Genomic DNA, 144,179 nt, shown 5'->3' on the forward strand with positions numbered 1-144,179 from the left:
ATAAATAAACTGAAAAAAATAATGATCATCACACTAGATGCAGAAAAGGCATTTGACAAAATCCAACACCCCTTCATAATAAAGGGCTTGGAGCGATCAGGAACACGGGGAACATACCTAAACATAATAAAGGCAATTTACAGCAAGCCAACAGCCAACATCAAATTAAATGGGGGAGAAACTCAAAGTGATTCCACTAAAATCAGGAACAAGATAAGGCTATCCACTCTCCCCACACTTATTTAATATAGTACTTGAAGTTCTAGCTAGAACAATAAAACAACAAAAGGAGATCAAGGGAATACAAATTGGAAAGGAAGAAATCAAACTTTCATTATTTGCAGATGTTATGGTAGTATACATAAGTGACCTCCAAAATTCTACCAGGGAACTCCTACAGCTGATAAACTCCTTCAGTATTTGGGTAACTCTAACTAAGTAAGTGAAAGACTGATATGATAAGAACTTTAAATCTGTGAAGGAAGAAATTGAAGAAGATATCAGAATGTGGAAAGATCTCCCATGCTCATGGATAGGTAGAATCAACATAGTAAAAATGGCAATCTTACCAAAAGCAACATACAGACAGATTCAATGTAATACCCATCAAAATCCCAACACAATTCTTCACAGACTTGGAGAGGAAAAAAATACTTAACTTTATATAGAAAAAACAAAAAAACCTAGGATAGGTAAAATAATCCTGTATAATAAAGCAACCTCTGGAGGCCTCATTATCCCTGAACTCAAGCTCTACTATAGAGCTATAGTAATAAAAATAGCTTGGTACTGGCATAAAAACTGACATGTGGACCAATGGAATCGAATTGAAGACCCTGTCATTAACCTGCACACCTATGAACATATAATTTTTGACAAAGAAGCCAAAAATGTACAATGGAAAAAAGAAAGCATCTTCAACAAATGGTGCTGGCATAATTGGATGTCAACATGCAGAAGATTGCAGATAGATCCATATCTCTTGCCATGCACAAAACTGAAGTCCAAGTGGATCAAAGACCTCAACATAAATCCAGTTACACTGAACTTGATAGAAGAGACAGTAGGAAGTACTTTGGAATGGATTGGCACAAGAGACCACTTCCTAAATATAACACCAGTAGCACAGACACAGAGAGCAACAATTAATAAATGGGACCTCCTGAAACTGAGAAGCTTTTGTAGAGCAAAGGACAAGGTCAATAAGACCAAACAACAGCCTACAGAATGGGAAAAGATCTTCACCAACCCCACATATGGCAGAGGGCTTATATCCAAAATATATAAAGAACTCAAAAAGCTGGACATCAAAATACTGAACAATCCAATTAAATGGGCTACAGAGCTTAATAGAGAATTCTCAATAGAAGAATCACAAATGGTTGAAAGAAATTTAAGGAACTGCTCAACATCCTTAGTCATCAGGAAAATGGAAATCAAAACAATTCTGAGATACCATCTTACACCTGTCAGAATGGCTAAGATAAAAACAACAACAACAAAAAAAACCTAAAAAAGCACTGAAGACAGCTTATGTTGGAGAGGATATGGTGAAAGGGAAACACTCATCCACTGCTGGTGGGAATGCAAGCTTGTACAGCCACTCTGGAAATCAGTATGGCAGTTTTTCAGAAAACTGGGAATATGTCTTCCTCAAGACCCAGTTATACCATTCTTGGTCATATTCCCAAGGAATGCTCAATCTTACCACAAGGACACATGCTCAACTATGTTCATAGCAGCATTATTCATAATAGCAAGAACCTGGAAACAACCTAGATGCCCCTCAACTGAAGAATGGATAAAGAAAATATGGCACATGTACACAATGGAGTACTACTCAGCAGTAAAAAAAAAATGATATTATGAAATTTGCAGGCAAATGGATAGATCTAGAAAATATCATCTTGAGTAAGGTAACCCAGACTCAGAAGGACAAACATAGTATGTACTCACTCATAAGTGGATACTAAATGTGAGGGAAGGGATGTCCAGGCTGCAACCCACAACTCCAGAGAGGCTAGCTAACAGGGAAAGACCCTAGGATGGACACATGGATGATCCTGTGAAGTAGAAGTAGATGAGAGCTACATGAGTGGAATGGGTGGCAGGGGCAGGGGATGGCAGTGGGTGAGGAGTGGGGGATGAGAACATAGGGAAATGGGAGGGTCAAACTAGAACAGGGACAGCATGGGAGGGCAGGGAGGAAGATACCATGATAGATGAGGACATTATGGGCATAGGAAGAAGCAAGGTACTGGGGAGGTTCTCAGGAATCCACAAGGTTGACCCCACCTTGATCTGCTGGCAGTGGTCCAGAGGGTGCCAGGACCGGTCTACTTTGGTGACCAGGCTAGCAAATAACCTTGTTGTTGTTGTGGAGCCTTTGTCCAGTGACAGTTGGAGGCAGATACAGCCAGGCACCAGACTGAGCTTCAGGAATCCAATTGATGAGAGAGAGGAGAGATGTTGCAGGCGAGGAACGTCAAGATCTTGATGGGAGGACATGCAGAGATGACAGGCCATACTAGTGGAAGCCCATGAACTGTGGACTGGTGGCTATGGAGTCCCCATGGGACTGGACTAGGCCCTCTGGATATGGAAGGCAGTTGTTGGGCTCGAACCATTTGGGTGCACCCAGGCAGGGGGATCGAGACCTGTTGTCTATGGGCAGGCTTCTGGAATCTGGTGCCTGTGGTGTGACACCTTGCACAGTCTTGGTGCAGTGGGAAGGGGCTTGGACTTGCCTAGGCTCAGTGTGCTGGGCTCCGCTGATTCCCCATGGGAAGCCTCAATTTGGGGGATGTGGGGATGCGGGGTGGCTTGGGAAAGAGGACTGGGGAGTTGGAGGAAGGAGGACGGGGGTCTGTCGATAGCATTGGAGTGAGCAGAGAACACATCACTAATACTTATTCTCCACATTGTGACAAGTTAGTTGTGAGTTCCTTCATTGACCATATCCACTACACAAAGAATTTCTCTGATAAGGTCTGATTGATTTATTATTTATGGTAATACAGAAATTAATTTAGAAATAAGTTTAATGCTATGTCCATTTAGCAAGTATGAATGAACACCTGGTTCTCGTGAGCTCCCCGACCATGGGTTCTTGACCATATATGCCCTATAAAGTGTATATTTTCTCTTGTGAAACAGGCCTTAAATTCAATCAGGAAACAGTTGACTTCACCTTTAACATTGTGTCACTATTGCAACCATGGTCCTATCTTGCCACACTGGTCTTTATTATAGTTCAGAGGTTTCACAGTTGGGTAAGACTGTTGATAACTTTCCCCCAGCAGCTAGAGTACTACCTATCAGAGATATGAGTGCTAGTCATCAGGGAAAAAGCTTTCTAATAAGTACTGAGTTGATTTCTCTGTGTTATGACCAATGTGTTATGACTTAACCAATTGTGTCTTGGTATCAAGTTATGAGAGGTAACTAAAACCAATAGCAGTAGCTTATATTGTTTTGGAGTTCTCTAGGACAAGCCTGATGAGCAACTTATGGGGAAATATTCCACACCTGGAATTGGGCTTTTTATTTGGTGGTCTATGGCCCACTGAATGAGCATAAATCCCGTAGTAAAATAACTACAATTAAATTATCTTATAAGAATATATATGTATATGTATGTGTTCATCTTATACAACACTAGGATTCAATATGACTTTTCCCTCATACAATGTCAGAATGCAAATTAGCAGAGGCCCTATTGAAATCAATGTGGCAGTTACTTAGAACACCTGAGATATACCTATTTCATTTCAGGGTACACACTCAATGGACTCTATTTTCTACTATCGAGACACACGCTCATTCATGTTCATAGCTGCTCTATTTATAAACATTAGGTCATGTAAATTGTATTAGGACTAATTAGGACTAATTGTCCATAAGTTAATGTCCATTAATGCCTAGTGAAAATTCAGTATTTATACAAAATGGGATTTTATCTAGCTGTAAAGAGAAATGAAACTTGCAGATAAATGGGAGAAGAATGGAGAAGGAGGGCAGAAGAGGGTGCTGAGGAGGGAAACTAACACTATCATATTTATTATGATGTAATCTTCAATTTGACTCATGTTTTCACAAATGACAAGACTCTTATATGCACAAGTACCATTCTATCATATTTTCAATTTTGATTTATCATTTGGTATACACTGAAACGATTTCTGTTTCTGGAAATAAACTCACTAACTTTGTTCAGTTTATGAAATAAAAATATATTAGTGGGAAAATAACTGTTGACTAGTCAATTTCCCAAGTCTTAGATGAACTAGAAGCTCCTGATATTAAAAATGTACTAAAATAATAATTAACATCTGTATATTAGTAAGCCTTATTTGTGGAGAAACACCAGCATCTTGATTTATAACTTTAGCTTACAGCAATACATAACATATTTATAATAGGAAAAAACATATGTTTTGGAATTAGGGAAACATAAAAAGCTTCAACACCCACTTTTTATTATGAATTTAGAGAAATTAATTGCTATTATATTATGTTAAACTCTAGTCCTCAATTTTTCATGTAAATTTTCAGTATAATAGAATTTTCCAAAAAAATATATTGCCAGAGGACATTTAAAGACTGTGTTCAGAATGTTTGTGAAGTGCTTAGCATAGTGCCTTCTGGCACCAAAGTAAAATTAATTAAATGTTGCTGAGGACTTGATTCATGAGACTATCTGAGACTAACTCTAACAAAGATTACTAATAAAGATCTTGTGATTACTTCAGTGTACATTTCAATAAAAATATTGACATACTGCATGTCCTTGAATTTTCTGGAACTCAAAAGTGTAGCTAAAAGGATAAGTGATTTTAAGCTTATGATCATTCTCTCAAGGGTGCTTGTTAAATTTTCTTGAACATTATCATGAAATTTTTGAATGTTTCAATTTATTTTTGAATGATATAGTAGAATTTCATTCTAATTTGATATTTCATATTCAACCTTAATAAATGCAAATAACTTTATTAAGGTAACTTTAATCATACACTTTAATTTGTATGGTCAAAATTTAAAAAGATGCATTCATTTAATATCTTTGACACAAGCGATAATGTCTGAAAAGCTGATAAATCTCTGTGTAAACTAGCTTCTCATATTAATTTTGGAAACATTGTATACATATTTTAATGCTCTGATTTTTAAAAATGTGTGTGTATGTGTTTATGCATGTAAGTAAATGTCCCATGTGTGCTGTGGAAGACAGAGTTCAACATTAAGTGTCTTTCCTCTAAAGCCATCTACCTTGGGTGTTTTTAAGATGCTATTAATAATTGTGTGTGTATAATATGCCTGTATGAGTACAGGTGCATGACTGCCATGACTTAGGTACAGATGTTAAAAGACCGCTTTGGAATTCAGTCCTCTCCTATCATGAGTTCTGGGGATAAAACTCAGATCATCAGGCTCATGAAGAAAGTACTTTTACCAACTCTACTTTAAAATTATCTATCTATCTATCTATCTATCTATCTATCTATCTATCCATCTATTTTTGAGACATAGTCTTTCATTAGGAAATGAGGCTTGTCTATTTATTGTGAGACTTGAAGTAAACTCAAGGGATCAACCCATTTCCACTTCCTCAGCCCTGGGAATACATTTGTGTACTCCAACTCCTGCATTCTTATTAAGGCTCAACACAGGTTCTTATGTTTAAGACAACCAATATGAAGTTAGTTTATAAATAAATTTAAAATTATAAAGCACCTTTAAAATACATCAGGTACAATCAGCAATATAATACCCTTTGTCCTATAAATTAAATGCTTTGGTTTCTTTAGTGCAGTCCCACATTATTCCAGTGTAATAACTTTTAAGATGTGGAGCACAAGACACCTCTGATTATTAACATAGACTGAATATACTTATCTATTTAAAATTAATAACAACTTAAATCACAGATGAACTCTCTACATTATTGTTTTCTCCAACACAATTTATTACCAATACAAATGTTTCTATTTTGTACATGTGTATCAATTTAGATGTCTTGAAGTTTATTGTTATTTTTAATTCTTTTACTTAAAATTTTATAATAAGGTTAAGATTGATTTAATTACCATTAATTCAATTTGTTTAAGCATGTACTTTACCAGTAAGATTTGTATTATCATGTGCTTTTGTGCTGTTGTTTGAAGTTTATTCAGCTGGACTCCAAGGTCAAAAAGGCTATTGGCTAGGCTCCCTGGTAGAGTGGGGCTGTTATTTAGACTTTTGGTTAGCTTTCTCTGTTGGCTAGGCTCCCTGCTTGGGCGTGGCCTCTTGCACAGAGTTCGGCATCCTTAGTGGATGCTAACTTGCTTCCTCAGTCAGACAGTACAAATTAGAGGAACTCCATGTTTGCCTGAAGTTATTGGTGGCAATTCTGGCGACTAGTGCATGTGGGTCCAGAGTCACCATGTAGTTCTGTGTACTAATCAGTGTGATGCCCCCTCTTATGTTCCTTGCCTTCCCCAGTAGTAAGCTCTACCAATAAATAGCATGTCCTGTTTCCAAAGTGGAACATAATGAAAGTGAGCCCAGAACCTCTTTTTTCCCTCCTTTTTAAAATTATTATATTTGTGTTTTAATTTTACGCATCAGCCGTGGGTTCCCCTGTCCTCCCCCCTCCAGCCCCTGCCCTCACCTTCACCCCAGTATCTCCCCTCCATTCCAGGTCCAAGACTCCCCTGGGGATTCAATTCAACCTGATGGATTCAGTACAGGCAGGTCCAGTCCCCTCCTTCCAGGCTGAGCAAAGTGTCCCTGTGTAAGCCCAAGGTTCCAAACAGCCAGGTTTGCACTAAAGACAGGTCTGGGTCCGACTGCCTAGATGCCTCCCAAACAGTTCAAGCTATTCAATTGTCTCACTTATCCAGAGGGCCTGATCCAGTTGGGGGCTCCATAGCTTTTGGTTCATAATTCATGTGTTTCCATTAGTTTGGTTATTTGTCTCTGTGCTTTTCCAATCTTGGTCTCAACAATTCACACTCTTACAGTCCCTCCTCTTTTTCGACAATTGGACTTCTGGAGCTCTACCTGGGGCCTGGCTGAGGATCTTTGCATCCACTTCTATCAGTTATTGGATGAGAGTTCCAGCACGACTGTTAGGGTGTTTGGCCATCTGATCACTAGACTAGGTCAGATCAGGCTTTCTCTCAACCATTGGCAGTAGTCTACAGTGGATGTATCATTGTGGATTTCTGGGGACCTCTCTAGCACGTTGCTTCTTTCTGTTCTAAATATAACACCAGTAGCACAGACACTGGGAGAAACAATCAGTCAATGGGACCTGTTGAAACTAAGAAGCTTTTGTAGAGCAAAGGACACTGTCAACAAGACAAAGCGACAGCCTACAGAATGGGAAAAGGTCTTCACCAACCCTACATCTGACAGAGGGCTGATATCCAGAATATATAAGCAACTCAAGAAATTAGACATCAAAATGCCCAACAGTCCAATTAAGAAATGGGCTATAGAACTAAACTGAGAATTCTAAACAGAGGAAGCTCAAATGGCTGAAAGACGTTTAAGGAATTGCTCAACATCCTTAATTATCTGGGAAATGCTCTGAGATACTACCTTATACCAGTCAGAATGGCTAAGGTCAAAAACACAGAAGACAGCTTATGCTGGAGAGGATGTGGAGCAAGGGGAACTCTCCTCCACTGCTGGTGGGAATGAAAGCTTGTACAGCCACTTTGGAAATCCATATGGCACTTCCTTAGGACATTAGGAATCCATCTCCCTCAAGACCCAGCTGTAGCACTCTTGGGCATATACTCAAGGAATGCTCAACCATACCACAAGGGCATTTGCTCAGCTTTGTTCATATCAGCATTGTTTGTAATAGCCAGAACCTGGAAACAACCTAGATGCCCTTCAACTGAAGAATGGATAAAGAAAATATGATACATATACACAATGGAGTTCTACTCAGCAGAGAAAAACAATAACATCATGAGGTTTGCAGGCAAATGGATGGATCTAGAAAAAAAAATCATCCTGAGTGAGGTAACCCAGACTCAGAAAGACAAACATGGTATGTACTCACTCATAGTAGGATACTAGATGTAAAACAAAGACGACTAGACTGCTACACAACTCCAGGGAGGCTACCTAGAAAACGGGACCCTAGGAAAGACACAGGGATAGCCCAATGACAGAGAAATGAATGAGATCTACGTGAACAATCTGGTTGACAGTGGGAGTAATGAAGGGCAAGATTTGAGGGAAAGAGAGCTTAGGGGAGCAGGTGATCCCAGCTGGATCGAGAACAGAAAGGGAGAACAAGGAATAACAGACCATGATAGATGAAAACCACATAAGAATAGAACCTCTTGTTCCAATATGGAACATAATAAATACTGGGTGTCTTGTTCAATGCCTTGAATTTTTGTCATTGAACACTCACTGTTGTCTGTGTTTTTTGCTCAAAGAGCAACTACTTTCAATGCGATCTTTTCCTACATGGTGCTTTACTGACCCATGTTAGAGCGAGTAGAAACAAGTGCCATTTCTACTCTTAGCATTCATCATTCCTTTGAGGTTCTGTGTCCTCATTCTGTGTTCTGAATGCAAATACAGACATTCTGCTTTATAAATAGTCAAATTTGTGTTTAATTCAGGGGACCACAACTGTGGGCCCCCTATTCCAGTCTTAGTGTATTTTCTCTGAACACAATTTGTTTGTTTGTTTGTTTGTTTGTTTGTTTTCCAGAACTGAGGACCAAAACAAGGCCTTGGGCTTGCTAGGCAAGAGCTCTACCAATGAGCTAAATCCCCAACCCTTGTTTCGTTTTTTAAAATTTATTTATTTATTATGTACTTAGTGTTCTGCCTGCATATATGCCTGCATGACAGAAGAGGGCACCAAATCCCATTGCAGATGGTTTGAGCCACCATGTGGTTGCTGGGAATTGAACTCAGGATCTCTGGAAGAGTAGCCAGTGCTCTTAACATCTGAGCTGCCTCTCCAGCCCCATAATTTGATTCTGAATCTTTACATATGCAACAATTACTGTTTCCTGCATCTATCCTTCATGTGTTAATATTAAGATGAATCACCCATTTAATTTACTTGTACAAAACTCCATACATCTGCTCCATATTATTTTATTTTCTTAATACAATTCTCCAAAGAAACGTTATTACTTATTTCAGTATTTATTCAAAATAATTTTATTTTTTTGTCCCCATAGTTCCATTGAGTTTCCTAAGTCATTTTGTGATTATGACATCTGATTTGAGAATGGAAATCATGTAATTCTGTTGGGATATGTGGAATGTCTGTGGAACTCCCTAAGAGAATATTAAATAGAAATGTTTTGAATCATGTAGATTTCAGAAAATATTCATGAACATAATTATCTCTTAATAATAAGGTTGAGTATTAAAAATAGAATTTCTATAGAGTTCTATTATTAGCTGGAATGATGATTGCATTATTGAAGCAATTCTAATGAGGTGACCTAGAATGATTCAAAGGCCAAACTTTGCATCATTATTAGGTTATCTCACAACCATAAAGTACAACTGAAATCTTACAAAATTTCTTTTTTAGCATATATTAATTTTAACAAATGAAATAATGGGTTTCAGTTATGACATTTTCATAAAAATATGCCATACACTATGAAAACATACGTTTTTCTAAGTCTACTTTACTTCATGTAAAATTGTCATCTCTGTTTTCATCCATTTGCTTGTAAATGATGTAATTTCACTGTTCTAAAGAATATGGTATCTATAAGCAATGAAGTTTTATTCATCCATATATTGTGCTGTTATTCTAATGATAATTATTTAGTGAGATACAGTGTTTGTGTACAGATATAACATGGCATAAGAACACGCCATTTGATCAAAATTAGTACAAAGATTAATCAAGTCTATTTTCAGTAGTTACTGTGTGTATATCAGCATTTATTTTCTGTTGAGAATGTAAAAGGCATATAGATAAGTAACTTCTGAACTAAGGGAAATGATGAGAATGATGTATTTAGACAGGAAAATAGCAAGCAAAGAGATCATGACTGAGCTAAATTGTTCCTTTGAGTCATTGATTATTTTACATTTTATCTGAATTACATCTTTGAAAATATCATAAAAAATCTCTGGACGTTCTAATGAGAATGAAAGCAATATTTTTACAGGATCCAAGGACCTACTGAAACCCATTGATGCATCTTACAAGGATAAAGATATCCTGATTTCAGAAGAAAGGAGAAATCAGTGAATATGGATCAGTAGATGTGAGTCCTGTAGAAAAATTTGAGTTGCGCAGAGTGGAAGTGGTGATTTTGATTTTTTAAATCGGAGAAAAGAGTGTATGTAAGCACAGATCAAAGTTGATAATGAATAGTGTTCACTAATATGGCTAGAATTGAGACTCTCAAACAGAAATTTGTGAGCATTATAAGGGAATAAATATAACACATTTTAGGATCCCTAATACACCAAGAAGTGAGAGGACGAAAATAATCTTGAAAGCTATCCACGTTTTGCTTGCTCACATATCACATACTTTGCTCATCAATTTTACTAGTATTCTTTCCTCTGACTGATATGTAACACTTTAAAAGTTTAGCTATTGCTATAAACCTGCAGGACTAACGAACAACAATCTCACCCCAATGTTGTTTCCAATTTCTTTTATGAAACATGCTTCTTGTTCCACATTTTCACTTGAGACTAGCCTTTTAAGAGGAGAAACTGAAACATTACACTCCATAACATACCATACTGCCATATATAAACAATAATAGAGCCAGCTTTCACAGGAATGGCTTTTTCTGAAGCATAGCAAATTGCTCATAGCTTTTACTCATGTCAGAATTTATCTCTTAATTTACTGTTTTGAGTTTATACTCAGTAGTCACATTTGAGTGTGGGTGCAAATGGACTATTTGCTGTTTGGGAAATGACAACTATACACATGCCAAGTCACCATAATACTTGTAAGTAAGTTATAAAATAACATCCATTACATTGCATCAAGTAATTATGGAATAGGAGAGTGGTAATTTCTGTTTATAATGGAGGGGAGAGGTAAGGGAAAACATACAGACTTCGTCTTTAAAAAGCCTTAAGATAGCATAAAAAACCATGTTGCAGGACTTCTTTCTCTACTATAGACATTATAATTTCATCTGGCTACTGGATTCCAACAGTTTATCATACAGACATCCCCAAGACCCAAATATTTCTTAATCAAACACTCTCTTCTGGTCATAAATCATGGCTGGTGAAACAATTTAAGGTAGGACAGGATTATGCAAATTTGGGTAGATATTCTTTATATCTTGTATACATTAAAATGTCTGTTGATATTACACTGGAAATGGACCACACATGTTTCTTTCTTTTGTATTCATAACCCTCCTCATTTCACACAGGCCTAGGTCATCTCTGACTACAGTTGTTATAATGTCTTTTATTCTGCCATCTTTAACATTTAAAAGTTTTCTCATCATTCAATCCTCCAGTTCAAACTAATTTGTTTATTGATTTTCTATTCTTAATTTGGTAAGGTATTACAAAAATTTGTACATGTTGTAGTTTGCCTTTCATTCTACTTGGCAGATACATTTGTTTGACTTATGCTAAAGGTACAGATATTGAAATCAACTCAATTTCACTTATTACATATGAAAGTTTAGAAACATATGGGGTAGTAATTTATACATGTTTCTTGTTTCCCATTTGCATCAATAAAATTTTAATAGAATTTTGGGCCAGTGATATGGCCAAATGGGTGGTCAGCGGCTTCCCTGAGTTCTAGCTGCATGACCCAGAGTGAAAGAAATCAACTCTTCAAAATTTCCTCTGACCTCCACATGCATGGTATGATAGTTTAGCTCATATCCATATGTACACATGAGCAGCTGGGCACATATGAATGCACACATACACACACACACCCACCCACACACACACACACACACACACACACAAACCTCAACCAAATAATTTCAGTTTTTTAAAAAAAATTATGTATATTCGTGTGTCTGTGCATGTGAGTGTAGCTACTCATAGTAGTTAGAAGAGATGTCATATTCCTTGGAGCTGGAGTTATAGGATATTATGAACCTCCTTTCCTGAGTTCTAGGAACCAATCTCTGGTCCTCTATAGGAACCATACATACTCTTAACTTCTGAGCCATCTCTTCACCCCTATAAGACAATTTTTAAAGAATGTTTAAAATGTATTTAGATAAGAGTTGTCATACTAACAAGTGGAGAATCTATGACAAAGCAATGGTAAATTATTGCAGGTTTTGAAGGAATACAATGGAGTGTTTTAACCTGTTTCTTAGGAAGATGGATATGATCATAGTAGACATGCTATAAAGTAGTAAATATTAAAACACTAGGTAAATTGGAAAGCCCTTATCCAGGAATACAGTATAGTGTTTTCATTTCAGAATGAAATAATCTAGAAGTGACTTCCATGAAAAAAATGCATACCACCTTCTACATGCACTTCAACTTAATGCTAAAATATAAAATATATGTGATCTAGGAAGACAACTCGGGCTATAAAGTGTTTTCCATACAAACATGAGGATCTGAGTTCAATCCTAAATACCTACATGAAAAAATAAGGGGCCAGAACTAGTGTGCTCCTAAAACCAGTCCCAGAGCTGTGGAGGCAGAAAGGAAGAAGACTTGGCTCTTGATGGCCTGTCAATCTGGCTATTTCAGTGAGCCCCATGTTCAGTGAGGGACAATGTCAAAAATATACAGTGGAGAAAAATGTTAAATAACACCCAAAATTGACCTCTGGTCTACTCACCCACTGTCAAACAGGCTTACACACTCCAGAAACACATGTAATACATGAAGAAGCACACACACACACACACACACACACACACACACACGCGCGCGCGCGCGCGCGCAACCCCCCCCCCCCAACTATTTGAAAGCATTTTGAAGATGTTTACTCTTTGATGATAAACTGCAACTTCTGCCAATAATTAGTACTGAAATGACAAAAATCACAGTATTGATACCTATATAAATTATATAACTAATTTCTCATAAAATTTTAATTTAAAAAGTTGTCTACCATCTAATAAAACCATTGGATAGAATTGATTTCTAATAGACTCAGGTTGCATAAGCAAAAAATACCTCCTATGCTTTAGAAATTATAGAAGGCTAGTATTGAAACTTTTAAGAGTATCTTTAGTCAGTAAAATAGATTAAATATACAAACCAAGACATCATACATGATTTACACATTCAACAAATATATTCATAATTAGTCCTTTCCAAAGTCAGAACTGAAGATGAAATAAAATCTGAAATTCTTTGAAAGTTTTGATAATTAGATTTCTTATGTACATGTGTTTAGGTAAATATACATTTACCATAATTTTTACTGTTAATGGTAGTATATATAAATTCACAATTAAAATAGATATTATAATTAGGAATTTGTAGCTGACTTCCTGTTGCACCTAATTAGATGACTATTGCTTTATATTATCTATGTACTGAACAATCCTATTTGTTACTTTACTTTCCTGTTATTTGCAGGCATTTATACTGATGCTATAACTTCACACTTCCAGTTTTGTGATAGTAACACAAACACAATAAATTTGAATGATTTGCAGTAATTACACACTAACAAGTAATCGTGAACTCATAATTAATAATGATGAGGCAAGTTTCCTACATAACTCTGTGACTCCTTGTTCATAACATTTTCTTTAACTGATCAACCTATAAGATTCTTTTAAAACATGTTTATGCATATATGTCTATGTGTGGTATGCTCATGGTGCCTGCACAAGTGAAAATGCATTAGATCGTCCTGGAGTTGTATTTACAGAAATTTGTGAGATGTTGGATGTGGTTGCTGGAAACTGAACTTGGGTTCTCTGCAAGAGAAATCTTCACTCTTAAATGTTGAGCATCTCTCTAGCCCTCATGTAAAAAGTTCTTAAAGCATATTTCTTCTTATGGACATCTCATATTTTATCATTAATGTATTTTGATGATCTTAACAGTAAATTCAAAACCACCAATATTATAAGTCATGCTTGAATAAACTCTAACACATTTTTCTACTGCCAGACATATTATAAATTCTTTGTTCAGAAGCCAAATTTCAGAGCACTGTGCATTGGGGGTCATTTCAAACAATAAACTATTAATCAAAATTACAAAGTGGAATAAATTTGGCACTAAATAGCCTGTAAAAATCACTTGTTTATGATATGAAATACAAAACTACAAAGCAGAACAGATAAACTGACTTTATGCAAAAATATGTATATATATACTTATATAAATGATATAAAATATTTTTTTCACTCTACTCAGAAGGGCTAGCAATGAATATGTGATGGTATGCTATACTGCTAGGTGGTGATGTTCAGTGGTAGGTATATTTAATGTGTTTTTATGTTATAATTTCTTTTTACTGCTAATGGGTTTATTGGAACCCAACCTCATTGTAATCAAGGAACATAAATACTTGGAGTGTTTAAACAATTAATTAGCTAATTATCTCCAAACAACCTATTATGTACCATTATATCAGCAATTCCAAGATTTAGAGAATTGTTATATCCTATATTTAATTCTTTGATACACTCCAGCTTCTCCTAAGAAATATTCCATAATATATGATTCATTTTAAGGTGAAAGGAAATGCAAATTCACTTTAGTTTGGGAACTTCAATATATTCTCTAATAAAAAACAAGAACATAGGTTTGCTTTAAATTAAATTGCATGTTTTCAGTAGGTAAGGTATGGTGTATTGGCACAGACTCAAACTGTACCTTCACAAATGACAAGTAATCATTAATAGTTTGTAAAAATACAGTATTTAATAGAATATATATTCCCAGTGTTTTATTTGCTTTCATATAAAAATACAAACTGAATTATACCATTTATTTCTACAAAAGAGAGTTTTATACTTTTTCATTTATAAAAAGTTGCTCTCTGTGAGTTTGAGGCCAGCCTGGTCTCCAAAGTGAGTTCCAGGAACACAGCTACACAGAGAAACCCTGTCTTGAAAAACCAAAAAAAAAAAAAAAGTTGCTCCTGTAATTTCTCATATTTCAATGATAATTCATCACGACTTGCACTTTCTCAAAAGTAAATACTTGCACATATGAAGTAAGCACATTTTATTTTTATGATGTAAAGAAGTCTTAAAATGATAGTGATTGTATCTTTATGTGGTCTGTAGAGAAATAGAACTGACATAATGGATATATACAGGATTTATTAGATTGGATTAAAGCTTATGTTTCAACTATTCCTACTCCTACCTAATGCCCTTATTCCTCTCTCCTCAAGAGTCCCTGGGTAGAAATAAGTGAGAGCTGGTCTTCCACAACATAGAACCACTGTGATATCTGTCTATAAGATAAATTTACATTAATTAATTGTCTGTAACGTGCAAATCAGCAATTGTTCTCCTTTCTAAAACTTTGTGCTTTCAATAACACAATAGAAGTAGTATCAAGATTAAGAGAATCATAATATGATAGAAATAGAGTTATTTTTGATAGGGCCTTTTTGTAATAGGCATGATTTATTTGAGATTTCAAAAAATTGTTTCATATATAAGAAGCTTATTATTTCTGATGGTAGGTAATATATCACTATACAAATATAACATAGACTCTATTCATTTCTTGAAATATAGTTGGATAATTTACATATTTGGGCTATCATGATAATAAATCTCATGAATATTATGTATGTTTCTGCATGAAAATAAATTTAAATTATTTGGAGAAGACATTACTCAAGAATACATATTTGATTGTATGACAGTCATATACTTAATTTTATAAGAAAAACAATCAAACTCTTTTTTTGTTTTGTTTTTTATTTTTTTCCTTTTTTATTTATTATATTTGTGTTTTAATTTTACATATCAGCCATGGGTTCCCCTGTCCTTCCCCTCCTGCCCACAGCCCCACCTTCCCCCCATCCCCTCCCCTCCATTCCCATTTTGTCCAGGGCCAAGACTCCCCTGGGGATTCAATCCAACCTGGTGGATTCAGTACAGGCAGGTCCAGTCCCCTCCTTCCAGGCTGAGCAAAGTGTCCCTGTGTAAGCCCAAGGTTCCAAACAGCCAGCTCATGCACTAAGGACAGGTCCAGATCCCACTGCCTGGGTGCCTCTCAAACAGTTCAAGCTATTCAATTGTCTCACTTATCCAGAGGGCCTGATATAGTTGGGGGCTCCACAGCTTTTGGTTCATAATTCATGTGTTTCCATTAGTTTGGCTGTTTGTCCCTGTGCTTTTCCAATCTTGGTCTCAACAATTCACACTCTTACAGTCCCTCCTCTTTCTCGACAATTGGACTTCTGAAGCTCTACCTGGAGCCTGGCTGAGGATCTTTGCATCCACTTCCATCAGTTATTGGATGAGAGTTCCAGCACTACTATTAGGGTATTTGGCCATCTGATCACCAGACTAGGTCAGATCAGGCTTTCTCTCGACCATTGGCAGTAGTCTACAGTGGATTTATCATTGTGGATTTCTGGGGACCTCTCTAGCACTTTGCTTCTTCCTATTCTCATGTGATCTTCATTTATCATGGTCTGTTATTCCTTGTTCTCCCTTTCTGTTCTTGATCCAGCTGGGATCTCCTGCTCCCCTAAGCTCTCTTTCCCTCGAACCTTGCCCTTCATTACTTCCACTGTTGTCCAGTTTGTTCATGTAGATCTCATCCATGTCTCTGTCATTGGGTGATCCCTGTGTCTTTCCTAGGGTCCTGTTTTCTAGGTAGCCTCCCTGGAGTTGTGTAGCAGTCTAGAACAAGACAAAGTGATAGCCTACAGAATGGGAAAAGGTCTTCACCAACCCCACATCTGACAGAGGGCTGATATCGAGAATATATAAACAACTCAAGAAATTAGACATCAAAATGCCCAAAACTCCAATTAAGAAATGGGCTGTAGAACTAAACAGAGAATTCTAAACAGAGGAAGCTCAAATGGCTGAAAGACATTTAAGGAATTTCTCAACATCCCTAATTATCTGGGAAATGCTATGAGATACCACCTTACACCAGTCAGAATGGCTAAGGTCAAAACACAAAAGACAGCTTATGCTGGAGAGGATGTGGAGCAAGGGAAGCTCTCCTCATTGCTGGTGGGAATGAAAGCTTGTACAGCCACTTTGGAAATCCATATGGCACTTCCTTAGAACACTGGGAATGCATGTCCCCCAAGAGTCAGCTGTAGCACTCTTGGGCATATACCCAAGGAATGTTCAATCATACCACAAGGGAATTTGCTCAGCTTTGTTCATATCAGTATTGTTTGTAATAGCCAGAACCTGGACACAACCTAGATGCCCTTCAACTGAAGAATGGATAAAGAAAATATGGTACATATACACAATGGAGTTCTACTCAGCAGAGAAAATCAATAACATCATAAGGTCTGCAGGCAAATGGATGGATCTAGAAAACGTCAACCTGAGTGAGGTAACCCAGACTCAGAAAGACAAACATGGTATGTACTCACTCATAGCAGGATACTAAATGTAAAACAATCAATCTCTTACATTGCCACTTTGCAACATACAAGTGATTGACATTCTAGACATTCTTACCAATACTTGATATTGAAACAATTTCATTTTGCCATTTTGCTAGAATGTTATTGTCTTAGTTCATTTTCTGTTCCTAAAACAAAATACATCACAGTGGATAATTTAAGAAGAAGGAGGTTTATTTTGGTATACTCTTCTAAAGGCAAGGACATGAAAGTACATGATATTACCCCATATTTAGCAGTATGGAAAAATGGAGGAATACTGAATAGCTCCTCATACATCCTCAAATGGCACCTTACATACATTTTGTTTCTATGTCAGCTTGGATCTTTTGTCAATTTTTAAGCTGAATGATGTCTTTTCATTTCATTGAGTTCCTTATGTATTCTAAATCCTAGTCCTTTATTAGCTGTGTGGCTTGCAAACATTTTTATTTTTATTTTATATCTGTGGGTGTTTTGCATACATGTATATCTGTGCAGTGCCCTCAGAGGCCAGAAGATACCACCAGATCCCCTGGTATTAGAGTTACAGACAGCTGTGAGCTGCCATGTGGGTTCTGGAAACCAAACCCAAGTCCTCTGTAAGAACAGCCAGTGCTCTTAAACTCTGAAAAACTTCTCCACCCAACTCCCTAGCTTATTGTTATTTTTTTCCATTGGACTGATTTTGTAACTTTGTCAAAATTCAGTTGGAGCTGGAGGGTACAAAACAATCTTCTCTAAAAGCTGTAATGGATGATTATTTGAGTTCACAAGTTTGAGATTTGCCAATACAAATAGTGAGACCCCATTTCAAAATATTTCTCAGTTGTTCATCAATGTTTAAGTCAGTTTTTAAGTTCTCTTATTTTCAACATCAACTGATGCCAATCTCAATTAACATCACAAAGTCCTGGTTACTGTTAGGATATACAGACAGTCTCATCGTTAAATGTCAGGTACTGTATTTTCTCCTACTTTACTCTTACTTTTCTTCTTTGCCCTTTTATTTTTTAAAGTTTAAATTTTATTTGAGTTATCAAAAGCTATACAATGGTTTTGTTTTTTCTGTTGCTTTTTAAATTATTTTTTATTTTTAAAATTTTCTATATTTTTGAGAGTTTTATACTTGTATACAGTGAAACACAGTCATATATAGCCTGTATTTATCCCCCTCAAGTGCTCCCATTTATCCCCAATGTAGGAATCTCCAAACTTCATGTCTTTTTCTATTTGTCTCTCCAAACTTCCTATCTTAAAGCAATAGCCATAAAATCCAGTTAATGTCTCCCACATGTGTTTGGGTATTGAGTCACCCACTGGAATTTGTGAATCCTATCATCAGTTGTCACATCCTTACAAAAGAATATGTCTCCTTTATCCATAAACTTTCAACTACCAATAGCTCCTAAGTTCAGGATGGGGCCTGGAGATCATTAACACCATCTAGGACAGAATTCTTACTCTTCTGCAGGTCCCACTGGCTGTCATGAGTTCATGTGTCTGTCGGATACACCATGCCTGAAAGACAGTGTTTCCCAGCATTCATTCCCATCCTTCAGCTCTTTCATTCTTTTAACCTTCACTTTTATGATCTGCCCTGAGCCTTGGTGTGCTGAGGTTAATATTAATGTCCTATTTATGACCATGAACCCATTCTCTTATTTTTAGCACTTTTACAGTTATACACTCTCTCTGCCGACTGTTGTGCACTGAAAAAAGGAAGCTTTTCCAGCTAAGACTGAGATCAGCCTAGGTCTATAGGTTTAAGGATAAATATTTTGTGGCAATTTGACAATACAACCATTAAGTAAAATAACAATAGCAAGTACCTTAGGGTTTATGACCACCCTAAACATGGGCTTTTATCCAGGATTGCAGTACTAGGTCTGAAATCCTGTATTGTGAAACAGGCCTCCAATCAGAGAGTAGCTAGATACTCAATAACAGTTTTGCTACTATTCCATCAGTGTGCATGCTTTGCCTGGCAGGTCATTATTGCATCATGCTTAGTTCAGTGCTGGGTAAGACCATTGATGATATTTCTCCCCCAGCAGCTTATATAATAATTTCTGGTACCATGGCAGCTAGTCAGTAGGGAAGAAGTTTCCCTGTTGATATGGGATTTATTTCCCCATGTCCTGCAACCAAAATATGTGGTATCTTAGGCAAGAGGGTCTTACCATAAAGTTCTGGGAGATAACCAAGGGCATTTACATTAGCCCACCCTGTTTTGGAGAGCTTTGGTGCCTCCCTCATCAGTAATTCATAGGGAACAACCTGATGATTTGCACTGAGATTTCCCTTTAATAACTACTGCATTTGAGGATGTTATTGAACCCAAATGTAAGGTAATTCTCTTCCAGTTCTGTTTATATTAAAGTAGTATTTTAAAATTAGCACACTGACTTAAGACTTCCATAAAGCTTTTTCATATATCCTTAAGTTTGGCTTATGGGCCTTCTATCTCTTCCTTTCTCCCATCCCCCTATACCATTCTCACTCAAACTTTTAATCTCCCAATATTCCTTACTATGTTCCATTTTTCCTGTATTATATATTTTTATTTTTAATATTGTGTTTGCCTTTGGCTTATACCTTTTCTCATAAATATAGTTCTCTCTTGGGCTGAGGATTTCTTAGCGGTAAGAACTTGTGGCTTGGCTTGTTCTATTCCTGTGATCTCTCAGTCTTCACCCAATATTTGGTTCTGTTTTTTTTTAATTAATAAGACCATTTAGCAATTTGTCTAATACCTTCTCTACCAATAAACACTGGCAGACAATTCTTTCCACAATATTCTTTTTGGCTATCCTACAACTTGTTCCAAATGCACCCACCCAAATGTGTGTCCTTTATTTTTTTTAAACATCAAGACCAGTTTATCATGTCTACATGTTCTTGAATGTGTGGCCTTCTACTGGAAAATGGTTATCCTACTAGAGGCCTTAGTCTTAAAGAAAACTGATTATTCCTCTCCGAGCAGCTGTCAATTGCCTATATAGTTCCTTATCTAGCCATTGGACTTTATGCCCACCTCTTCTCTCTCCATGCTGGGATCTGTTCTGACTTGAGATTTTTCAGGTATTATGTATGCTATCACAAACTGCTATGAGTTTGTATGTACAACTTCTCTTCTGTACCCTGAAAACATTATTTCCTTATATTTATCAAATGTTTCTCACTGTTTATATAAATCTTTATGCTTCATCTCTGATGATTCATGAACCTGGAAAGGGAGGAATGCTATATAGATTTCACATGTACTCTGTACTTTCTGCATTGACAAATTATATGTCACTGTTTTAATCTCCATGCTCTGCAAGCAGAAGCTTATCTGTTGAGGGAGAGGAGATGTACTAATCTGAGTGTAGTGATTAAATTATTAAGAGTTTGCTTGATACTGTGGCCATTTAGCAGTTCAATAGATACAATACCAGGTGTGTTTCTCATGTTGTGGAATTGAGCTTAAATCCAATCAGAAAGTGGTTGGTTACTTCTGTGATGTTTGTTCCACTATTGCACCAGTAAACGGGTCTTTTCAAACATGTTTCTATTGTAGTATGTAGGGCTTAAAGCTGGATAAAACTGTTTACTTTTGTCTGCTGGTAGCCAGCATAGTTCTTTCCTGTACCATGAGAACCAATCTGTAAGAATGAAGTATTTGTACCAACCAATCTCTCCCTGTTCTGAACTAAGATATGTAGTTTCTTACACCAAGAGGATAAATGTGATACTTGTCAATTAGATTACATCTATAATCAACTAGAACCCAAATATTTGGAAACATCTGTGAAGGATTTTCTTGATTGGATCATTTGAGGTGAGAAGACCTGACCTAAATCTCAGCTACAGTTTCTGGTAGCAGTCTATATAAAAGGACATGGAAGAAGACAGATTTTTACTTTTTGCTTGCTTTCTCTCACTCTCATTGCCAAGTTCATCTCTCCTGGTGCTCACATGGCTTCATTACATTAGAACCTACGTCTTCAGGATTCCAACATAGACTGAAGACCAGTTGTGACATCCAACTTCATGGGCTGATTTATTGACCTTTCTATCAGAAGGCAGTCATTATTGAATTGGCTAGACCATAGCATGTAAAACCACTCTACTAAATCCCATATTTATATATTAACTGATTCCAGGCATTGGGCTTTCCATTTACTGGCATGAGGTGTTTAATTATGTATTTTCTCCATGTTGTATTGTAACTCCATTCATACTCTTTCCTATTTGTGTGTGTTTATATATTTTAGGAAGATTCTACAGGAATAGGTTTCCCTATGTCTTTTTCCAAATGTATTCAACATTATTCATCCCTTCCAGTATTACTTCTAATATGCTGTCCTCTCTTCTCCAACACATTTAACAGATACTGCTCTATTATTTCCTTTTTTAAACTGTAGGTACTGTTTTATTTGAACTATACATATATATATATATATAATGATAGAATATATGTATAATTTATATACATATATGTATACAAATCTTAAAGGTCTTATTAATAAAAAACCCCTTGATATCAGGTATTGAGGTGAATGATGATAGATCAGAGAAACAGAACAAGCCACATCAACCTCACCTTGCCAATGCCTCAACTGATCTTATTTCCTTAGACTGAAAACCTCTGAGTCCCCATCCAAATGGATCTCAGCTGAACTGCTGCTAAAAGCTAAAAGCTTAAAAAGCCTCTAGTTCCTGGTCCTCATTCCTTATATACATTTCTGTTTCCTGCCATCAATTTCTGGGATTAAAGGCATGTGTCTTTCCCAAGCATGACATGAGATCTCAAGTGCTGAGATCAAAGGTGTGTTCCACCATGCCTGACTATATCCAGTATGGCCTTGAACTCACAGAGATCCAGATGGATTTCTGCCTCACAATGCTAGGATTAAAGGCATGTTCTACCACTGCCTAACCTTGATGTTTAACATAGTGACTGTTCTGTTCTCTGACTCACAGATAAGTTTATTGGGGTGCACAATATATCAACCACATTTCCTTTTTTTTTGTTTAAAATAAAAATTATAACTAGTGTAAGAAAAATTATATACAATATATACAGTCAAGATTTACATTAACAAAGTCTAGTACATTAACATTTTATAAATTCAAACAGAAAATTCCTTATTTTGGTGAGTTCAACACAAAATCTGTATACAATATAAAAAATTCAATCCAATGTAAAATATTTAAAACAAGTAGCTTCTTTTTAAAAGTAGATTCAATAATCTACCTTTTATCTTATTATTTCTATATCTTCCCTCTTCCTTTTCAGAGTAGATTCAATTATCTACCCCTTTATCCTATTATTTCTTTTTTTTCAGAGTAGATTAAATTATCTACCTCTCATCTATATCCTCTGTTTTTTTAAACAGGAACCCTGACTCTAATCTCCTTTGTTTACCTTTTCTCTGACTATTAATAATTAACAACTTGTAACCAACCATCATAAACAATGACAATATCTGTAACTCATTAAACAACCAAAAAACACTGAAAGCCCAAAAACCACCCACCCCACCTCTTGGGAATGTGGGCATCATGTACTTAAAATTACATCCTGCAGGTCTACACATGCACTCACAAGGGATAAATGCTAAATTGTTAGCTCTCTGAACGTGTTTTATTTACCTTTCACCAAAAGAGCTGCAATTTCATTTAAATATAACACTATTAACCTCAAATATAATAGTTCCAGTTCATCAGCCCATTTGTGGTGGTTTGAATGTAATTGACACCCATAGACTCATAAGGAGTGGCACTATTAGGAGGTGTAGCCTTCCTGTAGTAGGTGTCACATTGTTAGAGGAAGTATGTCTCCGTTCACTTCCTATTGCCTGTGGATTAAGATGTAGTACTCTCAGCTACCTCTCCAGTACAATGTCTGCCTATACCTTGCCTTGATTCCTGCCATGGCAATAATGGGCTAAACCTCTGAAACTGTAAGCCAGCCCCAATTAAACATTTTCCTTCATAATAGTTGCCATGAGTCATGGTGTCTCTTCACAGCAATAGAAACCCAATCTCAGACACCATCCTATTACATATTATTTTATTTAGGACAGTTGGTAAGGAAGCTGTGAACACTATACTTCAATTATTTCCTTTAAGTAACTCTAATTATTTCATTGTATGTTATTAATTATTTCTGAAATATTGAAATAGGCAATTGTCTTAAAAATCTAGGAAGTTCTTTTAAATGTAATTTTATTCAGAATATCTCAAACATACACTATGAGTCTTCTATGGAGCTCTTCATTTCTGCATACTAAATGAGCAAGAATCATATTTGAATGAAATAAAATTGTAAATTTAGCTCTTGGGTTATTATTAACAGCTATATAAATACATTCACTCAGCCTTGATGTTAATTGTGATTTCCAATTACCTGGAATGCGTATAGTAAGAACTGATAGTTGTGTGCATTTTCATGTATGTTCACAATTCCTATTTACAAGACTACTGAAAATGCTGGTTATATAATGCTCATGTGAATGTCTTTCAATTTGATAGGTAATTAGTATAAAGAATGACTCATGAAATATGACTGCCTGTTATTTTTTACATGAAACAATGTGCTATATAAGCAAATACTAAATAGAATTTTTGTGACCATGAGCTCAGTGTTCTCTTCTAAACAACATTATACTTCTAAACAATGTTGGAATTATAGTATATGAATTATATAATATAAATAAGTCAACCTTTAGCTTTGTTCTACTGTGCCTTATTTGTGTGGTTTGAGTAACTTAGCATGAATCTACTTTTTCCTATATTTTATTTTCACTTAATCATTATGTTGAACATCACAAATTTTCATTGAATGGCAAAAATCATAAAGTTGGGTGGGTGTAACATGAGTTGGGTGGGTGGATAAGGATATGGGTAAGAATTGGGAAGAGTTGATAGAGGGGAAAAACGTAAACAAAATACATTGTGTGGAAAAAAGATTAAATTTAAGAAAAGTATTTCCTAACCTCTGACTCTCAGTAACACTTTTGTATCTCTCTTCTCCATTTTGACAGCCATCTCTGTATAATTTAGTACATAAATTTATTTACTTTAATTGGCAAATAATTCTATACATAGTCATCATATTGTGAGTAGAACAATGGAATTCACTTCTCACATCTGACTGAAACTTCGTACTCCTTGACTAGTTTTTCCACTTTCTCAGTTGAACCCCTTTCCCATCACTGATAATCATCTTTTTATTTTGTAATTGTGTGAGTTCAATTCCTTTTTGGTTCGGTATATAGATTAGCTAGTACTGTGTTTCTCCGTCCCTTGCTTTTTCCCCTAAACATAATGTTTTCTAGATTCAATCATCTTGTCAGAAGTGACATAATTTGTGATTTCAAAGTTCAAAGAGATTTGTGTAGTTACGTGAGAATTTTAATTTGTCCACCTACAGATGAACACCTAAGTTATTTACATATTTCATGACTGCGAATAATGTTTCAAAGAACATGGTAGTATTGATGTCTGTTCAGTGTACAGATTTTAATTCTTTTGTGTATATTCCCAATCATAAGAGTGTTGATTTATATGACAGATTTACTTTTAATTTTTCAGAAGCTTTTATACTGTTGTCTACAATGACTGTACTGATTCATCATCCTATGAAATGTACAAAATTTCCTTTACTTGAACATTCTCTAGACACTTGTTTTATTTATTTAATATTTTTTAAGTTAAAATATAACCATATCATTTTTCCCCTTTTCGTTTTTTGTGTGTGTGTGTGTGGGGTGAGGGGGGGAGCTGAGGATTAAACCCAGGGCCTTAGCGCTTGCTAGGCAAGCATTCTACCACTGAGCTAAATCCCCAACCCCCCTTCATCCTTTAATACATCCTCTCTCTCTCCAGTCTCTCACATGCCCCCGTCTCTCTCTCAAATTGATAACCTTTTTTCTTTGATTATTTCCACTTCGTAATGAATAACTAGTTAGACAGTTTGTCCCTGGATGAGGCTAATTCTCCCACTCTCAGCAGTTATTAGTTGTCTGTAATTCTTTGTCTATGGGGTGGGACTCCATTTGTATCAGTCTGTCTAATGATATTGATTAGGCAGCCATTTCTAACACACACAGTCTCATAGCTAACTTTGTGGTCGTCTAGCACTTAAAATCTTCATGTCTCCTTCTCTGTAATGTTTCCTGAACCTTAGGTGCAGGATCTTTTTAACAGTAGCCAACAGATACAAATGGATATATTATTGTACATTGTATTGTAGCAGGAATCTTAACAGGTCTTATTAATAAAATCAAACCTGAGGCCAGTTATTGGGGTGAATGCTGGAAGATCAGAGAAGCAGAACAAGCCACAGCTTCCTCACCTCAGCAGTTTCTCAGCTGATCATGTTTCCTCTGACTGAACGCTTCTGAGTCCTTATCCAGAATGAATCTCAGCTGAACTGTGCTGCTCCGAAGCCTAAAAGCTTAACCAGCCAAATGCTTCTAGTTTCTGGTCTTCATGCCTTATATACCTTTCTACTTTCTATCATCATTCCCTGGGATTAAAGGCTCACTTTCTGGGATTAAAGGCATGTGTCACTATGCCTGGCTGTTTCCAATGTGGCCTTGAATTTAGAGATCCAGAGGGATTTCTGCCTTTGGAATACTAGGATTAAAGGCGTGTGCTACCACTACCTAATCTCTATGTTTAATATTATTGCTGTTCTGTCTCTGACCCCAGATAAATTTATTAGCATGCATAATGTATGGGGAACACAATACCACTACAGTATATTTAATATAAATTTCTTATTTTTGAAGATGTTGAAAGTTTTCACATACATCTGCTGGCAACTTTTTGTTCAAAATTCCCAAATCTTACATTGGCAAAAAAAAACAAAAAGCAAAAAAAGAATCTCAGATCTTTATTTCAAAACTTGATCAATATTGAACTAGAGGTAGAAATATTCAAAGTACAGTTGAAGTTATTCATGCCAATATTTCCTAAGATACTAAAATATTGATTTCAAATTGAATCAATCAATAAAGAGTAGCTACACTTTCATTCTACATAAGAATCTTTTACTATTTTTGTAGGTTTTTTTTTTCATCAATTTCTGATATGGAGGGTAAAAGAATGTTTTCACCTTCTTGAATAAATTTTGAATAAATCTCTTAATAAGCAGCAAATTACACTGGTAAATAGATAACTCTGATAAGCCAAACTGGTAGATTTATAAAATTGAGAGAGTAGGTTTAGTACAGCCTGTACTTTTTTACCTTCTTAAATTTATACTTACTTAAAATAACTATGAATTTATATGTGTGTACAATTATTAATATTAATCATGTCCCTGCTAGGTTTTGTGTGCTTATCAGTGTATTTTTGTTGTGGTGGAAAATGAATATTATTTTGTAAAGAATTTTCTATTTTAACTTTTTAAATGTTTATCTATAAGAGATAATTTGTTTCATTCTATGTCAATGTATATATAGCTTTCTGCATTTTTGACAAATACATGTATACAATCTACATTGCAAGATATGTATTTATAAAATATTATTCCGAATCTGTACCCAAAAACTTGGGATTGGATTTTTCTGTTACACTGAAACTTCTAAATTCACTTCCAAGTTCTGTCTGGCTTTTCCTATTTTCCAGAAGTGTTAGAAAATAAATTTAACCACATTCCTGCTGTGAGATGTTCTGTATGTCAAATGTGTTGCTCTGATTGGTTAAAATAAATAAAGTACTGATTGGCCAGTAGCCAGGCAGGAAGGATAAGGTAGGCAGGACAAGGAAGAGGAGAAGGCTGGGAAGTGGAAGGCTGGGGGAGAGACACTGCCAGCCGCTGCCATGAGAAACAACATATAAAGACACCGGTAAGCCACAAGCCATATGGCAAAATATAGACTAACAGAAATGGGTTAATTTAAGATAGAAGTAGATAACAAAAAGCCTGCCATGGCCATACAGTTTGTAAACAATATAAGTCTCTGTGTGCTTTCTTGGTTGGGTCTGAGTGACTGTGGGACTGGCAGGCAAGAGACATTTGTCCTGACTGTGGGCCAGGCAGAAAACACTAACTACAAATTAAATTTAACCACACTCCTTAAAAAATTTAGACATTGACTTACATAAAAGTTTAGAAATATTAATCCAAATTAATGTATACAATAATCTGGTATCACATTTCCTGGTTTTCAAGAGTGTGTCCCTCTAGTTCAAAGACATCTTGGTCTTTAGAAAAATAAATTATGCAAAGGCAAAAAAGAAATTAAATGTAACTATACTCCTTTAAAAATTTAGACATTAAGTTATAGGAAACTTAGACATATTAGTCCAAATTACTGTTATACAATTCAAACTCAATATTTTTCCTGCTTTGAAAGCAAGGTACTCAAAAGTGGAAAATAGTTTCAGAAGAAAGGGATTCCCTTGAAAATATTGTAAAACACACACATGGGTACCACCACACACACTTAGAGGTATTTTATTTTAAAGTCTACTTTTTAATATGTTCATGTAAAATAAGGAAATAGACTGCAAATTAAAAGGAAGACAGTCTACTTTTATTATTTATGGTTATATAAAATATATATTTAGTTTTTAAAATTAAATGACAGCAGTAACCAATTTTGCATTATTATATATTCTTTCTTCTGTAGAATATTGCTAATGCTTCTATAATATGTTCCTCCATTCTACATGATGTTATATTGGAATTGAAAATATGAATTTTTATTTAAAGAATCAAATCTATAGCACCTTTGGCAACTTGCTTCTAGGTAAGAATAATCTTATGCTTAATTTCATCATAGTGGTAAGAGCACTTGAAAGAGGGGAGAAAAATCACATGACACAGGAAGTCAGAGAATGGTTAGAGAATCAATCTTGACATTTTGTGTTTTTCTATTGCATAAACTGTTGGATCCTATGACAACTATTTTAATTCTTTCTAATTATAGGTTCTTGAATCACTTTACTCCCATAGTTCCCATTCCTTCAGATTTCTACCATTGCCCCCATGGCTACATAGTAAACAAGCTTCCAGCACATGAACTCTAATGGCAGAACCTATCTTCAAACCTCAGCATCGTTTGAGCCAAATGGAGTACTTATTCCTGTCACACATCATGTATGTATGCATCTATTAAAACTCTTCAATCATTCTATCTGATATACACAATTCACTTTTTCATTGTACAACAATGTATTTTATGTATAGTGAGTCTAAAACATATACCACAAGTCCTAGACATTTACTTAGAATCTTATGAGACAGGATTCCAGATATAGTTTTCTGCACACATTGGCCATATAAAAAGTACTATTTGAGGTTTTATTTGGTTATTGAGAGTTTCTGTAATGAGTGCTCTGCACAAACTCTTGATGACATACAACTACAGATGTTAACACAAGGGGAGCGGCTGGGTGGTGGTGGCGTATGCCTTTAATCCCAGCACTCAGGAGGCAGAGCCAGGCAGATTTCTTCTGTGAGTTCGAGGCCAGCCTGGACTACCAAGTGAGTTCCAGGAAAGGCACAAAGCTACACAGAGAAACCCTGTCTCAAAATAAACAAACAAACAAACAAACAAAAGAATCTATGGGGAAATAGTTTAAAATTTTGGAGATGAGAATAAATTGCTCATAACTCATAAAATGAGCTCTATATCTGATCAATACGTATTTAGTGACTTTTGAGTATCAGACAAACCAGAATTAGCAAGAGTTCTCTGGAGAATATAGCTAATAGAGTACATGGTGGGAAAGAAGAGGCTGGAGTTTCCAGATCTGCAACAAGGAAGCTGGAGAAGCATGTGATCTGATGCTGTAGTTCAGGTTTGAATGATTTCAGGCATGAGTCCCAGGAAAAGGCAACATTCCTTTAAATCTGGACAAAGGTTCATGCATTCAACTGGTTAAATATGTCACACTGAATTATGCGAATCTCTTTTACTCACTCTGTTAATGTAAATATTAAACTTACACTGACATCCTCACAGCAACAGCCAAATGAATGTCTAATCAAATATCTGGGCATTTTATAGCCCAGTCAATTTGCTGTAAAATAAGTCATGCTTACTAAAGCAAGATTGAAAAGGGAAAGTTGCAATTAGATTTACACACAACTGGAGATAAACCCCAAACTTAGAAGAGTTAATTTCCTTCTCCAATTTCTTCTTAAAGCCATTTTGCACTGGTTTTGGTAGATGTTTATAAATCATTTCAACTTGTCCATATTATAGTGACGTTACTAGGCTCACACAACTTATTAACTACAAAATTGAAACTCAAAATCTTAAAAATTCAATATTAATTCTAAGGATGTGCTAAAATAAGTTCCCTTTTATTAATGTGAGTGTAAACCACGAGATCTGGGTATACTTCAAAATCAATTGCACCATAATGTTAGTGTTATGCTATTGATATATGCTTGTTTGAATTAGAAATATTTGCCTTGGCATAAAATAGTCATTCTGAATCAGATGTCAAAGTATTTTGGATACTACTAAAGAGTGTGGTGATTTTGAGTGAATTTAAAACATGCCCTGCTGCATCCTTTTATAAAGACTTCTGAACAAAGAAAATAAGCCTTATCACTGCCTGTGAAAGTACAGGGCATGATAAAGAGGTGTTTATATAGGCAAGAGGCCAGAACGATGTGTTCATTTTCAAGCTATGGACAACAATAGAAAACATTTCTTTCAAGCTAACTCAGAAAAACACTGTTTCTCCATATGTTAGCTTAAGTTAGTTACTATTCCTACAGCCTTTAGTGGTGTGTGTGTGTGTGTGTGTGTGTGTGTGTGTGTGTGTGTGTGTGTGTGTGTAGGGGTGTGGGGGTGTAGTCATGGCTAATCAAGATGATTTTACAATTTTCATAGCTTCTATTTTCAAGTAGAATGTTTATCCAGAGGCATTCACAATTTTAGAAAAGCTTTGCATATAATAACTGCAGATCTGCATAAGGGGACTGAGGATACGATGCTTTTCCTTAATGAGCTATATTCAAATTTTACATAAGAAGAATCCAAAATAGATCATAATGAATTCACTATGACAAACTCTCCTGGGACAAATTGGCACAGTTTTGGAAGTGGGCTACTGAGGACTGAGTATGACAGTAGGCGAGAGCAGGAGGGATGTAGAAGTGACTTTAAACAGGTTGCTTTTACTCACATGCCTGGGTTTATGGAGCAGCTATACACTTTGGCATCAAAGAAGCTGGGTTAGATATTTACGAGTTCAGGCGTGAGGGCTGTGAGTTTGCAAATCTAGCAGCTGGAGTGTGTTTGTGGTAGCTGCTTTCCTGTGCTAAGCTGATTTACTTGTTTAAGGTCTGACCTCATCATCCTGTCAGTATGGGTTCCCACCTACACTGTTAGCGGCAGCTTTCTGCTTCAGCTAGGCTGGAAGTATTCACAGTGTATCACAGGCAGAGGGGGAGGGGAGAGAAAGCAAGAAAGACTGCTCTCTCTCTCAGCACTTGTGCTTTTGTTAGTTCTACACAAGAGGCAGAGAAACAAGAGATAACAAAGGCTCCATTTCCTTTCTGTTAGAGAAGGCTTTTGTCTTTCCTCCGGCAACAATGTCAGTGTCCGGCAAGAAAGAGTTTGATGTGAAACAGATCCTGAGGCTTCGCTGGAGATGGTTTAGTCATCCTTCTCAAGGATCGCCTAATACTGGAAACTGCCTTCAGCAGGAAGGATATGAGCATAGAGGGACCCCGGTTCAGGGCAGGTTGAAGAACCACTCACGGGACAGAAACGGACTGAAGAAAGGCAATAGTCCTGTCCACCACAATATACTGACGCCGGTGCCAGGACCAGCCCCTACCCATCAAAGAGTCCTCCAGAATTGGCACCAACAAAACGTGATAGTACATCTTCAAGCAAATGAAGATACTCCTAAAGCGGTTCCAGAGGAGAATTTACTCAGAGAAGCTTGTGAGAAGCGCTCACGAGATTTGGAGATGATGGGTGATGACAATATAGAAGATTCTAGAGCACGGTAGGAGTTTTTTGGTTATGTAAGTGAAAGCTTTAGCCTAGATTAACTTATTCTACAAGACTCTCATTTCGTGCTAAATGGAAGTGTTACAGTATCTGTGAGTTTGTGAGCAGCCAATCAGGGTCTTCAAGAAACCCCCGCCTCTAGTCTATGAAAGGACACTGTAATCACGAATTTGTTTTGATAATTAGTGGAAAGTTATTTTTCTTATGGTAGGTTTACTTCTTTTACATTCTCAATTCATTCAGAATTCTCTTTCGGTTTTAAGAGACATTTCTTTAAATGACTAACTTCTGTAGATATCTTAAGCAGCTTAGATGTTCCAACAGTGAGGATTGTTTAGACAAGTGCATTAAATCAGAACTCTTGCTGATTTTGTGAACAGAGCTAACTTTGACAAAAATAAATCCAAGCTTGAACTGCTGAGCATATCGTTTACGGATTAGGACATAGTGATAGTTTTAAAATTGTGTTTCTCTTTAAATAAGAATATGTAAAATTTTTTAGCATTTGAGAGCCAGTCATTTCAAGTGGCATTACTTTCACAGCCAGTTTGTAAACATAGAAATGTTCATTAGGCAAGTAATAAAAAGCTGCTCACATTTGCAGGATTTTAAAATAGTAAATGCCAAGTTGTTCAAGACATTAAAATGAGCTAAGGAAATGAAATGTGTATTTTGGAGTAGAATTCTTATGACATGTGATTTTTATCCTAACTTGCTTTCATCAGTAAGGTTTGAATGCAAGAAATGTTTATTCTATCCTCTAGTATAAGTAAACCTAGTGCATTGCCCATTTCTTTTTTTTTTTTGTATTGACATTGCCAGTTTTGTATTGTTAATTTGGTTAAGTCATAATTGAGTTTTGAACTGAAATTAAGTTTTGGAAGTGATATAGAATAAAGAACCTGCTTTGATGTGTTGAAAAATCACATATGAATCTACAATGAACCTAAACTAACTTCCTTGGAAATCTAGATGCTTGACAGTGTGTTCCTGTTAAGGAATGGGATATTTTCCTCATCATGTGGGTTTATTCAGTATATTTATAAAATGCTGTCTTATTTTCATGAATTCAAATCAGAATATCAAAAGAAAATGATGTATATCAACATTATGATAAGAAAAATCACATATGGAAAATGACAGCTATATAGGAACTTGGTCTTAATGAAATGCAAATGTAAAAAATTGTGAAATGATTTTAGGCACAATATAGATATTTTAAGATATCGAAGTGTTTCTTTGAGAGCATATGTATTTTTTTCTTTACCCAAAGAAAACAATATAACTGTTAAGATTAAAAACTGAATTTAGCACACCTGAAGGACTTTCAGAGTAATATGCAATTAGTGTTTATCGATTCAGAGCATTTTTCTGTAAGCTGTTCTCATACATTTTAACTGACAATTTGAAGGTTAATGGATATATTTAACTCTGCTATATACAAACTTTAAAAGTCCACTGTCATTTCCTAAGAAATTCTTGGGTATCTGGGAATAAAATGAAAAGAATAGAGCTGAGTCTAATAAATTAGATGCTAGAAGAAAATTTCAAGTAGTTGTCCAGTCTACAGCACCACCAGATGATTTTACTTATGATTTTGACATTCCTTATGTTCCCAAGAATTTTTCTGATAATTAAATTTTCATAGTAAAGTTAGTATTTCTTAAAATAAACACAGGAAGTACTTATATGTATGCCAAGACTATCAAGGCAGAAGGGGAGGACTAAACTGAGGAGCTTATTAGTTAAAACATTATATCTTAGTATCTTCTTACCGCCTATTATAAATTTGTATGTTTTGTCTCAAGAGAGTTCAAAGAAAAGCTTTTGGATTTTTTTTTCTCCTTTAATTCTTTCTTCTGTAGCAAGATAGCAGAACTGGAGGAAAAGACTGTGCTAAATTGGTAGCAGCCTGCCATATCTTTGATACAATTATTTTGACTAAAATGAAGTAAAATAAAAACAGCAATCAGTATGGAAAAATAATTAAACTACTATGGGTGAGCTCTGCTATTACAGCAAAGAATGCCTTTTATGACATTCCACTTTCTGTAAATATTATAAAAATTGAATCCACAATGAGCTGATTTATAAGTGTCCAGTATAACAAAATAAGTCAAATTAATTCCCCAAAGATATTAAAATCACTGTGCTAGTTTTATTAACGTGTTGATATAATAAATTCAAAAATTCAAAAATAAACCTACAAGCTAAAGAATAGCTGTCATATGTTTAATCCCTGTGAGGATGCATATATCAATATTCCCATCATCACAGTTCTGAATTCTTTGGTCATTTGATTTTGATAGTTATCTGCCAACTCTTCATCTTTACTTTTGCGTAACTACCTAATTCAAGTACTTCTTTGTTTCAATCATAAAGTTCCAATGATAAACATTTTAATACATTATGACTGTGATAAGCTATAGCCATAGTTAATTATTCCTAAATAAATAATTGTGTTAATGTTTAGGTGGAAATCTAGTGTTAACATTAATCCACATTATACTAAACAACAGTTATTGAATAAAGTGAATGTGACATGTTTGTGGTATCAACACACACATTTATGGTACCAACACACACCTTAGTAGAAAGCTTCCAGTTAAAGAGCTATTTAGTTTAAAGACATCAAAAGGAATGGGGATCATGCCACTGTCTTGTTGGACTTACAAGGTTTTGAAAAACTGACGACTGTACAAATAAATTAATCTGTATATATTTCTAGTTTGGGAGTGTGAGATGAGACTCAAAATTTTGTCTTCATTGAACACTTTCTATTTTACAAGTGAAATTTGTCTTGAAAACTTGTAATTGTAATTTTAAATATCAATATAGAATAGGAAATGTGAATTATATTAACAGAATTTTTCAATAAGTAAATCCACAAATATTGAATATCCATTGTGTTCAGGAATTCTTCTAGGTGTTAGGAATAAAATGGAAACAAAAGAAAGAACTCAGTTTCATAATATATACATATTATGAACTTATATTCATAGACAGAGAGGGGATAAACAGCCAAAATATAAACTTTAAACGGCTATAAGTGGTCTTAAAGAAAATTAAAGGACAAAGAGTAGAAAAGGAGGTTTTCCTTCAGATAGTGACAGGTTTTCTGAAGCAATGAGAGTTGGGCAGAAATTCAAGTGCAACGAAAGAAGCCAACCTTCTGATTATCAAATATGAGGCAAGTGAGAGGTCACTGCCCCTGTTCCACAGAAGAGCCCTTAACTACTATACATCATTTTTCTGTGCAAATCAGTACTACATGTCCCCACATAACCAACTGAATCAAGTACAAAACATCCTCAGATTAAATGGTGAACTAAAAATTTCGCATTGCATTGTTCATTGTGGTGTTTTTATGATCACATTCATGGCCCTTGGACACTGAGGTGACTTCTCAGTCATCCTGTAATGATGGTGGCATTGTGCTGTCTAGGGAACTGGATACCCTGTTCCCATATAGTATGCTTCAAGCACAGAGGTATATGCCCTTTGTAGGAAACATAAACATGACAGTGTACAAGTATTTTTTTTTACATAAAATATTCACGTAGAGACAAATTCAGTATGGGCTTTAATTCTCTGTCCAAACCCATCTGTTATATGGACTCTGCTTAGAAAATAATGAAGCACAAGGAGAAACCTGAATTGAAAATGATGAAACTTATTCTAATATTCTTTCTAATACAACAAAGAGGCAGCTGTATAGTATTGGTAGGCAGGCTCCAAGAAAGTAAAACAGTGATTTCAATGACCCTATGCCTGAAATGTACTAGATACATTGAAATACCAGTGCATCTTCTAGTAGAGTTCTCAACAGAAACAGTGAGAGAAGAGATATTTGGGCAGGTAATATTAATACGATAAAATGAGATGGACTTAAAAATATCATTGTTACCTTTATTTATATGTATGAAACATGTTTTAAGAAACCAGTTTTAGATATCCAAGTGAGTGTTATATCAAAAGGTGTAAAATATGTCTTTTAATTCCTCATTAGTGTATGGTTTCTTTAAAATGAATGTATGTTGCATGATAGGATGATGTGTGTATTAAACATCACCAGTACAACACTGATGGTTACAGTTAGGGTACGTAGGAGGCCTGATAAGTATCTGGGAGAAAAAAATAAATTTATCTTTCATTTGTTAAAAAGCTATTTTATGGTATAAATTATACATTTTAATATGCATTTTCTTATTAAGTAAATGACAATTTGAAAACTGAAGGGTTTGCAAACACAAATGAAGAAACAAAAAGAAAAAAATAGTACTGTTTTTAAAACTGATAATCAAAGTAATGTTTACCATTTCTCATTTCACAATGAATATTATCAGAGTTTATTTTGAATGCTGAGCTCAGTACTTAAAAATATAGTGAGACTGAATTGATCAGTCCAACTGTCTCCTACAATAGACTCTCTGATTTCCATAACAAAAGTTGTACACTTGCATTTGTGTTCTCATAAAAGCAAAATACAAATATATCTGTTATCTGGAGTAATATGCACAGTGCATGATTTTCCAAACATACACAAATGCATTGATTTTTTTACTTAAAAAATCAATACTAAAATCTATCTAGAACAGTCACAAGTGCCTCAGTGTTTTTTTTCCATCCTTTCCACACATAAGCTTATTCTAAGGTGTTCAAAGGATTAATAATATGTAACATATGGATAATTTATGGTTAAAAACCTTATGGATTTGGTCAATGATGCTTCAATTAGCAATGACAACTCTTAAAGTGAACATGATCCTAAAAATTCAGAGTTACTTTGCCATTAATAAAATGTTTTGTAAAAAAAAAAAAAAAGCATTTTGTATATTAAAAATACTACTTGCAAATAATCAGCTAGTCCATAGTGAAATGTAGTGATTTATAGCAAAGGGACAGAGTAGTAGCTGGTTTTGATGTGGTATACCTGAATTGTACCTTATTTCAACATTTATTGTATTCAGGCACACACACACACACACACACACACACACACACATACACACACACACACACAGAATTTTTGCATGACTCTTTTTCTCTCTCATTCTTTCAAAGAAAACAATTTCATTGCAAAGTTCATATTCATATGGATAATTGGTATTTCTCTGGGAATTGTTTATCTGGATATATTTTGTTGCATACTGTTATTACAGTTTCCTATTAGAGAAAGTCACATTTTAATCACTAAGTATACCATGCAGACTAGTGACATAGTAAATATTTACTGATACTTGAAATAAAAATTACATCTAACTTTAAAATGCATTTTCATTGTTGTCTACTACTTCTCCATTGGAAGAAAATATTGATACATATGAAACCATAACCATTATATAAAATCTTTACCTTCCAATGATAAATGGATCATATTGCTATTGAGTATATTTTATTTGTGTTCATTCTATTCAACTCAGATATTTTCAATAAAGAGAATGCCAAATACTTAGGCATAGTGGGAGAGAGATAATATTTTCTAATTGTATATTTAAAAAATCAACTTAAGGCATGTAAGTTAGAAGTAAGATAATTTAAATCAAATTGTTTCTAGTTATCTAACTGTAAGGCTGGAAAAGCAATTGTTGACATTTTAAACAAAAAATTATATATGTGTGTGTTCTGGAAACAGTATAAAATATGAGTTTTTCAAGTCAACAAATAGACACAATACTTTAGACAGCATTATTATTTACATTGGAAGAGAGAAATATCAATGATCATGTTTATGCAACTTCTAGAAATGAATCCTTAATCCTTTAGTAATTATCATTTTATTAACCGTGTCCTATATTGGTCACAGTGACTTACCATTTGTTTACTTTCAAATGATGTTGTAAGAAATGTACCTCACATTCGTTTATCTTCCTATTTTTTATTGAATCCTCAATAGCCACATTTTAGTAGTACTTACAAACAATCACATTCTATAGGAATATTTAATGAAAAAATTAAAAATGCAGGATTCTAATAAGGTAACTGTCAATTTAGCATATTTAAAATATCATAACTTTTTAAGTTCTATAATACTTGGGAATATAGATTTATCATCCCTGAATCTCAAAGAGTAACGTGCCAGGATTTGAAAACACTGAGAAAGTTCATGGTATGTTATACTTCTAAATTGTACCATTGTTAGTGAATAAACTTACTTTGTTCTTATAAATAAAAAGTTTTAAAAACTTTTATAAAATAAATAATCTTAGACATGACTTATAAACTAAAGGCCATGTGCTTTTAATCCCACTCTGAATGAAGATGAAACCAATAATAGAAAAATGAGATACATCATAAGACAATAGATAGCTCTATTTCCTATCATAAAATTTAACTACATTTCTTAATTACAAATCTCTAGGTTAATAATTAGCTATCTTAAATCTCAGGCACTTCCTGTTTCAAGTTTATTAGTCCATTAGTATACAATGTGAAGTTTTAACAAGAAGAAACAAATACTGCTCAAAATAGCAGGCCTGGTATGTTAGAATTCATCTCCATGAAACTGAGATGTGATTTAGATGCTAAAACTTAGTTTGTTCGCTCAGGTTTTATTTTCACATCTATATTTTATTAGCAAGAATAATAGTGTAGTGCAAGAAATATGATTAAGTAAAGGGAGTTGCATAGAACTAATATTCATTTTATTTGGTAAAAGTCCGAAGTTTTTTACTTATATATTTATTTTTATAAAGCTGGAAGTCTGACTCTGGAGTAAAAGAAACAGAAAAGACACCGATATTGTAAAGCTAACCTTTAAAGCTCAACAGGAATATAGGAATACAAAGAATAAAGCACCCTTAGTAAGTCTCAATGGCTATAAAGACTGCAGCAAAGTAGCCTGAGACAGAGAACATACTACAATCAGCTGCTCCCTGGAGAAATTCGGGGATTTATAGTAACAATTACTCACTCATAGTATTTCTAAAGGAAAATTCTTGACAAATAGTCCACAGCCACTTTGATATTTAATAGGCTTTATTAAGTTCCACTATAGAATAGCAAATAGTTAAAGATCATGCCCTTAAGAAGTTTACGATGTAGTCTGAATGGTAAAAATTGGGGAGAGGAGATACACTTCCCCCATAAAAACATTAAATGCAATTGCAACAGCAGTAACTTATTTTAGTGTAGGACAGCGAAGATGGAAGGAAGTCTAATGACTCACAATACAAACAGGGAAAGGCTCAATTCAAGAAGAGACACAAATTCAACATTGTGAATTTTTTTTATTTGCTTTCCATTTTCCAGCATCAAAAACAAATAACCAATAATGTATTATTATCACTAGGGTTCCACTCAACTCTCTGATGAGCAGTTTGGAAGATTTCTAATACAATCCTATATATGCTGCAAATATTTATTCTGCCAATCATATTCTGTCACAGTACTCAAAGATTTTTCTCACCTTCCCCAGGTCCCATAACAAATTTTCATAGATAGTGTATATCTAAGGATAAGCAATACTGCTGCACCGAATTTTGATCATATTATTTCCACTGAGCTGCCCATGATAATCTTACTCTAAAATATCATGATGTTTCTGAGCTTAAAAGGCCTTTAAAGAACTGTACAGCTATACAAAGTAAAACACAGCTATAAAATGACCACAGCTAATTCAAGGGGAAAAAAATCAAACTGTAAAAACAATTTCCTAATGGCTGGATGCTCATCATTTTCCTTTCTTGATTTCTTGTTTGGCTCCTTCATTCTGAAGAATTATGTGCCTGCAGTTAGCACTATAGTTGAAATTAGAAAGTATCAAGATTAAATTGCACAGAGAATCCTGTGGAATTAAGTATTTGAAGTAACTGTGCCATTTTAAAATGGAAAATTGTCATATCAAATATTCACATTAAAATACTCCACAAACCTTTAGAGAATGGATGTGGTTAAAGTACCTTGCTCACTATTTGGAAAAAGATACTTACTCTAGGTAGTCAATTTCTAAGTAGGTATTAGTCTCTATAAGTTGTATATTACAAAAGAGGAGCTTTGCAGATTCTGTAGAATTTAAAAGTAAGGAGAATAAGTTCAATTGTTTGTTTGGCTTCTGCATGTCAGTAATACAGAGAGCAAAGAACTACATGAGTTGCTATTTGCGATGTTTTTGACTATTGGGTTTAGTTTTGGTTGCTTTGAATTTGAGACAAGTTTTTATTTCATACAATATATTCCGATTATGGTTTCCCCTTCCCTGAATACTTCTGGTTCCTCCCCATCTCCTCTCCCATCCTGATCCACACCCTTTCTGTCACTGACAAACATGTCTAAGGAATAGAAATAAAATAAAATAAAACAGGATGAAACAAGAATAATAACCAAAGTAAAGCATATGTAATGCTTATAGACATAGAGACACACATGTACACACACACAGGAATTCAATTAAAAATGTGTACAGAATGCACATGTAAGACATGTGTGTGTGTGTGTGTGTGTGTGTGTGTGTGTGTGTGTGTGTGTAAGGTATACATGCACAAAGGACTTGTAAGGTAAATATGTTTTCAAGCCCTGAATTGACATTATTAGACAAAGAACCTCCAAAAATTGTGTTGAATTCATTTTTTGTTGGCCATCTAGTAAGCATGGGGCCTGTCCTTACAAGTGGTTTGTTTCCCAAGTGATACTCCCTTGGATAAAACTAACTTTTTATTTGAAAATGGATATCAATTGGAGATAGCGTGTAGGTTAGGGATGGGGGCTCTAAGTCCCTCTTGAGGCAGAACCATGCAGTCCTTGTGCACAAGCTACAGTCTCTGTGAATTCATATGTGCATCAACTCTGTTGTGTCTAGAAGATCTTGATTCCTTGGCGTCATCTATCCCCTGTAGTTCTTACACTTTTTCTGCCTTTTCTTTTACAGAATTTCCTGAGCCCTCAGGTAGGGATTTGATGGAGATACCCCTTTTAGGGCTGAGTATTGTGAGATGTTTGCAAATTTTCTGACTGTGGGTCTCTGTATTTGTTTTCATCAACTGTAGTTGGAAGCTTCTTTGATGATAACTGAATAATGGACAAATTTATGAGCATAGCAGAATGTTATTAGGAGTCATTTTATTGCTGTGCTCCTTTATCAAAGCAATAATATTTGGCATTTTCTAGGTTCCTGGCATTTCTAGTCTCTGATTCATGACCACCCAAACAGTGTTATGTATGGGTTCCATCTCATTGAGTGAGCCTTAACTCAAAAAGATATTAGTTGGCTATTTCCACAGTCTTTGTGTATATTGCATGTGTGTTACTCTTATAAATCAAAGGGTTTTTATTCGAATGGAGAAGTGACTCAGCTGTTAAAGGCTAGGCTCACAAGTATTGAAAATGTTCCTTTAAATGAAGAATTCTATTTTGTTACAATTTGCTAGAATGCTATAGTGAACTGTAAAGAGGTCCTCAATTTCACTACTAGATATTACTCATGATATGAATGAGTTTTACCATCACCCACTCTCCATTCTATTGTTCTCCTCCAGTTAAAACTTAGTGGTTTACTTCAAGAAAGCAAAGTAAGAAGATACTACAGACCCCATGATGCACCTCTTATTGTTTTCCAATTGCTTCTATTTCTGGACAATTATACAAAAATCCTTTAATATTTCTCATATTACAGTCAAGACGGTAGGTCCTTTACATAATAAATGAAAGAAACTACATTAGATGTAATATTTTATTTTCCTTTTAAGGAGTAGTTGTGGCTGAAATATCTTTCAGTATTTTTTCCTACAATATATTTTAGTCATTTTCTAGCCCTTTCCCAACTCCTCCCAGATACTCCCCATTTCTCTATGCTCCCAATTTTATGTTCTTTCTCTATCAAGCACTAAAAAAATTCATAACTATCAAAGAGCCAGTAAGACAAACAAAACAAAACAAAACAAAATACAACAAACATAAATTGAGTCTATTTTTGTGTAGGCCAACTACTCCTGGGCATTATCCCTGCCCTGGAATGTGGTTGATATACACAGTGACACTTTATTGTAGAATACTTATTTTTCCTTTTTCCAGCAGGTATCAAGTGCAAATGCCTTCATGATCAGTGGTGGGAATTTTCATCAACTACCCATTCTCAGTGCTAGGACTCTGTCTTGCTTGAACCTGTGTAAGTCCTGTGCTTGCTGCCACAGTCTCTGTCAGTTCATAAGTGCACCAGACTGACTGCTTCAGGAAGACACTGTTTCTTTGGATCCATTCACCATATAGTTATTTCTTATAATCCTCCCACCTCCTCTTCTACATAGATCCTTATTTGATGAATACATCCCATTTAGTGCTGTTTGCTCCCACTCACTGTTATCTGCACAATGTCTCAGTTAGTTATGATCTATTGCAAGAAGAAGCCTCTCTAAAGAGGCTTGAGTGACACAGTAATATACAGGTATAGCAATAAGTCATAAGGAGTCATTTTAATACTAAGTTCCTATAGCAGGATAATAGTAGCAAGATTTCCCCTAAGATCATGACCCATCTAGTCTGTTCTTGGCCTCATTAGCAGTCCTTTATTTGGGTTCCATACCATGGAATGTCTCTAATACAATAAAGCAGTGGCTGTTTATCCCAATCAAATTTCTATCATTATTGCATCAGTACATTTTTCATGTAGGTTGTTGATGTAAGTCACAGAGTTTGTAGCTAGAGGGTACTAACAATCACTTTTCTCCTCTGGTAGTGCAGAAAGTATCTTCCAGCACCAAGAACTCTAGTCAGTAGGCATGACGTTTCTAGTTGGGCACAGCTAAATATTTCCATACTGGACGACATATATAAGTGTTAGTCATCAGTAACAGGGATGTATCACCAGGTTATATTATATCAGTCAATAGCATTGGCAATAGCCTATAATGATTGAGTGATATATGGGTTCCCTTTGGCCAACAGTTGAGCAATATGTAACCCATTTTTGGCATGGTGGGCGTTACTTGGTAGCATGAGATATCTAATTGGAGCATTGTACCCCCCCTTATGTGTTGACCCAATTTAAAATGTGTGTGTGTGTGTGTGTGTGTGTGTGTGTGTGTGTGTGTATGTGTGTGTGTGTTTCAGGAATCTTGTAAAATAGTTTGCTTTCATATGAAGACCTTTAGTATTGTGTCTTTTCCTTTTATTCTCTCTTTTATCCTACCTTCCCATCCTGCTCTCCATTTAACCACCTTATTCTCCTTTCTTTTTTATCTCTTTGTGGGCCTATATTCTATTTCCCCTTCTTTAAAGTGCTCCTCCACCCTGCCGGTCCCTTAATAGATACCTAAACTCTGTGGTTAAAATGCCTGAAACATACATGCCTAAAGCTTGAAAGCTAATATGTGTTTCTTGGGTCTATCTCACTCTAGGATGGTAGATTATAGTTCCATCTATTTACCTGTAAATTTCATAATTTCATTTTTCTTAACATATGAATGAATCATATCTCTGTATATAAATGTACCATATTTTCATTAGCTGTCCAATAATTGATGGACATCTAGGCTGTTGCCAGTTTCTAGCTATTATAAATAGAGCAGCAATGACCATGGATGACCAAGTACATCTGTAGTAAGATATAGAGTCCTTTGAGTATATGCGCAAGAGTGATGTAGCTGGACCTTGATATCCCTGGGAGGCCTGCTCTTTCTTTTTTCTCTTTTTCTTTTCTTTCCTCTTCTTTTCTTATTTTTTTTCTCTCTTCCTTTTTTGAAGGGAAATAGAGGAGGAGTTGATCTGAGGAAGAAGGGATGTGGGGGGAGGGACTGGGAGGAGTAGAGGGAGAGGGAAACCTACAGATGAGTTGTAATGTATGAGAGAAGAATAAAAGTTAAAAAGATAAAACAAAACAAATTAAAATAATTTGAAAGGGTATACGTAAAATAGATATAACTGCTTGTAATTTTCATGAGATTAACAAATATTAAAGTAATCAAGAATACAAAAATTTTATTCTGTGTATTTTGCATAGATATTGATAAATAGGAATGCTCATATGTGGTAACGGTTGGACATTCTATTCATTTTGTGTTTGGATTATTTCGATTATTATTGTGTTGGATTATTATCTCAATAATTTGTAGCTCCTGAGGATTCTCAGTATTATATATCATCTACTGCATTCCATAAAGAGAAATAAAGAGAGCATGATAGTTTCTTTTAAATTCAGTGTCCTTTTCACTCTTTTCTTTTTTTTTTTTTTTTTTTTTTTTTGTGTGTGTGTGTGTGTGTGTGTGTGTGTGTGACTTTTTATGTACTCTGGCTGTGCCTGTAGCGGAATTTTACTATTTAGTGGATCTTACTAGGTAGATCAGGCAGGACTTGAACCCACAAAGATCTGTCTGTGTCTGCCTTCTGAGTGGGATTAAAGGCATACACCACCACACCCAGTTCAATCATTTCTAATAAATGGCATATGTATATATATATATATATATATATATATATATATATATATATATATATATATATATGTATATATGTTTACACACACACACACACACACACACACACACACACATATATATATATACAGTTTTTGCCCAGAGGTTATTGTTGTTTTAATGTCTCTTCTCTATACTAAAATAAATATATATCTTTTGTTACTACATCACAGTTTTCTAATTTCTCCATAATCTTGTGTGTTTGATATACCTAATATACAAATTTACATTTTATCGCTGCTAACGATAATATAAAACCTGATTTGTTGACTTTTGCAGCTTTCTCCATTACTATGATACTATTATCATATACACAGTTTTCATATCAAAAATTCACATTGTGTCACTGTGTTAATCAGATTCTGGTAGTGGCTAGAAACTTCATATCTGCTGTTATAGATGAAATAAAGTTTCTTACTAAGCAGTTTATTATTGAGTCCTCTCTTGGCCTATTTCTATCAATCAAGTGGCATTTCATTACCATTTACCACTTAATTTTGGTTTCCATGATGCAGTTAGATGGTATGAGGGGAAAGCCATTGCAAGGTAAAATTTGCAGACATTTGGAGAGGAAAGACTTGGTATATACTTATTTGAAGGTCAAATTGCTTTAATTTTTCCAGGAACAATGGAAATAATTCTCAAATTTTAAAGTATAGATACACTGAAATATAGATAATTCTAGCAAATTAACAGACTTTTATTGTAACTGAAAATCATCTCAGGATATTTTCTAATATGTGAAACCAGTTAATTGAGATTCCATATGTGCAGCTTACCTAATAACAAGAAATGAACAATGGTGAAGTGATCTTTACCTAAAAAATACTGAAATCATATACAATTATATCAGTACAGCTTTAATTTTCACAATAATCTGTCATTAAAAATGTCAAAATGGGAATTTGTTATGTTTAGCATCTTGAATCAATATCTCAGAAATTCAAGACAGCATTACCATAGTCAATCCTGAGCTGACTTATAAAAATATAATGTTGCTAAGCAGATCCTAGCCAGTTTCCTTCCCAACTTTTGATTTTTCACTTTGCTACTGGCTCCAAATGTAGAGATGAATGAGTAGTTGTTATGGATAACAGACAAAGTGTGACGTTGTAGTTAGGTGTTTGATTTCCCAGTCTGTGTCAGTTTGTAGTCATCACTGCTTTTATAAAGCTACCAAATGAAGAAGAAAACACTTTGATTAGATTTCTAATATGCTAAATGAATAGTCAACACAAGCAACAGAATTTATTTTTAAATTAAGGAATCCAACTTCCAAAAATGTTTATTATAGGTAACATAAAAGCTATTGCCCTCCAAATGAAATTTGTGCTTCTTGCAAACTCTATATAGAAAGGTATGATTGAGTGCCTTTGCAAAGTCTCTAATTCCAAGTGCCTGTTTTAGTATTTAATGCTGTTAAGAACTCCATTGAACTGTTTAATGTCTGTGAACCTCAATTTCTCTCATCTATGAAGTGAAGTGCAGCTATAAATATTTCATATGACTATGTAGAGTATTTGCTGAGACAATAAATTGAGAAATTTTGGAATACTTCCTTATCCACAAGTGGTCAGTAAATGTTAGCATTATGAGTTCACATGTCTGAATAATTTTGGAATGCCTCATTTGTATTTTGTGAAAATTAAAATAATTAAGGAAATTTAGCCAGCATTGCTTTGGAGTGAGGAAAAAAATACTTCCTAGTCATTTCTGATTCACTGAGTTATTCTATAGAGTGATAAGTAATTGTTATTTTTATAAGCCCTTTGTTTCTCATTTGGAGAGATTTCTGTAATCTAGTCTATTATAAACATCATTTGCTAAAATTAATTTCTGGATAATGTTTAAAAACTAATATTTTCTATTAATCCAAGCAGTGAATGGAATATAAGAAATTCAACCTGAATACAGGGGAAGGTGCTTGGTCTTATGGCATCTTGATACACCATGCTTTGCTGATGTCCATGGAAGGCCTGCCTCTTTCTGGGTGAATATGAAGGAGGGGTGGTTTGGGAGGGTAAGGAAAGGTAGGAGGAAGTTGAAGGAGAGGAGCAAGGCAATGCTGTAGTCAGGATCTGAAATGAATAAATAAATTGATTGATTAAAATTAATGAAGTGTCAAAGTTTGGGGTATTCTTTGAAAATCACATATAAAATATGTATAAACTTAAATGCTTCTAAATAAAAAAAAGACTATAAATTCATTATTTAAGTTTTACTCCCAAATAAAGATAACTTGAATTTCAGCTCTCGAAGAAAAACAAAATAATTTCTTGTTTTACTTAACTCTACTCTTAGCTTGTTCGGGAGCGTAATTGGACCCAGTATCCACATCTGTCACTCTGGCTTCCTAATCTGTAGCTACCATACATGAGTGAATCTCCATACATGTTGGCCAGGCTGGTGTCCAGATCAACAATGCTTGCTCATAGCTATAATACCTGGAACATGGCATCCAGCTGATGGCCAGCTGCCAAATGACAAGACCATTAGGGGAGGAGATGACTCCTCCAACACCTTCTTCAGTCAGTCTGGCACAGGCAGGCATATGCTCAGGGTAGTATTTGTAGACATGGATCCCACAGTTATTGATGAATATCATACTGGTATCTACCACCAGCTCTTCCACCCCACATGGCTCATCACTGGCAAGGAAGATGTTGCAAATAACTATGCCTGTGGTCTTTACACCACTGGTAAAAAGATCATTAACCTTGTCTTGGACCAAATTCTCAGGCTGAGAGACTAGTACATAGGTATTCAGAGCTTCCTAGTTTTCCATTGCTTTGGGAGGGGAACTAACTGTCTCTGGGTTCAACCTCCCTACTGATGGAGCGGTTCTCTGTTGAAGATGGAATGTAGTTCAAGCTGGAGTTCTCCATTTACCCAGCACCTAGGTTTCCACTGCTATTGTTGAGCCCTGCAATTCCATACTCATCACCCACACCACCCGGTAACACTCTGATTTTGCCTTCATAGTAGACAATGATGCCATCTATGATATCTGTCTTAGAAACCTCAATATTGAGGGCTCAACATACATTAACCTTAATTGCCTTTTTAGCTAGATTGTGTCTTCCATCACAACTTCCTTCCAATTTGACGGGTCCCCGAATGTTGGTCTGACAGAATACCAGACCAATCCGGTGACCTGTCATTGAATCTACTTCTTTCTGGCCACATATGCCCCTGTTATCTAAATTGAGAAAGTCTATCCAGAGAATCTTTCTGAAGCAGAGATCACCAATGCCTACTTTGAGCCAGTCAGCCAAATGGTGAAATGTGACACTTTTCATAGACTGCCTGCTGTGCAGTGGTGATATGGCTCCCACAGATGTCAGTGCTGCCACTGCCACCATCAAGACCTAGTGCAGCAGCATCTAGTTTGTAGACTTGTACCCCACTGGCTTAAGAATTGGCATTAATTATCAACCTCCCACTGTGGTACATGGTGGGGAGATGACCAAGGTACAGAGAGCTATGTGCATGCTGAGCAACACCACAGCAATTGCTGAGGCCTAGGCTTACACCTTGACCACAAGCTCGACCAGAAGTATGCTGAGTGTGCCCTTGTGCACTGATATGTTGGCAAGGGCACAGAGGAAGGGGAGTTTTCTGAGCCTCTTTAACACATGGCTGCCCTAGAAAAGATTATGAGGAAGTTGGTGTGGATTCTCTTGAAGGAGAGGGTGAGGAACAAGGAGAGAAATACTTACCATTACTTTTAGCCCCATAGTGAGTCAGACTCCCAGAACTTCACCTTCAATATTATGTTATTTTCATTCTGCAGTCATGTTTATCTTGTATATATGTTTCTTAAAGGGTTTTTCATGATGTCTCAAAGAAAAAGCATTAAGAAAAAAATGAATTATTATCTTATTCCATCATTGCATTGTTTGTATTATAATAAATGAAATTATCAAATGCATAAGACATAATAAATGTTATTTTAGTATTTTCTATGTTTTCTAGAAGCACATCCTGAAAAAATGAATTTAGCAAATGTACATAGGTAAATTAATTTCTTCTATAAAAACACAAACAATAAATAATAAAGTTTAAGATCATCTGTTTACTTTTGCAAATTGTACATGAATTAGTTACAATAAAACTATATTTACATATGTTGTAAAGTTTCCATAGTTCATTTCAAAATTATAAAATAGAATCATACGTAATTCATGCTTCATGAAATATGGCTAGCTTGTCTTATTTAGCCCACTGTAACTATTCTAGCATGCTGGGAGACACAAAATTAATATTGCCAGAAGAGAAAGACATGGAAAGTGCTCTCAAGTTGGCAGATTTCTCTGAGTTCCTTAGAGCTTGAACTTTCTTAAAATTCTCAGTAGATGACTCTTGCTTACTCTTTTAGAAGTGTTTCAATTTCACACTGCATTTAGACTCATTTTGTTATGTCAGGATGCTCTAAACACTGTTAAAGAAACTAAAATAAGGCTGGCTGCAAGTTGTTTTACACTGATACAAAACAGTAAAAGGACATGTAGAAAGTATCCCCATACATGATCCCTAAGTTCAATAAATATTTGTAGAATGTATAATAAATGTATGAAAGGTCAAAATGGAAAATACATCTTAAAAACTTGCTTTCTATTTGTTTCCATTCTAGGGAAGAACAAATTGTGAATACCAATGACCATAATAATACAGTATTAAGTACTAAATAACAATATATCCCAAAAGTCATAAATAACATGTTTAACAAAATTAGGAAAACAAGCTTGTAAGAACTAAACTTTTAATACTAGTATGTTACCTACTGATGAGTGTGTGTGTGTGTGTGTGTGTGTGTGTGTGTGTGTGTGTGTGTAAATATATACTTCTCATTTGAAGTATATAATTTAGGTGTCTACTACTTTCATAAATGACTAGCTCTTTTACATATACAGGGAATGCATTTGTATTAAAATAAAATCACATTACTTAATGGTATTATTGCCAACAAGAACTTGTTTTTAGAGTCCTATCACAATATTACTTCATAATTCCTTTAAGATTCCTCATAACATAAAGCCAGGTAAGCAAAGAATTACTTAAAAACTAGTAGAAAAACATTTCACAGCCCAGATATTCTGCCCTCATACATCTAGCTGATTTCCTGCATTTATTTTTGGAGATTACTTCCTCTCTTTCAAGGCTGTCATTGTCTTTTGTTTAGCTGTAAATAGCCATGGCCTTTCTGTTACTACTTTCAATAGGAACATGTTCATTTGTAAACAGCGAATATACTTTTCCATATGTTACTGGTTCATTGTTGTATTGTGGCAAGTATACTTAAAATTACTTCTAAAAGCTTAACAAATTTAAATGTACAATATTACATTAACTATAGAATGATATTATGTTGCAGATTCTGTAATTTATTCTTTCTGCATTACTGAAACTTTAAACCCAATCTGCAACAATTCCATGTTGCCATTGCCCATAATCTCCTAGCAACTAATGTTCCATTCCATCATTCTATGAGATTGGCTTTTAAGGATATACCATATTAGTAGAATAATGTAGTATTTGTCCTGCTGTTGTTGCATAATTCTATCTAGCACAAAATAATTCAAATTTATCCATATTTCACATCACAGGATTCTCAGTACTGAATAATATTCCATTGGATGAATAAACCATGATTTATCCATTAAACCATCTTTGATAATTTAGGTGTTTCCCTATTTGTGAATAACGCTGCAATTAATACATGATTATATTTAGTGTCATATTCATAGGATCTAGAATCTTCCAGCAGACAAGCCTCTGGTCATGCCTATGTGGAGTATCTAGATATTTAGTTGTATAGTTATCCCCCTACTCCACCTATTGCTTCCCATATATTAGTGACTATGGGACTATCCACCAGGGCATAGGAAACCTACTGGCAGTGGCAGCCTCAAAGAAAGCTGATTCTACTTCCCTGAGCAGACATCAAGTTCCAGTAGTTCGTGGAGAAGACTGCTGAGCCCCTCCCCTTGTTCATGCTAGAAATTTGAATGGTGTGAACTTATGTAAAATGTATGAAGTCAGCTACAACTAATGTGAGTTCATGTATGAATCAACCATGTCATGTCCTTTCAGGAAGAATAGAGTCTACTTCACTCATAAACCTATTCCTCTCTAACACACAGTTGTATTATCTATTTATTTGTTTGTTTTGGCTATTTGCAAAATTTGAAAACCCGTATGCCTTACATCCTTCATATTTTTAAATTTCTACTATTTGTTCATACTTCTTTTCATCTTGGATATTTTATTTTAGATTTATTCTGAATTTGATAGCAATCATTTAAATAATATATATATATAATGCAATTAAACCTAACCAGAAGAGAATCACAAGGGTCTATTATAAGCAATACTCCATAGTCTGTACACTATAGTAGAGAAATCATGCTAAGGTATCTAAATATTGTAATAGTCTTTTTGTCACTTGTATTCCACACTAGACTGTGAACTGTTCATAGCAAATATATTACCCCATTTTATATATTTGAACTTATTATACCAAACATTTACTTTAGAATAATCTATCATATTAAAATAACATTACATTATAGTTTATGTGCAAATTCTAGGACAAAAATAACTCAATGAATGAGATTGCTTTACAGTTCAAAGAACAGTGACAAACTTACTATTCAATTTTATACTCAGCACTATAAAACAAGTTATGATTGTCACCAGTTTTTAAATTTCTGAGTTATAAATATATATTATATACTCTCACTCACTTGTCATATTAGCAAATCTTGTCTCCTCCTTCCATACTATAAACCCTCAACAGATGTTGTTGATAACTACAAACATGCACACATGTATTAATTTTGCTGTTTCCACTAATTTCAATCCCCTTATTCGTGAATCCATTTCTTTTTATTCTGCATTATTGCAAAAGAGGGTTGAAATTTGCAAACTGAAATGCAGACATTAGGCAGGTGAGTTTAATTATTGTTCAATGTAAACATTTAGGAAAAGATCATTTTAAGCTTTATTTGAAAACTAATTTTTTAATATTTATACATGATATATTTTTAAATCAAATTTGCTCTCCTTTTTCACTCCAATTTCTCTCCTATATCTCCCCCTTCTCTCTTACCTCTGAACTTCATATTTTCTCTTTTGTTTAGTACTGAATGATTTCCATTCAGTGCTGTCTTTATGGACATGAGTGTGGTGCCATCTGCTGTAGCCTCTCAGGGCCCAGTCTCTAAAGAAAGTGGACTGTCCCTTCCCTAACAGCCATCAATTGCAAAATGTTTCTCAAATAAGGGTGGGAATTGATGATACTCTCCTCCATTCATGCTGAGATTTTGACTAGCCAAATGAGGGTTGAGAGAGCCAATAATCTGTGTGTATAAAGTTAACAGCATAAGAGACAGATTATTTTATGTCCACTTAGCACAATAGCAGTCCTAGGTTTACCTCTAAGGTCTATGACCTAGACAGCAAGGGACTTTTGGACCAGTTAATAGTACTAGACATGTGTTCTAGCTCATAGATCTGGATCTAAATCCAACTAGAAAGTGTTTCATTATTCTCATAATTTTTGTGACACTATTATACCAATGGAAATATCTCGCTAGCTCAGCTGTTACTGTAGATTGCACAATTCACAGCTTGGTAAGACTACTGATTACTCTGACCTCCCTGGTAGCATGCACAGAACACTCCAGTGCTATGAAAGATACTGAGTAGGAATGAAGCTTTCTGATCATTACCAGCTTGATTTCTTCATACTCTATGACATAGATATGAGGTGTGTTCAGCAATATGGTCTTAACATCAAATTCTGGAGGGAAACCAGGAGCAATGAGAATAGGCTGTCATGATTGTGAGTGTGTCTGTAGGAACTCATTAATCAAAAACTTGAAGTTAACATATATATCACTGTATCCCCATTATATGGTAATTCCATTTAAACTGTCTCTCTCCTCTCTTTGTTTTTCTCTCTTTCTCATGCACACATATATCATACATATTTTAATAAGTTTCTGTAATACTTCTCATACTATAATACATATTGAAAAACAACCATTAGTTGTGGACAATGAGGCTGTTACATTAAAATAGTTAAGAACAATATTTGACTTTTACAAAACTGTGTCACACTAGTTAGCTTTAGATTTCATGGTTTAGAATTAGTCGTGTGCCCATTATATTTCTTCAAGCTACATGGGTATTTGCAATTCTTAAATTGTTTTAGAATAAAATAATATTCTAAGATCATTATAATTGGGGTTATTATTTGTTGCCATTACATTTATATTTGAAGATACATTATTTAATAATTATTTCCCTCATAAATTCACATTTTATTCACTGTATATCACTAGCATATTTACTATCATTCATTCATATAATAAGATTTCTTTTCTTTTTTTTAGTTTTTTTTTTTTTTTTTTTTAAGACAAGGTTTCTCTGTGTAGCTTTGCTCCTTTCCTGGATCTCGCTCTGTAGACCAGGCTGGCCTTGAACTCACAGAGATCCACCTGCCTCTGCCTCCTGAGTGCTGGGATTAAAGGCATGCACCACCACTGTCTGGCAATAAGATTTCTTAATTGTGAGAAGATCTTAAAATTGAATTAATCTGTTATTGGTTGTCATTGTCTTAGTCAAAGTGAAGAGACACCTGCCCATGTTGACTCTTTTGTTTTCATTTCTCCTCTTCCTCCTCTTTTTTTCATTTTTCTTTATTAAGAAAATTTCTTCTCACTCCAATGTTATCCACAGACCCCACTCCTCCCTCCTCCCACCCCCCCATGGTGACTCTTAATAAGGATAATCTTTAATTGAGGCTGGCCTACTAGTTCATAAGCTTAGTCCATTATCATCATGGCAGGAAGCACAGAGGCACACAAGCAGACATATGCTAGAAAAGGAGCTCAGAGCTCTATATCTGGGTCAGAAGGCAGCAGGAAAAGAAAGTGAGTCATTGGGCCTGGCTTGAGCTTCTGAAACCTCAAAGCCCACCACCAGTGACACAGTTCCTCCAACAAGGCCACATTTACCCCAACAAGACCACAAATCCTAATTCTTTCAAATTGCACCACTCCCTTTGAGGCCCTGGGGGCCATTTTCATTTAAACCACCACGGTCACTAAGAACTTTTTATACCTTACTTTAGTTAGGGTTTCTATTGCTGAAAAACAAAAAACAAAAAACAAAAATCCATGACCAAAAAGAAAGTTGGGGAGGAAAAAGTTTATTGACTTAAATTTCCACAGCACTGTGTAGATGTAACCATCTTGTTAATTAAGAAACACAAAGCCAATTGTAGAGTTAAAAGCCAAGAGGTCAGAGCAATAGTTAAGAGCTACAAACCTTACCTTTCACTGCTGCTTGTAGCTGGAGAGCTTTTCTCCAGGTCTCACCAAGCCCCAGCAGTCAGGTAGCCCACTTATAAACTAAACACACATACGTTTATATTATTTAAACTGTTTGGCCTAATGGCTCAGGCTTTTTGTTATTTTTTATCTTAAACTAACTCATTTCTATTAATCTATACTTTGTCATGTGGCTCGTGGCTTACCAGTACTTTACATCTCTCTTCATACTATAGTGTTTCTCTAATGTCCTCACAGCACTAGTCACTGCTGAAATTATCTTACATATTTACTTATTTACATGTGTCTCTGCCTCTCTTCATTCCACAGTAAAAGTACCAAAAGAAGTAAAATCTTGTATATCCCATTTTTGGGTACATAGAACATTCTTAGTAAATATGTTTTTGGTTTGGTTTTGCTTAACAAAATAAAATATTGTATGATAAAAACCATAATATTGAAATTGGACAATGCAAACCAACAGAAGAAAAAAATTCACAAGAGAAATCACAAGAATCAGACTCACTCATTCACACACTCAGAAGTACCACAAAAACACTAAATTTAAAGCCATAATGTACATGCAGAAGACCTAGTACAGACTTGTGCATCCCTGTGCACGCTGCTTTACTCTCCATGAGTTCATATGAGCTTTGGTCATGTTGAATTAGAGGTACTTTTTCTCCTGGTGTCCTACATTCCCTTTTGGCTCTTATACTCTTTCCACCTCTCAGTAAATAGTTTAACATTGTCATTTATTAGAGAATTCAACAGTGAATCCATTACCAATCACCACAAGTTTAAGTAATAAATGTTTGAAAGTATAAGTAATATAAGTAATTAATATTTGAAAGACACAAAGTAATGGGTGGTTTTTTGTGTCAACTTGGCACAAGCTAGAGCCACCAGAAGGAGACTCAGCTGAGGAAATGCCTCCTTGAGTTCCAGCTGTAATGTATTTTCTCAATTAGTGATCTATGGGGGATGGCCTAGAGCATGGTGGGTGTTGCCATTCCTGGGCTAGTATCCTGGGTTCTATAAGAAGGTGGACTGAGCTCATGGGAAGCAAGCCAGTAAGCAGCTCCCTTCCATAACCTTTACATCAGCTCCTGCCTCCAGGATTCTGCCCTGTTTCAGTTCCTGTCCTGACTCCCTTCTGTGATGAACAACAAGGCTGAAGCCAAGTATACCCTTTACTTCCCAACTTGCTTTTTGGTCATAGTGTTTCATCACACTAATAGAAATCCTAATACAAATGAGTATCAGCATAGTGGGATGTTGCTGTGACAGACCTGAGCATGTTCCAGAGGTGCTTGTAGTTGTACCTTATGCTTGTAGCTGGACTTGGTAATTGTACAAGTGTCACCCAGGTGGTACTGGTTTTGAAGGCATGAAGGGGTCATGTAGAGAAGCTGAGGGTTGGCACTGTGAAGATCCAGGAAAGGCAATTGGTGAAGTTTGAGCCTCAGTAGCAGTTGAAGGCCCAGGACTGAAGGAAGAAGTTAAGGATTGGCAACATGAAGAGAGCCTATGAGAGGCTTTTGGTGAAAGTGCAGCCCAGTTGCAGCAAGGGACCCCAGCATTTTGGAGATGCCAGATGACCACCAAGAACAGCTGCAGCAGTGGAGTGGAGCCGGCCTGAGCCTAGGAGACAAGCTGTGTTTGCTACAGATGGCAGAGCTGGAGAAGTTATTCCAGTCCTTTGCAGGAGGAATCCAGAAGATTGTGAGTGGATCCCAGATATTGGCCGGTTGGAATTTTGTTTTACTTTGATTTGATTATGACTGTGCCCTGATTTTTTTCTTTTGAAGTAAGAAAGTATTTGACTAGAGGCCACAGTTGAGAGACTTGAATTTTAAAAGACTTTGGATGTTTTTCAGAGCTAGCTGGTTTAAAGTAACTGAAATTTTAAATGTATTTGAATTTGTAAAGATTGTCGGACTCTAAGTTATTTAAGATCTTAGGGACGAATAAAAAAGGAAGGGTTGTGACTTAATACTGATCTGTTTGTGTGTCAAGTTGACAAGTGGTCAGTTGTACTTGGTGGTTTTGTGTGTCAACTTGATGCAAACTAGAGTCATCAAAGGAAGGAACCTCAGCTGAGGAAATGCCTCCTTGAGTTCCAGCTGTAATATATTTTCTCAAATAGTGATCAATGAGAGAGAGTCCAGCCCATGGTGGGTAGTATCATCCCTGAGCTGATGTTCCTGGGATCTATAAGAAAACAGACTGAGCAATCCATGGGAAGCAAGTCAATAAGCAGCTCCCCTCCATGACCTATGCATCAACTCCTGCCTCAGGGATCTTGTCCTGTTTGAGTTCCTGTGTTGACTTCCTGTGATGATGGACAGCAATGCTGAAGTATAAGCCAAATAAACCCTTCATCCCCAAGTTTCTTTTTGTCATGGTGTTTTGTCACAACGATAGAAGCCCTAATTAAGACATACAATAAAAAGTATTATATCAAAATCAACCAGATATGACTTTATTTTTGTTATTAATTTTTTATTAAGAAAATTTTTATTCATTTTACATACCAATCAAAGATCCTCCTCTTCCCTATTCCAACCCTTCCAGTCTCCCCTCTCAACCTACCCCTGCTTCCTTCCTACAAGAAGGTAATGCCTCCCATGAGGAGTCAGCAGATCCTGGTATATTTAGTAGAGGCAGGTGCAAGGATCTCCCCCCTGCCTCAAGGCTGTGAGAGGTGTCCCATCATAGGTAGTGGGCTCCAAAAAGCCTGCTCATGTGCAAGGGATGGATTTATTTTTATAGAAGATTATAACCTGTGTACTAGGCTTACTAGAAGAATTCTGGGTTTTGGCTTAGGGATCTGGTGTGGTTTAAACATTTTGCCAGCATTTTACTAATGTAATCGCTTCAATAGATAGAGCTGGTCAATGTTTGAAAGCCAGTCAGTTATGGGAAATTCTAATTTTCTGTCTCTATTATATCATCAAAATGCATTCCTAAATGAATTTTACAATGTGGTAATTAAAACAAATGCCTTTGTTGAATTTATAATTTATTTATTGCCTTCATATTTCATTGTTGGCTACTGAGAAAGCTTTATATTAAAATCTTACTGACTTATGTGATTCTTGCTGTAGAATGTTCAAATATGTCAAATGTGTTGCTCTGATTGGTTAAAATAAAACACTGATTGGCCAGTAGCTAGGCAGGAAGTATAGGTGGGACAAGCAGAGAAGAGAATTCTGGGAAGTGGAAGTCAGAGGTGGAGAGATACTGCCAGCCGCCACCATGACAAGCGAGATGTAAGGTACTGGTAAGTCACGAGCCACTTGGCAACTTATAGACTAACAGAAATGGGTTAATTTAAGGTATAAGAACTAGATATCAAGAAGCCTGCCATGGCCATACAGTTTGTAAGCAATATAAGTTTCTGTGTGTTTACTTGGTTGGGTCTGAGCGTCCATGGGCCAGGTGGGTGAGAGAGATTTGTCCTGACTGTGGGCCAGGCAGAAAAACTCTAGCTACAGACTATAGTCAAAGGAATTCTCTTTGAGTAAAATAGTATTTATTATTTCAATGATTCAGCAAAAAATAGTCTCCCTCACAATTAATTTGTATACTTAATGTTTTATAATATTATGACAACATGCTTTCCTTTTGTATTCATTTATGTCAAGTGCACAATAAACTTTAATGTTCTACTGTAAGAACTAATTTGCCCTATATACCCAGTAACTGACTCTTTTATTTGTAATATTAATTTGTGTCTAAAGCTTTCTTTTAAAATATTCATTCTGATTATAATTGTTCTTTCATGCATATTAATATTTTCAGATAACAGACAACCTATATATATAGTAAAAAGTAGAGAATATATTATGAAAACAGAATTTTTACATAAAAATCAGAATGTATCTTTATTTGGGTACATAGATGTACATGAATATCAGTCATCCTAAAAGTAGGAACTCTTTCTCTTGAAAAGGTACTTCTAAGGCTAGATATTACAATCCACCCCTCCTTTATGATCATTTTCTTGGAACTTTGTTATTCATTTTGTGGACTGAAGGCCTATAACTGTAGACCAAACAAAAAATTTTTGTTGATGTGAGAGGAAATAAAGGTAAGTAGACAATTTGAGAATCAGTACTCTATGTACTTTAGTTCCCAATAGCACTTAAAATAATATGATTCATTGAGAAGTGTGTGGATGTGAGCTTTTTGAATGCAACTGTGCTGTGCTGTGAAATTGAAGTTTTTAAAGCACACTGTGTTTACAAAGAGACAAAAATGTTCACCTTAATACAGTTATTTTAAGAAATAGAAGTACAAATAAAATTTGAAGTTATTGCCTAAATGTTATTCCTTACTGCTTATAGTAATAAGAGTTTATTCTTTTAGCTAGTGCATCAACTTGTCCTTAAAGCCAGGCACTAGATATTATATTCCGTTTTTCTCAATGTTCTTTTATCTTTAATTTTAAAGATAGTGAACATACAGTTCTCAATGATGTCATAAGAAATAACCAATATATATTACACAGAAATAAGAAAAATAAATACAGAGTTCTCCCAGGCAAAAAAAGATATTCTTAAGAAAAAAATATAAAATTGTCTTATATAAAGAAAATATCTATTTTAAAAAGAACGTGTATACTGTAGTTTAAGAGTAAATATAAGACTACTATGAATGAATAAATTTTAAAAGCTATATAACACTAAAGAAAATGTTTTTAAAGTATTTAAGCATAGCAAAAATTAGAGGAAACATTTGTTTTTCGATTTTCATGATCTTATTTTGTGTAGTGATTTATTTTCAATCAAATAAAGCAACCACTACATTTTTTCTCACTACTGGGACCACATCTTTCTTGATATTGTTAAGTAATTTAGTCATTAGCAGACTGTGAAAACATAGATTTGATCTTTGCTATATTTGATAAATGACATTTGAGTTGTTTTAGGGTCTGGAAAACATTTGAGTTTTTATCAATTGTGGAAAAAAAACATTATTCCTGATGCTTAATTTGTCAAAGAGTGACAATTCCCTGGATACCTTTTTATTAAGATTTGTAATCAGATTTATTTTTTACTAAGAAATTTTTTATTCATTTTACGTACTAACTACAGATTTCCCTCCTCCCCCCCCTCCAGCATTCTCCCTAACCCCCCCCCCCCCCCGCCGCCATTCCCTCCTACAAGAAGGTAAGGCCTCCCATGGGGAGTCAGCAGAGCCTGACACATTCAGCAGAGGCAGGTCCAAGCCCTTCTTCCCCCTGCCTCAAGGCTGAGCAAGGTGTCCCACCATAGGTAGTGGCCTCCAAAAACCCTGCTCATGCACCAGGGATGGATTCTGATTCTAATTCCAGCCCTCTCCCCCAAAAAACAGATCAAACCATGCAGCTGTCTTGCTATGCAGAGGGCCTAGACCAGTCCTGTGAAGGCTCTACTGGTGTTGGTCTAAATTTCATGAGTTCCCATTAGTTTGGTTTGGTTGTCTCTGTAGGTTTTCCCATTGTGAGCTGGTTGTGGTGACTAATGCCAGTCGGATTTGCTGAAGGACGCAGAGGCAGAAGGATCATGAGTTCAAGGACAGCCTGGGCTGGATAATATTTATTTATCTTTGCACTTTCCATATATATATATCCCGACCACAATTTTCCCTCCCTCCATTCCTACCAGCTTCTCCTACTTCTCCTTTTCTCCAGATGAACTCACCCTCTATTTCCTTTTCATAAAAGAGTCAACCTCCAAGAGATGACAGCCAAACAGGACAAAACAAGATACAATTAAGAAAAGGCAAAAGTCTTCACATCAAGGCTAGTCAAGGAAATCCAGTAAGAGGAAAAGAGTCCCAAGATCAGGCAATAGTTAGAGATAAACCCACTATTAGAAGTCCCACAAAAATGCCAAAAACTCCCATCTGTTGCTGGTGGAAGCCTCTTTGATGATGACTGTACAAGAGTATAGTAGAATATCACTAGGAATCATTTCATTGATTTTTTTTGCTAGTTATATTTGGTTCTACCCTAGGTCTCTGGACTATCCAGTCTCATTTCTGGCTATCCAGGAAGTGTAGGCCCTCAAGTTAAATCAAATATTGATGTGGGAGAAATGTTCTTCCCCAGGAATGAGCCCCCTAATTGGTTATGTGGTTATGTGATTGAAAGTAATCAGTCATGCAATCATACACATACAATTAACAATAAATAGACTGAGTAGGTTGTATTTATATATTTCTTCAATAACAACGAAGAAGAGGCAATGATTTCAAGGGAGGGTGAGTAAGGGTGCGTATAAGAGGGATTGAAGAGAAGAAAGGAAAGGGGGAAATATTGTAAATCAAAAGTTTTAAAAGATCTGCCAACAATTGCCTTGAGTGTGAAGAAAATTTCATTTGAACAAACATGGCATATATAGGGAGTACAATGTCATATTTTAGGAAATTTAAGCATTATATAAGAATATATAGGGATTGTTTAAACATTCAGTACTATTGATAGATAATATACTCCACATTGTAAAGTATAAAATGCATAAAAACCTGATTATAATAATAAAGTATAGTTTAACACTTGAATATCACAGAATTATAATATATAGAAAATAGAATAGAAGTGCAAGAGAATCAAATTCTTATAAAACATATACTCTTAAGTTGTTCTACCCAGGATGTACCATTACTCTACCTAAAATAACTTTCACATCATCCTCACTTAGTTTGAAGATAAGGTAATATGTGGTTATTTCATATTGTCTATGAGCTTCTGAAGATTTGGAGAAAGATACTGCAAAGAAAATAAAAAAACATGCTGCATTTGTCTTTCTGAGAGTGGATTACAACAGTCCATATAGTATTCTCTAGGTCCATCCATTTGCTTGCAAGTTTGGTGATTTTATATTTTTTTACAGCTGAATACTATTCCTATTCCATAATGCATGTATACATGACATTTTCATTATTCATTCCTCAGCTGAAGAACATTTAAGCTATTTATATTTTCTAGATATTGAGAATAGGGTGGCAATGAACATTGCTGAGCAAGTATCTGGTGCATAGGGTTTCAAATTCTTTGGGGAGAGACCAAGGATTTGTATAGCTGGATTTTGTGTGTGTGTGTGTGTGTGTGTGTGTGTGTGTGTGTTTTCTTGTTGTTCTTGTTGATTCTCCATACTGATTTCCAGAGGAGCTGCAGCAATTTACCTTCCATTAACAGTGAATGATAGCTCCACTACCATTCTCCACATCTTTGCCAGCATTTGTTTTCAGTTGTTTGGTAGTCTTAGTCATTCTGACTAGGGTGGGATGAAATCTCAAAGTTTTTCATTTAATTCACCTAATAGCTAAGGATGATGAACCCTTTTGGGGTTTCTCTTAGCCCTCAGTATATCTTCTATTGAAAACTCTCTGTTTACATGAATCATTATATTTATTGACATATATATATATATATATATATATATATATATATATATATATATATATATATATATATAGAATCAACCATGCATTGTAAGGATAAAGCCAAATTGACTGTGGATTTTTCATATGTGCTTGTATTCAGCTTGCTAGAATTCTACTGAGGATTTTTGTATCTGTGTTCATTGGTGAAGTTGGTTTGTGCTGTGTGGGGTGTGTGTGTGTGTGTGGTCTTTTCAAGGTTTTGGTATTAGAGTAACACTGGTTTAATACAAGGATTTTGGGAGTTTGGGAGATACCCTTGTATTTCTTTTATTTTTTTTTAATTTGTGTTTTAATTTTACATATCAGCCATGGGTTCCCCTGTCCTCCCCCCTCCCGCCCCCACCCCCACGTTCCCCCCAGTCCCTCCCCTCCATTCCTATCTCCTCTGGGGCCAAGACTTCACTGGGGATTCAGTTCAACCTGGTGGATTCAGTACAGACAAGTGCAGTCCCCTCCTTCCAGGCTAAGCAAAGTGTCCCTGTGTAAGCCCAAGGTTCCAAACAGCCAGCTCATGCACTAAGGATAGGTCCGGGTCCCATTGCCTGGGTGCCTCCCAAACAGTTCAAGCTATTCAGTTGTCTCACTTATCCAAAGAACCTGATCCAGTTGGGGGCTCCATAGCTTTTGGTTCATAATTCATGTGTTTCCATTAGTTTGGCTATTTGTCCCTGTGCTTTTCCAATCTTGGTCTCAACAATTCACACTCTTACAGTCCCTCCTCTTCCTCAACAATTGGACTCCTGGAGCTCCACGTGGGGCCTGGCCAAGGATCTCTGCATCCACTTCCATCAGTTATTGGATGAGAGTTCCAGCACAACAGTTAGGGTATTTGGCCATCTGATCACCAGACTAGATAAGATCAGGCTTTCTCTCGACCATTGCCAGTAGTCAATAGTGGATGTATCATTGTGGATTTCTGGGGACCTCTCTAGAACTTTGCTTCTTCCTGTTCTACTGTGGTCTTCATTTATCATGATCTGTTATTCCTTGTTCTCCCTTTCTGTTCTTGATCCAGCTGGGATCTCCTGCTCCACTAAGCTCTCTTTCCCTCAAACCTTGCCCTTCATTACTCGTGCTGTCATCCAGTTTGTTCATGTAGATCTCATCCATTTCTCTGTCATTGGGTGATCCCTGTGTCTGTCCTAGGGTCCTGTTTTCTAGGTAGCCTCCCTGGAGTTGTGTAACAGTCTAGTCATCTTTGTCTCACATATAGTATCCTACTATAAGTGAGTACATACTATGTTTGTCCTTCTGAGTCTGGGTTACCTCATTCAGGATGATTTTTTCTAGATCCATCCATTTGCCTGCAAACCTCATGATGTCATTGTTTTTCTCTGCTGAGTAGTACTCCATTGTGTATATGTACCATATTTTCTTTATCCATTCTTCAGTTGAAGGGCATCTAGGTTGTTTCCAGGTTCTGGCTATTACAAACAATGCTGATATAACATAGCTGAGCAAATGCCCTTGTGGCATGATTGAGCATTCCTTGGGTATATGCCCAAGAAATGCTGGGTCTTGGGGGAGGTGGATTCCCAATTTTCTAAGGAAGCACCGTATTTATTGCCAAAGTGGCTGTACAAGCTTGCATTCCCACCAGCAGTGGAGGAGAGTTCCCCTTGCTCCACATCCTCTCCAGCATAAGCTGTTTTCTGTGTTTTTGATCTTAGCCATTCTTACAGGTGTAAGGTGATATCTCAGAGTCACTTTGATTTGCATTTCCCAGATAATTAGGGATGTTGAGCAATTCCGTAAATGTCTTTCAGCCATTTGAGCTTCCTCTGTTGAGAATTCTGTTTTGTTCTATAGCCCATTTCTTACTTGGACTGTTGGGCATTTTAATGTCTAATTTCCTGAGTTCTGCATACATTCTGGATATCAGCACTCTGTCATATGTGAGGGTGGTGAAGACCTTTTCCCATTCTTTAGACTGTTGCTTTGTCTTGTTGACCATGTCCTTTGGTCTTCAAAAGCTTCTCAGTTTCAACAGGTCCTATTAATTGATTGTTTCTTTCAGTGTCTGTGCTACTGGTGTTATATTTAGAAAGTGATCTCTGTTGCCAATGCATTCAAGACTACTTCCTACTTACTCTTCTATCAGGTTCAGAGTAACTGGATTTATGTTAAGGTCTTTCATCCACTTAGACTTAAGTTTTGTGCACGGTGACAGATATGGATCTATTTGCAGCCTTCTACACGTTGACCTCCAGTTATGCAAGCACCATTTGTTGAAGATGCTTTCTTTTTTCCATTGTACATTTTTGGCTTCTTTGTAAAAAATTATATGTTCACAGGTGTGCGGGTTAATGTCAGGGTCTTCAATTCGATTCCATTGGTCCACATGTTGTTTTCTATGCCAGTACCAATCTGTTTTTATTATAGTAGCTCTATAGTAGAGCTTGAGGTCGGGGATCATGATGCCGCCAGAGGTTGTTTTATTGTACAGGATTCTTTTGACTATGCTGGGTTTTTTGTTTTTCCATATGAAGTTGAGTATTATGCTTTCCAGATCTGTGAAGAATTGTGTTGGTAATTTGATGGGGATTGTGTTGAATCTGTAGATGGCTTTTGGTAAGATCGCCATTTTTTAATATATTAATCCTGCCTATCCATGAGCATGGGAGATCTTTCCATTTTCTTACATCTTCTTCAATTTCTTTTTTCAGGGACTTAAAATTCTTGTCATATATGTCCTTCACATGCTTAGTTAGGAACAGGGCAAGGCTCTCCCCTCTCCCCATACTTATTCAATATAGTACTTGAAGTTCTATCCAGAGCAATAAGAAAACATAAGGAGATTAAGGGGATACAAATTGAAAAGGGAGAAGTCAAGCTTTCCCTGTTTGCAGATGACTTGATAGTATACATGAGTGACCCCAAAAATTCAACCAAGGAACTCATACAGCTTATAATCACCTTCAGCAACATTGCAGGATACAAGATTGACTAAAAAAAAAAAATCAGTAGCCCTCCTATATACAATAGACAAACAGGCTGAGAAGGAAATCAGAGATACATCACCCTTTACAATAGCCACAAATGATATAAAATATTTTTCTTTCATTTTATAAAATGTTAAAGGATTGGTTGTACTGCTTCTTTATAAGTCTCACATAATATTGCTGTGAATCCATCTGTATCTGAACGGTTAATAGTTTGAAGACTTTTTATTACTGTTCATATCTCCTCATTTTTTTTTTATGGATCCATTTCGGCTATTGGTCTTTTCTTTGTTTAACTTTATGTTTTTCTGTTGTATTGGTGTGAACAATTATAGATATATAAGTACAGCCACACAGTTTTGTCCATTTTTGTCTGCCTTATATTTTGTCAAATTATATTTTAAAATTCATTCATTTTGTAGTGTGTATTAAGATTTTAATCCTTTTAAAATCAAGATGTCTCGTCACATGAATATATTACTTTGTTTCCAAGTATCTATTTTTGTTTCTGATAATAGCCATTATAAAAGGTATGTGGTGGTATCTTGTTTTGATTTTGCATATCTTTTAAAAAGATGAGAACTTCTGATTTTTATAATCACCTATCAAGTAAGATCATTTCTATTCCTAATTTGTTGATTTAATCAGGAATAGATACTAGATTGTACTAATGTGTTGTTTTATTGATTGACACATTCTTTTACTTTGATTATTTTAAAGTGCTTTAACTGTTGGCTAACTTTTGAATATTGAATCAACTTTCATGGGAAAATTCCACTTAGTCACTGCATATATTCTTTTAATATGCTGATATTGGGTTTTTTGAATTGTGTTGATGATTATTTTGTGTTTGTATTCATGAAATAATTGTTTTTTATTTTTGTGTTATTTATTTTTTATATATTTTTATTACTTTAATTTTTTTACATAACATAGAAAATATTAGTTTGGTAACATTTACATACATAATTAGCTTACGTTCCTACTCTCCCACCACATGCTCTTCTATCTCTCTTTCCCCTGCCACCATTTATGTTCTACTACAAATATTCTAACTATACTCAGTACTACACACACACATACACACATACACATACACACATTTTAATAGGTAGTATCCACATATTAGATAAAACATTAAATATCATGAACTATTGCTCTTTCTGAGCCTGAATGGCCTCACTTAAATATAATATTTTCCGGTCCCATATGTTACTACATTATAGTATCTAGGCTGGCTTTTCCCAGCTTCTTGGCCTTGAATTTGAAATAATGGCTGATAAGGATTTCAAAAATAATGAGAAAACTATATAGGAAACAAATCAACAGTTTGTATCAGAAATAAATCTTTTGTCAAAAGTGACAATAATCTACATAAATGAGGGGACTCATAGGCTACCATTTTTACTAGTGGTTTTCTTTTGTTGAATTAAAGAGAAGGAGGACTTTGGTTGCTAAGAGATGTATTTGTGGATAATTCTCTGTTTTTGGATTATGTAACATTTGACTAATGAATCTGTCTTTTTCCATGATGTTTCCATTTTTTTTTGTTTGTTTGTTTTTTTGAGACAGACTTTCAGGGATCATTTCTATAGTTTGTTACCAGAGATGTTTCAATTTTTAATCTTATGTGTGCTCAAAAGTCCATAGACATAACATGGCAATGAAGAGATTCTTAAAGTGTTCACTTGCAGGATAGAGACTCTTAATATACATGTACCCCAGACTATTTCAAGCTGTGTTATCCCTTATGTTTCTTTAATTTTTTCTTTCTTTCTTTCTTTCTTTCTTTCTTTCTTTCTTTCTTTCTTTCTTTCTTCCCTTATATTTGTAACCACTTGTATTAGGGAGGCATTGTAAGAGAAATTGCCCAATTTTGATTGACTTATATGGAGAAAAAACTTGTTCCGTTGTTCAGAGGGTAGTGTGCCTGAACCTCCATACAGGAGGGGTCCTTGGTTGCCAACAGGTATACTTTTAGAACAGGAGGAGGATCTCAGGTTGTCAAGCGCATTATTAGAAGAGGTATGTATGTATAACATAAGCCAAGTGGAATTTCTGGTTGTTAAGCTATCTCTAATGCTTATCTACCTCATGTCGATTTTCTTGGAAACAGCTTTCTCTATGGATGAATAAAATTTCTTGCATAAAATTACCACATGGATAAAATTATCCATTCATCTGTTGCTAGATATATAGTTTGAATCCATTTCCTTGCTATTATAAATAGAGCAGCAATAAATATGGATTTATAAGTATATCTCTGTGGTAAGATATAAAGTTATTTGGGTATATACCCAAAAGAAGGGATAAAACTGAGTCATAAAGCATAAATCATAACACTATAGTACCAATGGTCATTTTTTCTCTGGTAGGTGAGAAGTGTAGTAGGTGATGTCCAATAGTGTTGCTGAAAATTCTCCCCCAGAAACATATTGTAGTATCTGTACTATTTTGCAGTCCCATCAGCATTGAATAAATGTTTATCTTTCTGCTATTTTCACTAGCATTTTTGTCATATGTTTGGTTATTTTGTTTATTTCTTATGATGATAGCCAATCTGGTTGGGACAGTATGGGATTACAAATTAGTTTTGATTTGAATTTTGCTGATGGCTAAGGATATTAAACACTTCTAGGAATATTTATTGTAGTTCTTCTTTTGAAAACTACCTTTTATTTAGTAGAGTTGACTAGCAGATAGATTAATTTTTCTTCTTTGTTGAGAAAAATGTTTCATTCATTTTACAAACCAATTAAAGATCCCCCCTTCCCTCCTCCCACCCCCCAGCCTGCCCCTCCCAGTCCACCCCTCCATAAGAAGGCAAGGCCTCCCATGGAGAGGCACATCCAGTAGAGGCAAGTCCAAGCCTTTCCCCCAACCTCAAGGCTGAGCAAAGTGTCCCATCATAGGTAGTGGGCTCCAAAAATCCCCTCATGTACCAGGGATAGATACTGATCCTACCGCCAGAGGGCTCCCCAAGCAGATCAAGCTACACAATTGTCTCACCATGCAGAGGTCCTAGATTTATTTTTCACAACTCTAGAGAGGAGGGATTCTATGAGCAAGAGATATCCAGACCATCATTGGAAAAAGTACAGAGACAACTAGCCAAACTAGGGGAAATACATGAAAGTGGACCAATAGCTGAGGAGCCCCCATGGTACTGGACTAGGCACTCTGGATAAGTGAGACAGTTGTTTAGCTTGAACTGTTTAGGGGGCCTTTAGGCAGTGGGACCAGGACCTGTCCCTAGTGCATGAGCCAGCTTTTTGGAAAATAGTGCCTATGGTGAGACACTTTGCACAGCCTTGGTGCAGGGAGGAGGGGCTTGGACCTGCATCAACTGAATGTACCAGGCTCTGCTGACTCCCCATGGGAGACCTTGCCTTATTGGAGGAGGTAGGAATGGGGTGGGTAGGTTGAGGGGAAGGCTGGGGGTGGGAGGAAGGAGGGGAATCTGAGGTTTATATGTAAAATGAATAGAAAATCTATTAATATTTTCACAACTCACCTTGAATTCTACATACTAAAGCCTTGTTTGAAGTAAGGATGGCAAAGATTATCTCCTATTATATATTCTGTCTATTCATTCTGGAAGTAGTTTATTTTGCTGTGCAGAAGCTTTATAATTTCATGTGATCATGTTTGTTAATTATTAGGGAGATTTTGTTTTATTAGCATTCTATTCTTACTTAAATATTTATCCTGACTATTTTTCTCCAGCAGTTTTAGTATTTCAGGATTTGTGTTAAGGTTTTTGATTCACTTGGAATTGATTTTTGTGCAGATTGAGAACTCTGTATTATTTTTCTGAAGGTGATTATCCAGTTGTTTTGGGGGGCATTTATTAAGTAGATTGACCTTTTCTCTATAAAAGATTGGAGGAGGATCATCTGTAAGCAGTTTCTCACAGTACAATTAGTTGCCTACCTGGGCCCCAGCCAGGTGTGGCCACTGCTGGAATTGGCCACTGGTAGAAAATGATTCTAGTCATCAGCAGCTGGCAGAAATCAATGGGGATAGGCTAGAATGCAGGGCTAAAAGCTCTGCACAGAAGAGTCAAGCTTAGTCCCCACTACAATGCAGAATCGCCAGGGAATGGAGGTACAGTGACACAAGGGCCATCTGCAAGCAGGCTGCCACAGAAGTGTGGGTGAGAATCAGAATATTTGAGAAAAAGAAGGGTAATGAAAATCACCTCCCTGAGTCTCAGCTTGGTGTGGTCAATGGGGTCCGTGGTAGAAGGTGTTTTGGATCCTGGTAGCTGAGTCAAAGGAATGGGAATAGGCTAGAAAGGAAACTGAGAGCGTCCACAAGGAGGAGCAAAACTGAGTCTGCACCAAGCAAGAGCCAGTGAAGTCGCCAGGGAAGAAAGGAAGAATTAATATTACTTTCATATAAATTTCATAAGATAAAATTAATACTTGGAAAGATAAAATTATTTGTTCAATATGATTTATCCAATACATAACTATGATTGCATTTAATGTAAGCATTTTAACCCCATAGACAATGCTTTTCTTGATACCTTATACTCTCCATCCCCCATGTTAAAAACTGTTAGAAAATCAGGAAGGACAGAGAGTCTAATGCTATGATTTTCATTGGAATATCTGACCTAACAGTATAGTATTAAAATTATGGGAAGTGAAAAACTTATGAACTCTACAAAATTATTAAGATCAATTTAGGAAAATGTACTGGCTTTGTTTATGGTAGTAGTGGTTTGCTTATTTGTTTCATTACTCTCTCCTTAAATAATAATGAGACATATTTTATTTTTATTCCATATTATAATTTAAGAAAGATATGTATGACATATATATATATATATATATATATATATATATATATATATTGCATTTTCATCTACACATCTCCAAGTACAACATTTCTTATTTATTTATTTATTTATTTATTTATTTATTTATTTATTTGAGCTGAGGATCGAACCCAGGGCCTTGTGCTTGATAGGCAAGCACTCTACCACTGAGCTAAATCCTGAACCCCTCATTTCTTATTTCTTAAACTGACCAAACACAGACTTATGTCTTTGTTTTGAAATGTTGAAAACTTGGTGCTCCAGTGGTGCAACGGCTTATAAGGATGTTTAGGTTCTAAATATATGCATGATAAAAATAAAATATACTTAAAATATCTCATCAGTCATTATATCTGAGTAAAAATCGGAATAAGTTGGTATTTAAGGCAATTATTATTTTGTTAACCAAATTGGTCCAAAGAAATATCAGAAAAAAAAATCATTTCTTGTCACAAAATTCCAAATATCCAGTCCTCTCTATTGAGAATATATTCCACTATTTTAGTAATTACTAGTAATAACTAAAACTATTAGACACGGAATACTTGATAGACATTTTAATGTAAATTAAATCATCAGAGGAGATGGTGGGTTAGCTTCAAAAATCTTGAGCCCAAATTAGTGAAAATAGGAAGTGAGATAGATGAGAATGATATTGGGGAGGGGCTAAGTGAAGCCAGTGAGGGTTAGAAAAGATACTATATTTTTAAAAAGTCCATTCGATGAAGGAAATGTCCTTCAAAAACTGGTACAGGACATTCATAGAAAACAGAATAGTCTAGTTTTAGTTTCAATTTTATTGTATTTTAAATTTCATTTTAATTGAAATACACGTACATGTAGAATATTACTTTAAGGTGTGTTACATTTGTTTATGTTGCATTTGTTTAACTCTGTGAAGCTGTGTTATTTTGCCTGCCTAAAACACCTGATGGTCTAATAAAGAGCCAAATGGCTAAGATCAAGGCAAGAGAAAGGATAGGCATAGCTGGCAGGCAGAGAGAATAAATAGAAGGAGAAATCTGGGAGGAGAAAAAGAAAGAGTGAGAGAGAACAAGGAGAGGAAGATTCTAGGGGCCAGCCACTCAGACACAGCCAGCCACGGAGTAAGAGTGAAAGTAAGATTATAGAAGTAAGAATAGGAAAAAGCCCAGAGGCAAAAGATAGATGGGGTTAGTGAAATTATGAAAAGCTTAATAATGTGAAGAGAGAAAAGAGGGATTCTATGAGCAAGGGGCATTATAGTGATATTTTATTTGTATTGAAATATGATTTTATTTGTATGTCAATAAAGTTGCCTTGAGGTCAGAGCAAGCCAGAGCAGAAGCCGAACAGTAGTGGGGCACGCCCTTAATCCCAACACTTGGGAGGCAGAGCTAGGCGGATCTCTGTGTGTTCAAGGACATAGCCAGCATAGCAGACACACGCCTTTAATTTCAATACCAACCATAGAAGACCTGGAGGTCTGTACAAACAGGCAGTGACGAGGAGGTCATGTGGCTGGGTTACAACCAATGAGGGAGGAGAACAGAAAGTCTTTAAATAGACAGGACACACAGAAGTAGGTCTCTTGCGGAGAGGAGGAACCGCAGAAGCAGTGAAGGTTTTCCGCTTTGGCTCTGACCTCGTGGTTTTTAACTCTGCAACTGGCTCTGTGTTTCTTATTTAATAAACAAGATACATCTACAGGGCATCAAGATCATGATGGGGAAACCTACAGAGACAACCAAACCAAACTAGTGGGAACTCATGAAATTTAGATCAACAGCTGTGGAGACTGCATAGGACTGGACTAAGCCCTCCACATAGGCAAGACAGTTATGTAGCTTGATCTGCTTAAGGGGTCCCCTGGCAGTAGGATCAAGATATATCCCTGATGTGTGAGCTGGCTTTTTGGAGCCCACTACCTACGGTGGGACACTTTGCTCAGCCTTGAGGCAGGGAGAGGGTCTTGGACCTGCCTTTACTAAATGTACCAGGCTCTGCTAACTTCCCATGGGAGGCCTTACCTTTCTGTAGGAGGGAATAGGGGGTGGGTTGGGGGAGATGGCTGGAGGGGCAGGAAGAGGAAAGAGGGGGATCTGTTTTGATATGTAAAATGAATAAAAAGCATTTCTTAATTTACAAAAAATAAAAGAAAAGCTGCTAGCTAGCACAAGACAATCTAAGGCCGAGCATTTATAGTTAAAAATAAACTGCTGGGTGGTGGTGGCACAGGGCTTTAATCCCAGCACTTGGGAGGCAGACCCAGGTGGAGCTCTGTGTTCAAGGCCAGCCTGGGCTACCAAGTGAGTTCCAGGAAAGGCGCAAAGCGACACAGAGAAACCCTGTCTCGAAAAACCAAAAAAAAAAAAAAAAAAAAAAAGAATAAGCCTCCATGTGTGATTTATTTGGGAGCTTGGTGGTGCCCACCTCCAAAAAAACAAAGAGCAAAACAACAACCAACTACAATTACATGACTTTCTTCTCCCTTGCCACCCTCCAGTCCTTCCTGTCCTCCCTCCCTCAAATCCCTCCCATTAACCCTAATCTCAAGTTGATAGCCTTTTATTGATTATTATTGTTACATTCATATATATTTGTGCACAATTTTTTATAAAAACAAACAATTGAGTCAATATTTATTATTGGTGTGTATATTGTTTTTAAGCCTGATCATACTATGTTAGAGAACCAATAAGGTGCCTCTTCCATGGAGAGAGCTAATTCTCTGCCCAGTAGTTATTAGTTCCCTAAAGTTCTTTTTCCAGGGTTTGGATCCTGCAAAAATACGCCCCCTTCCATGTAAACATGTCCAGTAATATTGCCATTGTTCTGGTGTAAGTTTTGCACCATTTCTAGGAAAAACAGTTTCACAAAAGACTTGATGGTATTCTAGCAAAAGATACATTATACATAAGAGATTCGAGAAACCCCACTAGAAAACATGTAGAAAACATTAGCAGGGTACAAAAATCAACTTACAAATATCATTAGCCTTTCTATAGGCCACAAAAAACATACTGAGAAAAATATTATAGACACACATCAAGCTACAATAGCATGAAAGACAATAAATATCACAGAATAAACTTTTCCAAGGAGATAAAAATTATCTACAATTAAAACTTTAAGTCTCTGAAGAAAGGGATTGAGAAAGACTAGAATATGGAAATACACTCAATATTCAAGGATTATTATAATTATTACTGTGGAAATGGCCATTCTACCAAAAGCAGTTTACAAATTCAGTGCAATCCTAAGCAAAATATCCATAACATTCTTCACAAAAACGGAAAATATATCCTAAAATTCATATGGATCCAGAAAGGAACCCAGAAAAACAAAGAAATACTGAGTAAAATAATAATTAATGATTAATAATAATAAAGAATATTACTACTACTATTAATAATGTTTTAGGGATTACCATACCACATTCAAGATATATTATAGAACAAAGATAATAAAAACAATATGATACTGGCACAAAGACAGAAGTTTAGACAAATGAAATAGAACAGAAGCCCCAAACGTGTTACTTGTAAGTCCAGCCATTTGATATTTGACAAAGAGGGGAAAAATCATACAATGGAGAAAAGATAACATTATAACAAGTGGTTCTAATGAAACTGCACATTCACATATAGAATAATGGAATTAGAACTATATCTATCACCCTGCACAAAAATTAGATCCAAACAGGTCAAAAATATCAGTTTGAAAATCAAAATACTAAAAATACTGGAAGAATCCCTATGTAGTCCTACAAGACACAGGTATAGAAAGATTTCTGAATTAACTAATGAATTAAGGCCAATAATTGATAACTGAGACCTCATAAAATAAAAATATCCAAACTCAAGATCAAAGTGTCAATTAAACAAATGAATCAACTAAAAAATGAGCTAGGGATCTAAACAGAGTTCTTCATTGAATAGACTTATTTTTGTTTGTTTGGTTTGGTTTTTGGTTTTGTTTGTTTTTATTTTTTTTATGATGAAAAAAGATTCTTCCCTTAGACAATACATCCCAATCACGGTTTTCCTCCCTCCTAACTCCCCCTCATTTTCCTTCTCCCACAAGCCACTCCTTCTCCATTTTCTCTTCAGAGAAGAGCAGACCTCTAAGAAATGACAGCCAGACAGGACAAAACAAGATACACTAAGACAAAAGCCCTCATATCAAGACTGAACAAGACAACCCAATAGGAAGAAAAGTTAGAGGCAAATGAGTCAGAGACACACCTGCTCCCACTGTAGGGATCCAACACTAAGTTGACAGCCATCTATGCAGAAGACCATGCCAGCCAGGTGATTGTGCCTTCAGTCTCTGTTGAGCCCATGTGAGCCCTTTTTAGTTGATTTTCATGTGTTCTCCTGATGTCCTCCATCCGTTCTGACTCCTACAATCTTTGTGCCCTTTGTTCTGTGGAATTCCCTAATCTTCAATGGAAGGGACCCAGTAGAGATATCCAGTTTAGACCCTCTCTCTGCACAATGTCCAGCTTTAGGTCTCTGCACCAGATACCATCCGTTGCCAGAGGAAGCCTCTCTGATTGATGATGACAAAGCACTCATTGATCTAGCAATATATCAGTATAGCAGAATATAATTGGGAATCATTTCATTGATTTTTTTTTTGCCAGCTGTGTTTGGTTCTTATTGGAGAAATTATTAAGGCCACTCCATGTAGTTAAAAGGGAGGTTGATTTTGTGGGGTAACTTACAAATGAAGGGATAGGTAGATTGTAAGGTCTGGCAAAGGTATGGCTCAGTCCGGTGGTGTTCTCTGGAGAACTCTGCTTGGTCTATCTCTAGTGTCCAGGGTCCAGGAACCAAAGAGATCCCTTACATCTTGATCCTGTGTCTTCAGCGTCCTCTCTCCTCTCTCAGCCCCGCCTTGTAGGTGTGACCATTACGAAGCCTCAATGGGGGTTGGAACTTCCAGGCCAAGGCTGGAATGGCTACCCACTACATCTTCCCCTTTTGTCTAAATAAGAAGGTTCTAACCTAATACAAGACTATATACAAAGAAATGGTTATCAAATATTGTCCAAGAGTAATGAGGGATAATGAACTAGATAAGATGGAACTACAATCAATGCAAGCAATATCAATCAAAAAACACATACTAAAATCCAGGGAAGTCTAGAGCGTGGATAAATGGCATGTTACAAAGATCATTCCAAAAGGTGTCCTATCCTAAAGAACCTGAATACTTAATATACTCTATCTAAGATATTTTATATATATGCATACACACACACACACAGATATATATATAAAGTTGTAACTATAACTGCTAGTTTTCAACCTCATCAAAGACCTGAGAAAGAATATAATAATACCTGAGAAATGGGAGAAGGATGCAAGTAACTTTTGGGAGTCTTGTAAGAGTAGACAGAGACAGTTGGCAGCCTGGATAGTCACCTAATGTTTCTCAGCATTGTTGGTGCATTCAAATTGGCTACAGGCCTAGAGTATCTGACAGACCATTTTCAGAAGCAGGAATTCTGAAAGACCATCTTGCCCTGTCTTGGCAGAGTACAGTGGTCGCTTTCCTTGTGTCCCGCTTGTCCATACTGTCAGCAGTTGAGGCAAGGGCAGTTCTTTGTCCAGTAGGTCATTTTGTGCCAAGAAGACAAATTTCCAAATGGAAATGTCTTAGAAGCCCAACATTCTCTCAGGATCGGGGGCGGGGGGGAGGGGTAATGCCTCAGTCACATCAGTTTTCGCTGATCTGGGGGCTAAGCTAGGGAACTGAGACCAGAATAGCTGCTACCTTTTTCGGGAATGGAACCATGTAGGCATTCCCTGGTTATATGGTTATATGGTACTTTGCAGGTACCTGCCAGCCGCGGATGAAGCTGAGGGTGGGAGCCGTCCAGGCCTTTGGAATTTGCCCCACATGAGCGCCAGACATTGGTGAAATTATTAAGGCCACTCCACGTAATTAAAAGGGATATTTATTTTGTGGGTTAACTTACAAATGAAGGGATAGTAGGTTATAGGATCTGGCAAAGGTATGGCACAGGCCAGCGGTGTTCTCTGGAGAATTCTGTTCTGTCAATCTCCAGAGTCCTGGGTCCAGGAACCAAAGAGATCCCTGGCATCTTGATCCTGTGTCTTCAGTGTCCTCTCTCAGCGCTGCCTTGTAGGCATGACCATTACGAAGCCTCAATGGGGGTTGGAACTTCCAGGCCAAGGCTGGAATGGCTCCCCACTATATGTTCTACTTGAGATCTCTGGGCTATGAAATCTTCAGTTCTTAGCCACCCAGTCAGTGTAAGGAATGGGATGGGCCTCAAGCTAGACCAAATATTGGTTGGCCACCTCTCATGTTCTGGGCTAGTATTGCCCCAGTACTTCTTGAAGGCAGGACAGATTGTCAATGGTTTTGTGTCTGGGTTGTTGTCCAGGTTTCTCCTTCTGCAGCTTGAAGTGTACCTTCTCACACTAAACAGACTAGAATGTAGGGGTGAAGTGTGACTTGAATCTATGTATGAATAAGAATGTCACAACAGTTCTGGTAAATGAGGTGTATGGATCCACTTTAGGAAGGATGGACATGTCCTTGAATGAAGACTCAACTATATTTCTATATCTATATCTCTCTATCTTTTTTGATATGATTGAAAATATAATTTTGAATTAAGTCTAAACATAATCATGCTAACTATAAGAATTAAAGAAATAGCACAAAAATAGGGTGATATTTTGTTGATTATATTTATACATATACAAATACTAGTTGTAGTGCTGTTCTGAATAAAAATACTATGACTCATCATTTGAATGGAAGTTTAAGCAGTAACAATAGTGAAATATTTATTAGAAAATTTTAATGTAATTTACTCAAATATGTTGTATATAGAATTTGTAACTAGATTTCCACTAGACATATGTAAATGTAAAAAATAATGATATGATAAATCATATTCTCATTTTCACTTAACTTTCAGACTATATGCTGAAGAACCTGAAGAAATGAATACCATTTCTGAGGATCACTTCCGTTCTCGAAACCATGCAGATCATACTCTCTGTAAAATGGAGAATTATTTGAAAGAGAAAAAATTGTGTGATGTGCTGCTTATTGCTGGACCTCTCAAAATCCCAGCTCACAGGTAAGTATCATTATGTAGACAGAACATCCAAAGGATACAAGTCTGAATGAGGAAGAGTCTGTAAACTTATTATAAATTGGACAATGTAGAAATCATTTTTATTTTGAAATATTAAACAAATATTTTTGTCTAATATTTAAGAGAGGCAAAGTTGGATATTTTGATGATGCAAATGAAACAAGATAAACTCTAAAAAGATCAGTCTACTTAATTGCCCTTTCTAACAACAGTACAATTTAACAAATTGTGATATTTTGTATATTTGTTTTGAGACAAACTTTCACTATGTATCCCAGTCTGGCTTGGAACTTGCTATGTAGACCAGGCTGACCTAGCGCTCACAGAATTGGCCTGGCTCTGCCTCTCTGGGATTAAAGGCATTTGCAATCATGCCTGGCAACTGTGAACTTTCAATGGAGAAAGCATATTGACAAGTTTCACAAACTTATTGAAAGTATTGCATGATTATTTTTGATACTGTTGACTGATAAAAGTACTGATTTAACCTTTCTGTTTCTAGATTGGTTCTCAGTGCTGTGTCTGACTATTTTGCTGCAATGTTTACTAATGATGTGCTTGAAGCCAGACAAGAAGAGGTCAGGATGGAAGGTGTAGATCCAAATGCACTTAATTCTTTGGTGCAGTATGCTTACACAGGTAAACTCTCACTGTGCATTAACTAACATTAACTCTGCATTATATATTGTGATATTTTATTTGTGCTGAAATGTGGTGATATTTTATTTGTGCTTTAATAAATAGTTTTCCTGGAGATCAGAGGAAATAACAAGCCATTTTGAGTAAACAAAGAAGTCAGGCAGTGGCAGCACATGCCCTTAATCCTATCCCTTAGCAGGCAGGATCTCTGTGTGTTCAAGGCCACACTAGGAAACAGAGCCAAGTGTAGTGACACATGCCTTTAATCCCAGTCCCAACCATAGAGGCCTGGAGGTCTGTCCAGACAGACAGAAAGTGACAGAGCTGTGTAGGAAGTGGAAGTACGGTAGCTGGGCTAAGAGAGCCAATGAGAGGGCAGAACAACAAGGGAATAAATGCGTGGGTAGACAGGAAGTAACTTACATTTGGAAGCTCTGCAGAGTTGACCCAAGAGAAGTAGAATATGGCATACAAATGTGCATTCACAAATGAGTTATTAGTGTTAGTTATAATTATAAAGAATGAAAAATTGGAATATTTATAACCTGAAGAAAAATATAGATTAGTTAGATACATAATATGCACTGTTAATAGGCAATGAAACATGAAGTAAACACTGATAGATTCTCTGATAGGAATGAATTTTTAAACACCATGCTAGTTGAAGGAAACCTACTGTGAAGACTATTTATTATATGATTTCATAGTTGCACGGATGTAAGAGAAATTGGAGATTTAATAATAAGGATATGATTTTACTTCTTATTTTATGTGATACTAACAGATCTCTCCTTTTAAACCCAGTCCAAGAAATAACACATTAAAATATGGAGATTTACTGCACATCTTAGAAAATATTTTTTGATATTTTTGTTTGTTTTTATTTTTAAGTGTTGCTTAATTTAGTGCATTCTTCATTGACTACAGCAAAATTTAACATGATATGTCAATTTTAAATCTTCATAAATTAAGAATTGTTTAATAGCTTCTCATAGCACATGTGGTCCATTTTTAATTTTTTTTTCAATTTACATACCAACCACAGTTCTCCCTCCTCCCCTTTTCCCACTCCCCCCACTACTCCCCTCCCTACCTCACCTCCCATTCACTCCTCGTAGGGGATAAGGCCTCCTTTGGTTAGTAAATATAGGCTGATTTAACAAGTTAAGGAAGGGCCTAACCTGTCTCACCTGGATCCTGGCTGAGTAAGGCATCCCACTATAGGGAAAGCACTCTAAAAAGCCAATTCATGCAACTGGGGTAAGTCCTGGTTCCTCTTCTAGGGGCCTCACAAACAGATCAATCTATACCTCTGTCACCCACATTGAGCATTTGAAATAAGTAGAGAATGACAATATATATTACTTTTATTTATAATTGTAAAAAACCTATAAGATTTCTTAGAGTGAAAAAAAAACTTTTTCTAAGAATAATATTGTTTATATAACTCATTTGAGGCTGGGCATGGTGGCACATGTCCCTAATCCCAGCAATTGGGAGGCAGAGACAGGCAGATCTCTTTGAGTTTGATTCCAGCCTGGTCTGCATAGTGAGTTCCAGGACAGCCAAGACTGTTTTAAAGAGAAACCCTCTGTCCACAAACCACAAAAAGAATAATATTGTTTATGTAAGTCATTGGAAACAATGTTTATAACTTCTGTAAAACTTGTCTATAATGACAAACATAGGGGTATATTTTGTTTACAAATTTTTGTAATAAATCATCAAAAATTCTTTCTAAAACATAATAGAGCATCATAAACACATGAATTAAATTGCTTCTTATAACTTTATACTAAAATGTTAATTAAAATGAGCAGCTTTTCATTGTGAATGCTGCAATATTATCTTCTTTTTCAGAGGGAATTCTGAGCCTAATGTTTGGGCAGAGTTAACCTTACCTGATAAGTTTACATACAAAAAGCAGATAAAATACCCTTACAAAAATGGTCACTGTACTTATGACCAATGTTATTATCTTTAGAAAATATGACATAACATTCCCTTAACTCATAAAGTAAAGTTTTCCAGCTTGATTTATATATTATTAATAATTTATATTGTATAAATTTAAGGTGGTATTATTATATATGCATAGAATGTAAAATGATTAGTATAAAATTGAAATGCAAGTTTATCTTTTTTTTTTCTTTTTTCTTTTTTTTTTAAAGATTTTTATTCATTATGTATCCAGTGTTCTGTCTGCTCATATCTTTGCAGGCCAGAAGAGGGCACCAGATCTTATTACAGGTGGTTGTGAGCCACCATGTGGTTGCTGGGAATTGAACTCAGAAACTTTGGAAGAGCAAACAATGCTCTTAACCTATGAGCCATCTCTCCAGCCCGCAAGTTTTTCTTAAGTTGATAAGAGAATACTGTTACCATTCTTTGTGATATTCACTATTCATTTGCTACAGTCATTTTGTGTAATCTTGCCTGACAGCCTTTTCCCTCCTTATTTGTATGTACACAAAGACTCCTTTGTATTTCCATCTTAAACCATATTCTTAGAGAAGCTACTGAACATTAAAAGGCATAGCTACCCCTATAAAAAGCAACAAAAATGTCACCTAAAATATCTGTGTCTTATATTATGTGATATATAATCATTTTTTACTAACTCAAACCATTTAGGTGTGCTGCAACTGAGAGAAGACACCATTGAAAATTTGCTGGCTGCAGCATGTCTCCTACAGCTGACACAGGTCATTGATGTCTGCTGCAATTTCCTCATAAAGCAACTACATCCTTCCAACTGCCTAGGGATTCGCTCATTTGGAGATGCCCAGGGCTGTGTGGAACTCCAGAACGTGGCACATAAGTACACCATGGTAAAATCATTTGTTTCAAATTAATTTATTGTAGTATTATATACTTTTTCTGATAAAACTGAAAGCCTATATGAACTCCCAATAATTTTCAGGTGACTTGTACATAATATATATTTTAAAAATGTTTTGTTAATTTGAATAATACTCAAAAGTTTCACTTTAGAACTAAAGTATTTTTTGTTTTGTTTTGTTTTTTGAGACAGGGTTTCTCTGAGTAGCTTTGCGCCTTTCCTGGAACTCATTTGGTAGCCCAGGCTGGCCTTGAACTCACAGAGATCCTCCTGCCTCTGCCTCCTAAGTGCTGGGATTAAAGGCATGCACCGCCAACGCCCAGCTAAAACTAGAGTTTTACTAAATCTCAAAACTCCAGAAAATTAAAATATTTATTATTATTAAATTGAACAACTCTGTAATTGTAATTGAATCTACAGCATTGAAAACATTACCTCTATGAGTTTTTGCATAATTGGCAATTTTTGTAAAATTGTATAAATAAGGATTTCTACTGAAGTTATATATTACTCAACATTAATAACTGCTAGGACTGTGAATACAGCTCAGTTTGTAGATTGTTTACCTAATAAGCACATCATCATGAGTGTCATTCATAGGCCTTTCATAAACTGGGCATGGTGGCTAATATCTGAATTCTAGCCTATATTCTAGGAGGCAGGAGGATCAGGAGTTCTAGGTCATCCTCAAACTCCATAAAGAGTCTGAGGCCAGGCTGGGATACATAAGACTGTCTCAGAAAAGAAGAGGAGAAGAAAAGAAAAGAAAAGTGTAATTAGTAACAGATCATCAAGATTAGTAACTCAAATGATTTTATTGAATTACTTTATGTATTAGAAAAACCTTGTAGTTTGGTTAAAAAGAGATTTTAGTTCATTCATTGAATTTTAAAAATCCCTCTTACCTCTACCAATAATAATGAAGCAAGTGAATATATCAGTAGATCATACTTATTTAGAATTTGTTCAGAATAAAACCATCTTTATTTAATTAGACAACAATCAAATGAAATACAGAATATAAAGGGGTAAGGAAACTGGACATTCAATATAAAGTAAAATCTTTACTGTGGTTATTAATACTTGTCTGATAAAATGAAAGCAAACTATTTAACCTCTAAAACAGTAGCTTGCAAGAGAGATGGATCTCTTTGAAACTTTATCAAATGATAAATACTTTGAACAAATTAAATTGCTCCATTCATTTGAGTTTTTAAAAAGAGCTAATTGCATACTAATGAACAATATAAAACTAAATATAAAATTATTCAAAACAAGTAACAGGTTGGTAGGGCAAATACATACATATATATGTACACATAAATACTTTTCTAAAGCTTATCACATTAAATTTGTGTTGTGTAAGTTTTTTTTGTAAATTTTCTTCTTCTTTCTTCCCTCACCCCCACCAGCTCATTACTCAGAATTTGAAGTTTCAGATACAATCTTGAATCAATGCCAGTATGTGAAGAATCACATTATCATAGATTGACATTTTACAATGTGTTATTTAGTCATGCTATTTATATTCCTGTGTCCTAAATACGGATGCCATATAATCTAAAAGAACAGCAGTTATTTAGTTCAAAGGTTAATCTTACCATAAAAGCTAAACATGAAAACTTCCTGTTAAATTGCTTAAATTCTTGAACTAAGTATTATCAGTTTCCTGTCTGGTATCTTACTCTTGCAGACAAAATACACTTTGATAAACAACTTGAATTATTTTTGTTGCTCAAAATGAACTTGTCTTCCTCTTTGCATTGTGCTATCCAAACTGAGTGTCAAAGCAGGATGTCTATAAAAATGCAAAAGCGCTTTGTCCCTTAACACCCATTCCAATAATATTATTATCTATTCTGACTACAATAAAATTAGAAATACTTCTTAATATATTTTTACAATTCTATATTTATAGGATTAGAACATAAATAATTACATTATAAGAATAATGTTAGAGAAAGTAAGTATTAAATTATTGCAGCTATGTAAAATTGTTAAAATATTTCTTACATTCTGAAAGGCTGTAGCTTTGCTAGACCTCACAGACACTTAATAGTACACCTTGAAGCCACTTAAGCTTTAAGGCTGTTGCTCTATTGTGTACTCAAATTGTCTGTTTAGCCTACTTTTACAAGAATAATTTGACAAACAAGCTTACTTCCTTTGGATTTAACACATAATCAAGTTTCACAGCCTAAGATAATGAATGCATACCTACAATTTGAAATTATACTCTTTCAACACCCTGACATAGACCATCCATGTGTATCATTTGGTGAATGCAGCAAACACAGAAGTTGAAAACAACTTCCTAAAATCTAACATAAAAAATGAAAGCAGTGGATATTGGTTGATGTTTGTTGCCTGGATCAGTAGGAATCAGTTGGAGCAAGTGACTTAATATCTTATAAAACTCTGTTAACGATTTCTGTAAAGTACACCATTCCTTCTCCATGTGATGTTTTCTATGCTGCTCAATAAATACAAAGTTCTTGGTCAGTGGGAGTCACAGAGACTCACATAGACAAATACAGAAGGACAGGTACAGATATATATTCAGGAACAAATTCAGACTCATACAACAGAGAGAGGAGAACAGAGCACACAGGGAGTATAGAGTAGAGAATTCAAATCTAGACTCACTCTTGGTCAAATTACTCCAAAGGGACATGCTTTTGTTTCTTTCCTTAATGAGACACCAATTCCCTATTGGTGACTCAGAGTTAATCACTAATGCACACAAATTGTAGTTGTGTTGGTAGAATAAGGAAAGCAGCTTGTCCACTCTTATTTGGGTGGTATTCATCCACAATCAGCCTTAGATACATACCCCAAGCTGACACAAAAGAGTCTATCTCAGTCATATAAGTACTCAGAATAGAACAGACTGTACATTTATTTTATAAAATTTATATGAAATTAAGTACAGATCCTAATGATTAACCAAAAACATAAAAGAAAATTTTGGGAGAGGGTGCATAAAGAAAAGAGCATTAGGTTTAATATAAAACAGTTTAAAAAGATTACTTGTTTACATTACAAAGTCCACAGTAGCATGCACAGATATTTGAATATAATACATATACATTTATTTAAACTAATCTATATTGCTCATCAGTTTTCAATATTCTTATGAAGTAACAACTCTGAAGTGATATCAGTTGGATCACAAATTATAAAATATATTTTTATATTACATATCATATCAACAATTTCTTGTTATTGCTTTAACTCTCCATAGAGGCATTCTAAATAAACTTCTCTATGATCCATTTTGTCATTGAGTAGGTTTTGCACACTGAAATCCTCTGTCTCTGGCTTTCCATTTTTATTTGAGGAATAAATACAGTTTCAGATTTAACACCTGATAATGGTGATAGTTAAACATACATTTAATTTTTATAGTGTTCCATTTTTTCTTAACATTTCTATAAATGCTTTATCACCTAGAAAAGACAGTTGTGTAACTAAGGAAAATATAGTAAACATGATTTCAGATGTTAATGCTTGAGTCCAGAGTTTCCAGCTCATATACAGGAGCTCAAACAATGTTTCTCATTACAGTAAGTCCATATCCTCATAAAATCCCATAGTGATTAGTTAACACTTGCATAATTATTTATTAATATGTGAAACAGCATTACAATCGTTTGCTATAAATGGGAAGAATGTTAGCCATAGTGGTTTGCTACAGGAAGAACATCAGTTCTGTCTCAACTGATTGCTTTAATCACAAAAGGGTTCATTGTCTAAATAGGCATACCCATTTGTGAATTTGTGGCATCAGCCTTTCATTATGGAATTAGCAGCCTTTTTTGTTTTACTTATTTATTTATTTATTTTTTACTTTATGGGCAATTTTGCTACTTAGTCTCCTTTGCTAATGACTAAACTAGGAGTAGAGGTCATGTAATGATTTGATTTAATCAAAGCTCCCAATTATTTAAAATCTGTTTTAAATTTCCCACAGTCTATCTGCTTTGTATGCAACTCAAATTACAAACTAAATGCTTAATTCTGTTTTAAGAGTATAATAGTTTATTATGCTTAAAGATTGAGATATTCAACAGTGTAAATATTTGAAATAACCTGTTTTAATAATATATATTTACGAATTAGAAATTATGGTGGTACTTTGATGAAAAATTAAAACATAGCTGCTTATACCAGCTGAAATATATGGCAATTATAGACAGGGAAACATGAAATAAAACACATTAAAATGTGTTTTCTAATTCTTTGTGGAAGTTAACAAAATAAAAAAAAACTGTGTATTCTTATTTCTATTAAGCAGATTCTCAACTACTTTATCAGAAGATGTTGTTTCTTTTGTAGGAACATTTCATTGATGTAGTAAAGAACCAAGAATTCCTTCTGCTTCCAGCTAATGAAATTTCAAAACTTCTGTGTAGTGATGATATTAATGTGCCTGATGAAGAAACAATTTTCCATGCTCTTATGCAGTGGGTAGGTCATGATGCTCAGACTAGGCAACGAGATCTGGCGAAGCTGCTTTCTTATATCAGACTCCCATTACTTTCACCACAGGTATGGAACTTTATTAAGGTAATATAAATTAGATTTCTAAATTACAGCTAGGTAACAGACCAGTCATTATCCATCCATTTTTCAGAGAATATATAGTAATTGTGTATACATAATTAACTTCATAGAACAACATACTCTTCAATTAAAGATATTATAATGGAGAAAAGGAAATTCAGCTTAAAAGAGTAACCTACAGATGATCTGGAACATTGTAATATCCATCAGATTCAGTTTCCTGCCTTGTCAAATAGCATTATAACAAGCAAGGAAAATGACTGGGGCTCCTTTTCTGTTTCCACTCACCTTCTAAGCAAAGTGGTAATAATCAAGATAGGAGCTTTGTGTAAGGGGCTTTAGGAGGAGTCAGATACAGGATAATGCCTACAAACATGGGCAATTATCTGCTGTAATTGAAAGCAAGCTCCTGTCTTTTCAGATGTACTCATTATAATGGTATTCTCATTATGCATACAGAGCTAAAGGATTATAGCAAAGATGATTCTAAAAATAAATGTCCTTAGTTAAGACCTAGGATTGGCTCATATGTTGTTCAATTTCAACATGAATTTTCACTCAAATGCAGTGCAGGCCCATTGTATAATTGCAACATTTGCATTAACAACAATTTATCATTTGTAAACTGATCTATAGTAAATATAGTTTGTACAACATGGAAAAACACATTGCTCATATGAATTTCATATTTATTAGATCTGGCTAAAGTGCCTCAAATAATTTATTTTGGAAAGAAAAGAAGTCTTGTAAAATTAATATAAAATTCATACATTTTATAACATATTCCCCAGTTACATTTAAATATTGAAAAAATGTTAATGTATTCATAATTTCTCTGTTCATTTTCAGTTGTTACTAGTCTGAGATGGAATATCAGTGTGGTCTTATTGTGTTTTCCTGATGGCTAAGGATGTTGAAACTTGTTTTCATATGTTGAGTGGTCATTTGTGTTTTTTAGTTTGAGGATTATCTGTTCTATTCAATTTATTTGTCCTTTTATTTATTGGATAAATTGTGTATTGGTATTTAAAGTTCAGAGTGTTTTGTGGATTCTGAATATTAGCCCTTGTTAAATATATAGTTTATAGAAATTTCTTGCATTCTGTAGAGGTCTGTTACACTTGTTCTCTGTAAAGCTTTTTATTTATTTTATGCAATCTTCATGCTGTTACTTGATCCATTTAGAATTGATAGGTGCAATGTAAGAGGTAGAAACTTATAATTACTCTTAAGCCTGTGGATATCTGATTTTCCTCCCTCCATGTGCTAAAGAGAAAATCATTGCTATGGATAGTTTTTATCAAAAGTTAGGCTGTAGGAGTATAGTTAATTTCTAAGTTCTTTATGTTGTTCCACTATTCCTTTCTATGCCCTCGCCTCATGTGTGTGTGTGTGTGTGTGTGTGTGTGTGTGTGTGTGTGTCCATTTGCATGAAGAATGCTATTGTCGTTTTGGTTGGGATGGCTGTGAAGCTATACATTGCTTTCAATAATGTAACCTTTCTTATAGTATCCATGACCTTCTTCAGTCCTTTAGAAGTCCTGATAGAACACTTTGGCCTCCTTAAATAGGTTTATTCTTAGGTATTTTACTTTTTGCTGCTATTATGAATGGAATGTTTTTCTCAGCACAATTTTCACTGGTATTCAAACAATCTACAAATTTTTATATATCAAGTTTGCATCTTGTTACTTTTCTGAAAGTCCATCTAAGACTCTTGTAGTCAAGTCCTCAGAGCCTTTTACATATATAATCATAAGTATGTATCCCAATAATTGAAGTTCTTCGTTTCCTATTTGAATCACCATTATATTTTCCCTCATAGATTTAGCTAATAATTCAAACAATTTATTGAATAAGAATGGAAAGAGTGGCCACTCTTGTATACTCTCTGCTTTAAAGGGAAATTCTTTCCGTTTCTTACCTTTTAATAACTGCCAAGTAATGCAGTTTCTTTCACAGTCTTCTGCCTGTTTCATTGATCTGTATGTATATGTGTGAGCATGTGTGTGTGTACATGCACAAGTTTTTGTGAGAATGCCATGCTTATTTTGTTACAATGGTTCTGTTGCATTATATGAAATTGAATATCATGATACCTTAAGCAGGATATGAATTTCCCTTATTATACTCTTTATTATATTGAGGTGTGTTTCTTCTAGTAACAATTTCTTCAGAGCTTTTTTCCAGAAGGTATGTTGAAATTCGCTGAAGGCTTTTCTTGTTGTTGATATTGTTTTACATTTATTAAAATCATCTTGTGTCTTCTTTACCTGAGTCTATTAATTTACTCTTTTGCTTTTGTTGATATACATGTTATAGCTTCTTCACATACCACAAGTGAAACATATTAGATAATATTGTATGACCGTTTTCATATATTATTCAACTCCAATTGCAAATATTTTATTGAGATATTTTGTGTCTAATTTTACTAGGAAAATTGGTCTAATACTTTCTATTTTTTTGTGTGTCCTCACATGCACAAAGGTTCAGGATAATCATAGCTTCTTTTAGTACAGTTTTTATAAAATTTCATCTCTTTCTCCTTTATTGAATGGTCTGAGACACATTTATGTTAATTCTTCTTTAAATATCTTGTAGAATTCATCAATGAATCTGTCCAGTCTTGTCCTTTTCTTTGTTGGGATACTTTGATAAAGCTTGAATCTTTTGGCTCACTATTTTTATACTATTATTAACACTTTTATAACCTCTGAATTTAATTTTAGTAGTATGTATCTGCCTATGAATTCACCCCTTATTATAGACATTCCAGAAGCCTTGAAATAAGAATTTTGAAAGTATTCACTAATGATTCTTTGGAATGAATTTGTCTCTATTATAGTATTTCTTTTTTCAGCTATTATTTTGATAAACTTGGCCCTTATCTTTGTTTATTTCATTGATCTTTTTAATGCTCTTCTATTCTCCATTCTGTTATTTTCTGCAATAAACTTTGTTATTTCTTTCTGTCTACTGACTTTGAGTATAGTTTGTTATTAATATTATTATGGTATACAAGTGCATTGTTAAATTGTTTGTAATTTCTGTTTTTTTAATGAAAGCATTAATATCCTCTTAGAACTGCTTTTGCTATCATATAGTTTCTAGTAAGCTCTATTGTTAATTAAACTATGAAACTTCATATGTTCTTTGAGAATATATATATATATATATATATATATATATATAAATATTCAATGACATAATATCAACTGCATTCTTGAGCATATTCTTTATACAAAAGAATAGACAATAGTAATACCTAAAAGATAACTACTTAAATATATATGCATATATATATAATGTTGCTCTCAGATACTAAATAAAGACAAGGTAGCTGAAATTCAGAATTTATAGAAAATTTATATTTGTGTGAATATGAGTTTCTAGGCAACTTATTAGATTCTGTAATTCAATGCTGTATGAAATGTCCTCAGAGCAGCAACAAGATATCGTCTATGACCTTTTTAGAATCTAAGGTCTTAGGCCCTACTCTGACCAGCCAAATCACTGTCTATAATCAGACTTAATAATATATCTCTTAACATGTGCATCAGATTTTTTTAGGCATAGAAAATCCTGAGAAACACTTCTGTATCTGAATATCTTAAATTTACAATTCTTTGAGTAGATTTGGTATTTCTCAGCAGGTATTAGTTTACACTTGAATGAAGGGATGTGTCATAGCTAATCATACATCTCTTGTTCTCTCAACTTTAATAATGCTTTATTCCTAAAATATGTTTTATGTGAAAACTTCCTGATACTGTTAGTGATAGGCAATGATATGGGCATGTAGGCTTTCTAAGACAAGTCATTAAATTCTAAACAAGCACTATAGAAATAGAATATATGAAGATGATAAATCTATAAAGTGTTTTTTAGAGGAAAGTTGTTCAGCTTAGTCTTCAAACCTTCTTCAAATACCATGTTAAAGAAATGCCTACAGTTTTATTGGGCAGATCAAAATAGTGATTCACCAGAGAGTTACAACTTGAAATAAAAAGAACTAAAGCTAACCAGAAAAGAAATAAATGTCATAGAAATCTTATGGAATGAGATTAACAATTTTACCCCAGCAAACATGTTTGCTATTTCTTTTGATATACTACACCACTGTGGATCCAAAACTTCAAAGAAATGAATGGAGTATAATAGATGTCACCATTTTGAAATATGTCTTTGAATTTTCCCCAGTTAATCTTTGGAGCAATATTTTACCTATATTTCATCATTGTTGTTTAGGATTCTATATTGTATCAGGTAATGACCATATCTATCACCCACTTTTGCTGGTCTTGACTAGTAATTACTCACATATGTACATTATTTCACCTTAAAAAGCATACATTTTCAGAATAATGCTGTGATGTAATGATAAAGATACAGTACAAATACAGGGAATAATATCTTAACAGATCATGTTTTCATGACATTTGTGATAGCTCAAATACACAAAAAATATGTACTGCTTGCATTAGCTACAAGCAGTAGATGAAGATATCCAACTTTGTGTGGCTATAGCTAGTCTCTTTGATTACTTTTAACAAATCTTTGTATGTCTTTTCCTATACTTATTCTTTCATGTTATAGAAATAAACCATGCTCTTTCTGATGTTGGACTCTCTGATGTTATATATGTGCTATGCATCATTACTTTCCAGTTACTTGCAGATCTGGAAAACAGTTCGATGTTTACTGATGATCTGGAGTGTCAGAAGCTATTAATGGAAGCTATGAAGTATCATCTCTTGCCTGAGAGAAGATCCATGCTGCAAAGCCCTCGTACAAAACCTAGAAAGTCAACTGTGGGGGCACTTTATGCTGTGGGAGGTATGGATGCTGCTAAAGGTAAAAGCAACACATTAATTGACTGGGAAAATATCTCCATTTGAAAAAGAAGAGCTATTTCTTACAGCCTCCACGTTATAAGGATGTTATTAAATCCTTGTTAAGTAAGTGTATCCGAAGCTGATTTTCATAATTAGAGTAGTTTGTGTGATTCTATGACCTTGTTTTCCTTATCATCTTATGGATTGTACTCCATTAATTATGACTGTCTAAATTCTTCATAGGGATTTTACTTTATGAACACAATTCTAATTTTGAACATTCAGTTTTCCCTGTCAAATCTTTTCAGGGAAATTTTATCTACCTATTTACTTACCTATCAGTCTGTCTCCCCGCCTACCCACCTCTCTGTCTCTCTGTCTCTGTCTCTGTCTCTCTCTCTCTCTGTATTTCTATCTATTTTTAAAAGAGATAAATATATCCAAATGTATTTTTGCAGAAATATAATAGTGATATGTAGCTATTGCTCTCAATCCAGCTATATGCTTAAAGACTAATTATAAAATACATTGAAGTTTTGACAATAAGACCATCAATTCAAATTTGCAATAAAAGCTTAATTTTATATAAATAAGATTTCCATGAAATTAAAGAAGCAGTTTCTAAAGCCATTATCCTACCCCTTCTTGAACATTTTTGCCTATGGCTTCTCTATTTGCATGTGATTTTTTCCTTCTTATGCTGCTTTTGGTTAAAATAACAAAGCAAGGATTTATTTTTTATTATTTTATTTTATGCAAGGGTGTTTTGTTTTCATACATGTCTGTGTGGCATGTTTGGTGCCCACAAATAGAGGCCCAAGAAGACTAGAAGAGATAGATACCAGAACCCTGGGAATGGAATTACAGGTGGTTTTGAGCCATCAAGTGGGTGTTGGGAATAGAACCTGTGTCCTATGAAAGGGAAGTTGTTGCTCTTGCCAGTTGAATCATCTCTCCAAACTAAGGCAAATATTTTATAACTAAAGTTTATTATGAAGAAAGTAAGCATACTGATAAATCATAAACTGAAATTTATTTATTTATTTGTTTGTTTTTTCGAGACAGGGTTTCTCTGTGTAGTTTTGGTGCCTGTCCTGGATCTAGCTCTGTAGACCAGGCTGGTCTCAAACTCACAGAGATCCGCCTGCCTCCGCCTCCCAAGTGCTGGGATTAAAGGCGTGCGCCACCACTGTCCAGTGAAATTTATTTTTGATAGACTGACAAAACAACCTATAACTTGAAGTTTTATCCTATGAACAATCCATTATTTCCATTGGAAATTGGAATGGAACACAAGAAATATGTCAATTAATTACAAAGCTTTTTCACTTAGTGGATTTTCTGTTACTATAACAGAGTATCTGAGTCTAGGAAATTTAAAATAATAAAAATATATGAGCTGGAAGGATAGAAAAGAAAGAAAGTGAAAATAGTAAAGAACATATAGAGGAACAACTTTGATTTTTATTAGTGTCCATTAATTGTAGAATGCAATAGTATCATTATGACATTTTCATATATGTACATATAACATAGAATTTTTTAATATTATTTACTCCCTCTATTATCTTTTCTCATCTCCTGTCTGATTTTTGCTTGGAAATAGTCTGGTTTCATAATAACTGAGTATTGTGAGAGGAATTATTCCTCATCTTATCAGTTCTTCTAATGCAAACACCTCCAAATGTTGCCATATTATGCACTAAATTTCATTATATAAATTCTAGAAAATATATATCAAATTTAACACTTCTGAAAATGAGATTGTAGATGAAATTATTTCCAAAATTTTGAAACTACTTCATATAACTACTGTTCTTCAGAAAATAACAAATCTTACATGATACCATGATGAATTTCAGGTTTGACAGTTTGGTATTTTATTGCCTTGTTTTTCACATTTTGGTTTACCTTTTGCTTCTGTAGCCTAGGCTGACCTAAAAGGTAATGGCAACCATCCTGAATCAGCCTCCTGAGTTTTGTTATTATGGACATGAGCAACTAAACCTGACTTTAGTGCATTGAATAGAATAACATTAACATCTTCTTGGTACTTAAAATAAAAGCTAAAGGTACAAAACTTGAATGCAATTATCATTCGTTGTGATTTTTTTCTTTTTGTTCTGGGAATGAGTCCAGGGCTTTACACATGTTAGACTGATGCTCTACCTTTGAGCTATAAATTCTGGTTCTAGTTTGTGATATCTTTAAAGACAAAATCTGCAATATAGAACCATTTTTAAGTGTTGAAACTTGTGTTCATTTTATTTATTAACTGTATGTGTGATCACATGTGTGTCACAGTGTGCATGTGGAGACAATTTACTGGTATCAGTTGTCTCTTTGAGATCAGATGCAAGCCATCAAATTTAGCTGCTGGCACCTTGACCCACTGAGATACTTCTCCGGTACAGTAGAGAAACCATTATGTGTGTGTGTTTGTTACATTTGCTTCTATTTTGTCATTTTCAAGCATTTCTTGTATATGTTATCTTTAAATGAATGTTTTTTAAACAACAAAATGATTTTAAGTATATACAGTTTCATGTCTGATTCTAAAGATAAGCAAAATATAAAATTTTTGTATCTGAACTCTATTACCACAGTTTTGTTTGGAAGGCAAGTAAGCCTTTGATTTTTGAGGGTCTCTGAGTTCTTTATATATAGAGATACCACAGAAAGCTCTATTGGAAGTTGCCAACTATTAGGGAAATAATAAGAGCTAGTAGTTTCAAGTACCTTTTCACAAACACTTCATGTCGGACCATAATACTGGAAGAGAGCTTCTATTACTTCTACTTGGGGCAATATGAGATTACATAATCTTGGAATTCTATTGAATGAATTCTCACTAAAAGTCATGTTTCTTTATCTCTATTTTCCCTATTCTAGAATGGATAGCAGTAAAACCCTCGCTATACTTTGTGGTTTCAGGTTCTTGAAAAACCAGAGTGAGCACTTTAGAGCAACAATCAAACAGTAATGAATTAGATACAAAAGCTAAGTAGTAAAAACAAAAACATGTAAAGGGTAGTATCTGCTTATATAAATCAGTATTATATTGAAAAAGCATTTATTGGTACATTTCTTCACAGTGCTATTTATGCCTTTCCTTATAGTATATTGTTTCAGTTACCTTAAAGATGCCTTTTGAAATTTCACCTATTAATGTCTAGGAATATAGTACTCTGTTATTTAGTTTTGGTTCTGTATAATATAATAGATACAGAACTACAATTAAATACAGATATTACACAAATGTCTAATGCTAACTTTAATGACTACAAAATATCATGAAAGAACCACTAGTCAAAACTTTTGTGACTGTTAGAAAGAAGTTAAAATAAAAACTTACCTTTTGTAGCTAGACTAATGCCCTGGAAAACTGATCTGGCACAAAGTAGATACTTAAATATTTCAAGCTCAATATTTTTGTGATAGCTAACTAATGTAGCATTGTGTAATTTCCTAACCTATTTACCTTTTCATTGCTCTCTATATTTTATTAATAATTAGCATAGCTTAATTTTTAATTCTAATCTAAATTGACTATAATTTTCACTGATTAAAACAATAATAAAACCAATCAGAAGAATGAAAAGAAAGATTTGTGAAAATTGTAGTAATTAAACCGAAACATAATAACATTCATAGAAAACGATTTGAAATCACATAGGAATTTTTATGTATTTCATTTTTAACAGTGTCATCTAAATATTTATAGTGCAGAAAAGATGACCTAAATCAAAATAAATTAGCAATAGATACAATATATATTCTGTCTATTTTGCCTTTATGTGCCCCAGACAATAAAATAGCCTTACAGCTATCAATGACAGCACTGCAGATGTTAACTTTATTTTCATTTGTAAACTTTATTTCAATGAAGTATTTTCCCACAAATCTACCAGTAAAGATTACATCCCTGAACTATAGGAGTGAATACTAATTCAATCAACTTTCATTTTTTCATTAGAAGCATAGCCATTGTGAAAAATCAGCTTTAACTGAAAACACTCAATGACAACTGTTAGTGAATAACAAAACGCATTATTTACAACAGTGAAAAATTCATTATAATATTAGTTAGAATTTACTATTGCACTGATGAGAGTATACTACATCACTAAACTGATATTTCAGAAGTTTAAATTAAAACTTTCATCATTGAGGTAATTCTTCAGAATTTTGTAACTTTAGCTGCAATTTTTCACATAACCACCATGGAAAAGTTTGAGAAACAATGCCGAAAACCTACATGAAAGGAATTTTAATTCTTGATTGTTTAGTCATCCATCTAATATTTACTTCATTTTAAATAATTTTAAACACACACACATATCTATATACATAGAACAAAGAAATTCTTAAATTGTAGAAAAATACAAATAAAGAATGATTATCATAATTAAAACCTCAATTCACTGGATTCAATGAATATTAATTAATTAATAATGAATATTAATACAACCAACACTTTACATAAATATCCAATAACAAAATCCAAGCTATGGACTTTTTCATTATATATATGATATTCAAGATCTGTATTGTTATAACCAGTAATACAGCCACAATTATATTTCATGCTATATTTAATATTAGCACCAAAATCATACTTTGGTGACAAAAGCCATATATATTATACTATTTTCTGCTCAGTATTCCAGTTTAATTCAAAAGTGGTGGAGTTATCACTGATTACCTTATTCTTCAGTTAGTACTGTCATCTGAGCTAGTTAATTTAATTTGAGTTCTCTTTCCTGGTGCTATGCTGTCAATTAAAACATGTAATGTGAAATAACCCAACTTAGAATTTTAACATGGTTTTATCATTGCTAATTACATCTTTAACAGGCACTACAACAATTGAGAAGTATGACCTCAGAACCAACAGTTGGATCCATATTGGCACTATGAGTGGTCGTAGACTTCAGTTTGGAGTTGCAGTTGTTGATAATAAACTTTACGTCGTGGGAGGAAGAGATGGTTTAAAAACGTTGAATACTGTGGAATGTTTTAATCCAGTTACCAAAACCTGGGTTGTGATGCCGCCTATGTCAACACACAGACATGGGCTAGGTAAAATATTTAATGTTATATAATTTCTCAAAAATACACAGGAAAGCTTTTCAAATTAGGTATGGCAGCACTTTACTGGGACTTATTCTAAGAATTACAGTGGCTTAAAGGGTCTGTGAAGGTTAAGCAAACCTGAAAAGCCCATGGAAATTTTCAACTGTAACATAACGGTATATTTTAATTCTATGTCCCTCCCACCAACTTTTGAAAGGTTTCTTTTTCAGAGAAGATAGTATTTTCAGAAAGGATATTTTATGGAGAATATAAAAGGCAACAGAACAGTTTCTCTAAGCTCAGTTGAGAGGGTGAAAGTTTTGACAATGGTAAAGTATTATAAGTTCTAGTTAGAAAATTATGCCTCGGAGCTGAAGAGTTGGCTCAGAGGTTAAGAGCACTGGCTGCTCTTACAGAGGTCCTGAGTTCAATTCCCAGCAACCACAGGGTGGCTCCCATCTGTAATGAGATTTGGTGCCCTCTTCTGGCATGTAGACATATATGCAGGCAGAACACTGTATACATAATAAATACATATTTTAAAAAAAGAAAATTATGTCTCTGCTACAACAACCAAATTTGCATTCACTAAAAGATTTTGGATTCATGTCCAGGATAAATATATTTATGGTTAGTATGGAGCTCTAAAGTATAATTAAGTCAGAGGTTTCTAAGCAGATTAAGACTGAGTAAGGTTGTATGGAATATTGGGGAACTTTAGTTCTCCTGGGTATTTGTCAAGGTACATTCTTTATATAATGTTCCATGTGCTTTAAATATTATGGTACTTGAAGAATAGAGTATTTTACATTTTGTTTACACAATATGCTTTTAAAGTCCATTTTAAAAATTATTTGTAGGCAAATGTGTCTATGTGTGGGTTTATGAACATGAAAATGGTGCCTTCAAGATCAGAAAAAGGTGTCAGATCTCCTGGAGCTGGAGTTACAGGCAATTGTGAGCTGCCAGACATGAGTGCCAGAACTTACCTCATCCAGTCCTTGGCAAGATTAGGACCCACTTTAACCACTGAGTTATTTCTCTAATTAGCACAATAGACTTTCATATGGCTACTCAGAGTCAGTTTTTGGACTGGAACTTTCTCACCTTTTCTTTGATAAGTTGTTTCTGCTAAATCATACACAATGTAGTTAGTATCTGTTATATCACTGTAATACTTACCCATGTGCATATCCTACAGAGAAATAAAAGCAAGCTTTTAAAAATGCAATCTAACAAATGTTAGTAATCACATATGTGAAATGGATGTACAAAACACAATGAGACTCTGATTAAGACGTAAGTGAAAAAAAAGGCCAATTCTAAGAGTCCTGAGAGACAGTGTGTGATCATTTATCATTTCTAAAAAAAACTTACAGCTAAACTTCAAAAATGAAGGCCTAGTGAATTATCTCAAGGAAATAATTTTAACCCTCTATTCAAATAAAATTTGAAAAAAACATTCCACATTAAGCCTAAAATAGTAGTTCATCTTATGTTAAGTATTCTATCCTGTATGTGGTTTCATTTTTTAAAAGTGCTGAAATTATGGCAGAAAAACGTTAGTTTCCATTTTAATTGCTTTCCTAGTATTATGCTCTATACTTCTGTTGATGTTTTGTTATAAAAGAATGATAGTTTTCCCTGATATATAGTGATCAGTGGAAGTTTTTCTACGATAATAAGACCGTATTTATCCTCATATGAGAATCAATTAATTATTCACATGGGCAGAAAACTATTTCAGATACAAAATAGTTTCTTTTTAAGCAGTTAGTTGCTTCTGAAGTGAAAATACATGTATTGCATAAGGCATATGTAGGTGGTCCCTCATACTATGTTATCCTTTAGGTGTAGCCACACTTGAAGGACCAATGTATGCTGTTGGAGGTCATGATGGATGGAGTTATCTAAATACTGTAGAAAGATGGGATCCTGACGGACGTCAGTGGAATTATGTGGCCAGCATGTCAACTCCTAGAAGCACAGTTGGAGTTGTTGCATTAAACAACAAGTAAGCTTAAACATAAAAACTCTTTGCTACCAGACCATGTAGTATAGAGTTTCAGTATTATGATCATCAATCAATAGACATTCTACACTATCAGAACATCCTTGTTAGTGATTATAAAAGTCATTTATTGGAAACTTCCATTCATTATGATGGAAAATAGTTGTCTACAATAAATGCTTCATTAAATATTTTATAGACTTTCTCTTTTCAAAATTTGGTCCTGGAACCAGAAATATGAGCATTCTTTGGGATAAACATTACATCTCAGCCTTGTCTCACAATACTTAGAATCTTCATTTTAATGAGATTTTAATGAGGAAAGGTATATACATATGAATTTGAGAAATACCTTTGAAGATAGCCATTTCCAATTTACCCTAAATGAATGGCATATTTTGCATTGCTATTTACCCTAAATATATAAAGTCATTTGTCTGCCCATGTTTATGAATAAGGTAACTTTTTTGTTTATTAATCTCTCCTCTGAGAGTTGAAGGTTCATGAGTATTAAATTCCATCTGGTTTTGCCCATCCTGAAGATTTACTTTTTCCTGATCTTGTGAAAACAAGCTAACAATCTCTAATGATGGTTCCAAGCATTGAATTAGTACGACTTAATTTTAATGGTTTTCTTTAGTTTTTAATTTTTCTTCTTTAATTAAGATTATATTATAGTTACATCATTTCTTCCTTCCCTTTTCTCCTGATAAACTGTTTCATATAACTTTTATTTCTTTCCTTCAAATTTTTCATTCATCATTTTCACATCATATATATATATATCTTACTAAATATAACCTGCTTAATCTGTATAATGCTACTTACATGTTTGTTTTCATAGACATAGAACCTCTCAAGGTAGCATATAGGATAGCTTACATAATAGAAATTTCAGACAACAGAGTAACCAGTGTCAAGAGATCTATGTAGTTCTATACTATTATGCCTAAAACATATAAACAAGCTCAGTAGAAAATCAGCACGGATGTATTTTAGAACTCAGCACAAAAAGAAATAGGAAATATTTAAAACAGAAATAGGTCCCTATCCATAATATTTTGAAGTTTCACATTATCCTAAACTGACTAATCTAACCTGGTGATATGATGTGACTCAGTTCCATAATCTTCTCTATATATCACACCAGGCTCAAACAACTTGAATTTATTACATTTTGTTTTACTGAGTTTCTGTTGTTTGAAATTCAGTGTGAAAGAAAGTTACAAGCATATGGTTTAATAAATGTTTATCATCTTTATTATTATAGTGTAAAATTTAAATTAATCATTATATATTAAAATAATTGACATTTATAAGTCACTAAGGAAAGTTTAATAGCTACATTTCCTTCCTAAGAATAATCCACCTTCTCAATTCTATTCTATTTCTTTAGTATGTTTACATGAATATCCTTCAGGGAAAATATTTCATACTAAGCAGTTCATACATGACAGAAAGTGTAAAGTGAAAGAGTTGGAACTTCTGTAACTGCAACTTCATTGAAATCGATTGTTGGGACCATATAAAAATAAAACATTGTATACCTTCTGGCTTTCTGCCCATAGTTATTTTCTATACCTTTTAGTGTTAAGGTAAATTTACTTTGACAAAAATCAAAGAGGGATGTTTGGAATAGACTAAGCTTTCCTCAGTGCAAATGATGATGGATTAGAATATACATTATGAAGTGTGAGAAAATAGAAATGCCTTCATTTTCATTTCTATAAATGAGTTTTGTGTGAATATGTGCACACACACACACACATATATTTAAATGTCTCTATTTTTCTAGATTGTATGCTATTGGTGGACGTGATGGAAGTTCCTGCCTCAAGTCAATGGAGTACTTTGACCCACACACTAACAAGTGGAGTCTGTGTGCTCCAATGTCCAAAAGACGTGGAGGTGTAGGTGTAGCAACACACAATGGATACTTGTATGTTGTAGGGGGACATGATGCCCCTGCTCCTAACCATTGCTCCAGGCTTTCTGACTGTGTAGAAAGGTAAGTCTTATACATGTGCTTATCTGTATTTTTCTTTAATAAGTAAAGTTAGAAACTACCAGAATACGATCTGATATGCTAGTCTTTTAAATAGATTTGTTCTTTGTAACATTCTACACCTATGGTTAAACACAAAGTTTTTTGTAAAAAGCCCTTAAAATTTAGTATCAAACTTCATGAAATATATTTGTTTAGTTTAGTTATTATAAAGTAGTGACACAAAAAATCTAAAAGAGTAAGGACATTTTATGAAAAGGTATCAATCAACTCATGAAATTTAAATCAAATTAAGTGCACCGTTTCAAAATTCAACTCAGTCACCGAAATGAAAAAAAAAAAAAAAGACAAAAATATAGGCAGAATTTCCAAATAAAATTAATGTTCTGAACAACAACCTTACTTATTGCAAGTAAGTATTTTCTTGCCCAAAGCTAAGTTTTTAAATGATTGTTTTTACACTTTGCTCTTTGTGGGCCTACCCACCACCCAAATAAATACATGGAGACTTATTTTTACTTATGAATGCCCAGCCTTAGCTTGGCTTATTTTTAGCCAGCTTTTCTAATTTAAATTATCCCATTTTTTCTTTAAATGTGTTTTGCCTCTGGGATTTTACCTTTCTCTATTCTATGTCTTTTTTTCCTTCTTATTCTGTTGGCTGACTGGGTGGCTGAGGAGCTAGCCCCTGGCATTCTCCTTTTCTCCCTTTCTTGATTCTCTTATTCTCTCTACCTGCCAGCCTCTCCTTTTTCTCTCTCCTGCCTTGCTCTTTGCCATTCAGCTCTCTATTAGACCAATCTTGTGTTTTAGGCAGGAAAATAATACAGCCTTACAGAGTTATACAAATGAAACATAAATAATGCAATACAACTTTGTATCATTAAACAAATACTCCACAGCATAAACGAATGTGACACATCTTAAAATAATATTCCACAACATAAACTCTTTGAGTGGAAAACATTGATTCAGATAAATAGCATGATATGTTGCTTAAAATAAAGATCATCTGTCTGTATTCTCTTTCAAAGTCGACAGCATGTGTGAGCACAAAAACAAAATTGTGTTAATTTATCATCAAATCATAAATTTTAAGTTGGATCTCAGGAGACACCAATGATTTTGGGAATATACCCTTAATGAAATTCATGAAACAGATAGAATTTGTACTTTGTAAACATAATTTTCTGTTGAAATGTCCTTGCTAATGCACACACACACACACACACACACACACACACACACACGCACACCACATCACATATGATTAAAGCCATTACATTAAAGAAAGGTTTTCTAGTTTGGTGGTTTGCTTCTCTGCTGACCAATCCTAACTTAGTGGAGGAAGGGACTTATTTCAGTTTATAGATGGGAATGTGGAGGCAGAGGGAAGCAGAGACTATGGAGGAACACTAACTGTCTTGTTCCTCATGGCTCACTAAGCTTGTTTTCTTATACAGCTCAGGTGAATCTGTCCTGGGATGACACTGCCAATGTTGGTGTGCAATACCCTACATAAGTCATTGATCAAGAAAAAAAAATGCCCACAGACATGCCTTCAGGCCAATCTGATGGAGACAATTCCTTAATTGAGGGTCCCATTTTTCCAGTGATTCCAGTTTGTTAAAATGACAAAAAACTAACCAGCACAACAGAAATAAAAAACATGCTTTATTTTTACAACATTATTATTTGTTGAAAGAATGGTTAACTTGCCCATTTTCCTGGATTTCTCTTAACCATTATTTAATACAGAAGCATTTCACTTAGATGGTCCCCAAACCATCAGTGTTTATTTTTTCTATAATGTTAATTAAAAAATAAAGTTCAAGAAGTCAAAGAAATCTTCCCAATTATTCTATCATATGTGAATGTGCCCATGATTAAGTCTCTTGTTTTCAAGATCACTTGAAATTTCCACTATAATTATTATATATTTAGTGTATCTGACTCTATAGACTGAAAAGATGGAGAAATGGAGATAAATGGTATTTTAAATTTAAATATTTTAAATTGAATATGTTGAACTAGTCAGCATGTTGCTTGATAACTACTACTCCATGTCTTTACGGTTTATAAAAAAATCTCAATAATTTTATTTCTTTCTTAAATTTCACTATTTCCTGGCCTTGGGGTATAGTTAAATGGTTTAGCCAGACACTTGTCAACCATGTTAAAAACCTAGATTCATTCAATCCTCAAGAATGACAATTTTGAAGAAATAAACCAAAACCATAACAATTCAACATTTTTGTAACTAGATAATAACCTGATAATATTAATATTTTGAGATTTAATTATGCATGAATAGAAAATTTTTGAGATATTATGTAAATATGTAAGGAAACCCCTGTGCAAGTTCTCACTCACCCGTTTTGTACATATAAGTAATTCAATTCACCACAGCCTCAATTACAGTATTACTTGGAAAATACAACACATAGAGGATCACCTGTAGATTTTCTTGATCTAGGTTTCAACATACCATAACAATTTAAGGTGACACAGTAAGGGCATTCAATAATATATAAGATTCATAGAGGTTGTCTTGATAATATATAGCTTTCAAATAGTATTAAAATATTTAATTGATATCAATTTAGATAAAATTTTGATAAAAAAATGAGATATTTTGGATATGTATTGAAAAACTTCAGATTAAATGTTGTAATACTAACATAATTAGTAAAAGGTGATATATGAAAAAATACTTTAAATGTGCTTTTACAAGTAGGTCAATATGATTATAGAGCATTTCATGTATACTTAAATGAATTTGCTTTCCACACTTCTCAGATTCAACATTATATCGTTTTAGTGTGCACTTTAAAAATGTAGAAAGGTTTTCTATAAAAATTTTTAATGCCAAATTTGTAAAACATGAATTGAGTTGATTAAAGAAATGCATGGTGCTACAAAAGGAAATACTTCTTTCTCTATGCTTTGCACGCCATCTAGTGGCTCAAAGGAGTTATGTCCTGTACATGTTCTTTGATAAAAATTCTTTTGTCTTGTATAGCAAACCTACATTTGATATTGCTTATCAATGTTTCTAATTATGTGCTTTACACAATAACACATTCCATTAATGCCTATTGTTTTTCATTATAACATTACTGGATTTTACCTCTCATTTTTCTTCCTAAATCTCTTAAGATATGATCCAAAAAGTGATTCGTGGTCAACCGTGGCACCTTTGAGTGTTCCTCGGGATGCTGTTGCTGTATGCCCCCTTGGAGACAAACTCTATGTGGTTGGCGGATATGATGGTCATACTTATTTGAATACTGTTGAATCATATGATGCTCAGAAAGATGAATGGAAAGAGGTATTCACTTAAAAATTTTCAAATTGGTATATTTCAGAATTTAAGGAGTTTTTAAAGGTTAATTTTGGAATTTTCACATTATTCCCCTGTACAGCCAGACCAGATCTTTTCTTAGTAGACAAGGATCCTACATTCTGACTTTGACTCTGTCACTGTCTCATTGTTTGTTTATTCAAAGCATAAAAGAACGCTAACAGAGAATGGCAGTGTAATTACAGATGCCAAATTCTTGTGATCGATTATTTCATTTAATCCTCACAAAACCTTTGAGTAGTATTATCATGAGCTGTTCACAGTTGAAAAAAAACTGAGAAGATTGTCACCAATGTAAAAACTTATCCCAAAGCAACTGAACTTTCAGCTGAGATCTATTAGCATTCTACAGTCTATAATGATCTAAGCTGCAGTTTTATTATTTTAGGACAAGGCAAAAGTTGGGCCAAAACAGATAAAGACTCTCTGAAGGTCAGCATTCTGGGTTATGCTAAAGAAAGTGTTTCTTTTCTTTCTTTTTTTTTTTAAATTTGTGTTTTAGGAAGTCCCTGTAAATATTGGACGAGCTGGGGCATGTGTTGTGGTTGTGAAGCTACATTGAAACTCTCATTGGCTAATGTAATGAAATGGATTTATTTCAAGAATGAAGAAGAAATATGATCTTTTATGAAGTTGATCACAAATTCAAATTCTGCTATGTCATTTTCATGTATGGTTGAAATTGTTAACATCCGTAAGGCTGAAAAAATGTGGATTACATGTTAGTGTTGAGTGTTATGTGTTGTCTCAGATTATAATCTAATGAGAAATCCAATAGGTTATGTTTAGTCTCATTACCATAAAATGTACCTAACAAAAATTTGGCAGTGGGCAGTATTTGAAGGTGATAAATGCATTAACAGTTTTCCTGTAAGGATCTAAGAAGTAAAAATATTTCCTATTAAAGGTACTATACTGTCTGAAATAACTTAATATAAAGTAATGACAGAAGCCTTGAAGCATCAAGTCTGGTTTCAAACAATAGCTCACCTAGATAATAATACCTCACATTTGCCACGAAGAAGGGGTTTTCTGTGTCAAAGATGAAATAGACTATTCATTGATATAGTTTGCTATACTAATCACACTATATCAAACTTTTCACAAGCTGTTATTCTCAGCTAACTATATGCCAAAATATGTGTATAGATTTTCTATTCCATGCCATGGTGTATTAGTAGATTCATTTGCTGTAAAATATCATCAAGTTGCCTAAACAATCTATATTCTGTAACAGTGAATATCATATTGATACAAACTGGGCCTGAGCTTCAGAATGTTAGGGCCTCACTTGTACAGAAATTAATTCTCTTCTCAAACATTTAATGTATTCTCTATTCTCTATAAACACCTTCCATTAAGTTAAAAGTTGATCTAAACAGTTTTAAAGATTATAGTTGAGAATATGTTGCACAGTGTTAACACTTGGGAACACCAAAATGTCTAATACGTACAGTGAATTCTATAACTCCCCTTTACCTAGAAATACTTGGTTTTCTTTTAATTTCATAATCATGTTTACCCAGTAGTAAATGGTAAGGATACAAGGACTACAAATCTACACTTTTGAAAATAAAGAATAAAAAGACTATCTGAATATCATTTTAGCTTTTAACTGTATTTTCATTTATTGTACCTAATGATTAAACAATATGGTGAAATATTGAAAACTCGTGTTTATGAAGTAAACTTTCAAGTAAATGTTCCATTTTAGAATTTCTATAATATCTTCTCTTAAATAAACTTTGTATTGTAGAAATCCAAGCAACAAACAGAATCTAGAGGGATGCTTATCAAACATGCTACTCCTACCTTTTAATTCTTTTTCAATCACAGCCTAAGTTGCACAAAGGTATTTGTACTTTGACAAATTGAATTTAAATAAAATCTTTCCCCTCTGGTTCTAAAGACTGTGCTTTTAGAATACGCCGAGTGCATGTTGAATGATCCTTCTGAGGTTGTAGTGCCTCAACAGCTAAAATATTTGAACACTAATGTACAGTTCCCCTCCTTTGTTTCTTATTGTGTCTCTACTTCTCAACAGAGAGCTACAGATGTCTCAACATCGAGAGGTGAGACAGAGAGGCTATCATACACAAATAAAACATATAAGACCTTGCTGGATTTTACTGTTTGCTATTAGCATATTTTAATTATCCATAATAATGAGTTTCCTTGTGACATTTCTTACATTTACATAATGCATGTTGATAATATTCATCCTTGAGCTACCATCTCCTTTCTTTTTTCACTGATACTAATCTCCTCCCTCTCCTTAGCTAGGTCTTCCTTTCATGACTTTTGTAATTGCCTTTTATAACTCATTGTGCCCAAATGAGCACTATTAGTGCTGTTTACAGTAGCATGGGTGCGAAGATGGTTAGATGTTTTAAATTAACGTTTTTACTTTCAATGTAAAAGTACCAATATCTCAGCCTTTAACCTCATCTTGCAGTTTAAGGCACCCACTTAAGTAAGGTTGTGAACAATTTGGTAAGTTACATGTTAAATGGCCTGTTGTTTAGCACAGATTGTCAATGTTACTGTAATGGTTACATGGTATCAAAAAACTGTGTCCATACTAATGCCTTATCAAACAAACAGACAAAGAATACCATGTTCTTTTTCCAGCTTGCTTTTTTTCTGTTTAAATGCTTATTGACTTCAAGGAGAAATGCACATGACACCTAGGGCTATCATTTCACATCTGCATTTGAAAATTATGCTTGTCCACTCTATCCTAGAATAAACTCAAAATGAAGTCCAACTATCCGAGCAGATATGACCAATATGTATAGAGATCTACAGTTGTCTAGACACAAAAATATAGCTCTATTTGTCTCAGTGAAACAAAGCTGGGAAATGGAGTGAAGGCAGTTCCTTCTTTCCAGGTATTCATGGAGAACCTCTATCAGTATAATTTAGGCAGACTTAGGCAAAGACATGTCTTAGTTATTGTTCTATTGCTGTGAAGAGATACCAATATCAAGGTAGTTTGTAAAAAAGAATGTATTTAATTGGGTGTTTGCTTACAGTCTCAGAGTGTTAGTCAATTTTTGTCATGAGGAGGGAACAGACAGACATGGGGCTGAAGAAATAGCTAAGAGGTTTTTATCCTGATCCCCAGGCAGCAGGCAGAGATGGGGAGAGGGAGATGGAGAGAGAGAGAGACTGGGTCTGGCACAGGCTTTTGGAACCTCAAAGCCCACTCTCAATGATACATCTGCTCCAATAAAGACATAACTACTCCAACAAGGCCACACCTAATTCTTTCCAAACTGTTAATCAACTGGGGATTAAACATATACATATATGAGCTTTTGGGGACCATTCTTATTCAAACCACTACAGGAAATGTTTTATTAATTAATATTCTCTCAACAGGTATATGAATGCATACATTTAAACACTACAATTTGTAGACACAAATATTGCTTCTTGAGATATTATAATTATAATGAGTGACCATGGGGCATTTACCCACCAACCACACAGTTCCCCAGAGTTTTCTTGAGTGGGAGCAGCAGGAAATATTAAATAGAAGGATTTAGAATGTGGAGATAAACAGATAGAAAATACAGAATAGCTTCGAGAGGGCCTGGAACCTATTCTAATGGGCCCTGACTGTATCTGCTCTAAGGTATTTATAGAAATGCCAAGGGGGTGGAGCAAAAGACCTCACTCCAGCACAGCCAAGTGCAGACCATCTCAGACACCTGCACTCAGGCCCATGGTCCACTCAACCTCTCTACCCAGATCTGCTGGGTAAAGCCACAAGGAACCTGAAAACAGGCTCCCATGGGTGACAATTCCACTATAACACAGGCTAGGAAATACAAAATCCAGTGCCAGAAATGGGTTACCTCTTTTGGAATTGTTTGCCAATGGGAGCCTATAGACCTTACCCCAGAATAGTATCACATATAAGAGTCATACAATTTAGAGAAATCAACCTGGTACTGACCTAGAAGCTTCATTTCTATTATCTAGCATTCAGATTACTGGGAGGTTCTATGCAAACAAACAGAAGAGAAAAGCATCAGCTGTCTTACCCAGCTGTGAACCCTGCAGGGTATCACAAGGACTTACATAGCAAGATATACACATTAGTGAAGTAGTGTCATAAATGTTATAGGGAATAAGCAAACACTTTCTGATTGGAGTACTGCCCACTCCACAAGATGGACCCCATACCTGGCACCCATAATGTGACCAACACCTCTAGCTAGAAAATTATAGGCTCTATGAGAGAATTTACTATTATTATGCTGCTAAATGGACTCCTAATGACTTCTGACTTTAACTACAGACTGGTATATCTCTCAACCATCATAGAGAAGCTTCTTTTTGCAAGAAATACTGATATGCAGTAAAACCTGTAATATCCACACATGGAAAATTGGAAACTGTTAAATACTTAGCCATAGATAGTAAATTTACTTCCTACACCATCCTCCCAAGTCTCAAGACTCTTGGAAGAAGAGCAGACAGATATGTAAGAGCCAGAGGAGGTGGATGGCTGCAATGAAATGGTGTTTTCTGAACCAATAGGAAAGTTACAAATATGATCTGCCAGTGTTTGTGACAGCATGCTCAAGAACTTCACAAAGTCAAGTCAACAAAATCTGATCATGGAGGACAAAAGTGGGTACAAAGTGCCTAGCCAAGGAAAATTGGCCATTGATAACTTCTGAAATAAGGAGAGTCAGTTTTCTTTAATGGTGTGACTCCTGGTAGATTTACTGCACTATATGGGGTAGCCCCAAACCTAATACAGTGCATTCTATTCACTAGGTTTGGAAGAAACAAAAATAATATGAAGTTGTGTAGGTAGAGGTATGGGTGGATCTGGGAGGAGTTATATGGCCTATGGTTAGTCACAAAACAAGAGGAATAGTATGAATGTGTGAGAGAGATTTGTGGGGAGATTCACTCACAGGAATGGTAGGGAGGTAGAGGTGGGAGTCATGAATATGCATTACACACAGGCAAAACTATCTGAAACAAGTTTAATAGATTAAATAAAGTCAAATAGAAAATATTTAAATTTAGTTGATAGAAAATATTTAAAAGGTTTCTATAGTCAGGAAGAATTATCTTGAACTACCATGGAGGGTATTGAAGTGAGACTAGTCTTACTTTAAAATAAGCCTGAAAAAAGAAAATCAGATGGAGATCTTTGAAAGCCATACCTTCACAAATCTTCATAATTCCATTTGTCTTAGTTCTGACAAATTCTACACTAAGAAAATGTGGTTCCAAAAGTCAATCTGATCCTGTATGACACTTCTGGCTAGCCCAATGCACATTAATTTGCTTGAATGAGAAAATGTCAAAGTCAGTGAGAAACAGATAATTCGTTTCCTCTAATCACAAGACAGCTCTTGGTTTTATTCATTGTAGTATGTCCAAAGTATGTCATAGTTTCTAGTATAAAAATGGCTTTCAATAAACAGCTGTTCAACTCAATAAATAAATACATCTTGTAATTGTATCAAAGGCCTTGTATTTTATGACAATTGGATCCAATTAATAGCACTGGAGGAATACATAGATAGAAGTGTCACATCCTATAATATACATACAAATTAAAAATGGATAAATGGATGTGAACAGTGTAAGGATTTTAGAATGTAGAAGAATGTTGTAAATGTTTGTCTTCTGAATATGATTTGCAATCATGAGCACACAGTAGCTCTGGTTTATTGCACAAGAATACACAAAGATAGGAAAGGTATTAGTTAGGAAGTAGAAGAGAATCAGGAGAAGTAGGAGTAGACAAATTTCTAAACAGTCTTATTAAATAAGAAACACAGAGCCAAATACAGAGGTTAATACAGTCTTAAGAGATCAGAGTGAATAGCCACTATTAACCTTAGCTTACCATCATGCAGTAGCTTCCACAGAGAGAGAGCTTCTTCCTGCCTAACCTGTGCTTTTATTGCCTTCCCGTTCTGCCTTCTCATTGGCTCTAAGCCCAGCCATATGACTTCCTTGTCACTGCCTGTCTGTACAGACCTCCAGGTCTCTATGGTTGGTACTGGGATTAAAGGCTCGTGTCACCACTCTTGGCTGTGTCCTTGACCACACAGAGACTGCCTGCTATGTGATAAGATTAAGGGTGTGTGCTACCACCACCTGACTTCTGTTGATGGCTCGCTGACCTCTGATCTTCAGGCAAATTTTATTTATTAATAAACAAATAAAATATCACATTTCAGCACAAATAAAGTATCACCACAAGTAGGTGGGGTATAAAAAGGGGCTTTAGTTGTGAATATGATCACAGTATGTTTTAAACATGTACAAAGTTGTGAAAACAGGAAAGGAAAAACACACTTGAGAAGACAAACTGAAATATCATAATGACCAGATTTGAAGAATTATCTCTGAATTTGTTTTACGTCTTTGAAACCTGAAGGTTCCAAGAAGTTTACTTATAAATATACTTTGAGGAATGAATTTATTGTGGATATCTAATTATAGAGTGCCTGAATGAGTTAAAAATTCAGCTTCATATTATGTAGCTGAAATTTTCTCCAGTCCTGCCTGGCCCACGGTCAGGACAAATCTCTCTCACCCACCAGTCCCTCAGGTGCTCAGACCCAACTGAGTAAACTCAGTTACTGTATGGCTGTGGCAGGCTTCTTGTTATCTACTTCTTCTATCTTAAATTTACCCATTTCTATTAATCTATATGTTACCACATGGCTCATGGCTTACCAGTATCTTAACATCTTCTCATGGTGGCAGCTGACAGCATCTCTCTCCTCAGACTTCCACTTCCCTGGCTTCTTCTCTCTTTCTTTGCCCTGCCTATACTTCCTGTCTGACTACTGGCAAATCAGTGTTTTATTTATCAATCAATCATCCACAGCAATATTACATCAAAAGCAATTTAATTTCAAACTAGAATTTAAATTTTAGTGAAGCCTGATACCAAATATGTTACCTAAAAGTTTTTCTCAGGTCAATACAGATCTTTTGAAAATATTTTAATAAAATTAAAATCTGAAACACTAAAAATACAGTAATATAAGATGAAAAATAAAAAAAATTAGATACATAGCTAAGTTCTAGAAAAATAAAATCAAACTCTGAAAGACTACAGGTGTCAGTCTATACTACTATACTCAGCAAAACTATAAATCACAAAATAAGTAGAAAGAAAATCATTCCACATTAAAAATCAAATTTATATCTGCAATTTGAGCTTTACCAAAAGTGTTAGAAGGAAAACTTTAGTGCAAAAAGGTTAACCACACCCATAAAAATACAAGAAATATTTGATTCCAGACTGGTTAATCCAAAGAGGAGGGAAAACTCAGACCATAAGAACACGATAACAGGAATCAATAAATAGTGCTCACTGACAACTTTAAATATTAACAGTCTCACATTACTGATAAAAAGACGCAGAACAGACTGGATGAGAAAACAGAGTACATCCTTCTGCTGCTTCCAAGAAACACACCTTAACATAAAATGGGTAATCATCACCTCAGGGTAAAAGCTTGGCAAAAATATTCCAAGCAAACAGATGCAAGAAACAAGCTAGTGGAGCCATTTTAATATCAGATGAAGTAGATTTCAAAATTAATCAGAAGAGATAGAGAAGGTCACTACATAATCACCACAGGATTGCAATTTTAAATATTTATGTACCAAACACAATGGCATGCAAGTTTGTAAAAGGTACACTACTGTAGCTTAAAATCACATATTGATCTTCAAAAAGTGATTGTGGGAGACTTCAATACTCTACTCTCTCCAATAAATAGGACACCAGTCAAAAACTAAACAGAGAAATGCTGGAGTTAAGTAACATCATAATTCAAATGGACAGATATTTACAGAACTCAGTGGCATTTTTTGCAAACTTTTTGTCTCACATGGCTTTGCTGGGACACATTTTTGTCTTACTGGCCTTCTGCTTATATATTATAGTTTCCAGTTTTGTGCTTTTAATGAATTTTATTTGTATGTGGTGTGTGTGTGTGTGTGTGTGTGTGTGTGTGTGTGTGTGTGCACTTTCCTGAGCTTTATCTTGGTGCTTTTGTTATTTTTATTTTGGTTTGTTTATCTGTCTGTTTTCTAAATAGAGAAAGAAAGAAAAGGCCAGGAGATGGATAGTGGTGTTGGGGAATCTGGGAAGACTTAGAGGAGGGGGAATGTATTCAGAATACAATGTTTGAAAAAATTTTATGTTTGTTTATTCATTTTCATATATATACACATAGATATGATGGACAGGTATATGAGAGACAGTCCCTTCTCAAATAGAAGTAACAAAAAAGGGAGAAGTGACAGATCCCAAATACCAATTATAAAAAAAAAAAAAAAAAAAAAAAAAAAAAAAAAAACAAGCCAGGTGGTGGTGATACACGCCTTTAATCCTAGCACTCAGGAGGCAAGCCAGGCAGATCTCTGTGAGTTTGAGGCCAGCTTGGTATACAGAGTGAGTCCCAGGACAGGCACCAAAACTACACAGAGAAACCCTGTTTTGAAAAACAAAACAAACAAACAAACAAAAAACCTACATTGGATATGGAAGTCCAAAGTAAAACTAAATTTCACAACTTATGACAGTATTATTTCTTACTAATTCATCATAAATTGAAAACATCCAAGGTACAAATACATTTAATGCCCCTAACCTACTAAATATCAAAACATTAAAACAATGAATAATAGAATATCAACTATTTATATTTGTGATCATGTAGCTGCCTGGAAGTTGCAGTTCTCTGCTACTGTCCTGCCTTTCAGATATTAGAAATATATATGCCCAATGTGTGTATATAGACTGGAAACAGACAACAGCCTAATACTTAAAGTATGGATTCTACTTTATGCATGTTACTTTTACAACATCAATAAATAAAAAAACAGATATCAATCAATCAAACCATTATATCACTAGTGCCATCTACAAACATCTTTGTTGAGATGCTTTCACCTCTAGGCCATCAGTCTAGAGGTTTCACAAAAGACACAAACTGCAAGAAATTTATACCCTTCCATAACTATTGAGAGTAGTAGTCACATCCTGCAGACATATTGTATTAGATTTCTCACCTTCTGAAACCTGTAGTTCTGTCTTTACAGATTTTGTGATAGGGACCTACATCATGTACTTCCATTTATATTAAGTGTTTATAACTGAAAAATCACAGATAAATGGGGCTGGAGGTAAAGGCTGGCTAAAATATGGGCTATAAAAGAATATGTTCGAAATATTTTTATAAAATTACACAAATCTACAGTTCCATTTTGGTTGTGGTTAGGTAACTCTACAAATAACATTTTACAAACACAAGTTCTGTCATTTAAATGATTTATTATCTTAGTCTGTACATTTCATTCTAAATAAAAAATATAAAATCATTAAAATGGTATTATGATATTCTGTTTCTTATTGTTTGAGAGAATCAGGCTGAAACATAAACTGCTGACATCTCTCATTTAGCTGAGTGGTTACAGAGCTATCAGTGCCAGACACTCACCAATCTTGTTCAAGGGACTATTTCTGGCTTTTATTGTGTAACAATCTAAATTATACTCACAGTCTGAAATTATCAGAATAATATAATTCACATTAAAAGATTGGCAGATGTACATATAAGAAAAGGGATTCAATAAGAAGACATGTTAAGTTGCAAGTACATTTTTCTGGGTCCCCAGTCAAGTTGATAAAGATACCAGATAAAGATACCATGGACTTAGAAAGAAAACATCATGAGAAGGGTATTGCTGATAAAACAAAATAGTCGTGTGTGTGTGTGTGTGTGTGTGTGTGTGTGTGTGTGTGTGTGTGTGCGTGCGCGTGCTAGTCACAGGAAGATCTTGTCACATTCTCAACTTCTTTGTGTCTTATGAGCAAAAAGACCCCTCACTTAAAATTAAGAATCCCATAGCAAATAGAATGTATGAAGATCTGGTGTGCCATTAGAATTATGCTGACTATACACAACAGTTATGCACCGTATTTCAAAATGCTAGAAAAATTTATTGCTGTCATAATTTTTTTATTTTTCTCATCCAAATTACTTCTCTTTTTTGCAATTAAAAAATCCAAAGATATGCTTATAAAATGTATTCTTCCTCCTGTTACTATCTACTATTTTTTAAAGCACAGTATAAATTGCACAAAGGTATTTGTACTTTGAAAAACTTAAATTTAAGTAAAATCTTTCCCCTCTGGTTCTAAAGACTGTGTTATACAGCATATTGAGTGCATGCCGAATGATCTTTCTGGTGCTGTAATAGATAAAATATTTGAATGCTAATATCCTATTTGTCTTTTTTTGTCTATAATTGTTTCTTATTTTGTCTAAAATATTCAACAGAGAGCTGTAGATGTTTCCACATCTTGAAGTGAGTCAGAGAGACATAGAGAGGCTATTATACACACATAAGACATATAAGACCTTACTTGAGTTTTAATTATCATATATTAATTATCCTTAATAATGAGTTGCATTGTGACATTTCCTACATGTACATAACATATGTTGATAATACTCACCCTTTTTAACCCTCTTTTTTCCTCCCTTACTATTATCCTCCCTCTTCTAATTTAGCTGTTCCTACTTTCATGTGTTTTGTGTTGCTTTTGCAACCAAATGAGTTCCATAGTGCTGTTTGCAGTAGTGTATGTGAGGGGTCTATGTTTTAAAATAACATTATTTTAATCAAATACATGAAAAATTAGAGAAAACTCAGCTTTAACCCCATCACATGGTTTGAACAGCCAAAATAAATAATGTTGACGTGTGTGTGTGTGTGTGTGTGTGTGTGTGTGTGTGTGTAAATGTGTGTGTGTATTTTCAACTCCTTGTCTTGAGGGCTTTGGAAATATTACCTTGGAAAAGGACGTTAAAAGAATATAAGTTCCAGATAATGGGGGAGAGCTCTGTGAAATACTGTATTCTGTACATGACAGGGCTTTTTTACTCATGACTTCACAACAACTTTTGTTACCTGCACAAGATTATTAAAGTTTAAGCAAGGAAATTTCCAACATGTATGGGGAAGGCTACAGAAGTCATAGCCCTTGATGAAGAGCTACTGGTAATTAGTGGCTACACGTAGATGATGAGCCATTTTCTTCCTTATAGGAGTATAGCTCATACAGATATCCTTGTGTGTTGCTTATGTTCCAGTCTATGACCCCACAATCATTTGCTATGTGCATATGTGCAGAACACTCAGTGGATTCAGGGAGATATAAAAATCAATACAAAAAATTAAGAAAATGTGATGTTGGGAAGAAAACATGTTTGGGAGAGTATGGGGAAAATCAAAGGAGTTGTGGTGGTTTGTGTGACCAAAATATATTCTCAAAAATATGCAAAATATTATTGGAAAATCATACATAGGTTCTCAAAAAACAAAACCCCAAAATATTATTGGATAATCATATCCATTCTTTGTTACTTTTGTATAATAAAGTATCTGAAAATTTTTTTACAACAAAGGTTAACTATATGTCACATTTTTGAGGTTCACATATGCAGCAGAAACTTGATTGGTTGGTTGTAATTCAGAATCTTTGTGCTATAGTCAAACTGTAATCTGGAATTGAAATTACGTTAAGGTTTGATCTGAAATCAATTCTAAGAACTGATAGACCATGAAGAAGAGGGACATTGACTTAATGGTTTCTGTGAAGTAAATAAACAGACTTCTAAATATAAACAAAATAAAACAAAACAAAACAACAAGAAACCCAGAAATCATTTATGTTTGTTATTATTCATTAAATTTTTATTAGATGTACATATTTATGGACATTTACTGCTAGTTGTAGCTCTTGATTAGACTTGGAATGAAGTGGATGCATCTGGGTGAAAAAGAATGTTTAATAATTCTGCCCCAGAATTACTGTGGAAGAATGCAGATGCACTTATAAACCTTTGAAGCTTTATAACCTATACTAAAAGCTGAAGATGAAGGAGTTGACCTGTAATTGCTACCAGAAATTTCATCTCAACATTCTTATGCCTTCAGATCTCATTTTTGTACTCTTCATATTGTGCTTTTGTAATTTTGAAAATAACTCCAGGAGACCACAAGAAGTATTGTGGCTCTCTGGTTAAAGCAAGAGTTTGTGGTGGCCAGATGATCACTGGACTTTTGGCTGAAGTCCAACACATAGTAGGTCCAGTGGGTCCCAGATCACAACCTGTTACAGTTCCAGAATGTAATCTATCTATCTATCTATCTATCTATCTATCTATCTATCTATCTATCTATCTATCGTGTGTGTGTGTGTGTGTGTGTGTGTGTGTGTGTGTGTGTGTGTGTGTGTGTGTGTGTGTGTGTGTGTGTGTGTGTGTGTGTGTGTGTGTTATACAAGTTAGTAGAATTCTCACATTGGTTGCCTGACATGTGTGGTGAAGGCAATTATGGTTGGAAAGGTCAAATAGAAACCTTGCAGTTGATTCTACCAGGCAAAATACTGAAGCAAATACAATGTGGCATCTCAGAAGGAATTGTAGAAATTAATGTCACCATCAAGGACTTGAAAGATGCAAGCATTGGTTCCCACCACATTTTCCTATCACTCTTCTATCTGGCCTGTACAGAAGACAGATGGATCATTGAGAATGTCAGTTAACTATTAAAAGCTTAATCAAATATTGAGTTTGATTGGAGCTATTGTACCAAATGTGATGTCCTTTCTTGAGCTTATTAACACATCTATTGTCGATGGTATGCACTTATTGATCTATCAAATGCTTTTATCTAGGTATTTAGAAAAAGACCACCTATGGCAGGAATCTCAAAGAGTCTTGTTAATAAAAGCAAATCTGAGGCCAGTTATTGGGGTGAATGCTGGAAGATCAGAGAAGCAGAACAAGCAACAGCTTCCTCACCTCTACAGTTCCTCAGCTGATCCTGTTTCTGGTCTTCACGCCTTATATATCTTTCTCTTTCTGCCATCACTCCCTGGGATTGAAGGCGTGAGTCACCATGCCTGGCTGTTTCTAATGAGGCCTTGAATTCAGAGATCCAGGGGGATTTCTGCCTCTGGAATGCTAGGATTAAAGGTGTGAGTGCCACCATTTTCTGGCCTAATGTCTGTCTAGTGGCTGTTCTGTTTTCTGACCCCAGATAAATTTATTAGGGTGAACAATATTTGGGGCACAATATCACCACATTTCCCCTTTTTTGTCTAAAATTAGAAAAGCTTATAACTAATACAAGAAAATTATATCCAATAAGTATATACAATATATACAGTCAAGAATTACATTAACAATGTCTAGTCCATTAACATTTGACAAATTCAGATAAAAATTTTTCATCATTTATCCTATCATTTTTCCTTTCATAATAGATTCAGTAGTTTACTTTTTGTCATTTTTATATCTTCCCTCTTTTCTTTTTACAGTATATTCAGTGATCTGTCCATTAATCCTATTATTCTTTATCTTTTTTCTCAGAGTAGATTCATATCTACCTCATATCTATATTCTCTTTTTTCTTTTTTTAAACAAAAAACTCTGAATCTAATCTCCTTGTTCAGCTTTTTTCCTGACTATTAACAATTAACAGCTTGTAAACAACCATTGTAAACAATGACAATATCCAAAACTCATTAAAGGACAAAAAACCTCCCATCCCACCACCTGGGAATGTGGGTGTCATTTTCTTAAAATTACTTCCATCTTTAGGGACCCTGAAAAGAAATTTTTTGGGTTAATTGTCAAGTCTTGTATCATTTGTCCAGCCACTGCATAATGAGAAAGTGCAGGGCTTGTTTCAAGTCCTTGTTCAAGTAGCCTGTCAGGCTGGATCATCTCAGCTACCCATCTCAAAATTGTCTTAAGCAGTTTGTAGTCCAAAGTCGATTTTTTGGTGGTATTAATCAGCTTAATGACTTTACCATAGTCATTGTGGAATCATCTTTGCTGGGTCCTATCATCCTTTTGAAGACTTCAAAGTCACTGTTAGGTATGGTCACGGTTCTCTGAAGACTTTTTTTCCCTCCTCTGTCTGTGGTTTGGAGCAAACACAGTCTGATAAATGTGTCTCTTGGAACAATGAACGTTCTTTCCTAGAAGAGAAAATCTTCACAGCAATTTCATCCCACCATTGTCTTGCCAAACTTTTCCAAACTGACCTTTGCTGATACTTTCTTGTAACATGCTGGTCCTGGCAATTCTCTAAACAAGCAGCAGTAAACCCTTTGTCCCGGGTAGCAGCATCGCCTCAGTCACCAACATGATGAGAAGCAGCCTGCAACTCAGAGCAGCAGTCACTGCCTCCATGGTCCCACGGACACCGTTTGTAGATAGCCCCCAGCTGGTCTTAGCTTCTCCTTAGCAAGCCTTCCAGGCTGGCCTCAAACTCAGGATCCTCCTGCCTCTGCCTCCTTCAATAAATCCAACAAGTGTACCACCAAAACTGGCTGAGTGTGTAGCTTGGGTCTTAGCTGGGGCCCACAAGGCCACAGGCAAGCAGCTTTTTCATGAATTGGTACCAAGAACGTTGGGCCCCAGATATAGCAGGAATCCTAAACAGTCTTGTTAATAAAAGCAAACCTGAGGCCAGCCATTGGTGTGAATGCTGGAAGATCAGAGACACAGAACAAGCCACAGCTTCCTCACCTCTACAGCTGATCCTGTTTCCTTAGACTGGAAGCCTCTGTGTCCTTATCCAAATGGGTCTCAGCTGAACTGCTGCTCCTCAAAGCCTAAAAGCTTAACCAGCCAAATGCTTAACCAGCCAAATGCTTCTAGTTTCTGATCTTCACAACTTATATATCTTCCTCTTTCTGCAATTTGCTTTCAGTAGAAAGTCCAGCAGTATATCTTTACAGTTACCTCAAGGACATATTAATTCTCCAATCTTATACCATAATTTAGTTTGAAGAGATTCTGTTTGTATCTTCTACAAAATACAAAATTGGTCGACTATATTGATGACTTTATACTAATTGGATCAAGTGAGCAGGAGGTAACAATCACTTTGGACTTGGTAAGACTTATCCATGTCAGAGGATAGAAAATGAATCCAAACAAAATTCTAAGACCCTCTAACACAATGAAATTTTGGGAGTCCAGTGGTGTGTGACATGCAGAGATACCCCTTCTAAAGTGAAGGATAATCTATAACACCTGGCCTCTCCATAACCCAGAAATAAACACAATGGTCAGTGGTCCATTTTAGATTCTAGAGACAATGTATTCTTCGCTTGGGTGTGTTACTATAGACTATATACCAAGTGACTTGAAAGGTGCTAGCTTTGAGTGGGGCCTGGAACACAAAGACCTTCAACAGATCAAGGCTGCTGTGTATGCTGCTCTACCACTTAGACCATATGATCCAGCAGACCTGATGGTATTTGAAGTATCAGTGGCAAATAAGGATGCTGTTTGGAGCCTTTGGCAGTCCCTTAGCAGTAGACCAGAGGAGGAGATCTTTGACATTTTTGAGCAAGGCTCTACTGTCTGTAATCTGCAAACAACTATTCTCTCTTTAAGAGACAACTCTTGGCCTACTATTGGACCTTAGTGGAAATTGAATGTTTGATAATGGGCCATCAAGTTACCATATGAGCTGGGTATTGTCTGACCCACAGAGTATTATCTAATGGAATATATATATATATATATATATATTCAGTCAGATGCTGAAGGCACAAGCAAGTTATATGAAGAATTTGCCCAACTTCCTATGACTTCCACTGCTGTTACAATGCTGACTGTTTTCAACATGCACCTATAGTCTCATGGTATGTCCTCTATTATTAGTTGACTAAGGAAGAGAAGAATAGGGCCTGGTTTACTGATAGTTCTGCACATTATGAAAACAACCCCCAGAAGCACACAGTTGTTGCCTTACAATCCCTTTGTTGGGCAACTCAACTCAGAATGACACAGGCAAAGGGAAATTTACACAAGGGGCAGAAATTTAGGTAGTACATGTGGTCAGACATTTTGTTTGGAAGGAGAAAGGACCAGAAGAGGGATTGTTCACTGCTTCCTGGGCTCTAGCCAATAGATTGGCTGGATGATGTGGGAAGTGGAAAGAACATAATTGGAAATTTGGTAATAAAGATATCTGGGAAAGAATTATGTGGATGCATTTCTCCAAATGGGGGGGGAGGGTGTGAAGATACTTGCATCCCATCAAAATCCTCATCAAAAGGTGACTTTAATAGAGAAGGTGCTCAGCCATCATGTAGACAGGATGACCTATTCTGTGGATAGTCAACCTCTTTCCCTTGCCATCCCTGTCATCACTAAATGGGCCATTGAACAAAGTGGCAATGGTGGCAGTATAGGGGTTGTATATAGGCTCTACAACATGGATGTCCACTTACCAAGGCTGACCAGGCTATAGTTGCTGCTGAGGGACAGATCTGCCAATAAGAGAGCAACCTGACTTTCTGATATGTCATCATTCCCTGAGGTAATCAGCTAGTGACCTGGTGGCAGGTTGAATACAATGGAATACATCCTTTGTGAAAATGACTTTGTACTTACTTTACTAGATATTTATGCTAGTAATGTATTTACATTTCCTGTATATAATGCTTCTCCCAAGACTACCATCCATATTCAAATGTCAAGATATTAAATACCATATTGTTCCTCATGAAGGAACTCATTACACAGCCAGAGAACTGCATCAGTGGGAACACAGTCATAAAATCCACTTGTCTTACTATATTTCCCACCATATTGAAGCAATTTGCCTTATAGAATTTGGAATGGCCTTTTGTAGATACAGTTAAAGCATTATTTATATGGCAGTGTGCTGGATGGTTGCATCACAGTTCTCCAGAAGATAGTATAAACTTTGAATCATACCATATGATATGATCCTTCCCATAACCAGGATCTATGAGTCCAGGAATCAAGAAATGGAAAATCGAATGGTTCCATTCACTATCTCATCTCTAGTGACCACTAGGACAAAAGAACTTCTTTCTGTTCCAACAACATTAAGTTTTACTAGCCTAGAACTTTGGTTCCAGAGATCAGACTTCTGCTAGGAGACACAACAAACTACTACACAAAAAACTACTTCCTGGTCACTTTGGTCTTCTGATGCCCTTAAGCTGATAGGCTAACAAAGGAATGACAGTATTAGGTGAGATAATTATTCCAGATTACTAAAGGGAAATTGGATTGCTTCTTCACAGTAGAGGGGAGCAAGATTATGTCTGGAGTACATGGCTTATTTTAGCATTTCTCCTGGTGTTACTGTGTCTTTTAATTAAAGTCAACGAGAAACTACAAAAAGCCAATCTGGGCAGGATGATAGAGGGCACAGACCCTTTAGGAATAAAGGTATAATTAAGTCCTCCAGGAAAAGAATAAGGATCTTCTGAGGTGCTTTGTGAGGGTGGAGGAAACAGAATAAATAGTAGAGGAAGATAGTTATAAAGACCAGCTAAGTCATATGACATATGATTGCTTCTGTCATATTTTGTTAATAATGTGTTTGTACCAATATTTGTAATTTCTTTCCCCAAATTCTGTATCATGTCATATGAGATCAACTGAGATAATCTTAGTTATTTCCATATTTAAGCTTTGAGATACTAAAAAATATCCCTTAAGGGACATTGTCATGTATTCTAAAAGATACAATTGCAGCAATTATACATGGGATAGTTATATCATGTTAGAAGTAATTATGATCTGATTATTATTTTTACTTAGAAATTAAGCATGATATAAAGACATACAATTTTGTATCAAGTTGACAGGGGATGGACTTGTAATGGCCATTCTTGGTTGACTACATGTGGAATTAATTAAAACCCAAGCCTCTGGACCCACAAGCAAGAGATTTTTAGCTAATTAGAACACTTGAGGTCAGAAGACCAACCTTAAATCTGGATCATCTGGACCGCATCTTCTGGTGGCTGTCTGTTACTGGATCCTAATGACTCCCTCAAGGCATGGGGTGAGAAGGTGCAGCATAAAGGACACAGACACTGGGAGTCAGTTGAAGGCAAACATCAGACTCCTTTATTCAATAAGGGGAAGGCCTCATATATCCTACTCCCATCACCCAAACTGTGTCCAAATCTGGTGGCATTAAATGTTTGTCCCTATTTGGCCAGGCATGATCAGGAACTCTTATAGTCACCAGGAACTCTGAAAGCACCTGTTACTAGGACCTCAGGCTGATTTCAGGTTGGCTCTTAAGGAAGTGCATTATGTGCATACCTTGGCAGCTGGTTTGAGCCAATTTCCTTGACCCTATGGGCCTATCTTACTACAGTTGCCTTTGTAAAGGACAAGGAAGAAAGATTTTGCTGTTTGCCTTCTTGCCCTTGTTCTTGCTGGCTAGTTTATTTTTTCACTGGCATTAGAATTTTCTGTATTCTGGTGTATACTGAAAACCAGCAGAGACAACCAGCCTTGTAAGACTCAACAACTACTGTATTTTTGGACTTTACACTGGGAGACATGTAGAGGGCAAGAAAGTCCTTGTATACACAGTTAAGCACTGAAGAATCCAGGAAATTTAAATGTATAGCTTATCTCTTCAATGGTATGAGGTGCTTAGCTGTACTTAGTAGTTTGGTAATCCTTTGGTACATATTGAGCTAGCCCAACCCATATCTTCCAGAATTTGTTTCACTTATCCTAGACCCGTCTCTTCTAATTCTTAAGCATTGCATTTCAGCCATAAAATTCATCCATATGAGTGATATCACTTGTACTTTATCATAAGCTAAGTGACTTCTATGTTATCTTAGGGCCAGGCCAATCCTGGCACCCACAGGCATTATGTTTACCTTAGTTATCTCTAAGCCAATAGTACTCATTTTTTGTGAAAGAAGCCAGATGTACTTTGTAAAGAATCTCAATGTTAGCATGTCTTAAAATTGTTGTGCTGGCAATGGTTGAGAGAAAGCCTGATCTGGCCTAGTCTGGTGATCAGATGGCCAAACACCCTAACAGTTGTGCTGGAACTCTCATCCAATGACTGATGGAAGTGGATGCAGAGATCCTTGGCCAGGCCCCAGGTGGAGCTCCAGGTGTCCAACTGTCAAGATAGAGGAGGGACTGCAAAAGCATGAATTGTTGAGACCAAGATTGCAAAAAGCATAGGAACAAATGGCCAAACGAATGGAAGCACATGAATTATGAACCAACGCCTGTGGAGCCCCCAGCTGGATCAGGCCCTCTGGATAAGTGATCCAGTTGGATAGCTTGGACTGTTTGGGAGGCATCCATGCTGTGGGACTGGGACCTGTCCTTAGTGCATGAGCTGGCTGTTTGGAACCTTGGGCTTACACAGGGACACTTTGCTCAGCCTGGAAGGAGGGGACTGGACCTGCCTGTGCTGAATCCACCAGGTTTGGATGAATCCCCAGGGGAGTCTTGGCCCTGGAGGAGATGGGAATGGAAGGGAGGGGCTGAGGGGGAGGTGGGGGTGGGGGCTGGAGGGGGAAGGATAGGGGAACCCATGGCTGATGTGTAAAATTAAAACAAAAATATAATAATAATAATAAAAGAGAGAAAATTGTTTTGTACTCAGGAGTGAGTTAATTGTTATCAGAAACCTTTTCTCTTTCCCCCAAAATTGTGCTGTGCTGATTATGGCTAAAGTAAAATGATCTGAGTCAGACTCTGGAAGTTCTGTTTCATCACCAGTTACCAAAACTGTGCTGATCTGAGTTTCATTTTTTTTTTTCGGGGGGGGGGGTTAAGGCAGGGTTTCTCTGTGTAGCTTTGTGCCTTTCCTGGAATTCACTTTGGAGACCAGGCTGGCCTCGAACTCACAAAGATCTGCCTGCCTCTGCCTCCCAAGTGCTGGGATTAAAGGCTTGTGCCACCACTGCCTGGCTTGAGTTTCATTCTTACATCACCCTTATTGTTTTTTTTCTTGCTGTAGAGCCTGCAGGGACCCTCCTACACAGACAACCATTGCTGGAATCATCTGATCATAACTCATAAACCACTAAAAATGCCATATATAAATATATATTCATATGTATTCATACATTTTCATGCTATCCATTTTATTTTTCTAGGACCTCTGACTAACATATAGCTGTAGCTCCTGGTATGACTCTGAATAAGATGAATGAATCTAGACTAAAAAGGATAATATTTGATAATTCTGCCTCAGAGTTGCTATGGAAGAATGTGGATACATATACATACCGGTGAGGCTTTATAGCCTGTACAATGTATAAGATTCTCAAGAAGAAAGTGTTATACCTAGTGATTGCTGTCAGAAATTTTATATCTTTTTGATGCATTCAGAGCACAGTTCTGTACTCCTGATAAAATAATACCTAACAAAATTAGTAACAGGTTCCCTGTTTGAGAATGTTCATCAGATTTCTTTCTTTTTCACACTAAAGCAACCCTGCATTTTTCATCCAGAATAAACTGCTCAGTCCAATAGTTTCTAGCTTAGCAGAGCTAACTAAAATGCTCTGATTTTCCGCAGACATCTGTCTCAGAGTGATCTCTTCCACCACAACTCAATATTCCTAGGACTCTGCCTTGGTACTTTACTGACTTCACTGGATCCAAAGTTCATGACTTGCTCTAGAAGGTGATATGTTACTGTGTTCCCAAACTAAATAAAATAATTGGAAATGTAAACAGATGGATTTAGTTTCTCTTGAATGTTTTATTGAATCAGTGAAGAATATTATCCAGAAATTACTACTTCATACTAAGAAACAAGGCGATGCTGATGGATACAAAAATCAAAACTGGATGAAATTGATTTTAGTCCCAACTTCTGTAATCTCAGATTTTCTCAGTAGATGGTAGTATATAGCCATTTTTCTCTTCATCACCATCATCATATGAATACTGCTATCAGCATCAACTAGGTGGCAGCTTCTCCATATGCATTTCATTGTTTCACAAATTTACATCTTTCTAGCCTCATATAATGCTACAATCTTAAATAAGACAGACAGACACACAGACACAGACACAGGCACACACATACACAGACACAGACACAGACACACACACACACACACACACACACACACACACACACACACAGAAGAGAGAGAGAAAGAATGGAATTGTTGGCCAAGTTTATAGCAATGTAGAAATCAGGATGGCAAATATTTTCTGTAGAAATCCTAAAGCCAGTATTTGGGGTTTTAACAAATATAAAGTCTCTGTAGTAGCTTTTCCTTTCAGCTTATTTACATAAAAACAGGTATAGAAAATATGTTAATGAAGGAGCATAGCTCTCCTCTGGAATGAAAGATAGTAGGAAATAAGATACAATTTAAATTTTAAATAAGCTTGTGTACAGCATAGGAAGTGGTGAGGAGGGTCTGGTTTAGAATCAGGCACAGGCTTGCCTCACTCCAGAATACGTGCTTCTGCTGCTCTGATCACTCTTTGTGAGCTCGTGTGTGGGATACTAGGGGTAAACTATATAGGTTTTTATAATTTTAAGCAGCAATTGTTATAAATTTTGATTTTCAAGAATTACTGCTGATTCAGAACCAATATTGCAACATGTATGTTCAAAGACAATTGCTTAGGAAATTAAAAATTATTGCTAGTATGGTAGTTGTGCATGTCACTTGACTAGACCGTAGTACCCAGTTAATCAAACGTGAAAGCCTATATTATTTTTGACACAGTTTGTAAATATGACTAATCTTAATATCAATTAGAATTCAATTTTAGGATTACCTTGATTGTATTGGTGTGCCTCATTCTACCATATTAAAAGCCTTAGGAGAAAAATTGAAATTACTCCATAGAAAAGAGAAACTCTGCTTCAAATTGGTAATAATTCTTCTCTAGAGTTCCCACCCTGGCAGTCTGCCCTACAAAATTCACACTTGCTAGCTCCCACAACACGTTTGCCAATGTCTTAAAATAACTCGCTGCTGGTTCTGTTTCTCTGGAGAGCCCTGTATGGGACACATGAACAAACTGAATACATATTAAAGAGGCTAGGTATATCTTCATTTGTACAGGTAACTATAGTTTCTTGGGCTCTCCTATTTAGGGGAAAACAGATTATAGCCATAATCATGAATCAGGGCTCTCTTTCTCATCTTCAAAACCTACAATAGGATTTCTCAACAGGAAGCAATTTTCTTCATTCAAGGAATATTTGGCAATATTTTCAGATATTTCACAACTGATGTACTCACAAATCATTTATTAAGTAGATCAGAACTGCAAATAAGTATGTTAAATTTTGTCTAAATATGTTAAATTGCATATATCTCCCTGTAACAAAGAGCTATCCATTCAGAATGATCATAATGTCAAAATCAGGGAAAGATGATCTATTAGAATAAATTATAGCCCAATCAAAATTTCTTCAAATTTTGTTGTTGGAGTCTACATGTCAAAACAGAGCGCCTCTATCCACAATAGCTAGGAAACAAAAGGAACCTCAATTTCTCTCAACAGATGAATGGAAATTGAAAATAGGATACATATAAACTATGGAGCACTATTCAGGTTTAAAGAAAATGAAATTTTCTTTATATTGAGTAATGTAACCCAGACCCAGAAAGACAGTTGCCTCACGTTCTCTCTCCTTTGCAATCTCTAGCTCTAAATTTTCAGATGTGAGTATACAATATGGAGTAACATCAGAAACTAGTAGAGTATGAAGCGACACCTAAGTGGTGGCTTGAGAGGAAAATATTGAGGTAGAGGTGATATTAAGAGGGAAAGGAAAACGGGAGGGGTTTCCAAGCAGGCAGGGTGTAAAGAGGTTAATGCAGAAGGAGATGGAGAGATGAGGGACAAATAACAAGGTTATTTATAAAGCCTGTGTAAATTATATATTTATTACATATTGTATATTTACTTAAATTATGCTGCACACACACACACATATATATATCATATAATGTATGTGTATATTTATACACATGCAAATCCCATAATATATATATATATATATATATATATATATATATATATATATTTGCACACATACAAGTATAAAATGTGACCTAATTAAAGAGAAGGAATCCCCACAATGATGATAAATAATGAGTAGTCACCAAGGTTGAAAAGAGGATGGATGTAATACAAACCAAATAAGTTGTTATTTTTCTGCTTTAAAAAACCTACTGTTGAAAAACAACTTGTGAATTAGCAAACATATGTATTTTAAAGAAATAAATTTAAGATAACTAAGGAACACTCTTTTTAGAATTCAATGCAGTTAGTAAAATCAGGACATTGACTTCTCACTCTGAACTTCTGTGATACTGTAACTGAGAAGTAAGAGCTCCACTTAGAGCATCTTAAGTGACCCCAATACAAACAGTGCCCCAATTACTTCCATCACCTTCTGGATAGGTGAAGAGCAATTTTGGACAGGCAGTGTTATCAGCTTCTAGAAAATTTCACTATCCCGGCTCTTTTTATTTTTTCTGCTGTTTTCATTCAAAGTCTCTCCTTGAGGAATGCCTACAAACTCTTGCCCTGATAGGGTTCCAGGGGAGGTCATTAAGGTTCTGTTTACTGTGTGCCTTTCTCAGGACACCATCCTGAGAGTTTTCATTGTCTGACTGTCTATAGCAGGACCAAGTGTCCCATTGGAGAAAATTCTATGCTACCAGATGTTCTTTTGGCCCTTGTGTGACTTCTGCCCATTTTATTTTTACCGAATAGTCACTTTCTAGGAGAATCCTGATAAAGACATAGTTAAGTTTAAGTGTGTCTCTCAAGTGAGATACAGTTAAGGTAACTAAGATAAAGGGAAAGTGTTGAAAGAACCAGGCATTGCTTATAAATCCTAGAGAAGGACAGGCATCAATGGAAGAATCTGAAATCTGAACCAAAGCACTTTTGATAATACACAGTGTGTGCGTATTTCAGTAAAATGGCAAGAAAATACCAGAACAATAAACTGTGTGGGCTAAAATGGAATTTAAATGTATCACATATAAAGAATTGGAGCAAATCCTTTACTTGGTCCAATGCCAAAGTCTTCTTTTGGAAGAGACATTGTTGTGATAGTGTTTAAAATACTTCATACTCAGAATTCTAAACACTGTGATTTCCCAGTGTTAATATTGATGCTTCCAAATGTGAAAATCATGTAATTATCACCAACACCAATAAGCTGTCATTGCTGTTTTTTAAAAAATAAGATAAATGTTAACCTTGTGACAGACATATCTATCTCATATTCTGAGAGAAGTTGGAAGGGCTTAAAAATATGAAATGATGTGTTCTGTGAAGTAGATCTAAGCAATACTTCTATAAGGACTAAAAGTTGGATGTTCTCAGATACAATCCCACATCAAAAATGAAAAAAAGTCATTATAGCCCTGTAACTGGCTGCTTCATAACTGTGTTGATGCCATTTGATTTTTTGAGACCAAACAAAATTGACACTAGAGAACTGAAAAACTTCAAGATTCAAAGACTTTTTTCCTATCAATAAAATGAAAATAAGTAAATAAATGACCTAACAACATATGAGTCATAATTTAAACTCATTATATAAGAAATGGGATGTATCCTGGTTCATTTTATAAACTATATTTTGTAGCCCATTATCTTACAATATCAAATTATTAACATTCATTTGAAACATTTAATCTATAGAAATATTAGTTTATAGTAACAGTATGAACACAAATATTGGTGGAATAATGAAAGGTAATGTTTTCTTTGTAAAATAATTTTTTTGCAAAATGTTTTTGGAATTGTTGATAGCAGAAATATTTTCTATTTACATCCTCTCAAAATACTGTAATATTCTGTCATTTAGTATGAAAAATCTACGAAAAGTATATGAAGAGCATTGTTGACAAAAAGTAATTCATAGAACTCTTAATTGTTGTGAAGTTTCTATTGAGTAATAATATTTTAGAGAGTCTTCTAAATATAAATACCTCCTTTCATATTTGCCGCCAATTACCAGTTAGAATTCAGATATGATTCCAAAGCTGTCATTCCAAGAACAAAGCCCCCTTTATAACTACTTTAATTAGCCTATTATACAACTATAATAAAGTGTTTTTAGCAAATGAGTACTTTAATTTTTGTTAAATTTTTTCAGAATCACCTACTCTTTAATTTGCTGAGAATGAAATGTTTTTTTCCTCACTTTTCTTGGCTTTTAATGATTTCTAGCAATTGAAAATGAAATTTGGTATTATACCAACAAAGGACAAGCCATGGCTACTCAGGAAGATAAAGCCAAAGAATAAAATCATGATGAATCTGAAGAATATGCAGGGTCTTGTCTCCATTGAAAAGGGAGGCATACATGTATAGCTCAATGCTAGGGAACTTTCCTTGCATACAAAAGTCCATGAGTTCAGCACACAATACTGAAATAAAATGAAGCAGAACAGGAAGGGGAGATGAAAATAAAATTATCATAGCTTATATTGTGTTAGAAACTGGAAACTTATAATCTTATATTTCATTTTTGAATACCTTGACTTGTGAGCTTTTCAAAGAACAATTGTTCTGAATTTAGTTTTAATTCAGTTGAATTATCATTTTTAATAGGATGGAAAAATTAAGTCTTTGATTTTTCCATGCATAAATGTATTAAAATATTCAGGTAATTCATAATGAGATAACTTATCAGTTATTTTGTAGTATGAAACACATTTATTGATGGAACATGCTCTGAATGAAGGTTAAAAACAATGCGTCTAAACATATGCCCACTTTTCATTGTAATCAATAGATTTGAGAATATAATGTAGTGAACAGAATTTTCTTTAGCTTTATAGGTACCTCAGGAATTACAGACTGAAGAGTAGTGAAGGAATGAATCAATATAGGGTATATATCATTTCAAATTTATGAAATATAAAAAGGGACTTTGAAGAATATTTTAGTAAATAAAATATTGAGAATAGTAAGACTGTATTTTAAAGTATACTGAAAATACCACTACATTTTCCACAGGAATTTCTAAGAAACTGATGAATGTGAATGAATATATAGAAAGAATAAGTGCCTGACCTGCACTTTATTGGTGCTTGGGACTAAACCCTGGGCATCACATGCCCTGGACAAGTTATAGCTCCAACATTCTTTTTAAAAGAAAAGTTTATTCCAAAACAGAGACTCATTAAACTTCCTTAGGTGACACTCAAAATTACCTTCCTCCTGTCTCAGTCTCCCAAGGAACTGAATTTATAAGGATACACAACCATCTTAGGCTCCACCAGACTTTTAATATTCAAATAAATATATTGCCTTTAAAAGAAAGACTACCTTTTGAAGGAGTTTCATTTTGAAAATCGTCTTTTAAGAGGTATTTATTTATTTATATGGTACATATACACAATAGAGTACTACTCAGCAGAGAAAAACAATGGCATCATGAGGTTTGCAGGCAAATGGATTGATCTAGAAAAAATCATCCTGAGTGAGGTAACCCAGACTCAGAAGGACAAACATGGTATGTACTCACTCATAGGAGGATATTAGATGTAAAACAAAGATGACTAGACTGCTACACAAGTCCAGGGAGGCTACCTAGAAAACAGGACCCTAGGAAAGACACAGGGATCACCCAATGACAGAGAAATGGATGAGATCTACATGAACAACCTGGATGAGAGTGGGAGAAATGAAGGGCAAGGTTTGAGGGAAGGGAGGCTTGGGGGAGCAGGAGATCCCAGCTGGATCAGGAACAGAAAGGGAGAACAAGGAATGGTAGACCATGATGGATGAGAACCACATGAGAACAGGAGTGGACAGAGTGCTGGAGAGGTCCCCTGAGGTCCAAATTGATGCATCCTCTGTAGACTGCTGGCAGTGGTTGAGAGAAAGCCTGATCTGATCTAGTCTGGTGATCAGATAGCCAAACACCCTGATGGTCGGGCTGGAAATCTCATCCAGTGACTGATGGAAGTGGATGCAGAGATCCTTGGCCAGGTCCCAGGTGGAGCTCTGGGTGTACAGTTGTTGAGAAGGAGGAAGGACTGTGGGAGCATGAATTGTTGAGACAAAGATTGCAAAAAGCATGGGGACGAAAGGCCAGACGAATGGAAGCACATGAATTGTGAACCAAAGGCTGTGGAGCCCCCAACTGGATCAGGCCCTCTGGATAAGTGAGACAGTTGAGTGGCTTGGACTGTTTGGGAGGCATCCAGGCTGTGGGACCTGGACCTGTCCTTAGTGCATGAGCTGGCTGTTTGGAACCTGGGGCTTACACAGGGACACTTTGCTCAGCCTGGAAGGAGGGGACTTGAGCCTGCCTGTACTGAATCCACCAAGTTTGGATGAATCCCCAGGGGAGTCTTGGCTCCGGAGGAGATGGGAATGGAGGGAAGGGGATGGAGGGAAGGTGGGGGTGGGGGGATAGGGGAACCCATGGCTGATGTGTAAAATTAAAACACAAATATAATAAAAAAAGGGAAAAAAGAAGTATTTATTTTATTTTATGTGTATATGAGTATTTAGCCTGCACTTTTGTATGTGTATCACATAAATGCCTGCTATGTGAAGAGATAAGAAGATATCAGATCACCTGGAACTAGAGTTACAGATGACTGTGAGCCACTGTGTAGGTGGTAGGTACTGAACCAAGCTCTTTAGATGCTTGAGACTGATTTTCTTGTTTGTTTCAGGTTTTTGTTGTTGTTATTGTTTTGCATGTTATATTGTATATCAAAGAGGAGGTCTGTGTCACATCAAATCTTAGAAAAAGATGATGGAATTGATCACATTCAAAACACTAAGAGCAAGAGTGAAAAAGAACCAGTTCTCACTGCCAGAAGGAATTGAAAACTAAAACCACAAATATCCTTATGAAGCCATCCCTACAGTCTTGGGAGCATATGGTAAATTTCAGTGGTCTCTATGTAAGTATTATGGAAAGTTAATTTTGATTATTCTATATATCATTCTCGAAGTTATTTTAAGCTAGAAGGGTTATGAAGATTCATAGGAAAGTAAGAAGTACCCCAGTATTCACGTCTATTAGCAAGAGAAAAGCCCACAAACAGAAAATTCAAGACTCACAAAGGCTAATGGTAACTCTGCATCTTTCATGCAATAGTAGGTCGCCTGCAATATTTCAGAGCATGAATATGCCATTTACATTGGTTCAAAATCTGCAATAATTGATATTGAGAATACATTGAAAATATTTACTAAATTATTCTTTCAAACACATTTATGTATTTGTTTATAGGTGTTAGTAACAATAATGAGAAAGAGGCATAAAATTGAGAGAGTATGAGGAGGGGAACATGGGAGGGGCTGGAGGGAGGAAAGGACAGGGTAAATGATGTAATTATATTTTCATCAAAATAAAAATTCTAAAAATATAGTAAGTAAGTCAATAAAATAAAACTAACCAGTTTATAATCTAGTGCTAGACATAGTTAGCTCAGGGTTAGAGCAATAACCAAGCTTATGACATTTCCTAAATTCATTCTGCTATTATTCAATTCCCTCCTACCCAAATGTAAACTAATTTACTATTCTATCAATGTAGTTAAAGTAATTTTGAAGATAATACATACACATTTTCAAAATAGACAATTATATTTGTTTTGACATTCTCTTTCTTTTCCTACTGTAAAGTAATATAGTTTAGACTTGGAGATTAAATCTCAGGTTCACTGTATTCATTGACCAGGTGCATGATAGTCACTGGATGCACCTTTGTAAAGGAAAACACAGAGTTTTGTTTTGTTTTGTTTTTTTAAATACAATGAGGCTCTTTGTGAGTGGCCTTGAATCTGCTTTTTCAAAAAATTATTAATCATACTAAATATTCCAAGGCACTTTGGTAGTGAGAGGAAACCTGTGTGATCACAGAGAGAAGCCCTATGGGATGTGTACAAGAGAACTGTTTTAGTCTTTTGACAAACAGCATATTGAAAAAAAGCCTTCTTTTCCATAAGCAATAATTTGAAAATATTTTCCTCTTCTGAAAAAATTTAAAAATTCAGCAAGAGGAAATTAAACAGGAATACTACCTCTCTCTAAAGAAAACTGTTCTTCAAATTGTGATTTATATTATTCTCAAATCTTTGATTTTGGGAATTCTCTTCAACTATGTTACTCATTTAAGTTTAATTTCCAAGAAGATTGCTTCTATTTCTGTGGAGTGTAGTAAGTCCAGTAGAGTCATACAAATACATGCACAAAATGTGGTGACCATCTTATTGCTTGTAGAGTATAATTTGTATGTTTGAACTTGAGTAAGACTGCCTGGCTTGAAATTCTAGCTCTTCCTTTGTCTGATTGCATCGCTTTAGGAAGTCACTCAACCCCTCTGTGTTTCAATGTGCTCATCTGAGGAAAGGGTTTCAGGACAGTATCTATCACATATTAGTGAAAGTATCAAATCAAATATAGAGAAAGCACCGTGGCTACTGTGAATCCTTCAGTGTTGACAAATGGTGGAGCTTTGGTTGCATGAATATCATGTAGCTTAGGTCAGTCAGGGATAAGACTGACTCATAAATTTTGATATTAAAACATATTACCTTTCTGTAGCAAAATGACAAATATATCATTGTTCCTTTTTAGGATTAATTTTTGTTCTTTCTTTCACTTCTGATCTCATTTTTACTTCTATTTTCTCTTTTCATTCTTTATTTTTTGCATAACCGGAGATTAAACTTAGCACATTGTATATACTAGGTAAACACTGTACCAGTGAGCTATAAAGTCAGATATTCACTTATTTCTTCAAAGGAAAATTCCTACAAACTTTCTTGGATCAGATCTCATCTTGACATTACCCTTACTTATCACCCCATACAAAATATTTTGTTATTGTTTTTAATGGCCTACTCCATATGAACAACCACACACACACACACACACACACACACACACACACACACACACACAGCATGTAGAGAGTACTTTTTTCATAGTCCATATTCATTAAAGCAATGTTCATTAAAGTCAATATTCATTAAAGGAGAAAACAATCAGAATATTAACAGCATTCCTTTGTGGAAAGCTACAGGATTTGACTGTTTCAATGCCGAATAAGTCTTGTATAACACCAGCCTATTCGCTAGTCTGTCTTTATTAATTTTTATGGGTTTATCATTTCTAATTTATTTTCATTTTAAAAATCAGATTTATACATACAAAGATATAATTAGTTTTGAAACTGGAACTTTCTATAAACTGTGTGTAAGGGTGAATGTGTATTTTAATTGTCATGAGTCAAAATTCTTAATGAAATTATTATTAGATTTGAACATTATAAAAATTGCAGTTTTTATTGAACAGTTTATGCATAAATTTGTAACTTCTTTTTTAATCCCATTTTTTGTGATTTTAATTATGTCAAATCACAATCAACTTTGGACTCTAGGTGTCATGGGTCATATCTGGTACTGGTACTAAGGAGGCTGTCAGCCTGGGCTGTATAGTAAGCGTCCACATCAAGAGCAATGGAACATAGTAGAATATTATTTAAAAAGATTATCACCAGAAGAGGTTGACTTTTGCAACAGGGTGAAAAGTGCATGCCTGAGACTTGCAAAGTAAACTAGAAAGTAATGCTCATCATAGCAAGGGATAGACAAGACTAAGGAACACATGAGAATGCTACAAAGGGGCAAACAGTGTGTGTTTGGAGAGTTTAAAATCTGAAATGATTTCCTTGTAGTTAGCCTAATCTTGACAAAGATGTGTGCTCTTCTATATTCAGATGCTGGTTCACCCAGGCCTTAATGTCAGGAAGCTAGGGTTAAGAATGAAACCTGATTAAAGTTTGGTCAAGCCATATTAAAGATTTCAAGTAGATAAGTAGAAATTTGTTATGCATTTAACACTAAACAATCAATGTGGAGCAAAATAATAAGGAAGTGAGTCTGGTTTATTAAAAAAAATGGTTGTTATTTTGTTTAAAATGGATCCTCATAGAAAAGATGTGACAAAATTAAAAATCAATAAAGCAAATTATCAAGAATACAAATAACATTTATAGTAAATTGTACCATCCTTTTATATTGAACTAAACTTAAGGTTTCCTATTACTTAGCAGCAGTATCATATGTATGTGTATATACACACATTTGTTCATATCTTTGGTAGTACTCTTGAGACTATTAGATTTGAGAAAAAATGAAAATCAAGGGATTCTTATGAATGAACAGAGCTTCATTTTCTGAGATGCATGTGACAATTCAAAGAAATAAATACAAATATGTAGAAACTAGAGATGGGATGAAATATGAATATGTTAGAAAAATTGGAATATTACAATCCAAATTTTGAAACAAAAAATTGTTTCAAAATATTATAAATAAGCTTATTTTGGACTACTGGTTCTTGAAAAAGGAAATTATTTAAGCCCAAGCGTGATTAAAAGTATATTTTTCATTCTCATTAAAACACTTCTTTCTCTCTCTGTCTGAATTCCACATTATATGTTGTCTTTCATATGAGAATCTTTAAGTTCTTTATAATATAATTTCATAAATCCACCAAAACCAAGATGTGTAGCCATAACAATATTAGCCAAAGTGTTAAGATCTTTACAGGCTATGTCAGTGTTGAAAAGGTAAGACGGGTTACAATGGAATGCAATTGCTCTAACACAGCTATTGTATTTGATTTAACAAGTGAACTGATGATAAAGAAAGAAACTCTAATCCATGTGGAAAGCTACTAGTCTTCCTGAATATTATATTGCATTGGGTCACAAGAGCCTTCTTATAGCTAGAATATGCTCAAAAATTTATCAATAGCCAGAGGATTTCTTCAATGTGACTGAATAAAATAGATTCTCTAAAGAATGTATGAAAAGAACACTGAAGCAGAAAGTTTCCTTCTTCTTCAAAAATGAATGACCATAGCCACAATGAACTTGTTTGTTACCTGACTGCAATTTCTAAAAAAGATTTTATCCACTGTCAAAACCAATTTGAAGCTATTGCTAACTATCACACTTTAAAGAAGACATGCTTTCTATCAAACATAAAACCTCTAAATGTCAATGATGTTTTTCTCCCTCTAATATTATCATCCAGTCTTTTCTTATGGATTGAGTGCTTTTGTCAAGAGGAAAGGGTGTACATATTGAGTCATAGGGGATACTAGCTTAGACAGGATTTCACAAAGATGTCTCAATAACAGTGTCCTAGTCAATTAGCCTTGAATGTGACCCAGGAGAAAGAAAACTTTCATAAATCTCTTGGAAATTTACTCTAAATTCAGATGACAAAGTAAAAGTTTTTAATTTTATTAATAAGTTTTTAAAACTTCAATTGCCTATAAGAAAGGGCACTTTATACAGAAGCCTACAAGACATTCAGGACACATCTCTAAGACAAAATACAATACTAAGATAGAAGATGGCAGTGATGTGTATTCACAGTGCATTGAATGAAGCATATAGTTAATTCTTAATATATATATACATATTTACCCTTGGGATTTAGAGTCTATGGATATATAATACTTCAAATTATTTGTAAAATAGTAGGTGGTAAACCTAAGAGGAAAACATGTACTATCTTATACCAATCCAATCCTCATTCTATTGAGTAGTGAGAAGAATGCCATTTTATAGAAGTAAATTAAGAAAAAAAGGAGCTCATTGAAAAGGTGAATAAATAAATTTTTAATTGTTGAAAACCAATTTATTTAGTTTTTCCTTATGTAAAATTTAAACACAGTGAATGCATATTATTACTTTTAAAAAGTACATACTTATGTAACATAATCCTTATTAATATATCAACATTTTAATTGTACCACAATGTTTCTATAAGTCTGTTTCAACTCAATCCTGGCACCCCAGTACAGATGCATTTTTTAAAGAACTTTTTGTTATTGTTCTTATATATGTTTACATGTGTTTGATTATATGTGGGTCATGAATGCAAATGGCCACAGACAGCACACTGGGGACTGAATTCACTACAGCTAGAGTTACAGGAGCTTGTGACCCACTGTACATGGGTGCAAGGAACTGAATTTTTCCTTGACAAGAGCAGCACATGCTCTTTTTAATGACTGACCAATCTCTCTAGCCCCTCCAATGCTATTCTTATTTTTTCTAACATATTAAAATTTGCCTGTCCTAGAATCTTTAGAAGTGAAATCAGAAATGTATATAATTTTGCTCCTGGCTTAAAGAATAGTATGATGGCTATTCTTGGTTGTCAACTTGACTGCATCTGTAATTAGCTATATCCAAAACTGGAGTGCACATTTGTGAGGGATTTTTTACTTAATTTAATTAGGAAGATCCACTCCTAATTAGAATTTTGAGGCAGGAAAACACACATGTTTAATCTGGGCCACACTTTCTGCTGGAAGCCTATATAAGGACATGGAAGATGGAAGACTTTCCTATTTGCCAGTTTGCTCTTGCTTTGCTACCAAGTCCATTCCTTCACTGGCATAGAACCTACTTCTTTGTGATTCCAGAGTCTACTAAAGATAAACTGAGACATCAAGCCTCATAAACTGAGTAATTTCTGGATTCTTGGAAATTTTGTCCATAGCCATATTGGATTAGTTGAGCAATATCTTGTAAGTCAATCTTTTAAAAGGTCCCATATACATATGTATACACACATGTATATATATATACATACATACATATATATATATATATGGAGAGAGAGATTAATCTATAAATTCTGTTCTCCCTAAATAATTCTGACTAATAGAATCTTTTTTCTGTTTGTAATCAGTCTCTCTATTAGGCATATCAAGAATAGGCAAAGTAAGCCTGGCAGTGGTGGCACACACCTTTAATCCCAAAACTCAGGAGGCAGAAGCAGCAGATCTCTGTGAGTTTGAGGCCAGCCTGGGCTACAGAGTAAGCTCCAGGACAGGCTCCAAAGCTACACAGAGAAACCCTGTCTAAAAAAAAAACAGACAATGTCTAGCCTATTGTAGCTGCTGGGCCTTACGATTTTGTTTAAAAAAAAAAAAACTCCAGTAATAATAATGGTGTCATTTATTCTACAATTTTATAAACATTCAGTATTTGTCAGTTTTATACAATTTTATATATTTGGGGAAATATTAAATTATATCACATTTATTTTAGTTTGGATTCAGCTATTTTCTAAGGCCATATTTTCATGTTTACAATGACAAATTTTATATTTCCTTTTGAAATGTTTTCAATGATTTTTCATCATTGTACTTTTCTTTTTTTTTCTTTATTATTATGTGTTTTAAATTTTATACATCAGCCATGGGTTCCGCTGTCCTTCCCCCTTCCGCCCCCACCCCCACCTTCCCCCCATGCCCCCCCTTCCATTCCCATGTCCTCCAGGATCAAGGCATCCCTGGGGATTCATTTAAACCTTGTGGATTCAGTACAGGCAGGTCCTGTCCTCTCCTTCCAGAATTAGCAAAGTGTCCCTGTGTAAGCCCAAGGTTTGAAACAGCTAGCTCATGCACTAAAGACAGATACTGGTCCCACAGACTGGGTGCTTCCCAAACAGATCAAGCTATTCAATTGTTTCACTTATCCAGAGGGCCTGATCCAGCTGGGGGCTCCACAGCCTTTGATTCATAATGCATGTGCTTCCATTCATTTGGCTATTTGTCCTTGTGCTTTTTGCAATTTTGGATTCAACAATTCATGCTCTTGCAGACCCTCCTCTTTCTTGACAGTTGGACACCTGGAGCTCCACCTGGGGCCTGGCTGAGGATCTCTGCCTCCACTTCCATCAGTTATTGGACGAGAGTTCCAGCACGACAGTTAGGGTATTTAGCCATCTGATTACCAGACTAGGTCAGATCAGGCTTTCTCTCAACCATTGCCAGCAGTCTACAGAGGATGCATCATTGTGGATATTTGGGGGCCTCTCCAGCACTCTGCCTATTCCTGTTCTCAAGTGGTCTTCATTTATCATGGTCTGTTATTCCTTGTTCTCCCTTTCTGTTCTTGATCCAGCTAGGATCTCCTGCTCCCCTAAGTTTTCTTTCCCTCAAACCTTGCCCTTCATTACTCCTACTGGCATCCAGGTTGTTCATGTAGATCTCATCCATTTCTCTGTCATTGGGTGATCCTTGTGTCTTTCCTAGGGTCCTGTTTTCTAGGTAGCCTTCCTGGACTTGTGTAGCAGTCTAGTCATCTTTGTTTTACATCTAGTATCCTCCTATGAGTGAGTACATACCATGTTTGTCCTTCTGAGTCTGGGTTACCTCACTCAGGATGATTTTTTCTAGATCCATCCATTTGCCTGCAAACCTCATGATGTCATTGTTTTTCTCTGCTGAGTAGTACTCCATTGTGTATATGTACCATATTTTCTTTATCCATTTTTCAGTTGAAGGGCATCTAGGTTGTTTCCAGGTTCTAGCTATTACAAACAAAGCTGATATGAACGTAGCTGAGCAAATGCCCTTGTGGCATGATTGAGCATTCCTTGGGTATATGCCCAAGAGTGCTATATCTGGGTCTTGGGGGAGATGGATTCCCAATTTTCTAAGGAAGCATCATATTGATTTCCAAAGTAGCTATACAAGCTTGTATTCCCACCAGCAGTGGAGGAGAGTTCCCCTTGCTCCACATCCTCTCCAGCATAAGCTGTCTTCTGTGCTTTTGATCTTAGCCATTCTGACAGGTGTAAGGTGGTATCTCAGAGTCATTTTGATTTGCATTTGCCAGATAATTAGGGATGTTGAGCAATTCCTTAAATGTCTTTCAGCCATTTTAAATTCCTCTGTGGAGAATTCTCCGTTTAGTTCTATAGCCCATTTCTTAATTGGACTGTTGGGTATTTTGATGTCTAATTTCTTGAGTTCTTTATATATTCTGGATATCAGCCCTCTGTCAGATGTGGGGTTTTCATATTGTGTAGGCTGTCGCTTTGTCTTGTTGACCATGTCCTTTGCTCTACAAAAGATTCTCAGTTTCACCATTGATTGATTTTTGATTGATAGTTTCTCTCAATGTCTGTGCTACTGGTGTTATATTTAGAAAGTGATCTCTGGTGCCAATGCGTTCAAGAGTACTTCCTACTTTCTCTACTATCAGGTTCAGAGTAGCTGGATTTATGTTGAGGTCTTTGATCCACTTGGACTTAAGTTTTGTGCATGGTGACAGATATGGATCTATTTGCAGCCTTCTAGACATTGACATCCAGTTATGCCAGCACCATTTGTTGAAGATGATTTCTTTTTTCCATTGTACATTTTTGGCTTCTTTGTCAAAAATTATATGTTCGTAGGTGTGCAGGTTAATGTCAGGGTCTTCAATTCAATTCCATTGGTCCACATGTTGGTTTTTATGCCAGTACCAAGCTGTATTTATTACAGAATCTCTATAGTATGCTTGAGGTCGGGGATTGTGATGCCTCCAGAGGTTGTTTTATTGTACAGGATTCTTTTGTCTATCTTGGGTTTTTTGTTTTTCCATATGAAGTTTAGTATTATTCTTTCCAGATCTGTGAAGAATTGTGTTGGTAATTTGATGGGAATTGTGTTGAATCTGTAGATTGCTTTTGGTAAGATCGCCATTTTTACTATGTTAATCCTGCCTATCCATGAGCATGGGAGATCTTTCCATTTTCTGACATCTTCTTCAATTTCTTTTTTCAAAGACTTAAAGTTCTTGTCATATAGGTACTTCACATGCTTAGTTAGTGTAACCCCAAGGTATTTTATATCATTTGTGGCTATTGTAAAGGGTGATGTATCTCTGATTTCCTTCTCAGCCTGTTTGTCTACTGTATATAGGAGGGCTACTGATTTTTTTTTAGTTGAACTTGTATCCTGCAATGTTGCTGAAGGTTTTTATTAGCTGTATCAGTTCCTTGGTTGAATTTTTGGGGTCACTCATATATACTAACATGTCATCTTCAAATAGGGAGAGTTGACTTCTTCCTTTCCAACTTATATCCCCTTAATCTCTTAATGTGGTCTTATAGCTCTGGCTAGAACTTCCAGTACTATATTGAATAAGTAGGGGGAGAGGGGACAGCCTTGCCTTGTTCCTGATTTTAGTGGTATTGCTTTGAGTCTCTCTCCATTTAGTTTGAGTTTGGCTGTTGGCTTGCTGTAGATTGCCTTTATTATGTTTAGGTATGTTCTGTGTATTCCTGATTGCTCCAAGACCTTTATCATGAAGGGGTGTTGGATTTTTTCAAATGCCTTTTCTGCATCTAGTGAGATGATCATGTGTTTTTTTTTTTCTCTGAGTTTTTTTATATGGTGTATTAAATTGACGGCCTTTCATATGTTGAACCACCCTTGCATCACTGGGATGAAGCCTACTTGATCATGGTGGATAATTGTTTTGATGTTCTTGGAGTCTGTTTGCCAGTATTTTATTGAGTATTTTTGCATCAATGTTCATGAGGGAGATCGGTCTGTAGTTCTCTTTCTTTGTTGCATCTTTGTTTGGTTTAGGAATCTGGGTAATTGTAGCCTCATAGAAGGAGTTTTGTCATATACCTTCTGCTTCTATTGTGTGGAACAATTTAAAGAGTATTGGTATTAAGTCTTCTTTGAAGATCTGGTAGAATTCTGCAGTGAAACCATCAGGTCCAGGGCTTTTTTTGGTTGGGGGAATTTTAATGACTGATTCTATTTCCTTAGGGATTATTGGACTATTTAAATGGTTTATCTGGTCTTGATTTAACTTAGGTATGTGGTACCTATACAGAAAATCATCCATTTCTTTTAGATTTTCCAGTTTTGTGGAGTAGAGGTTTTTGAAGTATGACCTGATGATTCTCTTGATTTCCTCATTGTCTGATGTTATGTCCCCCTTTTCATTTCTGATTTTGTTAATTTGGATGCTCTCTCTCTGTCTTTTGGTTAGTTTGGATAAGGGCTTGTCTATCTTGTTGATCTTCTCAAAGAACCAAGTCTTTGTTTCATTAATCCTTTGTATTGTTCTCTTTATTTCTATTTTATTGATTTCAGCTCTCAATTTGATAATTTCCTGGTGTCGGTTCCTCCTGGGAGACTTTGCTTCTTCCTGTTCAAGGGCTTTCAGGTGTGCTGTCAAGTTACTAGCATGAGATTTCTCCAGCTTCTTTATGTGGGCATTCAGTGCTATGAATTTCCCTCTTAGCACTGCTTTCATAGTATCCCTTAAGTTTGGGTAGGTGGTGTATTCATTTTCATTGATCTCTAGGAGTCTTTAATTTCTTTCTTTATTTTTTCCTTAACCCATTGGTGATTCAGTTGAGCATTATTCAGTTTCCATGAGATTGTAGTATTTCTGTAGTTTTTTCTGTTGGTGAAATCTAACTTTAAACCATGGTGGTCTGATAGAACACAGGAGGTTATTCCAATTGTTTTGTATCTGTTGAGATTTGCTTTGCGGCCAAGTATGTGGTCGATTTTAGAGAAGGTTCCATGGGGTGCTGAGAAGAAGGTATATTCTTTTTTGTTTGGTTGGAATGTTCTATAGATATCGATTAAGTCCATTTGAGCCATAACATCAGTTAAGTCCATTATGTCTCTGTTAAGTTTCAATTTCGCCTATCTGGCCAGAGGTGAAAGTGGGGTGTTGAAGTCTCCCACTATTAATGTGTGGGGTTTTATATGTGATTTAAGCTTTAGTAATGTTTTTTTACATATGTGGGTGCCCTTGTGTTTGGGGCATAAATGTTCAGAATTGAGACTTCATCTTGGTGTATCTTTCCTGTGATGCTTATGTAATGTCCTTCATCATCTTTTTTGATTGATTTTAGTTTGAAATCTATTTTGCTGGATATTAGGATGGCTACACCAGCTTGCTTCTTAAGACCATTTGATTGGAAAGTCTTTTCCCAGCCTTTTATTTTTAGGAGGTGTCTGTCTTTGAATTTGAGGTGTGTTTCTTATATGCAGCAGAAAGATGGGTCCTGTTTTTTTATCCATTCTGTTAGTCTGTGTCTTTTTATAGGTGAATTAAGTCCATTGATATTAAGGGATATTAATGACCAGTGATTGTTTGTTCCTGTTGTTATTTTTATTTTTTGGTGGTAGTGTGTGTGTACTTGTCTTCTTTGGGGTTTATTACTGTGTTCTTATCTATTGCCTGTGTTTTCATTGGTGTATCTGCCTTCCCTAGGTTGGAATTTTCCTTCTAGTGCTTTCTGTAGGGCTGGGTTTGTGGATAAGTATTGTTTAAATATGGTTTTGTCTTGGAAGGTCTTGTTCACTCCATCTATGATGATTGAAAGTTTTGCTGGGTATATTAGTCTAGGCTGGCATGCATGGTCTCTTAGTGTCTGCATTATATCTGTCCAGGTCCTTCTGGCTTTCAAATTCTCCATCGAGAAATCGGTTGTTATTCTGATGTGTTTGCCTTTATAAGTCACTTGGCCTTTTTCCCTTGCTGCCCTTGGTATTCTTTCTTCATTCTGTACGTTTAGTTGTTTAATTATTATGTGGCAATGGGACTTTTTTTGGGGGTCTAGTCTGTTTGGTGTTCTATAGGCTTCTTGTATCTTCATAGGCATTTCCTTCTTTAAGTTGGGAAAGTTTTCTTCTATGATCTTGTTAAATATATTTTCTGTGCCTTTGAGTTGGTATTCTTCTCCTTCCTCTATCCCTATTATTCATAGGTTTGGTCTTTTCATGGTGTCCCAAATTTCTTGGACATTTTGGGTCATGACTTTGTTGGTTTTAGTCTTTTCTTTGACTGATGAATATATTTCTTCTACCGTATCTTCAACACCAGAGATCCTCTCTTCCATCTCTTGCATTCTGTTGGTTATACTTGCCTCTGAAGTTCCTGTTTGTTTACTCAGATTTTCTATTTCTAACATTCCTTCTGCTAGTGTCTTCTTCATTTTTTCTAAATAGGTCTTGGATTGTCTCCCTTGCTTTTTCATGATTTTCATTCAAGGATTTATTGTTTTCTTCTGCTTTGATTGTCTTTTCCTCTAGTTTTTTTTATAGTGTTCTTCCCATTTTTTCTTTGTCTGCTCCTCTACTTTGTTTTTGATTTCTTCTATATAAGGCTCTAGCCTCTTCATGATGTTACTTATAAGGTTGTTTTCTTCTTCTTCTTCCATTCTGTGATGTTCAGGTCTAGTTCTTGTCCAGATGTGAGTTCCAGAGTGGACAGACTCTTCAGAGATGCAGGGACACTTTGCTCAGCTTGTTCTGTTGAAAGCTTCTTTTTCCATCATGGCAAATCAGCCACTCTCCTGGATTCCTTGTTCTCAGTAAATCTCTTGAATGAGGTTACGATGAGACCTTCTGTTCCTTACATCTTCTTTGTCATGGTGGTGGCTGGCAGTATTTCTCCCATTGTACTTTTTTTTGGTTATAATTTAGTATTAAGAATTCATTTTTTGTGATGGACAGAAATTACTTAGTGAATGTGCAAGTATCATTAAGCAAGAGAGTTTTTTAAAACAAAATCATTATAATTAAGCTTATTTATTTCATATATTTATTGTTTTCTATGGTGAGTCTCTGTCCACACATGAATATATTCTCACATGTTTTCATACAGAAAGTGGTTATAGCATTTATTATTAGGTATATTTCACAAATGTTTTTATATGCCAGTGGTTTAGAACCACAGATCTTTTCTTTTCATGAATATTAATTTCTTCTAACACTATTTGCTGTAAAAACGTTCTTTTTCCTGTTTTGAATACATTTTGTATCTCTTTAGAAGGAGATCAATGTGAACAGTGACATCAGAGGAAAACAGACATGTTGTTAATTGTAAGGGACTTCTCTGATTTTATTAAAAGAAAAAGTTGATAAAACTGTCAGAATCAACCATTTTTGTGCTACTAAAAAGGCCAGAAATACACACTGTATGAAAAACAGTTTCTTCAGCAAATACTACTGGTCAAACTGGACAGCTATATACAATTGAATGAAACTAGATACTTAGTTCTCTCTGTGCAAAACTCAATTCCAAATGGATCAAGGACATCTGGACTAGATCTGGTATTTGGAATCTGGAAGTGAAAAAAAAAAAAAGAAGGAATACAATCAATTAAACTTAAAGGCACAGGGAAAGACTTTCTGAATAGGATCCCAGTAGCATATGCATTAAGAAAATTGACAAATGGAACCTAATGAAACTAAAAAGCTTCTGTCTTAGGGTTTTATTTTTGTGATCATCATGGCAACTCATAAAGAAAAGCATTTAATTGGGGCAGGCTTACAGTTTCAGAGGTTTAGGCCATTGTCATTATGGCAGGAAGCACAGCAGCATGTAGGCAACCATAGTGCTAGAGAAGGAGCTGAGAATTCTACATCTTGAACCTCAGGCAGCAGGAGAGACTGAGACACACTGGCCAGGCTTGAGCAGCTGAGACTGCTAACACACCCTTAGTAATGAATTTCCTCCAAGGCCACACATACTCCAACAAGGCCACACTTCCAAATAGTGTCATTCCCTGTGAGACTAAGGGGACCATTTTCTTTCAAACCACCACAGCTTCTGTAAAGAAAAGGATGCCATCATTTGACTGAAGAGACAACCTTCAGAATGGTAAATGGCAAATAAATATTTAGGAAGCATACATCTTTGTCCATAATGAACTCATAATACTAAACACCCAGAAAACTAACCAACAATTTAAAAATTAGGTTGACTGTTTAAAAAACAATAAGAACCTTGAAGTTTAGAATTAGGGTAATGGTGGTTGAGAGGATGGATTGGGAGAATCTGGGGAAGGGAAATAAATATGACCAAAATATATTGTATAAATTTTCAAAAAATAATTAAAATATTATTTTTAAAAATTGAGTGACAGAACTAACTAGAGAGTTCTCAAAAGGAAAAATAAAAATGTGTACATTTTTTTAAATGTTCAACACCCTCAACTGTCAAGGAGATGTGTAGTGGTAAGTTTTCCTGTGTCTTGCCTGAACTGTGATCAGATCAAATCTTTCTCAGCAACAGCTGCTTATAAAATAATCACTCAGAGGCTTAATATTATTTACAAACTATATGGACTATGGCAGGCCTCTTGCTAGATAGCTCTTATATCTTAAATTAACCCATTTCTATGGATCTATGCTTTACCATGTGTTCCACAGCTTACCAGTCAGCTATCATGTTGTTCCTTGGGCAGCAGGCTGGAGTCTTTCTTTGGACGCCACCTTTCTCTTTTCTGACTCTCTCCTTGGATTTCCTGCCTGCCTCTAAGCTACCTTGCAACAGGCAAAAGCAGCTTATTTATTAACCAATGGGAACAACATATATTCGCAGCATACAGAAAGATATCCCCCAGCAGAGATGTAAATTAAAATTACTTTTAGATTTCATCTTACCCCAGCCAGAATAGCTACAATTATAAACAACAACAAAAAATGACAATAAGTACTGGTGATGATGTGGAATGGAGGAACATCCATTCATTGTTGGCAAAGGAAATTGGTATAGCCATTAATGGAAATTAGTGTGGAGGTTCCTCCTGGTAAAAACAGATCTACCTAGACACACATGGACTCAGAGATGATTTTGTAATAAGTAGGTAAGAAGATTGAAAAAAGATGTGTAGTGGTGTTGGACGCCTTTAATCCCAGCACTTGGAAGGCAGAGCCAGGCGGAACTCTGTTCGAGGCCAGCCTGGGATACCAAGTAAGTTCCAGGAAAGGCACAAAGCTACACAGAGAAACCCTGTCTAGAAAAACCAAACCAAACCAAACCAAACCAAACCAAACCAAACCAAACAAAACAAAAACAAAACAAAACAACAACAACAAAAAAGACAATGATAGTGGATGGCTGCAGTAAAATTGTCATTTGACATATGGTTCTTTTGTAGCAGTGGACCTAAGGTTTATTATTCAGATTTAATTGCAATAGGAATCCACTAACATGATAAAGAAAATAGTGCCTGTGTACATTTTACTGGGCAAAGGAATTCCACAATTTCAGCAAAAATACCAATATACCACATCAAGTTTAAAATTGTCATTTTATCATCAGTTTAGTCCATCTCCATTTTGTTATATTTATGAAAATCGATTATCTCTAGTTATAACCTGTGCTATAAAGATATTGCCTAACAAAAATGCAAGTTAATTTGCCTTCAATCATCTTTATTTTTTTGTATCAAAGCATTTTCAAAGGCTCATTGAGGGACTAAATGTTTAATCTAATCACTTAATTTTATTTTTCTAATTTTCCATTTAATTATATATGGTCCTTCAACTCTACTATCTATTCAATATGTTGTTTCAATCTGATCATTTTCTTCTAAGATTTATCCAACATTTATCCCATATTTTGTAATTTTAAGTGAACTTTTGCTTTTGAAATATTACTGGTATAATACAGTAAACATATGTATTAGGAATAACATTTTAATGAATGTATGCTATCCATTGACAAAGTATTAGCATGCTAAGAAGGATTATTAGAAGAATTTTTGTTATAAACAGG

At 35.2% G+C, this 144,179-nt stretch overlaps 1 protein-coding gene and 2 pseudogenes across 2 annotated transcripts; all 3 read left to right on the forward strand.

Annotated features, from left to right (window-relative positions):
* The first annotated feature begins 30,872 nt into the window (after positions 1-30,872).
* Klhl4 (kelch like family member 4) lies at positions 30,873-102,834 on the forward strand. Of its 2 annotated transcripts, none has more exons than XM_036174375.1 (11): positions 30,873-31,513; positions 75,408-75,572; positions 76,093-76,229; positions 78,864-79,060; positions 83,410-83,622; positions 88,308-88,494; positions 93,333-93,557; positions 95,403-95,565; positions 97,358-97,570; positions 100,727-100,898; positions 101,434-102,834. In XM_036174375.1, exons 1-11 carry the CDS (start codon positions 31,092-31,094, stop codon positions 101,491-101,493), a joined length of 2,154 nt encoding a protein of 717 aa, XP_036030268.1. In that variant the 5' UTR covers positions 30,873-31,091; the 3' UTR covers positions 101,494-102,834. The 2 variants fall into 2 exon arrangements, with proteins under 2 accessions (XP_036030268.1, XP_036030269.1); XM_036174376.1 differs by having other exon boundaries at positions 88,308-88,476.
* On the forward strand, positions 44,432-47,204 carry LOC118573926 (annotated as a pseudogene).
* Positions 102,835-108,604: 5,770 nt separating the features above from the next.
* On the forward strand, positions 108,605-117,316 carry LOC118574758 (annotated as a pseudogene).
* Positions 117,317-144,179: the final 26,863 nt, after the last annotated feature.

The sequence above is a fragment of the Onychomys torridus genome, chromosome X (assembly GCF_903995425.1).
Source record: "Onychomys torridus chromosome X, mOncTor1.1, whole genome shotgun sequence".
NCBI classification, from domain to species: Eukaryota; Metazoa; Chordata; class Mammalia; order Rodentia; family Cricetidae; genus Onychomys; species Onychomys torridus.

Coding starts and splice junctions, on each gene's coding strand:
- Klhl4 (XM_036174375.1), top strand. CDS start 31,092: ATGTCAGTGTCCGGCAAGAAAGAGTTTGATGTGAAACAGATCCTGAGG. Junction 83,623..88,307: donor TCCCATTACTTTCACCACAG/GTATGGAACTTT, acceptor ATTACTTTCCAG/TTACTTGCAGATCTGGAAAA. Junction 100,899..101,433: donor AGAAAGATGAATGGAAAGAG/GTATTCACTTAA, acceptor TTTGTGTTTTAG/GAAGTCCCTGTAAATATTGG.